The sequence below is a fragment of the Mustela lutreola genome, chromosome 15 (genome assembly GCF_030435805.1).
Source record: "Mustela lutreola isolate mMusLut2 chromosome 15, mMusLut2.pri, whole genome shotgun sequence".
NCBI lineage: Eukaryota > Metazoa > Chordata > Mammalia > Carnivora > Mustelidae > Mustela > Mustela lutreola.
Genome location: NC_081304.1, coordinates 11,626,745 through 11,770,095, shown reverse-complemented (window position 1 = coordinate 11,770,095; position 143,351 = coordinate 11,626,745). Strand labels below are relative to the sequence as shown.

Genomic DNA, 143,351 nt, shown 5'->3' with positions numbered 1-143,351 from the left:
CCGTGTGGTCCCCCAGATGGTCGGTGACTTGTTCTAGTACCTTCCCAGGAAAGGTTCGGCTGCTGGCCATGGGCTAACAGTTCATTTACTCCCTTTTCCTTCCCCAAAGGTGAGCAGTCATTTGCCACATAATATCCACAGGGCTCTCCTGGTCCCCTGATGCTACAATGATAATAGTTCTACCCTGACATGCACCAGCCCTCCAGGACCCTTCAGGGGCCTCTCTGCAGGTCCTGCAACTTAGAATTGACCCAACTTCCAGCGGCTTCTCTCCTCCTCCAGGGCTTGCCCTCAGCTCAGAGATTCCACCCAGTCACCTGGTGGCATCTGATCTCTGCACAGTGGAAAGGAAGGGGGCATTCCTGTCCACCGCCCTTTTCCATTGGCTTCCTCTTCCTATCTTTAACGGGAGGGTGGGCAGGTAAGTAGGTCCCCGCCTCTCCCACCTGCCTGGTCTGCTTACTAAGAAATCGTGGAGATGTACTGAGTGCTCACCATGTAGCAGGCACTCTTCACGGGGGCTCTCATCTCAACAACCCTAGGGGGTATTCTGTCTTCAGTTTACAGGCAAATCCACAAAACGGAGAGGTTGAGTCATTTACCTAAAGCCACAGAGCTCGCAGAGTTAGAGCCGTGATGCAGACACAGCCCTTCCTCCGGGGCTTCTCTGTGACCCTGTCCCCCACTTCCCAGGGGCCCCTCCCCCTCTCACCCCCATCCTACCTACCTGTACCAAGGGACAAGGTGCCCCCCACCACCCCGCTCTGCGGGACCCCTTCCACACTGCACAAACCTGCACTGCCTCCTGTTCCTCCTGGTCAGACGTGGAGTGTATTCCTCAGGAAGGACCACCCTCCTGGGCAGGCTGTCTCTGAATCAGAGTTTACAGCCTCCTCCCGACCTCTACAATGTTCCCTCCTTCTTCTTTCCAAGAAGCCAGGGCCTGAGGAAGCCCCAGAGCATCCCTGGGCAAGGTGGGCCGTGCCGCTTGGCAGAGAGGGAGGGAGGCCTGTCTGCATCTGGTTTGTGGCGCCATTCCTGCAAGAACCCAGGGGACAGAAACGGCGTGTAACAGAGACACCTGCTGGCTGCTCCCTGCACAGGGCCCGCAAACCCCGGATCCCAGCGCATCCCTTGGAGGGCCTGGAGGACAGAGCCATTCAGCAGGGTTTCCTGTCTGGCCTGGCAGGACTGGTCCCCGAGAAGGCCTTCGAGGACCCTGGTCTCTTCCTCTTGCTCTGCTCTGAGGGCAAAGCCAAAGGAAAGGGGACAACTTCTACTGCAACGCGTCATCTCCTTCATGAAGCTGCTCACAGCTTGGCCGGGTCACCAGGAAGGAGGGGACAGAGCCATTTATCACCAAAGAAACAAAGGGTGGCCTTTCTGTAATACAAATGGAGGGAGGAGGTTGGTCAGACGTGGAGTGTATTCCTCAGGAAGGACCACCCTCCTGGGCAGGCTGTCTCTGAATCAGAGTTTACAGCCCCATATCCAGGGCCCGGCACCTTCTCATGCAGGGAAATGAAGCCTGCCAGTCTGGGGAATTGCTGTAATTTGCCAGTTCAAATATTGAGCTATAAGGTGGCTAGAGGAGGGACTTCCCAGGAAATCACCGAGCCAGAAGATAGCCAGAGTTTGTTACTCAGATGTTCTGCCAAGGAGTGGGGTGGGCTGGGGCACCACTGCCAGCAGCACCCCCCCACACACACACACATTTCCCCCATCACAGAGGGACGTCAGAGCTGGGGCAGATCGCACAGAGGAATGGGGGACAGTTGTCTCCAAGATGTCCCCCAAGTCCTGCCCAGGTTCTAACCCGCCCAAACCTCCCCCCATTCCATTTGTTCTTCTGTATGGGGACCTCATTCTCCGTGAACTCTATCCATAAACATTGACGAATATGATATGTGTCGCGCAATACCGTGGTTTTAGGAAACAGCCAGCTGCTTAACTATGATCACCATGCATCTCCAAGGCGACAGGGAGATGCAGGGTTTAAAACACCTTCTTTGGTTATCCTAGTGAGTATAGTCCTGGGAGACAAGTCCAAGGAAATACAAACTCTGTGAGATAAAGATCGAAACCCACAAAAAGCTAAGGAGCCATACGTTCTGTTAAGAACAGTTGCACACACACACACACACACACACACACACACAAATAAAAATAAATTAAACAACAACAACAAAAGAACAGTTGCAGGCCAGAGCTTCCCCAAGACCATCCAGTCATTGTTTCCAAGTCCTTAGTGAAGACATGCTCAGACGATTCGAATGGTGACCGTGCACGGTGTCCACTCTGAAGGCTTCTCGGAAGAGGAGGGATTTCGAAGGGTCTTAAAGGATGAATAGATTTCCACAGGCAGACAGAAGGAGGGGATGGAGCCAAGTGAAGAGAACATGCGGGGAAATATACCCATGTGTTCGGAAAGGGAAGAAAATCCCTTCTGACAACAAGGCTCCAGAAGTGGACTGTGGCCAGTTTGCAGTAGGCTTTGAAACCCCGGCCAAGGAACCCGGGCTTCCTCTCAGTGTCAAGAGGCTGCCACTGAAGCTTCTTCGATGGGGATGGATATGTTCAGAGCAAGGCACCTGGAAACGCGCAGAAGGGATGAGAGTTAGCAGCAAGTGGTAGGAAACCAACCAGATGGTTCTAGAAGAGCAAAACCAAGATGGCCATGTGACTGGTGGATGCAAAAATGCAGTTGCTTTGTGGGGCAGTGGGGGGAGAGCATAGCTGGTGGGGAGGAGCAGGGTTACCGAGTCTTTCCCCCAATGATGCAGGTTCAAATCTGGGGCATTTATTAGAGGCCCTGAGCATGGTCTTCAGGGGCTCAGATGTAGCCGTGGTTTCTCCAGGAGTGGAGCAGGGCTAGGGCCGGGGTTAGACGGGGGCAGGACTAGCGCACTAGCATCAGCATGTCACAGAAAGGACTGAATGCAAGGAGGGACAAGCTAAGCCAGCTTAGCTAAGAGAGACACAATTCTAGACTCATATGTAATTTGAATCTAGAGGTCAAATTTTCTAGGGGTCACATTTCTTTTTTTTTTTTAAAGATTTTATTTATTTATTTGACAGAGAGAGATTACAAGTAGGCAGAGAGAGAGAGGAGGAAGCAGGCTCCCTGCTGAGCAGAGAGCCTGATGTGGGACTCGATCCCAGGACCCTGAGATCATGACCTGAGCCAAAGGCAGTGGCTTAACCCACTGAGCCACCCAGGCGCCCTAGGGGTCACATTTCTTAAAAGAAAAAGAAAAACAGGTGAAATGAATGCTAGATTTTTTTTTTAAGATTTTATTTATTTATTTGACAGACAGAGAGAGATCACAAGTAGGCAGAGAGGCAGGCAGAGAGAGAGGAGGAAACAGGCTCCCTGCTGAGCAGAGAGCCCGATGCGGGACTCGATCCCAGGACCCTGAGATCATGACCTGAGCCGAAGGCAGCGGCTTAACCCACTGAGCCACCCAGGCGCCCTGAATAATAGATTTTTAATGAGTCCCAAAGAGCCAGAATATTCCCTTTTTAAAAAGATTTTATTTATTTCTTTATTTGAGAGAGAGAGAAAGAGCATGAGTAGGAGAGGGGGGCAGAGAGAGAGAGGGACAAGCAGGCTCCCAGCTGAGCACTGAGCCCAATGTGAGGCTCGAACCCAGGACCCCGAGATCATGACCTGAGCCAAAGTCAGACACTTAACTGACTGAGCCACCCAAGGCGCCCCCAGAATATTCTCATTCTAACATGTGATGAATGCTTTAAAATGATCACTGATGTATTTTCCTCTCTGTTTGTTTGTCTTGCACTCTTTGAAGTCTGGTGTGTACTTTATACTCTGAGCCCATCTCAATTCAGCCCCATTACATTACAAGGGCTGGAGAGCCACATGTGGCCAGCAGCCACCAGACTAGACCTTTAGAGTACTGTTTCTCAGCTCTGGCAATTCTATTCCCCAGGGGAGATTTGACAACGTCTGGGGACAGTTTGGGTTCTTACAATAGGGTATATAGGCCAGAGATGCTGCTAACCATCCTACCCAGCATAAGGTAACCCCCCACTTCAACAGAGAACTATCTTGCCCCAAATGCTGACAGAGGCAAGTCAGAGCTCTAAGGAACCCTGGGAGGAAGTGGGTACTCCGTGCCAGGTTGTCAGGGTGATGCCACTGCACACTCCCGCTAGGACTCAGGCCTCGCCTCAGACAGGGCAGGCTTCCAGGCGCCAGTGTCAGAACTTCCTGGTGCTTTGTGATATGGCATGGACTACACCCTGAGCCACTCAGATAAACCAGATTGTGTTTGTAATGATTATACTCCTGCAATTACCCTCACTCCACCCCACCCAAACCTCAGCATTGTGGTTGTTGTATAGTGTGGTTCCCGCTCAGGGCAACTGTGCAATGAACAGTCATGTGAACAGCAACCCCTACAGTTGTGCAGTGCACAACCTATGCAACTGTATGTGGCAGCTCTCCTTCCAAAAAACCAGGATACCATGTCTTATCATCACAGCAGCCTCTTTTGGTTTTCTTCTTGGCCAGCCCTGTGTGTAGAAGCCCCAAAGAAGTAGAGAAGTTGATGATTATGCATGTAGTAGAAGACCCTTTCTTTCAAGGTGGGGGCCATAACCAAGAATCAAAAGTGCCACTGAATTCTTGTCCAGTATTTCTGTAAAACAGAGAACTCGGTCTTTTTATAAGGACAGCTGTTCTCGTTTCTTCCCTCCCATCCTACAAATATTTATTGTAGTGCAAAGTTGAGAGCTTATAAGGATGTTGGGCTAGGGCTCCAAGCAGATAAGCGCAGAAGGATCAGTGCTGGTTAGTCGGCATCTTTGCAGGAAATCAAGATAAACTTAGAGCAAACTGTTTCCAATAGAACCAGCTCAGTTGATGTTAACAGGTGATATGATTTAAAAAAAAAAAAATCATCATCAAAAAAATAAGGGCCATTCTGAGTTAAAGCAAGAGTATACACAGCGTTAGGATTACAAGCACTCTGGAGCCAGGCTTCCTGGATTAGAAACCAGGCTTCTCTATTTGCTAACTCTGCTGTTTCAGACAAGTTACTTAAATGCTGTGTCTCACTTTCCCTGTTTGTAAAGCAGAATAATACCTACCTTGGAAGTTGGCGATGGGACTTTTAACATGCTAATATAGGTAAAATGCTGAGAATCATGTTCACCATAGGGTAAGTGTAAGAGATGTTAGTTTGTAAGGTAAACCATTTTGTTTTCTTTACTGCAGAATTGCCCAGAATCTTTGAGATGCTTAAACAAACCCTGACTCTCCAAGTGGGGAACAGGATAAAGTAGGCAATATTACCTACTTTTATTTGACCACTGTTTTTGACATCGAAGTAAAGATGAAAGTGCCAGTGCTTTCTTTGTAGGGTACAAGCCTTGGGGGACAGTGAGGGTGAAGAAAGAAGGCAATGGGAGAAGCAGCAAGGCTCAGCCATGCCTCATCACATTGACTCCTACATTTCCATGAGGTTACCCAGCAGGTGGGTTTGCTGGGTACACGGCATTTCTCCAGAAGGGCTACAAGGAGGAAAGTAGGAGCCAGAGGAGTCCCCCAAAGAGAGAAAGAAGGAGGATTTATCTGCCCAGCTTCCTTCCATGTCCTCTTGGTCAAATTTCCCTTCCTGAGGAGCTGAATCCACTGGCTATGCCATCTGGCCCCTTGGCAGCTACTCCAGATTCTACACCTAGAGGTGTGAGTTTCCATCTAAGTCTGGAAGAGTGTTCTAGTGAGGGTGGGAACCAATCCACCGACTGGGAAGACGGACACAGTCAAGGGCATCTGAGAAAGCACGTGGGTTCACAGCAAGCAGAACCAGAGAACCCACTGAAAGGAGCTGTCTCTGTAGATGCTCTGAAAAACCAGCTTCCATGTGCCTGGAAGGGCTCCGAGAGCCACACTCCCAATCCTTGCCCTCAAGGAACCAAAAGGAAAGTGCTACAGTGTGAAAAAATATATATCATGTTTTGGGAGGACCCTGCCGGGTTTGGAGAGGTGAGAAAATGAGGTCTGATGTAGTGAGGCTAAAGGATCAGTAGGAGGGGGTGGAGGGAACATGGTCAGTGTCCATGACAGGGGATGTTAATTTTCTAGGTCGACCATAATAAAGTACCATAAACCAGCGGCTTGAAACAAGAGAAATTTTTGTCTCTCAGGGTTTTAGAGTCCAGAAGTCTAAAATCAAGAAGTCTACAATCAAGAAGACTTCCTTGCCTTGGAAGGAAGGCAATTTTTCATGGTTGCAGGCAATCCTTGGCCTTCCTTGACTTCTGTCGGCATCCGTTCAGGTTCTGCCTCACATGGCCTTCCCCCTGCATGTTTCTAGGTCTCTTCTTATAAGGACAACAGCCATATTGGATGGAGAGCCCACCGACGCCATTATGACCTCATCTTAAATTACATCTGCAACAATCTTATTTCCAGATAAGGTCACATTCCAAGGATCTGGGGGAGCATAAGTTTTGGGGGCAATGCTATCTAGCCCCATATGGCGGGGGAGGGGGGAGCATGGCCAAAGAAAGAGGAAGCCAGGCCAAAGAAGATGGCCAGAGGGGCCCTTGAAGCTGGAGGAAAAGTATGGTGGACCCCAATGGCTCTGAAAGCCCAGGGGTTTACCCTAAGCAGGGGAGTGAGGGCTGTCATCACATGTGTGGTCTAGACCCATGGCCTCTGCATGGAATACAGTTTGGAGAGATCTGAGTTGGGCCATGTGAGGTCGTGATTTTTAATAAGAAATATGCACATGGTCTTGGTCCTGTTTCTGGCACAGAGCATCCCAAACCTTTGAAATTTCCTGAGTGATGAGAGCAAGAAAGGTGAGGTTTGTTATGTTAATGAGATGACTTTGGACCTAATGCCAGAGTGGGGGCTGGTTGCCAGGAGACCCAAGCAAGGATTAGAGGGTTGGAACTTTCAGTCTCACCCCCCACCTCTTGACCTCTCCCACCCCTGGGAAGGGGAGAGGGGCTGGAGGTTGAATCAGTGGCCAATGGCTCATGATTTAATCAATCATGCCTAAGTAAGGAAGCCTCCATAAAAACCGAAAAAAGCCCGAGTTCGAAGAGTTTCCAGGTTGGGGAACACTTGGAGATTTGGGGGAGAGTGTCACACCTGGAGAAGGCACAGAAGTTCACGCTTTTTCCCTATCCCCATGCCCCACATCCCTCTTCCTTCTGGCTGCTCCTGAGTTCTATCCTTTACAGTAAACCAGTGATCTAGGGAGTAAAATGTTATTCTCTGAGTTCTGCAAGTGGCTCTAGGCAAGGCAATTAATCAAACCTAGGGAGGGGGTCTTTGGAACTTCCAGTCTGAACTTGCAACTGGCATCTGAAGGAAAGTGGGGGCAGTCTTGTAGGACTGTGGGCTCTAATGCTTTCTCCAGGTAAATAGTGTCAGAATCGAGTTAACTTGAAGGATGCCCCGCTGGTGTCACAGGGAGTTACTCAGTGGTGGGAGAACTGCCACCACCACCCCCCACCACCTCCACCACTGGAACTGGTGTCAGAATCTGACGCAAATTAACCTGGGATGGCTTCAGGATGAATTTGAGACTTGAGTTAGGTCATGTCCAGATTGGCAGGGAGGGTGGGAACAGACTAAGAGCCTCCCTAGAGCCAGGAACAAGCTGTGTGTTGGTTCCACAAGTGCTTTTCACTTGGTTCTAATGGAGACACCATGCTGGAACAGGGAGCAATGCTGGGTGGACTGGGAAGTCCAAGGTGCAGGGGTCTTATTGTCTGAGCACAGACCCACCCACAGAAGGAAGATGACTTTGCTGGCCTCTGTGGTGGGCAGTTCCTCTGAGGTTGGACAAGCATGAGCTGAGCCACAGTTCTGTGGCTCCTGACTCCACCCCAGACATCCTTTGAAGGACCTCAACCTCTCCTCACAGCTTCTAGAGGCTTTCCTAGAGATGGGTTTTCTGAGACAAAGCTACAGAGGAAGCAGTGCTCCCTGTCCCCCGGGGAGGGGGGCGTGGCTGAAGTCCTCTGGTGCCTCCCTCCCTGCTCTCCTCCTTCCCCAGTGCACCACAAAGCGCAGAGGTGGGAATGTGCAAGAGAGCTGTGCAGGGAATGCCGGGGTCAGGAACTTCGGGAAAGAATGTCAACTATGAGAGGGGTCTGCTGACTTAAGATGTGGGTGGCTGGGAGCTGCAGGGGATTTCAGATGAAAAGAGTTTCTGAAGACACTTCTTCAAGGTCACTGACAGAAGGATCCAGGCCCATCTCGTGCCTCCTGCCAAGAATTCCAGAGGCCAGGACCCCCTTCTGGGAGCCGAGGTTGGAGAGTTTCCCATGGAGCCCCTTCATGGAGGCAAATTCCACCTTTGCCATATTTTCTTCCTCTGGAAGCCAAAGCTGAAGGAGATGTCAGCTTAGGGTAGCGGAAAGTGGGAAGGCGCTGGGACAGAAAGACATGGATTTGAATTCCATCTCTGCCCTTACGAACTATGTGATCTCAGACAACGGGCTTAACCTCTCTGAACCTGTGTCTTTGCCATAACAGTAGGTATAAAATGCTTCAAGGCACTGACATGTACGGTAGACGCTCGCTCGTATTTTCCTCTTAGAAAGATGACTAACGGGGCGGGATCGTACACAGGCACCACGCTACCGACCAGAGCTAACCAGTCAGCTTTCATTCATTCATTCCGGAACACATGTAACAAATAATTCTTGAGAACGCTCGCTACCCACCAGTCACTCTCATAGGCACTAGGGATTCGGCAATGGAGCAAAACAGTCCTGAGAAGCTTGCACTCTGGTGGAGGGAGACAGAAATAAATAATCAGTCGGTTGAGTGTCTGCCTTTGGCGCAAGTCATGATCCCAGAGTCTTGGGATCAAGCCCCACATTGGGCTCCCTGCTCTGCAGGGAGCCTGCTTCTCCCTCTCCCTCTGCCCCTTCCCGTGCTTGTTCTCTCTCTGTGTGTCAAATAAATAAATAAAATCTGGAAGGGAGGAAGGGAGAAATAAATATAGAATATATCAATTCATGATAAGTGCTAAGAAAAAATAAAGCAGCCCACAAAGCCATAAGTGTTAGGAAGGGAGATACCTGAGAAGATCAGATCAGAACTATTTTTTTTAATGTATTTTTAGGGGGAAGCATTTTAAACAGGGACTCATGGGAAGATCTGAAAGTAAATGGCCTTTAAAGAAAGTCCAGAATCAAGCCAGGCAGAACCGTAAGTGAAAGGGCCCTGGGCAAACACACAAGGAACAACCACAAGGTCAGGACAGTAGAAATGCAGAGAACAGAGGAGCCAGGGGTCAGAGGTGAGATCAGAAGGAACTGGGCCTGTATCATGGAAGGTCTTGTCGACCACCGCAAGGACTTTGGCTTTTATTGACAATGAGATGGGGGCCATGTTATCAATTGCAATTGAAATTACTTTTATTTATTATTTTATTTTATTTATTTACTTGTCAGAGAGAAAGAGCACAAACAGGGGGAGCAGCAGAGGGAGACAGAGAAGCAGACTCCCCTACTGACTAGGGGGCCTGATGCAGGACTCCATCCCGGGACCTTGGGATCATGACCTGAGCCAAAGGAAGACACTTAACGACTGAGCCAGCCAGGAGTTCCTTCATTGTATTTTTTTCCTAAGAAATGCTAATTAGGCTCCTACTTGGTCCCTGGCATGGGGCTAAGCGCTTGACATATACTTCCCTTTTGTAAGAACCCCATGAAGTGTGTTCCATTACTTACGGATGAGGAAACGTGCGTGTCGAAATCCTTGAACACAACCCCACCTAGAAGTCCCTGACTCGAAACACTCCTTAGGTTATTTGAGGTTATGCTTCCTGCAGTGCCTCCAACTCTCCAACGTACTTCCTTGTTATCAGAAGAAGAAAGCCATGTGAAGACAAGCACAGACTGAAACGAGACACCTACAAGCCAGCCAACACCCAGAGTTGCCAGCAGCCGCCAGAAGCTTGGAGACAAGCATGGAACGAATTCTCCTTCAGAGCCTCCAGAAAGAACCCATGCTGCCGACACCTCCGTTGTGGACTTCTGTGTTTCAGAACTGTAGAAAAGATAAATTCCTATTGTTTTCAGACACCTAGTTTGTGGTAACTTATTATGGTGGCCCTAGGAAACGAAAAGACAGATTTGTGTGGCATGATGGAACACTGTGTTTAGAATCACACCTCCTAGCTTTAGCTCTACACCTCCTAGCCTCGTGTCCTCACACAACTCCATGACTTTGACCCAGGCCTCAGTGTCTTTCTGTGTCGAATGGGTCCACTTCAAAGCCAAAGACCCAGCTTCTGGAGGCTGTACTGGGAATGAAATGAGATCAAAGACAGCATAGCTAAAGCATCTGGAAGAGTCAGCAGAGCTCCTACACTGCTGAGGGGTGGCTGTCGGCAGACGAGATGATGAGCTGGAATCCCTAGTACTCAGGATAGGACTCAGGACAGGGCTTGGAAGCAGCAACTCCTGGGCATTTGTTTCCAAATGCTCTGCCGTGTTGCTGGCAAAGTGGTTTCTTCCTGACATCACCTCCTGAAGAGGGAGAGTCCAGCTCCTGGGCCAGGCAGAAGTAACCATTTGGAGAATGAGTCAAGGACCCCTGGCACTTGGATATTCAATCATGACCTCCTGCCAGGATTCTGGGTGTGTGTGTGTGTACAAGAGAGCCCTGTGCCAACAAGAGTCTTAAGGCTTCAAAGCCAAAGACAAGGCAATTAAGTTTATGGTGGAATTAGTCTGGAAATTATAAACCTAGGACATTACCCCTATACAGTAGATCCTTTTAGCACCATCTGAGAACACACTGAATAGTCCAAGCCTTGGTTCCAACAAAACTGTCTCTTAGAAGTAAATTTAGAATCTAGACAAGATTACCACAACCTCCTTGCCACCCCCTGGGTCTTCATATGTTACCACGTTGCGGAGTGATAAGCCAAGATATTCCAAGTTCTGGGCCCCCAGCCCTAACTCTACCCCTCCTTGAATCTGGGAGGGGCCAGTGGAGAAACATGGGAAAGAAACTGGAGATGGGGCATCGCACAGCCCATCAGAGCAGGCTAGGCTTGAGTGTGACTTGGCCTCCCACACTGGACTCACCCCAGTCCCCACAGTCTTAGTTGGTGAAATCAGGTTTTAAGTAACCAAATGATGACTTGTAGGCTACAGCCAAGCATAAACGAGCTCATTTCATAATGATAAAAGGATCAGTGAACACGAGGACATAACAATCATGAACATTTATGTTGCTAACAACAGAGTTGCAAAATCCATAAGGCAAAACTGAATAAAAATGTAAAGAGAAAATTACAAATTGACAAATAGACAAATTTCATTTGTAATTTGAAATTCAAACACTCCTCTCTCAATTATTGATAAATCATGTAGACAGAAGATCAGCAAAGATATAGTAGACTTGGGTGACATTATCATCCAACTTGACCTAATTTACTGGAAATAACCCAAGTTCCCATCAACTGGGAATGAATAAGAAACCTTGGTTTGTGCGTTCAGCAGAACACTGTCTGCAATAAAAAAGAATGAACCATTAATCACTCAATGACAAGGACAGATCTTTAAATAATTACATTTAGTAGAAGAAGTGAACCAATGAAAGAGTACATACCCTATAAATCCATTTATATCAAACTCTAGAAAATGCCAACTTATCTAGGATAGAAAGCAGATCCGTGGTTCCTAGGGAGAAAGACGAGGGCAGGAGGGGTAGGGAGTGACTAACAAGGGACATGAGAAAACTCTACGGGGAGAGAAATATGTTCACTCTCTTGGTCATGGTGATGGGTTCATGGCCATATACATTTGTCACAATTTACCAAATTGTACATTTCAGGTGCAGCTTATTATATGTCAGATATGCCTTAATAAAGCTATTTTTTAAAATGTCTTCAGGCTCTATAGAAGGCAGAAAGGAAAGTCTCCACTTGGAAATCTTGTTTTCAAGGTTGTACAGTTTGCTTGGTGCCCGGGCTCATATGTTCCTCTCCTGAGACATTGCTGGAAGACATCAGAACACCTCGGCATTCTCGGTTCAGAAACAGGATCTCTCAGATCCCAGGGAAAGTGACGAGTAGCCCAGGTGAAATCCTTTCCAAGAAGGGAAAATGAACACAGATCCTTTGTAAGTGACTACAAAGATTTTACTGGGCCAGAGAGACATAGAGCTCTTGTTTGTGTCGGGGCTGGACTTCTGGTACTCCTGGCACCTGGAATTGCAACACTCAATCCCCTGGTGTCTATCTCCCATCAGTGTCTGCACAGGGACAAGGGGCATGCTGGGAAATAACCTTCTCATCCACAAATGTCATTCAGTCATTCACAAACATACTTGGCAAACTTTGGGTGGCATTACTGGGAGGGACCCAAGTCATCTGAGAGAGTCATCTGGGGAGAAGGGGTTTGGCCAGAGGGTGCCGACTCAGCCACAGGAAGCAAAGAACAGTGTTGAGGGGAGCTCTGGGCAGAGCACACCAGTTGGGTCTTGGCCCAGCTGAACATGTGAGCCCTGGGAAGGAAAGTGGTTTCTTGTGTGAACTAAATCATCCCACTGACACCAAAGTCCCTGCTCTTAATTTATGTACCATATTGACCCCCAGACCAGGGGTCTGCAAACAACTAGCCTCAGGCTAATGCAGCCCACTGCCCACTTGTGTAAATAAAGTTTTATTGGAACACAGACACCGCTATTCCTTCATATCGGGCTATCCCACCACCACACAGCTCCTGTAACTTCATGATTACAACAGAGACTCTGTGGCCCATAAAGTCTAAAACATTTACTCTCTGGCCCCCCACAATGTGAAGAACTTGTTTCTTATATTTTAGATGTATGTATACGTAAATACACATATATGTTTTATTCATATATTTATATTTATCAAGTGGAATCTTATTCAGCCCTTAAAAAGAGGGACATTTTGACACAGGCTACAACATAGGTAAACCTCAATGACCCAATGCTACGTGAAGGGCCCAGAAGCAAAGATACAAACGTATACTCTGATCCCACTTCCGTGTGCCCCTTAGAGCAGCCAAAATCATGAAGACAGAACCTAAAATGTTGCTTGTCAGGGGCCGGGGCCGGGAGGGTGGGGACTTACTGTTCACTGGGGACAGAGATTCGGTTTGGAAAGATGAAGAAGTTCTAGAACTTGCACAACAATGCGAATGCATCTGCCATCACTGAACTGTACACTTAAAAATGGTGAAAACAATAAAGTTTGTGTTCTAGGCATCATATTACAGTTTTTTAAAAGAAAGATAAGTAGAATGTGATGAAGTGGAATGCAACTCTCCATGAACTTTCTTTCTCTTCTTTTTTTTAGTTCAAATCTTACACGTCTAAGAATTTCCAGGCATCTTCAGTCACCCCTACCCTGGGGGACATGTCGGCAGGGGGGGGGGAATTCTCCAGAAGCTCTACATACCCTCCAGGTTTTCCAGGAGCTCTGAGGGACTCCTTTGATTAAATTCCTTTTGGGTCCAGGGAGCCCCACACATTCAGGGTGCAAATGAAGGACTTTCTAAGCCCAGGGGCATCTCAGGAGAGGGGGGCTGCCCATAGGCTTGCAGGAGCAGGATGCACCCCAGCTGGTGGGGACCTTGGGGCTAAGAAACCCCAATGCCAGGCCTGGCATCTTCCCCCGACCACACAGTCTGAGATCTCCAAGGGAGAAGCAAAAGAGATCACGGAAGGAAACGTGCAAAGACTTTTGCATGAGCTGAGAGCATGTGCTGACGGCCGGACGTCTCCTGGGCCTCCAAGGGGTCACGTCTGTTGTTACAGGTGGTGCAGTGGTTACATATGTGGGCCCAGAAACCCAAGGGCCTCCGGACAGGCCATGGCTCTATGACCTCCCAGTTTTGGGACCATCAAGGCAAGCCTCTTTCCTAGGGCGTGAAAGGGAATGTTGACAGGTGGCCACGTGAGTCAGTGAGGTCTTGCACAAAGCCCCTCCGGGCGTGCTCTTGGTGTGGGCTCAGGTCCTCATGCCCCAGCCAGCCTTCGGGGGAGGGAGCCCCGGGAAGCCAGCTTGTCCCCAAGTGTCTACAAAGACTGACCTCTCACCCCCAAATCCAAGGGGGGTCTTCATGGTGAGGGTGGTCTGAGAGAGGTTATCGGATCCCTGCTTGGGCCCCACGGAGGCCAACATCTGTGCGTGCCCGCCCCATCCCGCGCCCACAGGCCTGTCGGAGTGTTGAATGAAGCTGTCACAAGAACCCCCGCTGTTCAGCTGACTTCTAAGCAAAACAGGGCAAGGTGGCGTGGCCTTGGAGCAGCTCTGATTATTGGGACAAACTGATCTACGGGCGGAGTCATGGAGTGGCCACCAAATATTTGTCAGCATGGGGGCCTTCCGTGCTTGGAGGGGAGAAGGAATAACAGAACTAAAGAACCAGGAGACCAGGACCCATCAGCAGGATTTCTGAAGCATGAGACACCGTCTTCCTGGGCTCCGGAGGGACTGCCCCTGTCACGGAAGCACAGAGCTCGCTGTCTGCAGGCTGGCCCAGAGCCCCCCACTCAGAGCTGGCTTTTGGGGCAACAGGCTTTTGGGGAGAACCCTGGAAGAGCCCAGCATGCGGGGTTCCTGCAGGACTTGGGGGACGCTGCCCACCGACACCGTCTACACCCAGAGGATTTGGCTGTGATCAGGTTCCCACTGTTGGCACTGGGGAGAGGCTTCTTGGGGTGCTGGGTTGAATGGGAGAGATGAAGAGAGGGACAAACCCCGCCTGGCTGGATGCTTTTGTGTTCAGAAACACACACACCCCACAGACCTCTTAAGAAAGCTTGCATTGACCTTCCTCACCAAAACAGAAGCTGTAATTGGAAAAGGAAAACAGCGATGTTGCTGTGGAGATTTTTAAAATTAAATAAAAGGGGAAAGCAAACGATAAAATGAAGTCGATGGCTCTGGGCTAAGGCTTCCCGTCTGCCTCTCTATCCAGCCGGCAGGTGTATGAAGGAACGTTGACTCTCCTCTTTCTGAACGCCGCTGGATTGTCAAATGACACTTTGTTGAAAATATTAAAACCTAGAGGTCACGCCAAACCCAGCTTGAAAGCCAGGAGACGGTCTTTCGTCTTAGCACAGGTGCATATTTGGAATTGTAAATGCAAATTCTTTAGAGACAAACTTGCCTTCCTGGCCGGCAAGTACAGACAGAATGTTTGAAAGCAGGTCTCGCTTTAATTTTTGACAAGCGTTAGAAAGAGATACTCTTCACAGCTTGAGAGAGAAGGAGAATGAAAACCAGCTTGCAGGTCAGAGTGGCTTCTGGAAGGGACCGTCGGACTCAGTTTCCACCTCTGCTGATGACTCTCTGGGATTGTAAACGAGGAGCGACAGGGATGTCCCGGCAGCCAGCGCAGAGGGGCAGGGACCTGGGAACCTGGCAAGCAATCTGAATTTTTCCAGGGGAGGGGAGAGGAAGCAGCGACAGAGGCTCAGGTTCCCAGAAACTCATCAGAGTTCCCCTGGTTTAGGGTGGTTTGCTGGTTTGGGAATTTTACCCAGCCCTGAGCCTTTCCGTCCAGCTGAGTTCTTGACGAGCTCAGGGGAAGTAGCCCTCATAGGAAATCTCGATCTGATGGGTTTGTTTGTGAACAGATTTCTCTCCCTGTTAGAGGCTGGGTGAGGGTTCATGAGGATGCAATTTTCCTGTTCACCCAAACTTCCCCTGCACCCGTCCTCTCTTGTATAAACACCGAGCTCTCACTACCCTGGAGGAGAAGGGGAAGCAAGGCATGAACATTAACATTGACTAGATACAGACCAGGTGCCTGGAACTTGACAGTGAGTCTTCCCACCAAACCACGTTGTAGAGAGAAAAATTCAGGTTGATGGGGCCAAACACCAGCCCGAGATCCTCCAGTGAGCAAAGGGCAGAGCCAAGGTTCTGGCTGTGAGGCTCATGTTCTTTCTTCTGTGCCAAACCACCCACATGCATAAGAGAAAATCAGGATGTGTCCAAGGGCCAGATAAAAATGGCGAAGCAATGCAAGAAACAAGACTAAAATATGCATGTCCCAGTCACCTAGTTCGGGCCGCTGTCGCTATGAACACGTGACCTCTTGCATGTCCCACTCACATTTGGTGAGTATGAAAAATGCTAGCGTGGACAAGAGAAGTGAGTCTTAATGCTGCCAAACTCTTGCTGGCCTCCTTCGCTCTCCTAATCCATTCCCCTAATTCATTCCCATGACCTTTTTAAAAATTTTTAAATATAATTCACATACCATAAAACTCACCCATTAAAAATATACAGTTCTGTGGGGTTTGGTGTCTTCCCAACGTTCTCCAACCTTCACCACTAGATAATTCCAGAATGTTTTCATCACCTCTAGAAGAAATCTTGTACCCAGTAGCCGTCACTCCCTCCTCATCCCTAACTCTCAGCCTTTGAAAACCACTGATCTATTTTCTGTCTCTATGGATTTGCCTATTTTGGACATTCACATAAATGGAATCTTCTAATATGCGGCCTCTGTGTCTGGCTTGTTTCACTCAGCGTTATGTTTTCAAAATTCCTCCATGCATAGCATATATCAGTACTTTGTTTCATTTCATTCCCTACAAGGGAATATTTTTCATCAGTTGATGGGCATGTGGGATGTTTGCACCTTTTGGCCATTATGACTAATGTTGCGGTGAACATTCATGTACCAAGTTTTTGTGTAGACATTTTTTTCCCCAGTTCCCTTAGGTGTTTACCCAAGAGTGAGTTGCTGAGTCTTATGGTAATTCCATATTGGATTTTTTGAGGAAACTACTGAACTGTTTTCCAAAGTGGCTATACCGCTTTACATGCCCACCAGCAATGTTTCTCCACATCTTGACGAACATTCGCTATCGCCTTTCTTTTTGATGATAGCCGTCCCAGTGGGTGCAAAGTCATATCTCATTGTGGCTTTTACTTGTATTTCTCTGATGATTAATGATGTTGAGCATTATGTGCTTATCGGCCATTCATCTGTCTTCTTTGGTGAAATGCTTATTCAAATCTTTTGTCCATTTTTGTATTGAGTTATTTGCCTTTCTATTTTGGAGTTGCAAGAGCTCTGAACACTAGACCTTATCACATACATGATTTGTAAATATTTTCTCCCATTCTGTGGGTTGTCTTTTCACTTTTTTGATAGCATACTTTGAAGCACTTAATCTTTTTTGTTTATTTAAGAATTATTTATTCATTTGAAAGAGAGAAAGAGAACATGAGGGGGAGGGACAGAGAGAGAGGGATAGAGAATCTCAAGCAGATTCCACACAGAACATGGAGCCCAGTGTGGGGTTCCATCCCAGGACCCTGAGCTCATGACCTGAGCTAAAACCAAGAGTCAGATGCTTAACTGAATGAGCCACCCAGTCACCCCTGAAGCATTGAAACTTGATAAAAGTTCAATTTGTCTTTTTTTTTCCTTAGTTGCTTGTGCCTGTGGTGTCATATCTAAGAGACTATTGCCTAATCCAAGGTCATGAAGATTTTCACTAATGCTTTCTTCTAAAAGTTTTAGCTCTTATATTTAGGTCTTTGGCTGTTTTCGGGTAATTTGTCTATATGGTGTGAGGTAGGGGTCCAACTTCATTCTTTTGCATGTGGATTCACAGTTGTCCCAGAACCATTGTTGACAAGACTGTTCTTTCCTGCATTGACTTGTCTCAGCACATTTGTTCAAAAGCAATAGGTCATAAATATATGGGTTTATTTATGGATTTTTAATCCTATTCCATAGATCCATAGTCTATCCTTATACCAAGATTGATAACTGTTGTTTCATAGTATGTTTTGAAAGCAAGAGTGAGTCCCCCAATTTTGTTCTTTTTCAAGATTGTTTTGGCTGTTCTGGGTCTCGCATTTCTTTTCTTTCTCTTTTTAAAGATTTATTTATTTTATTTTGTTTGTTTGAGAGAGAACATGAACATGAGTTGGGGAAGGCAGAGGGAGAGGGAGAGAGAGAATCCTCAAGCAGACTTCTTGCTGAGCATGGAGCCCAACATGGGGCTCGATCCCAGGACCCTGAGGTCATGACCTGAGCCAAAATCAAGAGCTGGATGCTCAACTGACTGAGCCACCTGGGGCACCCTTGGGTCCCATGCATTTATATATGAATTTTAGGATTGGCTTACCAAGTCCTCCAAAAAGGCCAGCTGGGATTTTGATCCCATCACCTTTACTACCTGAAAGGGGAGGGAAAGAAAAGGTAGAGAGATAAGGGAATTTTCTTAGCACATGGATAATAGGAACAGAACGATATCTGTCCTACAGACTAATTGTCTTACATAGGCTAATGAAAACTGATATGGCCATGACTCTGTGATAGCAGCTGAATAACACAGGGTTTTTGTCCAAGCCACCCCAATGCAGGAGCATTTTACATTGGCCTATCCATTATTTCATGGTCCCTTCAAAGGAATGAACTAATTTCCATCAAGTCTAATCTATCACCAAGACTGTCAAGACACACAATGAATTTGATTTGGGTTTTTGGGTTTGGCATACCATCTTGAAATTAAATGGTGTATCTTTTGTGATTTTTAACCAAAGTCGCTGAAATTTAACCAAAGTTACAGAAGTCTCATTGTGCCAAATTAGATTATTATTAATCAATTAATGCCACAATTAATTATATGTGGACACTCAGTGTGGGCATCATTTTTCTCATCTGTAAAGAGATCAGTCTTTGGTCTCTTTCGGCTCTGAAGTTCTGTGGTTTCTGTGCTTGGCTGAGTTACAGTGAGCAGCTCCTTCATACCTCAGGTCCTTTCCCAGTGCAGGAACCACCATCTCCACTGGTGATCCTCACTGAAAGGGACTCCTCAGAGCTACTTCTTGGCTGAACACAATGATGAAAGGAAATGTATCCTTTTGAGTACATCCTGCTGCTTTAAGAGGTTCTCTAAGATAAGAGAACAAAGGTCTGTAAAACCGGGGGAGCTCACTTTAGTGACTCTTAGAGTGCTCTTCTCGTACAACTTTGGGTTAATAATTCTGACTCAGAGGAGGCTCCTCTTATAGGACCACCAATACTGTACTTTCTCAGCATCTTCTAAATCCTTCCGCATAAGGCACTGACCAGCCTGATTAAACCAGGCCCACGTGAATGCGTTCCAAGTTCTAGAAGTCTTTCATGATTGTCTTTAAGCCCAGAACAATGGCGGGCAAGCATCCTCTGACCCCTTACCCTCTAAAAACTTGTAATCTATCTCGGAGGAAGGAAACGAGTGTTTGTGTGATCTCATGCACCAGCTCCCATGGATGGGTAGTGATTTCTTAGAGTACTCTGTTGAGAAGGATTCTGAGGCTGAATTTCAGATTCAGCAGGAAAAGAAACAGAATGATGGAGTGAGTATGCACAGGATAGGAGCCTGGAGACATAGACTCTATATAGTTGCCATGCCTCATCTATATACAACAGCATGTTTCTATGTATGTGTGTTTACCAGTCTTTGAACACTAATGTAACTGAAGATTCTCAAATCATCTTGATACGTTATACCTAGAATGAATAAATAATGTCTACCACAGACATGTGCAATGATTTTTCAAACATAAGTAGATGAAGTAATAAAATAAAAACTTATTTCGAGGAATTATTTAAAAATATTAAATTTAGGGTCACCTGGGTGGCTCAGTCGGTTAAGCCTCTGCCTTTGGCTTAGGTCATGATCCTAGGGTCCTGGGACGATGCCCCATGTCAGGTTCTCTGCTCAACGAGGAGAATGCTTCTCCCTCTCTCTCTGCTTGCCTCTCTGCCTACTTGTGCTCTCCATCTCTCTCTCTCTCTCTGTGTGTCAAATAAATCAATAAAATATTTTTTAAAAAGAATTTTTAAATTTAGAGTGGATTTCTTTCATTATATATTTTCTGTCTACACATAAGGAAAATCCAACCACTACTAGGTGGGGATCTGCAACAACTTTTTTATATTTAAAGGGGTCCTCATCCTGAGAAATGTGGAAAACACTCTTTAAAAGCCATTCCGTGAGCAAAGGCTGAAGGACAAACAAAGACATCAGACATAATCATATCGTAATGGTTTGACATGAGTCACACATGCTCAATGAGTTCCTTATATAACCTGGTATCAACGTGGTATCTTCCCAAAAGCCAGGTGAGCCTACTGTCTTGGGAAGGAAGGTCCTGATGAGTAAATGAATTTCTTCTCATGCTAATGGGTCCCCAGGAATGAAGGAATGACCCCACTCTCACCTTTTCCTAATTTTGATCTTATAGAAGATGAGAACCAGGGACCCTTCTAAATGTCTGCTTCTATGGTTCTCAAACAGTGCTCTGAGTAGCAGATTTCTTCTGCCACAAGATCTTACCCAGATCTAGAAAATACAAAACATTAAAAGGTAGCCATTTGAGTTTAGAGGAGAAAAAGATACCCAGACTCCTTCCTGTTGGTCATCATCAGGGTCCACTGTGCCTCTATCTGCAGACTCCCAGGGTTGGCCACCAACTACATTAAACCCCTGACCTCACTGGCTGCTTTTACCACACTGGGTAAGGAAACTCAAGACCCCGCCCCCACAAAATCAGGTCCTATCCAATTGACATAACAAAACCCAGGCAAGCCAGAGGGGTTAGCCTCTTTCCAAAGTGGCAAGCTAAAAACAGCCACTGCATGGTGCGTGGACATTAAGATCATCCTGACACTAAAGGGATGACCAGCCAAACCTTGAAGGTCCCCCATTCTCTTCATGACGAATCCTTCCGGGCCTTGGCTTTGTCTACATCTTTCAAAAATAAACAAATAAAAAGGAAAAAGATGCCCAAATGCAGGCATACGGTGTCTCATTCATGCCGTGTACCTGTACAGTAAAAGCCGCCCAGAAAGCCCAACTTCCCTCCAACCTCTTTCCTCCTTTCCTCTCCCCCAGCGCCCCCCCCACCCCGCCCCCATCTCTCTTCCCACTGCTTCCCTCACCCCACTGTGAGCAGGGCTGAGTCAGCCTCGCCTGGGTCCCGCCCCCGTGGTCTCCGGGCCCAGCAGCCCGCAGAGCAGTGAGGGCCCGACTCGGTTCCACGCCACCCCCTGGGCGGTTCCTTGGCAGAGATTTGAAACGTTTCTATTTAAATGACATTTGAACAAACGCGGAGGGGTTCCGTTGTACTTCAATCAAATTCCGTGGGATCCAGTTGGGAGCCGGGTCCCCGTGGACAGTGCGCATGGAGTTCCCTCTGTTTTCTGATTTGAATTGCTTTGTTCTCTTTCCAGGAAGGGGGAAAGAGGGGGGATGCATTTGGCCTAAAATGAAACATTTCCCTTTTAAGTCAAAAACTTGAACATGGCTTGAAGGAGCGAGTTTAAGCTCCATAATCCCTGGTCCGGAGCAAAGCAGCAACAAGCCCGCAATTTCCGTTTTGGAGGAGAAAAGTCAGGGCCGAGCAGCCTGGCGCCCTCGGTGAGCCCGCCCTGAGCAGCATTTCCCATGCTCCTGGGGCCACGGCTCAGACAGGCTCTGTGCTTCAATCAGTCTGGGGGAACCCCCAGGGGCAGCTTCTCTGTGGCTCCCAGTTCTTTTCCCACTTTCCGAGCCTGGGCAGGGCACACCCACTGTGCCCCTCACCACACCAGCAGCTTGTGGTTCTCTGCTGGCCCTGCTGCCCCAGAATCTGCCTGTTCAGTCCCCTCCTGGCGCACCAGCCACCATGGAGTGATGGTGTCCCAGGTTTGGGCACAAATCCCTCAAGCTCCCCAAGTTTGGGTTTGCCCATCCCAGGCATGAGAAAAGTGGACCAGATCACGTTCTGAGTTACCATCCATTTGAAAGTGGGTCAAATCATTAAGTAATAGCACCGAAAGGGATATGAGCAAGTATCCAACTTAGATTTTCTTGCTTTTATCTGATGAAAAAGAGCACATCTGGCTGAGCCCCAGCCACCAGACATAGAAATGTCTTGTTAATTTGACCTTGACCTCATGCTTCCAGCCTGCCCTCTCAGAAAGCCTTGTTCTTCCAACTCTATCAATATGTGTTTAATTAAAGGGTAAATGTAGAGAGGGATGGAGAAACAGATGAATGGATGGATGGCAACTCTATTAGATTAATGAATATTTACTATCCTGCCCAGGGTTGATACATAATAAAATAATATGTATAGTAAAATAGTAAAATAATATGTAATAAAAAGGACCAGAAGCAGGTGTCAGACACAGAGAAGAACTAACCCAATGTGTCCCATCTTTTCTTTGCCATGCAAGACTTCCTTGGCCAAAGGTTCATTTCTTTGAGGCCAGCCTTGCCTCTGATTTGTCCATTCTGGAGGAGGACATATTTCACATGGTGATTTTACGTCCTTGGAACTCTGAGTTCTTTTTCCAAGGAGAATATTGCACACTTCTAATTCAATTTCTCCATGTTAATATTTATGTAGGACGCTAACAACATTAATTAGAACACTGTTGGCTGCACATGCCAGAAACTTGACTCAGCCTGGCTTATTCCCCAAAGATAATTTATTGGTGTACACAGTTGGTCCTTGAGCAAGGTGGGGGTTAGGGGCTCCCAATCCCTTGCACAGTTGAAAATCTGAGTATGAACATCGACTCTCCAAAAACTTAACTAACGATAACCCATTATTGACCAGATGCCTTACAGACCATGTAAACAATTAGTGTATATTTCATCTATTGTAAGTATTACATACTATATTCTTACAATATATTAAGCTAGAAGAAGAAAATGTTAAGAAAATCATAAGGAAAAGAAAATACATTTACTGTGAAAAAAAAAAACATCCATGTACAAGTGGACGTACACAATTCAGATATGTGTTGTTCAAGGGCCAGTTGTATAAACAAAGACTCCAGGGGCACCTGGGTGGCTCAGTGAGTTAAGCATCTGCCTTGGTCTCAGGTCATGATCCCAGGGTCCTGGGATCTGAGCGGGGTATCTGCTTCTCCCTCTCCCTCTGCCCCTCCCCCAACTCCTGTGCATGCTCACTCACTATCTCAAATAAACAAAATCTTTAAAAGAAAAAACTCCAAAGGTAGATATGCCATTGTGCACTGTCAACACCAGGTCCATAAACAACATGATCAGAAATCTTTCTTGTTCTTCACCTCTCAGCTTTGCATTGTGGTAAGACAGGCTCTTGCACACGGAACCTTAGGAAAGCTGCTACACAGGAAGTAGCTCTAAGCTTACCTGGTCCTTAGAGCCAATGACTCTCCAGGAGCTCTGGCTGAGGCTCCAGGGCTGATTCCCATAGGCCTGGCTCAGGCCAGGTGACTATTCCTGACCCAATCACTGTGACCAGAAAAAAAAAAAAAAAAAAAGGGCTAAATATTCTGATTGGTCAGGACAGGATTACGGGGCTGGCTGACTGAGAAGGGGCAAAATGGACAAGGAGGGCTCTGTGTCCCGCGGAGAGAAAGGGATGTGAAGAGCACAAAATAGCACCTGGCCACTACGCTGACTTAGCTTTCGTGTACCAGGCTACAGTATATTTTTCTCCACCTTTCCCTAGGACACATTTATCCTCATAAAAGATAAAGTTTATGGTCTTGTGAAGCAATTCTGGAGCCCATGGTAAGGGATCCTGGCAGATGGCACTTTCTAACAATGGCGGCAATAATGTCTTCTTTCCCATATGCTCTTTTGGAACCTTGATACTCCTCCTCCCCCTTGGGCCTGGGTGGCCTGATGGCTGCCTGTCCAATAGATTATGTCAGAAGAGACTCTACGTAACCTCCAAGGCTAAGTCCAAAAATGTCCTGCGCTTCTGCCTTTTTTTTTGGAATGCTCACGCTTAGAACGTTACTGCCATACTATGAGGAAGCGCAAGCAGCCCACGGAGAGGCCCATATGGACAGGCACTGAGGCCCACGGATCTGGCTGAGGCTGAGTATCTGAACAACAACCAGCACCACTTTACCAGCCCTTTGGGGGAGCCATCTCTAAAGAGCATCCTTCAGCCGCAACCCCCCCCCCCCAGTTGAGTTACTCCAGCTGAGGCCACATAGAGGAGGAGTGGGCTATTCCTTCCAAGTGCTGTCCAAACTTCAGGTTCAGGAGCAAAATAGATGATTCTGTTGTTTTAGGACACTGAGTTGTGGCATAGTTTATTGCACAGAAATACATAATGGATAGACCAACCTAACAGGGATGGAGGCTGGAAGCCTTGAGTTAATAATGTACCTTCTACTAGTGGTGCCTCTTCCACGTGCTTGGGATTTTGATAAATGAGATGTCACTCTGTGCAGAGAAACCAGAAGATGTACAAGTCATCCAGTCTATACTTCTAATTAGCTATGCGACTCCACAAAAGGTATTTCACATTGCAAATATGCAAATATGTGTCCCATCATGCCATATTGCAAATGTAAATCACACAAGGCACATAGAGCTTTATGTCGAGAAGATTCTCTAGAAGCAGGTCATGGTTTCTGACTCAGGGGCTACCCACATAGTTAAACTGTTTGGGTACCTATAACCTGCCTTTCTGGAAGTATGTTAACTCGGGACACAAACTTGCCATTTATAACAAACGTCCCGCTTGAAGGTTCTTAATTAATCTTAAACTTGGTCAATATTAAAATCAGAGCTTAAAGAAACCCAGAGGCTCTGCCAAAATGAAAGTAGGCTTGGGCAATGAGTTCCCCTCAAGATAAAATTTCACATAAGGCCCTGACCCAACCTCACCCCAGTCTGAATTTCTAGGTTCTGATCTCTCTCCAATGCCTCCTGGGCTCGGGTTTTACTAGATCTCTAAGCTGTCACTCCAAGGCTCTCATGGTCCTACTTAGACCCTTTCCTCTGAGTGGGATTACTTCTCTCCTGTCCCCTCTCCTTCTCCAACACACTTATTTATGCTCCATAACACACCTCAGAAATTTGTTTCCCCCAAGCCTTCCATGGTACATTCCACAGTCAATTCCCTCCTCTCTCCCTCCTGCTCAGGCAGCCGTCCACACACACACGGATCGCCTGGGATGAGCTCAGCTCCCAGCTACAGAGTCCTGACAGGGGCTGAAGGGCTCTGATTATCTCCCTCACAGGAAGTCCGGGGCGGTGGCTGTTCTGGGCTTGGCACAGCAGTTCAACAAGGCTCTCCGGGAATCTGGCTCTTTTAGCATTTGGCTTTTCATCCTTTGTCTTGTCCCGGTATAGCTGCCTCCTCTCCACCTGCCGGGTCTGTACACAACCATTCTCGAGTCAGGAAGGTAGGAGGCGAGATCTCATTGGCCAGATCTAGTCCCTTGCTCACTCCTACACAGCCCCCTCCACCGCCAGATGTGGGAATTACACTTGTCTTGGTCCAGTCCTGGTTTATCCCTTGGCCCTGGGAGGGACCCACCTGTCCCAAGAACGTGGTCACGTGGAAAAAACCTCAGGGCTCTATAAACAAAGGCGTAACAGAAAATAGTTGTTGCGGGGCCCCTGGGTGGCTCAGTCGGTGAAAGCCTCTGCCTTCAGATGAGGACATGATCCCAGGGTCCCGGGATTGAGCCCCACATCGGGCTCTCGCTCGGCGGGGAGCCTGCTCCCTCCTCTGTCTCTGCCTACCTCTTTGCCTACTTGTGGTCTCTGTCTGTCAAATAAATAAATAAATAAAAATTTTTTAGAAAAAGAAAATATTTGTTGCATAGGTGAACAGCAGGGATGGTTTCTTTGTCTGTTATCGCATACTGTAACTGCTAGTTATATACACAACTGTCTTCCAGCAGGACTGAGTTTTCCAAAGAAAAGAATGATATTTATTTCTCCCCGTGTTCACAGCCCCACACCTGGAGCCAGAGACTTTGAAGGAACTCAGTAAATATTGCCCAAATGAAGATCAAATTCCCTTTGGCGTCCCCATATGGTCCTCTTTCCCTACAAAGCCTTTCTACCTCCCTTATGAATAACTTCTTAGCCACCCCTGGCTACTCAGGATGGCTCCTTGAAAAGACAAATGGGTGAATTCTACTGTTTCTATTCACATACATTCAGTATAGTCCCTCAAAATTAATATGGACTGTGGAAAACTGTATGTCAATAAGCATGAATAAACTTTACATAGACTCCAGAGATAAATCTTGTAAATATATTGTATGACCCATTTATATGACGTTCAGAAAATTAAAGCTACGGGCAAAACTATAATCTCGGGTGTTAGATATCAGGGTAGTTGTTTATGGAGGGGAGAAGTAGCTGGCAGAGGGCACAAGGGGGGAACTTCTGGGGTTCTCGAAATGCTTGTTTCTTGATCTGGTTGCTGGCCACATGGGCAGGCTTGCTTTGAGAAAATTCATCAAGCTGTATACCGACCGGGTCTCTGTGTGAGCTTCTCTATTTATGTCAAACTTCAATGAGAATGTACCTTAAAAAAATACTGCCTAGTTCAGAAATTACACTGAGCAGATCAATGTTGATGCGATTCATGTGCCTTTGTGTTTTAATAACAGTTCAATTCTTTCAAAAACGATTCTTTCATTGTTACATCAATATAATTCATCATGGCAAGTTTTCCTTTCACACTGTACGGACAGCTGTGTCCTCGGGCCCCATGCTGGCCAGCCCTTTGTATGGACTCTTCTGTTTATTGGCAAGGCCGGCTCTGCTCAGCACCTGTGCTCCCTTGGAATCCCTAAACCCATCCCAGATGCTTTGGCTAATTTTGCGTTTAGCAGAAAAAGTTCCCCTGATAGACAACGGAGCATGGTGGAAACAGCACAAGACTCGGAGCCAGAAAGACCCGCACTGTTAGCACTTTTCTGCCATGTGAGGTCAGTTGCTTAACTTCTTAGAGCCTCAAACTTCTCATCTGTGAAATGTGCTCACCACGGTACCTACCCTGGAGGGCAGGGGTGGGGAATGAACAGGATAATGTAGGTGGCCAGCCCACTTGTCGCGGTGACCATTTCTCTCTCTGTACAGATGTCGAATCGTTGTGTTGTATACCTGAAACTCATGGAAGGTTGTATGTGAGTCTGACCTCAATAAAGAATAAAACAAAATACTAAAGGCTTCCTTAAAAAGGGAAAATATGCTGAAAGCCCAGCATGTTAAGCTTCCGTCCTTAGTAAATGTGAGCTATTGTTGTCATGGAAGGATCTGCAATCTCTTCTCCACCCCCTCCAATTTCAAAACGAACGAATGTTGTGTTGGGAAACACACACACACACACACACCCCACAGGAAAGCACCAAGATAAAGCAGAAATCACTCCGCAATAACCACCAAAACATAATTTTGAGGTATGCTCCTCGAATCCTTTCCTGTGCCTTCGTGAGCTTCAGGTGGGCAAGAAATAAATCTTTATTTCCTCTAGCTCGACTTGATTTCTGTTATGAGCCCACACTGCTGTGCAGGCGGGAACACAATCTCGCTAGTTCAGCCCCTCTCCTTTCCCTGGGGTTTTCTCTAAATTGCCATGGCGGGTGGAGGGGGTGAGAAGGACACTGAGCCGAAGGAGGCAGGGGCAGCGGGGTCTGGTCCATGGATCTGGGCATCCGTCTAGATGGTTTGCTGCCCGGAGCCCCTCACTTCCTTCTGCAGGCCCCACAGGTCCAGGGCCTCTGCCTCTGGGTCCCCTGGAGCACGGGGACAAGCCAGAGTGTATCGCAGAAGGTGAACTGAGGTCTCATCACCGGACCCTCTACCCACAGTGTTCCCTCTTAGGGGGCCAAAATCCTTTCAGGATTGGGCGTCAGGTCCCCTTGGTTCTTGGAGCCTTTGACCTCTGGGCAGCTTCCAGCATCCCGGCCAAGTGATAGACAAGGCTCTGGACTGTTTTCTCAGGGACTCCCTAGCGTCGAAGCTCTCAGCAGTTCTCCTCCGGCCCCAACATAGACCCTCCCTTTTCCCCCTTATGCCCCAGCCCTACTCCCCACCCCTGTCCACCCCAGAGGATCTTTCCTGGGGTGGAACAGGACCCAGGGAGGGGGGGATGGCGGGGGGGGGGGAGTTAATCCGCCCTGACTTCTGTGGCTGAAACCCCTGTTGACTTTCCTTTTCTGCTGATTTCTATTCACATCCCTTCCCCGAGGCAGCAAGCACCCAAGGGCTGAACTTCAAGACCAAGGAGAGTGGGTCGGGAGGAGGTTCAGCAAAGGGTAAAAGGAAATTCGGATACAAAAGTATCCCTTAATGTTTCAAAAGTACTGTACACACACACACACATGCACACACACACACACACACACACACAGGCACATGCCAGTATGATGCTGCTTTATGACCTAGCTCTTCCGCTTAACAACGCATTAGGGACCCGTCCCTGCATCCCTATGGCATTTTGATTGGCTGCATACTATGCCACAGTATGGGGGTGTAATGATTCACCTTCCCGCTCCCAGGGTTGGAGAAATACGTTATTTCCAAATCCTTAGTACTCTAAGTAATATTACAGTGAACATCCCAGGGGCACGCCCCTCTGAGCAGGCAAGGGTAAAAACCTCTCCCAGCCCCGGCATCCTGATGTGAAATCACGGGCAATACCTCACGGAATCATTGAAAGACTTGAAGGAGATAGTATACATAGGGCGCTCAGTGAGCTCATGTTGAAGGATGGTGAAGACGATGGTGTAAGTAGCACCGGTTCTTAGAAATCTGTATTTTCCTCGGGAGTCAAACCAAAACACTAAACTGCTGGGTTAAATGATATGTACATCTTCTAAAGCCTTCTGACCGTGAACGTGACTTACCCTCCGTATACACTGCCCAGGGCCTCTTTGCCGGGCTGCTGCACCTGCCTCCCAGCTGTGGTCCACCTTGACAGCAAAGGACTCACTGCTGCACTGTTACCTGAAGGATTGCCCTTCGCCAACGGGAGCCACATTCCCGGGAAGAACCTAGAATGTTGGGCTGCCCCCATCAGCCAATGGCTGATGGATACAGGGTACAAAGGCCAGCCCCTCGCCTCAAGGTGGGACAACCTGTGGAGTCATTCAAGCCCCTTAGTGCCCCAAGGGACGAGCTAAGACCTGAGTTCAGCTGAGCTACGTCTTTGTTGGGCTTCTTCCTCTATCCTGTCTCTTTATTCTTCAAAGGTCCTTCTCCAAGAACCTCCTTCCACAAATACATCACCTACAAAAGTAGCCCTTATGTCGAATCTGTCTTAAGAGACTCTTTCAATAGTGCATATGGAGGTGTTCGGGGGGAGGTCTTAGGTTCTACATGGAATGTCGCTCTTTAAAACTACCTCCAAGGGCACCTGGTTGGCTCAGTAGTTTAAGCCTCTGCCTTCAGATCAGGTCATGATCTCAGGGTCCTGGGATCGAGCCCCATATCGGGCTCCCTGCCCAGCGGGGAGCCTGCTTTCCCCCCTCTCTCTGTCTGCCTCTCTGCCTAATTGTAATCCCTCCCTCTGTCAAATAAATAAATATATTTAAAAAAAAAAAAAAAAAAACTAGCTCCAACAGAGCCAGGTAGGATGTGGATGTGGGCTGGTGGGATGGGATTCTCAGTCCCAGAAAGCCTCTATTCCAAATGGCTGCATCTCCCCAAATACATGTGCACAGGATGTCTGCCACCCCCGCCCTCAGCCAGCCTGTGGGGTCCTGGAGGCAGAGTGGGGGCCAGCAAGCCATTCGAGGACCTACAAGCCAGCAAGAGAGGGAAACGGGGCTTCTCCGCCCGTCACAAAGATGGACCACAGAAGCCAGCACTGGAGGTACCAGAAAGTGACGAGAAGGATATTAGGGAGGCTGACGGTGAACACGAAGGTAACCGAGACAAAGTTCAGAGCAGGGCCAAGGTGAAACAGGAAAAGAGTCTGCCCCAGGTCATGTACATCCATTTAACAAGGACACTTATTGATAAGCAAACCACCTGATGCTCGCATACTAGAAAAAATAATAATAAAACACCTGGTACTGCCTTTGGGTTGATAAAGCCAATATCTTTCATCTTTCTCTTTCTTTCTCTCTCTCTCTCTCTTTTTTTCTTGATGACTGAAGTACCCACTCTGTGCGGCCTTCTGCTCAATCCACACTGGTAATAGTGACAAGACTTTGATGTCCTCCTCATTCAACAGAATGTTGTTTAGTTCAAAGTGAAGAACAGAGGCAATTCTTTGCTTTTAAATTATTAGCTCCCTAAGTCTTCTGTAATGATATAGTTTGACTGAAGTGTGCAGTTTATTAACTACATAAAGACGACATTATCAGAGCGGAGAAAGGCCGCTGTGAGTTTTGCCTTTCAGCCTAGCAGCGGGGGTTCTAGGTACTTTGATCTCAATCAATGCTAAATGTCTTTGTGAGATAGAGAGAGGGCTGAGATTATCTTTGGCATGGCGGCTGCATCAATTATTCAAGCCCTTTTCCTTATGAATTAAAGTGTTCTTCAACTTCCACCCCACTTGTGGGCTTGGGTTTTTTTTTTTTCTTTTTTTCCTTTATTGTTGTTTTTCCAGTCAGGAAAGGGCCTTGGAATAAATCTCCAAGTGTTCACGAACCATACTCAAGCTGACCTTTGAAAATCCACATCCAACCCCTCTTCCTCCTCCTTCCTCATTGCTCTCCCCACCCTCACTCCCAGCTCTGGTCTTCCCTGAGGTGACCCAAAGGACAATTTAGAGAAAAGGGGGACATTGTTTCTGTTTGGATATGTGCCAGGATGGTCAGCAGAGGCCAGTGATGTAACCCTTAACAGAAGCATTGGTTTGAAATCTGATGAAAAGGAGACATCCCCGGGCTGTAAGAAGTCCCCCCAAGCTGACGTCAGCTGCTCACTGTGCCCCCAAGGAAGAGACTGACTATCAAATTGCCCTTATGACCAAGACCTAGGTGTTCACATGCCCACCATCTGGGATGGTGGTTTTCAGACTGCAGGCCGAGACCCATGAGTGGGTCATCAAGTCACTTCAATGGATCATGTCCAGCAGAAGAGAAAGGAAAAGAAAATATCAGAGTCGTTCGATGGATTGGACTAAGTATTGTTTCTTGAAACTTCTGTTTCAGAGATGAGCATACCAGATCACAATGTATCATCACCACCTCGTTGCGTCCAAAGAGAGCTTAAGACAAGGCTTTGAGATAAGTAGTTTATTTGGGGGTGGGGAGAATGATTCCAGAAAATACCGTGAGATAGTGAAGTAAATGAGACAGGAAAGGAGGAAAGCCAGTGAAACATGCATTAATGACTGAGCTACCACTACAAGCCACTGCAGCTCAACCCTCTGGGGACCCTTTAAGGGACCCTGTGGAAATGCCTCAGAGCTGTCCTCCTGGAGGTATGGAAGCTGGAGCATTTGTCCACAAACATCTATATTCCATCGGTTAGGGTCTCACCTGGGCATTATCTCCCTAGCACTTCTAGGATGCCCCACACATAGACTAAGTATGTCCTCTTGGCCAGAGGACACCTTCTGGCTGAGAGACAGAGCAGCTGTCAGAATGCAGAGGAACTGTCTGTGATGACCTTGGAATAGACCAAGGGAATCTAGATAGAGCATCAACAGTGTCTGCTCTGTCATGGAAAATGTATTTCTTATCACGAATGGCAGTCACCATGCTTGGTGCTTTCGGGAATAGGGCCCTTACAGTGCTAATGATCTGACTGGAAGATAAATACAAGCAAAAAGTGCTGGCTAGAAAACAGCATGCAACCAGTCAACCACCAAGTCAGAAACGAGAACTTGTCCTAGTGTGATGGTTAGTTTAATCTGTCAACTCACCTGGGCCATGATGCCTAGATATTTGGTAAGTTAATCTCCATGTTTCTGTGAAGATTTTTTTTGGATGAAATTAACATTTAAATTGGTGGACTTTGACCAAACGTACAGAAAGGTGGAAGTGCCTGGAAGATTATACAGAAAGAAACATGAAATCCTGTGATGCGTGGCTTACATTTCAGAATTCCCCTGGGAAAGATACTGAAGTTACTCTCCATTCTTCTGAAATCCATCCTTACTTGGCTTCTGCCCCTTCCCTGTCTGCTTTCCCCACTGCTTGACTAGTTTTACTAGAAGCCCTTCCATAATAAATCACTTGCATGTGGGTCCTCATCTCAGGGTCTGCTTTTAGGAAACCCACCTACAACATTGCTGTTGATGCTTTACTGCATCTTCTTCCATTCTTTTTCAATACATACAATGTATATCATATAATTTGGACACGTTGTGCTTTATGAAAGATTTGGCTCTGATCTTCCCAGAAACCAGCACTCTCAGAGCCATGACTGGTCTTATGACTCATGGCATCTATGAGCTTTAAAAACAAAATCATGACCAGGGAGAAAAAGAAGTATTTTCTGGCATTAAGTGCAGAGAACATTTTTTTCCTGTGGATTGTAGAGAACCACATCCTCAATGGCTTCTTGCAAAGATGATAGTAACGAATTCCATAAGTTGATGGCAAGGAGCCCAAGTGGTGTGGTTGAGGGAAATAGCTTTTGATGCTCTGACAAAATCTAAGGATTAAATTCAGTGTGTAATGAGAGATTGCACAAGCAAACGCCTACAGGGGCAAAGTGGGTAATGTAAATGAGGTACACCGTAAGAAAAAAATCATGGGAAGACACACTTCCTAGCTGAGAGAGCCGCTACTCTGCTCTCATTGGGAGTGACCATGGGAGAACATTGATTCCAGATCTTCAAGAGGAACTGGCATTTTCAAGAAAGACATGGAAACCAGAATTTACATGTTAAAATAGCTCAATTTTAAAATATTGAAGATGAATATTGTTTTTAAAACACTGTGCCAGATATGATTGTAGACCAAATTCAACCCATGACTGACAATTTGCAACCACTGTTCTAAAGGGGAAAATATGCCTGTTTTTCAGATAAGCCATCAAAACAACTACCTCACACACAATTTAGCTTTTAATTGTATTTTTCTATTGCTAAAAGCATATTGTATAGCCAGTTTTATATTCTGCTATTTTCTTTATCATAGTATAAGCATTTCCATACATCATTAAATGCCATCCATAACAGTAATTTTAACGGCTGCAACATTGAAGTACCATGATTCACTTAACCATTCTCTGTGTTTGATAACTTAGAGGGCTTGGGGTGCTGTAGTGCATATTGTGTTTCAGATACTTGCCCTGCAAACATGTATTTCACACCTTATGGCTGCAGTTTGTCTGATCTTGTCTAGAATTAGTGGACATGACTGGGCTCCAGGTTTTTCTTGGGTTCTGGTCCTTATTCCTGGACACTCTCCGAAAGAGCTGGGTTCATCTGGGATATGCTCTTCTCAGACTAGAGGGCAGAAGGTCCAAGAGATCTTGTTGGAAACTTGTTGTGCTTCTTAGGACCTCAGCCAGTAGTTGGCACATGGTTCACAGGGAGGGAAGTCATTGCAAGAATGGGGAAGGAAAGAAAATTTTTATACAAATAGTAAATCTACCACACTAGTAAATCAGATAATCACTGAATTTTGAATTATTGTCTTAAATCCTCTTACTAAATTCTTAATTGATTTAAGTAATTTTAGGTGATTCTTTTGAGTTTTCTGTAGTTACAATTGTATTATTTACAAAAATAATAATAATAATAATTTTCTTCTCCTTTTCCAACTCCAGTCTCAACTCTTATTGCATTATTAGCAAAAATATTAGAGATACCTGGGTGGCTCAGTGAGTTAAGTGGTTGACTCTTGATTTCAGCTCAGGTAATGATCTCAGGGTCCTGAGATTGAGCCCCGCATTGGGCTCGGCACTCAGCAGGGAGTCTGCTTGAGATTCTCTCTCTCCCTCTGCCCCTCCCTCAGCTTGTGCTCTCTCTCGCTCTCTATCTCTCTCTTTCTAAAATAAATAAATAAATCTTTTTTTAATTAAAAGGATAGAATGGTTAAGATGGTATAAAACTATTATAATGAGTAAAATATCATGGTGTGAGTGTAGGGACAGCAGAAATACTTAGCAAAATTTATGAGAAAGTGTTATATGTGCAACAAATTGAACTTGAGGAAAGTATACAAAAATGAACTTTATATATCTTGGTACTAGGATAGATTATAATGACATTTATTTATACGTCTGTCTTCCTAAGGAGACATTCAGTTTCTCAAGGGAAGGGACAGTTTCCTATATATCTAATGTCTGATCAATGTTTATGGCATTGACATTTGAATGAATGAATTTATACACTGGCTAATAAATGTCCCTGAACACATATATTCCTTCTAGAATAGATGTTGTGCCTCTGTGTAGACTGCTTCTTTTGAAATCCATGTGACCTTACTTTGCCACATTCCCAACCTGAATTCAATTCCACTAAACACTGCCTTCTTATCCTTGACCCTCACTTTCCTGTATCCCAATGGTCCCCCAAGTTCTGTTGATTCTACTACCTACATATCTCTCACCTCTTTGTTTTTCTCCAACCTCATTGCCACTTCCTTGGTTCAGTTCATCCATTTTCCCCCCACATCACTGTTAGAGAGAAATTTCGAACATGCAAATTGTACCCTATCCTTCCTGATTTGAAATCTTTTGATGCCTTTCCACTGTATTCATAGAAAGCTCTCATAATTAGAATGCATTCATGATCTGGCTTACCCCTCTAGCTTTATCCCTGGTCCTTCCACCTCTCACACCAATTTCCAGCAGTGCAAGAATCCTTGCAGCAACCTGAAAATATCAGAAGAGCTAAGGATCAGAAGGGCTCATTGGGAGCTACATAATTTTTAATTAAAAATTAATTTTAATTAATAAAATGGGAAAATGCTAAAGAAATGCTCTGTCCAAACTCCTTCTAAATCTGGTAAATGTGGGTGGAATGGGGTATAAAAGAAGTCTTTAGTGGTGTGGTTAAGGAACCACTGAGATACAGATGGAACATAAATGATCATAAATATGTACGAGGGAAGGAAAAAAATATTATCACTTGTATGTCCGTCATCACATGTGAAGGGTGGAGGAAGTGGGGAGAAATGCACAAGAAAAAGTTTTTCAAGGATAAAGCATGTTTTCCTACATATTATATAGGAGTGATGTCACCAGAAAGTTATAACTGTGTCTTGGAAAAAAGGAGAAGGGGTTGAAAGTCACCAAAAATGTGACTTTGTGAGGTCAAATATGTAGAGTTGGCCTACAGGGAGAACGGACTGAAGGACATGTTTGAACATGTAAGTTAGTAGCGGGGCTGAGGCATCTGCCTGCCTATGGAACTCTGACATGGAGCAGCCACACCACTCCCAACTGTCCTGGGCACCCTTGGTGGACAGTGAGGTTCTCCAGCTACCAGTGGGTTCTCAGTGCCGCCAGGAAACCCTGCCTCTTGCCATCCTCACCCCCACTCCTCCAGGTTCTGCTTTTATATCTTTTGTCTTCTCTCCCTCTACTCTGTCCCTCAACACCCCCATCTATGCCCAGGCCTTCTGTATTTTTCATTATGCCCATAAGGGAGTCCACAAAATTGACCTCTCCCTCCCTGTGTCCTATCCCGGGAACACATTCGACATTTTCAAATGTCATGAGTTTATCTTCCTGCCTGATTTCCTCGTCCCTTCCCATGGCCACTCCACTCTCTAGTGCCCTGGGTTCCATATGTCAGCCCGACTTCACTCTGTTCTTTCCACAAAGTCACACTCCAGGTCTGTTCAACTCCTTGGACTGTTCTCTCCAGCCTCATTGCTGTCACTAGAGTGCTGTCCCCTTCCTGCCACAGGCCTGGGGAAGATCTGAAACATTTACTTGTCAGCCCATTTGATCCCTGCCCCCAGACTGATTGTTGAAAAACGCAGCTCTAGTCAGCCATCTGCAGGCTCAAAAGCTCCTCATGGCTCCCCATTGCCTATCAACTGAAGTGTCTCCTGAACTCAGCCCTGGGACCAACCTAAGTTTAAAACATTCTTTCCCATGTCCCTTTAATAAAATGGAATCCTCACTGTTCTCAAGCACATCCTCCCTCCCTCCCCTTGCCACACCATTGTCCTCATGGTCCCCTCCAACAGGAGTGCTTTCCTTTTCCTCTCCTTGTCATGTAAGGTTCAACCTAAACTCACCTATGAAAACCCCGATGGCGCCAGTGGCATGATTCTCCCCACTTTGAATCTCTGTATTCTCTAAGCCATTGACCACATCCTGCTTTGTACTCTTTGAATGCATGTCTTAGTGCCCTCATAGCTTGAAAAGTTCTTGAGCGCGGAAGCCATGTGACCATCCTTGTATCCCCCAGTGACAACCACACAGTAAGTCCTCCTAACGGGTGTTGAATGAATCCTTAAAATGTCGATGTTGCTGAGACTCCCTGAGCCAGGCCACATCTACCTCTTCCTCCGCTCTGCTATGAAAAACACACGCACATCATCATGTTTGTGCTTTCCTCTCAAGTCAAGGAGGGCATGGGCATCCTTTCAGTACAGACCCATCCAACTGCTCTCTCTTCAGACCAGAGATCTCTTGCCCTGAGGGTTTCGAGCCAACTCCCCCAGACCAGAATCTCAGTCTCAAAGCTTAGCCGACTTCTGAGAGCCTTGTTCTCGGTCTTCCTGTCCCCAGCTTTCTGCTTCTGGGACAATCCCCAGGCCCAGGAGCAAAGCCAAAGTTTGACCCCAAGGCAGTGTCCCCTCAGAACAGCTTAAGAGCAAAAAAGAAACTCTGCCTTCCCTGAGATCAAAGCTCTGTGCAGCCGGATCACCCGTGGCCTAACGCCATGCTGCTATGGCAACGTGAATTTTAAGCAGTCATCTGCAGAACCTGCTCTTCTAGTTCCCCAAGCCTGGAGCCAGCCTCTCCAGGACCAGACTCCCCACAATGAGGGTCCAGAATGCACCTGAGGGACCTGAGTCATTGGGGTGGGGGGTAGCGTCAGGACAGTCTCAGCCAGTAGCAGACATCCTGACACATGATATGGGGAGAGAAGGGGGTGGTCACATTTATGTCTCCAGAAATAGAGTACATTGCTGGGGAAGCCATGGGGGGGCACCAGCAGCCTCAAGGACTCAAGCCTAACACGGAAGCTCTATATAGACAGCTCCTTGCTTCTCTCCCTTCCAAGAACCCATGCTCCTCTCTGCCTTTTGCATCCACACAAAGATGACTGAAGTGCTACCCAATCCTGAAGACGTCACCGTCTCTCAGGAAGATAATCACATACTGAAACAACACAAAATATATTGCAACTGAGGTCATCACAAAGATTCCCTCACTTCCCATAAAACTGCATACCAGACACGAACCCATAACGGGGGCACCAAACAGACAGCCAAAGCCCTGGCAAGGCTGGGATGTCCCAGAGGACAGGCAGGGAGGCTGTGGTTGTCCCCACTGTCCCGTCTTCCCAGGGAGACAGCAGCCCCTGACATTCTCAGCTTCGAGCACTGGGCTCTAGAAGAATGTGTTTGACTCCCTGTGGCCTCACGGCCGACCGAGTAAACACCAGCACAGACAGGATCACAGTGCCAATATCAGCTCTCTCAGGAAACGATTGCCCTCGTACATTCATGTTGGTAGAAATCTAAATGCATATAGACTTCTAAAACAGCAATCTGGCATGGTGGATTGGTCTGTGACATAAGCACGCATTTTAACCCAGCGATTGCCTCTTGTTCACTTTTGTCCCAGGAATACACATGGTGTTCATGACAACACTGTTGTCATGAAAAATTGGAAACAACTTAATACTCACTTATAGAATAATCAAGGCATGTTGTAAGCATAATGTATTAGCTTCCCAGAGCTCCTATAACAAAGGACCCCAAACTGGGTGGCTTAAAAGAACAGGAAAGTATTCTCTCCCACTTCAGGGAGCCAGAAGTCCAAGGTGTTGGCAGGGTCGAGCCCCCTCTGAAGGATCTAGGGGTGGCTCCTTCTGTGCCCCTTCCAGCTTCTGGTGGCCCCAGCAACTCTCAGCAATCCCCAGCTTAAGCCACACCGGTCCCATCTGTGCCTGTCTTCACACAGCAGCATGTGTCCCCATGTGTCATCTCCTCTTATTAGAAGGATTCCGGTCATTGGATTCAGGGCTCACCCTAATCCAGTATGACTAATATTTCAGTAAAGTTACCAGTAGGGATATTTTTTGGGGGGGAAAAAAAAGACACTAAAAATCTCAGACCAGTAACTCCCATGAAGTCATTGACTTTTCATCCTATTTCAACAAAAATACTAGAGATGTAAAAAAAAAAAAAAAGTAGTAAAAAGGTCACTGATTCACAATATTAGCCTTAATTTACAAATTGAGATATACGTGAGCATTTGTTGAATAATCAGGAGATGTTTATCTTAATAGATGATCCAATATCTTCAACACCCCGCTCCCCAAACTGAGTTAGACACTGCCTTGGGCTCTGGACAAAGATCAGGCTGTGGCTATGACTCCTGCCTTTTAGAGTTCCTATTGTTGACATTTATTAGGATGAGAGAAATGAGCCATATAAATAAAATTCAATGACAACCGTGACATAGTGACAGAGGCATGCCCTCCAGTAATCTAGAGGCTTGGCCAAAAATCCCATGAGTGCCACGTTACTACAATGTTTCAAAATCTCCTTGCCTTGAAGCCAAAGGAGAATGAGATAGCATTGAGGACTGGGAAGGACCAGAGCTGGGGGTCTATAGGAAAGCAGAGAACTCAGCAATCTAGGTTGTTCTGATGTCTAAGTAACACACACAATGGAAGTTACTCATGTGGGTCAGGTTCTTGGACCCAACTAGGGTCAAAGCTCATTGTCCTCTTGGGGTGCATAGCCATGTTTCTCTGCTGGCTGAAATACATTCTGCTCCTTCCTTGCTCCTTGGGTCTCCAGGAGCTGGATCCCAGAAGATATTTTATCTCGGCTTCTTACTGAGATGGATGTCTCCTTCATTCTGCACCCTCTTGTTTCAAATGGGTAATACCTCACCATGTTCTGTTGCATTTAATTGAAGGTGAGTGTTCTGAGATTATTTTTGTATATTCCTGGCCTTTCCTACTACATGTTCCTCACGGGAACTAAAACTTTCCACACACTAGCCCAACATATACACAGAGCCACATTCTGGAGCCAACAAGACTTTCTAGAGGTTCTTTTTTGCTTCAGTACCACCTCGTATATAAAAATAGCAAATATTCATCAAGCACTGATCTGAGCTTTTTACACAAATTAGCTCATAATCTTCACGTCCTTGTACAAGGCAGGTATTACCCTGATTTAAATTTTATGTGAGAGAACTGAGGTTTGGAGGGCTTTAATAAAATGCTTAGGTCACTCGGCTAGGAGAGAGTGGGACCTGGATCTTTCCTGCAGCAGACGAGAGCAGTACACACCAGGCAGTGTGCTGCTAGCTGTCATGCTCTTATACCCCTGCCAATGCAGTGTACTCTAACTCTTAACTTAAAAGGATGCTTTCCAACTCAACTATGAATCCTTGAGAACAAGACTTAACTTCAGTCATGAGAGCATATAAAGTATCTAGTAGGCACTTGGTGAAACTTGGATGGATAGTTGGATGGATGGATGGATAGATGGATGGAAGGATGGATGGATAGAAATGTTAGAAGAAAAAGTTTTTCCCTCTACCAACTTCTGTTCAGGGATTGAGGGGGTCCTGAAAATTAACTGACAAAAGAAAGACTAAAAGATTAACAGAGATTAAGCCTCAGATTAACAGAGAAAAAACAAAGTTTATTAATATGCATGAGAGCACACAAAGAAATGGCTCCTGGGGCACCTGGGTGGCTCAGTTGGTTAAGTGGCCAACTCTTGACTTCTGCTCAGGTCATGATCTCAGGATGATGGTGAGGTCGAGCCCTGCGTTGGGCTCTGCACTCAGTGGGGAGTCTGCTTCTCTCCTTCTCTCTCACTCTCTGCCCCTCCCCTCAACACATGGCTCATGTGTTCTCTCTCTCTGTCTCTTAAAATAAATAAATAAATCTTTAAAAAAAGAAAAAAGGAAATGTCTCCTCGAAGAGCTAAAAGTTAAGGGTTTATATATCATCCTAATAGGAAGAGAGGCTAGCATTTCAAGGAAAAGCAAATGGTGGGAAATGAGAAACAAGCAGGGAAAAACCAGCAAAAAGAATGAAAGGCATAGAAAATTTTTATGAGGTTTTGTTATGTAATTTCTCATTCAGGTACAAGAGGTCCATCTCTTCTCTAACTGTAAACCTCCTGGAGAGGGGATTTATGGAGAGCATATTTTTGAGAAGCATTGTTTAAGTCAGGAAGAAAGAGGTTTAGATATTTTTTTATCTGCGTTTGCTGTTTGTTTAGATGTTTTCTAAGTTGAGCTTCGTACCACATCAGCTGTCTTAATGGATCCCATCAGTTGGATGGATGGATTGATGGATGGATGGATGGATGGATGGATGGAATGTTGAAGGCAGATAGTATAGACTCATTTGTGTGTTTATGATGGAAAGTGAAGAAGCATCTCATGGCAGAGTCACAACCAGAGTCAACCTCATAAGACATTCACTGACTGTAAATCTCTATGCCCCTAAATTATTTCCACAGCATGTTTGGGGCCTACCATCCTAAGTTTGGAGATGCATTTCCTTGAACCAGAGGTCCCTGTTAAAATGGTGCTACAAGGAAGAGGGAAATATACACACACATATATGGAATATATGTATATAATAATAGGAGAGAGAGAGAGAGAGAGAGAGATGGCTGTACGGCTGTGTTGTGGTAAAAAGAAAGGCCCTGGGTGGGCTTCTAGTCCCAGCAAGAGGAAAGCTGAGCTAATGTGGACTCCCCTCTGTTATAAAATGTGGTAAACATATTGAATGAAGATAGAAATGACAAAGGCCCTGAAGGAGAGCACTAGGGGCTGCTGGGGACCCAAAGACTTAGATGACTTGACCTAAGGCTGCTTCTTCAAGCCGGGATATCAGAAGGGCTGCTCAGGCCAGGAAAAGGGACTCAGAAAAAAGGAGGGACTTCTGTCCCAGGTATAACAAACATATAATAGGAGCTGCCAAAAGAGAAACAGAGAGAATGGGGAGGAAGGAGAAACATTCGAACAGACAATGGGTGAGAATTTTGATATTGAAAACCAGACCTGAGTCCTCAGACCAAGGAATAACCACCAGAGCGGGATACCCACAAGCACAGCCATTCCTAGATGTGCTACAGGAGAACTACAAACACTCAAGACAAAGACCAATGCTCAGAAACAAAGTGGAAAAGAAAATCTATAAAATGACAGCGATTGGATGTCTCATCAGCAGCAAGACCAGGCAACAGATGATGACATAATTTCTGAAGGGCAGAGGGGATATATTACTCTTAACCACTCATTCTTTTTTTTTTTTTTTTAAATAAGTTCTATGCCCAGTGTGGGGCTTGAACTCACAACCCGGAGACCAAGAATCACGTGATCCACTGACTGAGCGAGCCATGTACCCCTCAACCTATCCTTCTTTATTCAGGCAACCCACCCTTTAATGGTAATGAGAAAGAGAAGAATAGGGCACATTTCCAAGCAGAAAACTTAGTTTGCTTCTCCAAGCCATCAATGAAAGAATCACTCAAGATGCACCTCAGTACAAAGAAAACAGGACTTGAAAGGAAAAAGTAGGGTACTAGGGGCAGAGGTGAGCGAAGAGCTCGGTACACGTAGAGCTGAAGCTAAGTAAGCACTGACTGCAAAACACAATGGTAACAATCACAATGACTCATTTTTCAAAAAACCATAATGAAACTCACAACATAGAACAAAGGTTGGCAAGCTTTGACCCTTGAGCTAAATCTCCTCAGCAGCCCGTTTTCCTATGGCCCTCATGGTAGGAACACTGTTTATATTTTTTTTATTGTGGTAAAATACACACGACATAAACATTACCACTTTAACCATTCGTAAGTGTACCGTTCGGAGGCGGGAAGTACATCCACATTGTTAGGCACCTGTTACCACCGCCCGTCTCCATGGCTTTCTCAGCTTCCCAAACTGAAGCTCTGTTAAACAATGATTGTTTAATAATGGGAGGTGAGGAAGCAATAACTTCCCATTCCCTCCTCCCCCAGCCGCTGGCAAACCTCTGTTCTACTTTCCGTTTTTGTGACTCTGACTCCTCTGGGGACCTCATGTAAGTGGAATCATATGGTCTTTTTTTTCTTGCTGGATCATAGGGTGATTCTGGTTTTAACTTTTTGTGGAACCACCATACTGTTTTCCACGATGGTTGTACCATTTTTTAAAAAAGATTTAAAAAATTTATTTGGCACAGAGAGCAAGCAAAAGCATGTGCACAAGCAAGGGAGAGGGAGAAGCAGACTCCTCGCTCAGCAGGGAGCCTGATGTGGGGCTCGATCCCATGACCTTGAGATCATGACCTGAGCTGAAGGTAGATGCTTAACCCACTGAGCCACCCAGGCGCCCAGTGGCTGTGCTATCTTATGCTCCCCAGCAGCACACAAAGGCTCCAGCTTCTCCATGCCTTGCCAGCACTTGTGGTTTGGGGATTATCTGATAGTAGCTACCCTAACTGATACGAAGTAGTAAATCACTGTGGTCTTAATTTGCATTCACATACAGAATTGTGATATTAAAACATCTTTTCATATCTTCAGTGTATATTTGCATATCTTCTTTGGAGAAATACTTATGCAAATACTTCACTCATTTTTTCATTGGGTTGTAGGCATTTCTGTGGTTGAGCTGTAGGAGTTCTTCATATATTCTGGATATTAAGCCCTTGTCAGGTATAGGAAGGTTTTACTTTTTTTTTTTCTTTTTTAAGTAGGATCCATGCCCAGTATGGAGCCCAATACAGGGCCTGAACTCAAGACACTGAAATCGAGACCTGAGTTGAGATCAAAAGTCAGACACTCGACCAACTGAGCCATCCAGGTGTTCCAATATTTTATTTTATTTTATTTTATTTTATTTTTCTAAAAGAAGAATATGTGACAGAAATCAACTATAACTTGCAAGGTCTAAAATATTTGATGACTGAGATATTTACTGAAAAAAAGTGCTGACAGATGCCGTGATTTTTTAAAAACATCACAAGTAATTAGGGCAAAATGTAGACATGAGTTAATTCTAGGCATATTTTTAATTCCAAAATTTAAATAAAATGCACACACGCAGAAAATCCAGTGCACTAGGCATCCATGGTAGTGATCCTACCAGCTGTAAGTGGGAAATCTCATCTTCAAATGAGGGCAGTGGTACTGTCCCCCCGTGGTGCTGTAGTGAGGATTGAATTCAAGCAGGAACTCACGGGACGAGTCTTTAAATGTCACCTTGAGCCGGGGCCATCCAGATCCCGAACTCCCTTAGAGAGCTTCGGGACAGGAGAGCTTGGTGGCTTCCTCTGGGCGGAGAAGGAGGAACAGGGGTTACCAAAGCTGACTGGCAGATGGACAAAGAAGAGGGATTTCTTTCTGAAGGCTCCAAGAAGAGATCCACTGTACATGTGCTGGGACCAGTCTGGAGCTTGGCCTTGACCCTGTCCATTGAACCTCACTGCACCCCAGCCGTCTCGTCTAACACTGTGTCCACCTCTCCCTGAATGTTTGGGTCAAAGAGACAGAGGCGTTCTCCATAAACATCCAGCTTCTCAAGAACATTCCTAGGTGCTCTCCATGTGTGCCTTGGTCTCCAAGTTCACTGCCAAGTGACTGTGGTGCTGGGTGTGCGCAGTGTGGTGTCTGCAGCCGGCACCAGCCCCCAACCCACGGCATGCCCTGTGTGCCCCACACAGATCGTCCACACACCACGGCCCACGGTATACACACGTGATCCCACCCGTGTGAACACACACACCTCTGTGCACGTGCTAGGACTCCACCCCTCCTTGGACATGAATGGATGCTGATACCCCAACGGCTAATCCCTACTACACCCCTCCTACTCACAGGGACCTTAGACTACCCTTGTTAGACTGGGTGAGAAGCAAATGAACCTGTTCCTCCCTCGGTCCCCTGTCATATGGCCACACATAGTTCACTCCCATCAGCAGAGAGGTTGAAAAGCTTGTTTTCGGATACCATGTATTTGCCCTAAATACCGCCATGCTCCAGCCCCTCTGGCTGTCCCAGGCCTCCAGCCTCCCCTGCTTAACAGAGGGCCTGACAGATCACTGGGGCCGGGAAGTGGACCCTGAATGAGGCCCTGTCAGCTCCCAGTCCTAGGGGACAGAGATTTGCACAGAGGAAGCCCTCAAAAAGTAGAATTCTATCACCGATCTGTGCGCGGACGAGAGAGGCTCTTTCTGTGGGACTTTTCTGCAGAATCACAACCCTCACCCAAGTCCAGTAGGAAGAGAGCAACAGCCCCTTGTCCCCACCAGAGCACAGCAGCCAGGAGAACCTTGTCTGGTATGGGATAGAGGTGGGGGCACAGCCAAGAGCAGTGAGCAAGAAGCTTCTCTGGCAAAGTCCCCGCCTCCACCAGTTCCAGGGGCTCTGGCGTGGGGACAGGAAAACAGAACTCAGAGGGGAGGCCCGGCCCCTCTCGCTGCGCCCCAGCACCCCCTACCAATCTGCACCTTTCTCTAAGTCCCCTCCAAGCCTCCGGAGCTGGGCTCTGAATTCCTATGGAGAAATCCTAGCCTCCTCTCTTTGGGGATCTGTGAGCTGCGGACTCCCTCTTCTGGTGAAGCGTGAGGAGCAGCGGGGCTGGGCCTCTGAGGCTGACAGGAGTGGAGACCCTGTGTCCCCTCCACCTCCCCTGCTCACCTTCTCCACACCCAGGGACCCTGCAGTATTTGGCTGGCACAGTCTCCTTAAATATTTCTTCTTTTCTTTCCTGGAAAAAAACAAGGGGCAGCACTGTCTCCTCTCAGTTTCAATGAATTCACAGCTTCAAATAAGCCATCAAGAGTCCCCTCCCCAGAAGGCAAAGGCACAACCACCTTAGCACTTAGCAAAGACATTGCTCTGCTCATAGCTTTTCAAGAGAAAGAAAATGAGTGCCCTCGTGACACTGGGACAAACATACCAGAATGTTAAAATAGGAGTTATTCTGTCTCCATTTCTGCTGTGGCCAGAGAGGCCAAGAAGAAAACAGTAGGTGCCAAGCACTGGCCAACCAGATCCAAACACGTGGACATGACTAGCACAGGGGGTGGTCCAAAGTCATTCTCGCAAACCCTTCCGCTGGGATGAGGGTGCTTGCCTCTCTATTAAGCTAAGAAAGGAGTTTTACGAGTCACTCAGAGGACTTACTTGTGCAGAGTGAGAGGGAGGGAACCAGAAAAAAGCTGAGCTCAGGTAGAGCCGTGCAGCAGAAAGGGGAGAAATGGGGCAGGGCTGCCGGGCAGAGGCAAGGATGCTAGAGTCTGAAGGATCTGGACAGCAGGAAGCTGGTGCGTAGACATTTGACTCTTGCCCCAGCATCCAGGGGTGTGATCACAGCTGAGATGTGGACTGTGGGATGAATTTCTCACGCAGCCAGCTGGAGGAGACTCGTGGTCCCTTCTGACCAAGGAGGCTGAGACCAGAAGATCCCAAGAATCCAGGAAAACCCCAGCTACGGAAGACCCCGCAGGGGGATCCCAGCAACGGTCATGAACGATGATGCTTTTGTGACCGCCAGCTAAGAACTTTCTGGCTCACCAGCCCACCCCTCCAGGAGCCACAGGCTACATGGTGAGTGAGTGGGGAAGAAGGAAAGCGGAGGAGCGACACAGGAAAGAGAGAAGAAGCACACTCCCTTCCTCAGTCTGGCTCCGTTCAAGCTGGAGGAGGGAAGGAGCTTTACCTTTGGATGAAGTTCTGAGTTTCGCTCATGACGCTGACGTCTGAATGGCACACGGACAGAGCTACATTGTCACTGACGGTGCTTGGAGGATTTATTAACCAAAAGCGACCAGGAAAGTTATGGGACGTGCCAGAGCTTTCATCCAGGGCTGGAAAACCAAACTCACTCAACAGCGTAGGTCTACAGGGAGAGGAGGGTGGGGAGAGCTGGTGGATAAAGTTGTTCCTTCTTGCACCCTATAAAGTTCTGAACAGGCAAAAAGTTTCATAGGTATCATTGCATTTTGTGTGACTTCAAATAACCCTATGGAGGTGGTCCAGTGAGCAGCCCCCAGCTCGCAGGTCAAGGAATCAAGGAGCTGTCCCACGCTGGGAAGGGGCCGGGCAGGACTCGAGTATCCTGTAGTCCTGCCTCTGCCGGTGACCCGTGGATCTGACTTCCCCGGCTTGCCTCTGAGCAATAAGGGAACCCCAGGAGAGAATCGGCTGCACTTCTGGCCCCTCCCCTGGTGTTTGGTTTTCATCTGGATGAAGGCAGAGCCGCCCAGCCATGAAGAGAGCGGGGCTGCATTTTGTAGATATTGAACAAAGATTTGGCCTAACCTAACTGTAGGCTACATTTCCCAGCATCCTTTTGGCTAGGTGTGGCCATGTGAACAAGCACAGACCAACGGATGGCCAGTGGAAATGGCAGCTGCTACTTCTAGGTCGTGAACTCAAGGCCCCTCTACGTTCTCCTTTCCTGCTGTCTCTCTGAGCGTGAACATGGACGTGGGGGTGGGGAACCAGCTTCAATCACTACCCCAGGCTGGTGGTTCTCGAGCTTGTCTGGACATGGGAATCATCTGGGTAAGTGTCTTCAAAAATCCCCATGCCAGGGCTCCACCTCCAGAGACCCTGACTTGATTGGACTGGGCGTGGCCTAAGCATCGAGATCTTTCAAGGTTCCAGCAGATTCTAACATCCAGACAAGGTGGAGAATGATCGTGCCAGTGACTAGGGGATGGATGGAGCCCTTACATCTCTTCTCTTCCCTGGAATCCACTTACCATTGTCTGCCTCCCCGCTTTGGGCAATGATGTCACAGAGTCAAAAACTCCTTCATGTTCGAATCTCTTCCTTCCTTCCTTCTGGGTCTCTCGGTTACTGCCCTTGAGTCTGGACCTCACCTAATCCAACCAGCAAATGCTGTAGCCTTCAGTATTTGATGCTGAAGATTCGGGTGGGCTTGGTTTCTCTTTAGGTCCCTGGGGGCTTAGGAGCGGAGCCCCATAGCTGTAGGGTACGAGTCTGGGCATGCCGGCCGCTGGTAGATGAAAGATCTGGATTGCTTTGCCTGTGATCTCGTGTTGGACCAGCTTTGCAAATAAAGACACCAAATGATCAACCTACTCGCCTTCCAAGAAAGATCCAGCCCAGTCTCTGTATTCTCTGGAAGAAGTTTCCTGACCCCTGAATGAGTGACTCTTGAGCCTCCAAGAGTGGATTCCATAGAATGTAAAACGAGATGCTCCCTCCGTACGAAATCATCTGTGTTTCCCGGCATGGTCGGCAAGCCCAGGTGTGAGCCGTGCACCTCGTCACCATTCAGGCTCCGTATCAGGACGGGTGACTCAGTAGCCCCAGGGCGCATGGGCTCAATAAGGTAAGTGTCCAACATTCAAAGTAAGTGAGGAGCTCTCGTCTACTGATCGAAATCTGATGAAGCCAAGGACTAAGGGGAGGGGCACAACCAGCTGTTTGGCAATACACTTGAATTTTTTTTCCTGTGACAACTTTCCGTGCAACTTTTAAGAAAGGTTTTCTGGTTTTGATTTTGTTTTGTTTTGTTTTGTTTTGTTTTATCGTGTAGCCCTTAACCTCAACCCACTGTTTAATCCACTCAGAATCCAGCAGGACCCCTTCAGGTAACATATCAGGGCTTTGAGCAGAAACCAGAGACAAGAAGCACGGGGCCAGCAGCACCGGACGTAACCTGTAACCTCTGTTCTAGGAGCTCTCAGCAAGGCCACTTCATGTGCTGGGCAAGATCACCTTCTCTGGTGACGGGATAGGACACTCACCGGTGCTCTGTGAAATCTCAGCTGCATTCCTGCCCTCTACCCCTGGATGCCAGTAGCATTCCTTGCACCCCAAAACGTCTCGAGACCCTCCTCAGTGTCCGCTAGAGGCAACGCTGTCCCTGGTTGGGAACCACCGCTCTAGACGAATTCCAGGAGGCAAGGAGTCTTACCCACAGCTGCATGCCCAGGACCTAGCATGGTGCCTGGCACCGTGGAGGGACTCAATTAATACTTGTTGAGTAAACAACCGGGAGAAAAGGGTGGGGCACCACCTCCAGGGTGCCTACCAGATTGCATGCATCGGATAGGAACATGCGTGCTCAGATCTCCTGCTGCAGGGAGCATATGGACAGACGGCCACCCGTGTGTCCTTGCCAGGGCCAGGCTTCCCCCAGGGTGTCACCAGCCAGCGACCTTGCATGTGGAAGTCTTAAGGCAGAACCATTCCTGCCAGACAGAGGACACCTCCCATGGTGACTTTGCCTCAGGGACACCCCAACAGCGTGGCTAAGACTTTCTGGGAGCTGCATTGCCCTGCCTGCTCCCCCAGAGGCCAGCCCCGCACATGCTCTGAAGGTCCTCACCCCCTTCTGCGGCTTCCGTTCCTCATGCGTCACAGGTGTTTCCCCTAGTCCATCCCCATCTCATCCCATCTCGTCTCTACTTCTTGGTGGATCTGAAACAACACATCAGGCATTCTAGAAAGATGCCTTTCCCCAGCACCCCCTTTCCTGAATGGTGTCCCACTCTAGGGAACTCTGCTGATATAAGAGTGTCAAGCGCAAACCCATGCAGACAGGGAAGGAGTTCTTGACAGTGAATGTCCCTTTGTCCCTAAAACCAAAGCAGAAATGAGTTTAACACATTAACTCATAAGTAGTAGCTCCTAACCAACTAATAAAACCAGACACACACTAACACTCCCATCCAAGAGACCCTTACAAGTTAACCTTTTATCGGTTTTAAGGCAGCAAGTAAAGTCCTTTCTTCTGCCCAAGGGAGGGAAGGTCAGGAAGAAGGGTAGGAATTGGCCATCGGGACCCCAGCCAGTGCACACGTCCCCGTAACCCCACCCATCTTGTCTCTCCGGCCCCCAAATGTGATCGCAATGCACTTCGGTTCGAGGGCAAGCGTGCCCATGGTCCCATCTGGCGGGGTCTGCCGGGAGCGTCTTCTTGGTCCGGGACCCCTGGCTCAGCTGGCTTTCCCCTGGGCCAGGCTCTCCCAGGGGCAGATGACCTCCTTCTCTATGGCCTGGTCACCCGAGTCTCCTGTCCCGCCGTCCTCCGGGTCCATCAGGCAGGCTCCGCTCCGCGCAGGCACGTCCACTTTGATCTGGAAAAAGCTTCAGGCACAAAAAGAAAGCAAGTGCATAGGGACAGGAAGGACACCAAGTCCTCGCTTCGCTCACATCCCCGGAGAAGGGTGACATGCAGGTGTATTTGCCAAAAGCTTGGGGTGCAGCAAATGGCTCAAGGGATCTCCTTTACTGGCGGAGGCAAGGGACTCCTATTTTCCTGCTGAATTAAGGCTGAGTCAAAAGATGCTTTAGCTTCTTTTTTGAGGGCCTTGAATTCTTGTGGTTTGGGGGAGTTCAGGAGGTCCCAGGAGGGCATTCCTGCACAGACTCCTCAGTCTAGCTAGACTGGTGGTGACACCTGAGCAAAGAGCCTCTTAAAAGCCCCAAGTCTGTGTGTGTGGCGTGGCAGTGGCCACAAAGCTAGAACATTCCCCAAGCAGGGTTAGTTGGGAAGAATCGATAGACGGGCTCACCCTCGATCCTCACCCCCCTCCCACCTGCCCGGACTGACAGAGGCAGCAGAGAGGCAACCACCTCTGCCCCCTGCGATCCCCCAAGTACACTTGGAGGCAGAGGTCGGCGACACAACCGAGACCTCTGCGGGGAGCTTTCCTTTCCCACGCCAGGCGAGGCCAAACACAGGCGCAGGTTTCTTGATGCAGGGATACCCCTGACCGTCTCCCCAAAACCAAATAAAGGTGGGGGCTGATTCTCAGTTTTGCTTGGTCTGTAACTTTCCTTTCTGCCACTGGTCCTGGAGCAATCGGGCACCCCCTCAGAGAGTTCTGCACCCCAAAAGGTGCCTTAGCACACGTGGGGTTCACGGAGATCAGGAGATCTTGGAAATGGAGTCGAGAGGGGTCACCTCTCAGAAGAGACTGGGCACAGCGGTTTTCACAGAAACGACCGCGGAAGCAGGGATCCCTGCCTGCCCCTCTGGGAGCCTGCCGGGGGATGCAGGGGCGGGGGTGGCGAGGCGAGGGCACCTCAGACAAGGAGGGGACCCAAGTCCCCACCCCCTGTGGTTCCCACAGCCAACACTGACCCTTCCTGCCCTTTATTAAAGGTGCAATGGGTTCAATCAATTAACGTTCAGGTGGTGGGGCAGGGTGTGGGCGGCCCGGAAGGGGGAACAAGATGGAAAGGAAAGACACCTGTTCCTTTTCTTTCCCAGGAAGCAGGGAAGACAACGCTAAGTTTCTGGAAACTGTCCAGCGGGCAAACAGCCCGCTCTCACGTCTGCTAGCCTAGCAGCCTCGTTACTCAACCCACCAGCCCCCAGTTCCAGTTCAACCCCCAGCGCCCCAGCACCCGCCACAGACATACATGCACACTCACGTGCCCACCGACAGATGTGCACACACACACGTGCTCACATAGGCAACTGTGGAAACGTGCATGCATACACAAAGAGATCTATGGACGCTTACACACAGGCAAGTGTGCATGTAGACACGCAGGCATATGTGCACCCGTGCACGCTCACACAAATGTGCAAACGTGCACACATACAGATGTGTGCAAATGTGCATGCTCACACACAAATGTGCGTGCGTGCACCGTCACAGACGTGCACACATGCATGCATAGAGACATGTTTGCACACTCACACACGCACACACACGCAGCGTGATCCCTTCTGGTGCTTACTTTGCTACTCTCCTGGATTTCAGCCGTGGCAGCTGCTGGCCCACATCCCCCAGGGGCTGCACCTTCCCGTGGGACACAGGGGGGCACTTGGGAGAGAGCCTGGCAAAGACGGGGGAGGCTAGACAGCCCCGTCTCAGAAACCTGCTGAAGGACAGAGCCACGCGGGCCTTGGGCGGGGCCTTGGGCTGGGGCCGGGGCCAGGGGTTCTCGGCGGCGCAGGCCTCCCTCATGTCCGTGTCGGAGGGCCCCGGGCAGGCACTGGATCCGCTGGCCTCGCCCTTCTGCTCAGAGCTCTCCAAGGCCACCCTAATGGGTGAGGGGCAGATGGCGCTGCTGGGCCTCCTGATGAAGCGGCTGGGTGAGGGGAAGGGCCTCCTGGGGGAGCGGCAGCACGGGGAGAAGGGACTGGAAGGAGAGGGGGGCACGCAGGTCCCGGTGTACACGGCCAGGTGAGGGCTGGGAGCAGTGTGCGGGCCCGGCTGCAGGGAATGAGAGAGAGAGCTCAGAGTGAGTGGTGTTGGCTGATGGACGGGGCCCTCTGCTAACTTAGCCCCTGGGTGCCCTGAGCACAGCCTGCTGTGTCTGCTCACTGGGGAGCTGGGAAGGGCACCCAAAGTCACCTGGGACATTGGCACAGCCCCACACAGGGCTTCTGCCAAGGGTCCTGCCCTTCCCGAGCACCGGCCTAGAGCCGGGCAGTCACATCCCATGCTGGTCTTCCTCTGCACCTGGGGTGCTGGGGTCGGCCCAGGCTGGGATTTCCAATCGCCCCTCAACTCCCCGTCCCCCAGAGAATGATGTTTAGTACCCAGCACACGCCGGGCCATCCTGCCTCTATCCTGGTACCCAGCCTGAGGACTGGAGGCATCTAGACATGGGCAACAGAGCATGGCGGTGAGACCAGAAGGCCCCTGTGTGCCCTGCTGACTCTGCCAGGCCTGAGACCACCCTCCTGGTCCTGAGCCCCGGCCCATGTCCCACTGGCCGTCCTTTGGGGAGGGCCCAGCCCCGGCACAGCCCGTGCCTTCCGCAACACTGTAGGGCGGCCAGAAATAAAGGCCGAGGTGGAGCCTGGACATGTCAGAGGAGACGGGGAGACTCTCAACTTCCCTGGGCTCCCGCGGCCCTGGAGTCAAGGAGCAAGGGGACAGGAGGGCCAGACCAGGCAGTTTCTGGCAAAGACACCCAAGGGAGCTTTGAGCTGACAAAGTTAGAAATGGGATTTTCAGGGAGGCTGTCTGCTGTCCCCTTTCCTCCACAGATGGGCCTCCAAGGGCCCATCGGCCCAGTTGGCCAGGCCCCCTCCTGAAAGCCGGCTGTGGCCTTACACCACACTGAAGCCCAGCTAAAGGGTATGCGGTCCTGATGGGGAAGAGGGACCTTCTGGGACAGTTGGGCCGACACAGCCCCTGATTTCAGTGAACAGCGAACACTCTTGGAAACTGGCATGGTCACCCAGACGCCCAGTGTAGAGAAGCCCGTCTGCCCGAGGGGCCAGGGCACTGCCTTAGGGCCACAAGAGGGCAGCTCCGGGCGCTGAGCTGGAGGCTGCTGGCTTCCTTGGGATGTGGCCTGATTGCCAGGTCATCTGAGTGAGCAGATCCCAACCTGAAGAGGAAAGGGCAGGCACAGCCCAAGACAGCTTTTGGAGGAAAGGAAGGGCCAGGAAGCCACAGAAGGCTTTCCCACAGGGGCTCCGTTCTCCCCCACCAGCTCCCCGAAGCCCCAGCTCCATTCCATCCTGAAACAGCAGCTGGGGGTCGCTGATTCTGTTCCTATGCTCCAACACCCACAGGTAACAAACCAGAGCCAAGGTCCAGACCTGGGGTCCCTGGGCAGACAGAGTCATTGTAAACGGCATTGTTCATATGCAGTGAGAACTGGCAAATAGGAGGTTCTGGGCTGAGCCCTTTCCATGGTTCATTTGCACTTACTTCCGGGGACACTCGGTGAGATGCCCAACTCTCATTGCGCCCATTTTCCAGATAAGAAAACTAATGCTTCGAAAAGCAAGCCCCAAGGACAGGCCACTGGGGACAGTGGGGCGGGCTTGGAAACCAGGCTTGTGGGCTGTGGAGTTCACGGTGTAGTTCACATCGAGCTGCACCTCCCAAGGGGGGGGCTGCTTATCAGCCCACCTCAGGATCACCACGGGGGTCTGCTGCAAGCGCAGGTCCCAGCCCCAGCCAGATCCACCGAAGGAGACTCTCCGTGGGTGTCACTGAGGGAAAGCATCTACCAGACACCCGAGGTCACGCTTTTGTTATCATACCCAGTGGGTTTGAGGAGCCCTGCACTGTGCTTCCAACACTGTCCTTCTATGGGGATAAGGGTCTCCACTTGGGACACAGTCTGCAGACAAGAACATCCAACTCCTGGTTTCAGCTCAGGTCATGATCTCCGGGTCCTGGGATCGAGTCCCACACTGGGCTCTCTGCACTGCAGGAAGCCTGCTTCTCCCTCTCCCTCTGCCCCTCCCCCTACTCACATGCTCTCTCGCCTGCTCTCTCTCCAAAGTAAGTAAATAAGTAAAATATTTTGTGAAAAAAAGAATTAACAACAAAGGGGAAAGCCTGCTCTAATGAAGGGTTCAGGAGACTAGAGTTAAGGAAAAGGAGTATGACCCTATGACTTATCAAGCATCTACTATGTGCGAGTTTATCTACGTATCTGTCACTCCCCCATTTTAGAGAACAGATGTTTGAGGCCCAGAAGGGTTCATCGCCCTCCTGAGGCTCCCACCGCCCTCGGGGACGGTGGCAGGTGGACTGCTACATGGTCCCTACATTCTGGCCCTGTCTGCCAGGGTGGGTGTGAGCTGTAAACGTCACATGACAGCCCCACGCCCTGGCCAGGCCACATGCTGTGACAGGTGACGTCAACAAAGGATCATCTGAGTGAGGTTGACTTCATCACATGAACTTCAGATCTGAGTCTAGGGGCCAGAGACAGACGTCAGAGAGGTTGGAAGCACAGCAGGAATTCAATGAAGGAGAAGTTCTCTGTTATTGGCCTGGAAGATGGAAGGGGGAAACCCGGAGAGGGGTTGGGGCAGCTTCTAGGAGCTGAGTAGAGCCGTCAGCTAACAGCAAAAACAAAAACAAAAACAAAAACAAAAACAAAAAACCCACCCCCAAACTGGGTCCTTCAATCCTATAATGAGACACTGAAATCTCACCAACCATCTTAATGAACTTGGAACAGGCTCTATCCAAGAGGCCCCCGACAGGAACACAGGAGCCTGGTGTGATGGTGGGTGTGAGACCATGAGCAGAGGACCCAGCCCACCTCACTTGGCCAACCGTGAGCCTATAAACGGCGGTGCTCATGTGACTTTGTTACACAGCAATGGACAATTAACAGGGCAACTAAAGAAAATTCGCCCCCAGGAGTGTGTAACCCCAGAGCCCTTGCTCTGTCTACCGATCCACATGCCCTCCCCTTGCGTGTGGGGCTCAGATAGGACCTGGGGTCCTGCAGAGTGGGCTGCAACACCAAAGTGGGGGAAACGGGCTTTGGCAAGAGAGACAGAGTGGCACCCAACTCTCCTCCTTCAATAACCTGAGGACATCCCGCCTCCCGTACATTACCTGGATTCCCACTTGCTCAGAATTTGTGATGAACTCACTATCAGCCCCACTTGACAGATGAGAAAACTGAGGCTTGTGGAGATGACAGCTGGACCAAGATCGTACAGCTTATGACAGGATGCGCCATTCCATTTGCCTCCTTCCACCCCAACTCTGTGCCCTCCTCCTCCTCAGCACTTTCTTTTCCAGGATGAATGACAGGACAGGTGAGGATGTAGCCACGTCCTGCTTGACTTACCTGGCCCAAGAAGGTCCTTTCTTCTGGGCAGAGGGCCATAGCCCCGTTGATCCTGGACCCCTTTTTTAGCCCATCGCCCCCCAGGACTCTGGCCCCTCCCACAGAGACCTAGCCCCGCCCCTCCAGCCCATGCCACACCCACTGCGGGTGCGAGGTAGCAAAGCAGCGGCATGCAAGGCACGTAGCAAAGAAATGTGACACGCAGAGACACAGTGAAGCTCTGAGAGCTCGCTTTGTTTCATCTTGTGCTGCTGTTTTATTATGCAGGGAGCCAACAGAAGGGGGAGAGGAGCATGAAATGGAGTGGGTACGTTGACACGAGAACACAATCACAGGCTTTTCAATGGAAGGCAAAGCAGGCGGTGCAAATAGATGAGATTCGTTTTCTGCCTAGAAACTAGCTGAGAATTTGCAGGAGACCTCAGAGCCACCTGGAGGCCCACGTCCCGTGAGCCACATTCGGGTTCAACACGCAGTGTACATGGCGCCCCCTCCAGTCCCTCCTTGCTCTCTCTTCCCCCACTGCCTCCAAAAGCCAATAAGCAAAGTGGGTTCCATGGAGAAAAATCCACAAGGGTGAACACATTATACCTCCTACCTACCACTTCATCTGGCACAGTCCAGCCCAAGACTGTCCCCTTACCATAGTGGTGAAGATTGGGACCAAAAGATGGACAAGTCACTGCACTGTTGCTAGTCAGCCCTTCATAGACAGAGGACATGACATCAGTGCCCACTCTTCTCCCTTCAAATATATCCTAATGGCCGCTGGAGAGCAGGGAGGGCCACACTGCAAGACTCTGAGAGAGTAGAGAAGCATGAAGGTTTGGGGAAACAAAGCTGTAAACACACCTCAGGAAATGCCCTAAATAATAAAGAATAATGAATCACTGTATGGTAGTGCACTGACAGATGCGAGAAAGCCCAAGCTTACCCTGAGACCAGATGCTACTAGATGGTGGTGATGGTGATAGTGGTGATAGTGATGGTGGTGATGACTGTGGTGACGGTAATGGTGATGGTGGTGATGGTGGCCGAGATGATGATGATGGTTATGGTGGTGGTGATTGTGGTAGTGATGATGGTGATGGTGACAGTGGTGACGGTGATGGTGATGATGATGGTGGTGATGGTAGTATTGGCGGTGATGATGATGGTGATGGTGATGGTGGTGATGATGGTGGTGATGATGATGGTGGTGATGGTGGCAGTGATGATGGTGATAGTGGTGATGGTGGTGATGATGATGGTGGTGATGGTAGTGTTGGTGGTGATGATGATGGTGATGGTGGTGACGGTGGTGGTGATGGTGATGGTGACAATGGTGGTGATGATCCGGGTAGAGGGGTGGTGATGATGCTTATGGTGGTGATAACAGTGGTGGTGATGATAGTGATGATGATGACAGTGTTGTGAAGAGGAGGACAGTGAGGATGAGGATGACAGTGACAGTGATAACTGTGACACTGGTAACAGCAGCCAGCATTTATTGAGCACTTACTATATGCCAGCCATTATCTGATATATCTACCTATTGTCCCTAGCCCTTATATTACCCCAACCCTCACAAGAACAGTCCTTGCTCTAAAAAGTAAGCTTGAGCATGAAATTCTACAAAGGAAATCCTGGTACTTTACCCCATAGTTTATAGTCTAGCGTAAGATATACACCACCATGGGTAGAGAAACTCAAGCTATTTAAAATACACCATGAAGGAATTAAGATGACACCTGAGTACACAGATAACAGAGACCATCATAGTCACTTAAATACATCAGTAATAGTGTCCAAACAAGTCCTACTTTCAAAGCTATCTAGATTCAAACAGACTTCATGGGGCTATGTTACATCTGTCTCACAGAAACAATGTCAGCAGGGACAGCTGCCACCTGCTGGGACCCAACAGCAGACACTCTTAGGAAGCCCTAAAACTGGGTCAGAACCTGGGGCTCCTTGACTAGCAAACGTGAGAACTTCCCGGTGGGGCCCTTTTCAGTCCTCTAGGCCAGATGACGCTCTCCTACCTCTGCATGCCCCTGGGGTCTTGTATGCCACCCCAGCCTCAGTCCCCCTTCTATTTCACATGGCAGCCATTTGCATCCACACACTCTTGTCAGCCCCTCAAGGGCGGAGAACCTCGCCGACATTTTTGTATTTGCCGTAACACCCTTTACTGGTCCTTACCTACAGCGGGTGTTTAAGAAACCCTCGTGGGATGGAGCAGTTGCTCTCTAGGAGCGAAGCCCTTTATCTCCTGCCTTCCTTCAGATGGGGAGTGTCGCAGTGCTTATTCATGCATTTATCCCATAAGCATGATAACCAACTTTAGCTACATGCCTGTCTGTGCCTCTCATCAGATGGTGGGATCCTTGGGTGACAGACATTGAGAAAGTTTCCACTGATATGTGTGGTATCCCTCCCAGGTGCCTGATACAGAGCCCCTGGTGGTCGGCTGTCAGGCAGACGTGTTCTGTGCAGGGAGTGGGCAGGCGGATGGTTGAGTCAAAGATGAACACAACCCAGTTGGTAACGGGAAGAATTCACAATGCACTTGACACCCCGCCATCCTCATCACCGTTGTGTCAGGCATGTGATCTTGGCTCATGGGGGGGTAACCGGAAGGGGTAGCGAGTACATATTCATTGTTTCATGCTTCTCAAGCTTCCCTGGGAAAGCAGGACAAACAGAAGGAGAGCCAGATAAACGTCCTCTCCCAAGAGTCTGAGGGCAAAGCCTGAACCTGCCACAGCCAAGCATGAAATGTCTTTGATGCCTTAATTTTTATCTTAAAAAATTCATGTCCAGGGGCACCTGGGTGGCTCAGTGGGTTAAGCCACTGCCTTCAGCTCAGGTCATGATCTCAGGGTCCTGGAATCAAGCCCCGCATCAGGCTCTCTGCTCAGCAGGGAGCCTGCTTCCCTCTCTCTCTCTCTGCCTGCCTCTCCGTCTACTTGTGATCTCTCTCTGTCAAATAAATAAATAAAATCTTTAAAAAAAAAATTCATGTCCATGTTGCATTCTAGTTCATAATCTATTCATGATTATTTTAATGCAAAAAAATGGAAAATTACTTGTTTCATCCCATTCCAAATCTTCATGTAAAATGGAGGCCCCAGGCTGGGTATGTTCCCGGAATTCACAAAGTCTGTTTCAAGAAACAAGCATCTGGTCCCAAGCCCTCCCTTCATGAATCAAGAAGCAGAGACAGTAAGCGACTTGTTCAAGGCCACACGGCTAGTGCTAGAACCAGAGACCGGGCTGTCTCCAAGTCCAAGGCCCTTTTCCTTCCTTCCTACCAACCTCCCTCCATTCTTTACTTACTTACTTACTTACTTACTTACTCTCTCCCTCCCTCCTCTCATTCATGGGAGACATGCTTCTGCAGACCCCGCCAGGTCTCAGGCATGAGGCTCCAAGAGATAAGACATGGCCCCACCTCATGTCAGTCAATATACAATGGCCATTACCAGAAATTTCTGCTTGGGGTACTCTCCCTGAGTTGGAGGACTCTGACATTTTTCAAAAGAGAGATGCCCAACACATACCTCTGGTGGCCCTTCCAGAGTATAAGCTAGACTACAACTACGGAAAACGGAGTGAGTCATGGGATCCTTTTGCCAACACAAAACCAAGAGCCACAAACTCCTTACAAGGACCTAAAAAGTCCCTGGTGACCTGGCCTTGCCCACCTCTCCAAGCTCAAGCTGAACCACTTCTCCCACGCCCATGAGGCTCCATTCGCCTGGCGCTGCCGTCATTCAAAGCTGCTTTCCCTCAACGGGCCCTTCCTACGGCTGTGGTCCCCTCTGTCTGGAAAGCTCTCCCTGCCTCCCCACATGCTTTGTACGGCCCACCTTTCCCCATCCTCTTTTCTGTCACTCAGAGAAGCCTCCAGTAGACGCAACTCCTTCCTGTTCTCTGTCATGGCGCCGTTTCCACTTCCTTTCTAACACCTGGTACAGATCTCACCGCATCTTGGGGCTGTCGACGGCAACGATGGCTCCGGTTGCTCATCCCTTCCTCTCTCCCCGTCTTTTGCAACAAGACTTTAAAATTTCTCTCACCAAAGAGATAGAGTCTTTTTCCTCAGCCCTTGATTCTAGCCTGGCTTTGTAACTGGATCTGGCCAAGAACATGAGGTAGAAGACCACACACTGGTTCCAAGTCTACACCTCAAGACTCTGGAGTTTCCGGGGCGCCTGGGTGGCTCAGTGGGTTAAAGCCTCTTCCTTCAGCTCAGGTCATGATCTCAGGGTCCTGGGATTGAGCCCCACATTGGGCTCTCTGCTCAGCGGGGAGCCTGCTTCCTCCTCTCTCTCTGCCTGCCTCTCTGCCTACTTGTGATCTGTCTGTCAAATAAATAAATAAAATCTTAAAAAAAAAAAAAAAAAAGACTCTGGCATTGCCACTGACTCCCTTACAATTCCGTCATCGCCACAGACTGTGCGAGGCCAGGCTGCTGGAGGACAGGAGACATGAGAAGCAGAGAAGAATCATTCCACTCATCCCAGCTTAGGCTCCCACAGACCAAGCCGCCAGGCGGGGGAGTGAGCTCCAAGATCAGCAGAGCCACACAGATGACCCTAAACCCATGAGCAGTGAACACTGATTATCACACGGCGCCCCAGCTCTGCAGCTGTCAGCAAAGGTACTGATAACAGTCGGCGTCACTGTGGTTCGTCGGTCCTAGTCTGTGAGCTCCGGGAGTCGGAGACCATGTCCATTGTCCTCACCAGTCCCTGGTACATAGTGGCTAATCAGAAAAAGTGTCAAATGGGCGAGTCTTGTGGCTGGGCAGTGTTTGTGCCTTTCTGGCTGACTTGTTCTAACCCCTTCGAGTTCCTACACAGGTGTATGAGGTAAGGCTGGCTCCAAGGATTACCTTGTAGTCCTCCCAAGGTCGGAGCTAGAACTGCCCGCCCCCACCACCCCGACCACAGGGCTGACCCAGGCTACAGCTACACAGGAGGAAAGCACCAACATCTAGAAAAAGATCCGGGGGAATATCCTCTTTGACCCTAACTTGTCTTGAAAATATCCATATATCCAGCTACCCTCTCTCTCTTCCCACGAAGAAGACACCAGCGCCCTTCCTTTACCCAAAGGATGCTCAGCAGAAGGCCATTTTCCCTTGACTGCTCTGGAGGCTTCTGGCTCCAGTCCTTCATCCCTACAGCTACGGATTCCCCTAGCAGGTCTCGGGGTGTGGGGAGACAAAAGGGAAGGACCCTCCGTAACTGTTTCCGAGCGCAAGCTCGCCAGCCCTGTCTCAGCAGAGCCTCTCTGCGAAGATGCAACATGTCCAGGGGACGTGCCTCTCTAGGGGACCCTGCAGCAAGCGCCTTGGAGGGATCTCAGCCTGCTTCGACGGGGGAAGTGGGGTAAGGAGCTTCATGAAGCTGTTTGAAACGGATGTACCTGACAGAAAGATGCCTGGAGGGAGGAGGGGGGCCTTCTGGTTCATTCTCCAAAGCAAATGTGGGACACAGAGCAGCCTGTTTTCTCTATGCTCCTGCTACAGGAAGCCTCCCCAGGGAGACAGGCAGTCACACAGCAACTGAGTCAGGCGACCTCCCCGCACCCCTGCCGACCCTGTCCCTTGGTGAGCTGGAGCGGAAGGATGAGCTCTAGTCGCCGCGGTGCAGGGAAGGCCTCCCCGGGAAGGAGTTCAGGGGACTCTGGGGTGACCCTGGCCATCCCGGTGCCCCACTAGCGCGGAATGGCATCCTCTAGACTGCGGCCGACCCCGGCCCTCTTTGCTTGCCTCCCACCCCCGCCCCCAGCAGCCGCGGGTTTATTTCGGAGGCGGCTCTTTTTTGAGTTGGCTCCTGCGGTCCAGTTTGCTCATGACCTGGGTGATGTCCACCGTGTTGGCCGCTTCTCGAGCCTTGGCTTCTTCTTCCAGCTGCCTCAGGATCACGGGGCTCGGGCTGGAGCGCAGGTGGCGCCGCATGAAAGGGAGGCCGGAGCTGGAAGGCAGGACGGGGCTGCGGTTGGGGAAAAGCCACCCAGCTGGCCCAGCAGGGACACGGCCGCCCCTAGTGGGAGACGGAGCCGCAGGACCAGAATCTGGGCTTGTTCCCCCATGTCCCCAGTGAGCCCCAAGGTGGGGGGGACCTCAGGGGCGTATTCAACCTTAGCTCTTTCTCCCCCTTGGGAGGAGGAGCCGGTGAGTACCAGCTGCCATTGGGTTTCTGGCTGGGCCCAAGGAGGACTGCCTACGGTGGCGATCACATACCTTCTAGAATGTTTGGAAATCAATGCGCCAGCTTAACCTCCTGTGGGCTCTTCCTAAACGAAGGGGGCAAGGGGAGTTTGACGTTGGAAGCCCGAGGGTTCTGGCCTCAGGGGGGAGCTGGAGCATTTGTTTTCAAAAGCCGAAGAGTGCTGGACTGTCCTAGAGGACGAGGCGGGACCCGCAGAGAAAGGGGAGAGGCTGGGGGGGGGGGGGGGGCTGGTGGTGCTGGGTGCAAACATGGGGTGAGTCAGTCAGAACCTTGACCGAAGTCACCCATGGGTTCTTGGGACCCAACCCTGTCCACCACGGCCTTGGGCACAGGACAAAGCTCGAGGTATCTGAGTGAGGCAGGAAACGGGGAGCAGCTGAGCCACCCACATGCCCCCAAAGCAGGCCTTTCAGCAGCAACGGTGGATTTAAAACCTAGGACGTCCCCAAAGCTCCAGATCACAAAAGCCCAGAGAATTCTTGGATCTACCCTAGGGAAGAACGCAAGGACTCCCCTACTAGTAAATCAGGACGGAACCTGGGTCTCCTACCAGCCCTGCCAAGGGAGAGCCTAGAGCTCAATTTAACTTCTTCTAGAGAAATTAAGGCTCATATATTGCTTGACACCCTCGAGCCTTGAGACAAAGGCACCGACCACAATCCCCACATTTACGGGCTGAGCTCCCCTTGGTACGAGAACATCCGCCCGTGTCTTCTCACTCACAGGGACATCCTCAGACCACAGTTCCCCACCCCCAAGCCACGAGGTGCGGCTGGGGCCTCCCGCCATCCCTAGCACCCCAGGCACCCGGGGCGCTCCAGAAAAGAGCCAGCTGATTCCTCGGGTCTGCCCCAACTGGTAAAATATCTGGAGAGAGGAAAAGGAGCCCCTCCTTCTTTTCCCTCTACTCTCTGGCAGAACTTCTAGAGCGATTACCTCCCCCCGCTTCTTGTGGCTTAAAGGAAACCTTTTCAAGCCCCCAGGGATGCTAAACGCCCCCCTCTTCCCTGGTAAAACTAGAAGAATGGCACCACAGAGACCTCCTTTCTCTCCTTTTTATAACAGGGCCATTATCCTCAAGAATGAAACCAAGTTGGGTTTTTTTGGTTGTTTTTTTTTTTTTTAAAGCTCCTTTAATAAAGGCTCCGGTCCAACCATCCCTCTTTTGAATTGACCGGCGACACTGGAAAAGAGCCCAGCGTGGGCTGAGCCGGCAAACAGGGGAACGTTTACTAACCAAGGGGGGGGGGGGGACAGGCCACGCGCTGGCGCCGGGAAAACCTCCCCCAAAGTCCCATGTCTTTGTTCAAGCTGTCATCTGGTTCCTCTTTGGAATCCTCAGTCCCCACAGAGTTTTCTTTTTCCCCCCAGAAAAGAGTTCCATCTGGCCCTCAGAACATTTCTCCTTTGCCCACAGGTTCGGTCTGATGAGATGATCCACATCTCCAATGAGGAAGGTGAGCACGAACCAGTTGGGGGTGGGGGTGGGGCTTGCCAAAAGGCGGTCACCGGGGTCAACACGGATGCTTGCAATGTCAGTGCTCATCTCCCGCAGGAGCCTAGCCATTTTTTCCTGGCAGGTGGAGTCTGCTATGCTGAGGTCTTAGGACTTCCCAAGAACACAAGGATGTGGCTAAGCTACTTCCCACAAATCAGTTCCAAGGTGGAGAACTGTAGCAATCAACAAACCAACGAGATGCTTCCCTTTGCGGTAGGGTAATGATCAGTGCAATAATCTTCACTTTTTCCAACCCACGTCAGGGACACACAACTTTACTGGCGGGAATTACTATGGAAATCTTGCAAGGCTACCTTGAAGCCAACAAGGCCATCCTACCCCTAAGAAATCCTTCCCGGTCCCTCAAATTATTTCCATCATGGCCATTTGGCTGAAAAGAAGACCCTCCCTTCCCTGTCAACAAAACAGCAGGCAACCGGCAAATTGCTGCTGTCTCCACTTGCCTTCTCTTGGTGGTTCCCTGTGGTTCAATAGCTTTGGCCAGCATTTCCTTATAGATTGGAGATTTTAAATAGCGGGCGTAAGAATCCTAGGGGGGAAAAGAGAGAAACGGTGATTAAGAGAGGAGACATGTCAAATCAACAGACCAAGTTTGCTGTTTTCAAGTTCTCCCTGGGCACCAAGATGGCAAAGTTCAGGGAATCTGCGTCTTTGTGTGAAAGGCATTCGGAGGTGGGTCTAAATCAGTGGTTCTCCAGTGCGGTCCCCAGACCGGCAGCGTCAGGTTCACTGGCAAATTGCCAGAAGCACACGTCTTCAGGCCCACCCAGTCCTCCGAAATCAGGAATTCCTGGGATGGAACCATCGGAGTCTTCACAAGCCTTCTGTGGATGCTTTTGTACTTCGGCTGCTCTGTGGTCTCTAATCCCTCACATGAAAATCAGCCTTGGTGGGGAAGGGTCTTCCATGAGGCCAACATGAGATGACAGGACATCTGTACCCCACCACTCCCCTCCAGTACCTCCCCCCCCAAAAAAAAAATGAGCTTCCATGAGCTTGGAACCCACCTCAAAGCTGACAAACATCCTTTTCTGCCCTGAATTGGGGTATGAAAGCAAGAGAATTTAAAAAAAAAAAAACAAAAAAAACACCAAGAGTCAGGTTTCTCTTGTGTGGCTCTTTCCTTGGACACTGGGCAGGCTCTAAGAAGTGGCTTCATGAATGCTTGTCACCTCCAAGTCAACTCAAAACTCTCATTCTAACCAATAGGGAGCAACATCCGCAGCACTGAGAGTTTTTTAAGTTTATCAAAAGGGTCCCATTCTAAAGACTGAGTGGTGGCTAAACATTACAAGAACCACGACAGTCTGGGAGTGGGCATTATGGATCATTGGGTCACACTGAGTTTATTGGCATAAGACACAACCTCTAACGACACACTGTCCGCGAAGCATATACACCGATCTCGAGTCACCCACGACTCCCATTTCGTTCTGCTCAGTTTCCGGCTTCCCTGCGTGTCTCTGTGAGAGGCTGTATAAAACCACATCTTTAAGAATCAAAATGTATGTGAAAATAACCCAAAGGAAGACCATTAGTAAGGGTACCTTCTTGTGAATCTCCTCACAAGGCAAACGGAGAAACCCCACTGATGGAAATCAAGTGGAGAAGGCGATGTGGCTTGGTGAAAATTCTAAACTATTACGTATCTTAGAAGCAAAGTAAAAGTGTTTCTTTATAACAAAATATACATCAAAGACTAAATAAAATATAATTAAGGGATGCTAATAAAAAATTTGCCATTCAACAGTCATCACATAATGAAAATTTCTAGAGATCCTCTATTATACGAGGAATAACTATAGTACTGTGAAGTTAAAGCAACTGTAGAAAGTCTTCATTGTTTTAAGATGTATTTATTTATTTGACAGGGAGTTAGAGAGAGAGAGAAGGAAATCGGCGGGGAGAGCCAGAAGGAGAAGGAGAGAGAGAATCTCAAACAGACTCCCCCTGAGCACAGAGCGGGGCTCGATCCCACAACCCTGAGGTCATGACCTGAGCCAAAATCAAGAGTTGGCTGCCCAACCTACTGAGCCACCCAGGGGCCCCTGAACAAAGTCTTATTATGACACCAATTAATAACCCAGCTGGAGGGGCACCTGGATGGCTCAGTGGGTTAAAGCCTCTGTTTTTGGCTCAGGTCATGATCCCAGGGTTCTGGGATTGAGCCCCACATCGGACTCTCTGCTCAGCAGGGAGCCTGCTTCCCCTCCTCTCTCTGCCTGACTCTCTGCCTACTTGTGATCTCTGTCTGTCAAATAAATAAAAATATTTTTAAAAATAAAATTAAAAAAAAAAAAGAACCCAACTGAACAACCTCTCTTAGGCCAATGCTGAACCCCAAATTCTAATTCTAATTCTAGTTTGTCTCAAACTTCCCCCCGCCTTTTTTTTAACAGTTTCCTAAAACTTCCCACCATGTTGACTTTTATTAATAACTCAGAAAGGCTACCTGAATTCCCACTGGGTTTTATCATCCTCACAGTGAATTTATCTCTTTCCCATACTAAACGGTCCCCCAACCCCAACCCATGATACGTGCTTCGGGCCGGAGCCGCCAGAACGGCCACCATCCCCTGGTAGAGACTAAGGTCAGCCTTGGGAGGCAGGCGGACACAGTTTGACTCCCGACTGCACCTCCAAGGAGACCCTGGACAAACTAGACTCTGGAGAAGCAAGTCCTGCCTCGTGGGTGGTCCCCGATACAAAGCCCCATGCTTTGCCCCGTGACTGCTGCTCCCAAGTCCTCGGTAAATAAGACCTATTCCAGCAACGTCCTCACCACCCATGCATGGGTGCCCAGACCACTGTCGCAGAGTGACAGCCCATAAGGACACACACAGCATCTGCCTGTGGTACCCCGCCATCCCCCAGATGCCAAGACTGGAAGCCCAGTGAGGTTCCGGACCAATGAACGGGGGGAACGAGGCTATTGACCATCCTGCACCCCAACACCAGCCAAGCAGAAGCCACACGGTATCTCCCCCTGTTCCCGTCTCCAAAGACTCTCCCAGGTGCCCGAGAAGGAAGGGGCCGCGTGGCCCCCCATGACCGTCCGCGCAGAGCCCACCTACCTTCTTCATGAGCATGTAGATGTGAGTCTGCGCCGCATCTAACACATAGCGGTGAGGATGTCTCAGCCCCTTGACGGTGATGTCCATGGTTTTGCCATCTATGTTTATCCACCGTCTCGCCCCTGGGGCCAAGAAGAGCCTGGAGCAGGGAGGAAGATGTGAATTGGAAGCTCGACCAAGTTGGCGAATGAAAAGTTCACGGCTGCCTGGGCGGGAGGGAGGGCCGTGACTCAGGTCCCCTGAAGGAAGCGGGTCACCGGCAATGAAAGCAGCCCAACGCCGGCCATTAGAATAAAGAACCCAGTTTCCAACCTAACACCTTTTGCCTTATTGACGAGGATTTGGGGCCCACGGGGAACCAGGCCGTTCCAAGCAGGTGTTCCAGGCCCTCTGCTCTCCCTTGGTTCAACCTAAATGTATTCAGAATTTTTTTTTTTAAGTAATCTCTGCGCCCAACATGGGGCTGGAACTTGTTGACCCCAGACCAAGAGTGGTGTGCTCCGCTGAGCCAGCCAGGCGCTCCAGAGGTCTTTAGAGCTGAACCTCACAGGCTAAGTTAGGAGGCAGCGCACAGTCCCAGCACCCAGAGGCTGGGTGGCCAAGGTGCCCTTGCCGATGGCCCCAATGAGAACCCAAACTCAGCTGCACGGCTCTCCAACGTTTCCCATTCTGACTTGTTCAGGGTTAGAAATCCGGGAGTGCTTTCCCCATCCTCCGAAGCTGCACATTAAAATTTTAGAATTCAGATGACGGTGACGTCATGGGCAAGCCTGGGGAGAAGCTGACAGAAAGGAGGAGACCGCAAGGGTTTTTCTAGCAGAATTCTAGAGTTAGGAGCCGTGAGTGTGTGTGTGTGTGTGTGTGTGTGTGTCGTGGTGGGCGAGGCCGTCAGGAACCGCTGTAGTGAGCGTGGCTGTCACAGGACCTTCCTGGAAGGCCAGTCCCACCGGCACCCCCACTTCTCCCTGGGGGCGGAGGTGGGGACATTTCTAAGAAAGGCCAAGAGCCTCCAAGCATGAGATGCAAAACCTCAGCTCCTCCCTTCGGTGTTATCGGCGTCTTCCCGGAAGGGACAGTGGTCCCTTCTGAGTCGGTTGGAAGGACAGACAGACACCAGAGGTCCAAAGGGGCAAGTGCTCGGAGGCGAAGGGCCCTCTGGCCTGCTGCCCGGAGCTCAATGTCACGGTCTGGGGGCTGCCAAGGGCCCCTGCCTGACCCAGCTCAGCGCTCGGGCTTTGAGAACCACGGTTACGGGTGTGGGTGTGAACCGAAGGTGCTGGGCCCTCGGGGCCTCAGGCTGGTGTCCACTCAGATGGGTGCAGAGTGAAGGGCTGGCAGGGAGGCCCCCACAGCAAGATAAGGCCCACCCGGCTCAGCTCGGGAGGAGGGAGGGCACAGGGCACGCATCTCAACAGCTGGGCACCCGGCAGTGTGGGGGTCTCCCCCCGACTTCATCCTCCCCACCGGGGCCATAAGCAGCAGGCGGGGCCTTCTGAACTGAAGCCTCAGGTTCCTGGGTAACATGGAGGGCAATTCTGGGGAGAAGCAGGCCTGGAGCAGAACAGACTCACCGCTACACGGAGCTGTGGGGTCTACAGCCATTCCACGCAACATAAGAGAGGACCCCACATTTGTAGCCCAAGCCGGTGCACTGGGCGCAGAGACGGGGAGGCTCCCTCCCGCTATGGTCTTTACTTCCCTAGATGGCTGGGGACGGGGGTGGGGGGTGTCCTACGCCACCTGTTGTCCCTCTCCTCGCTCTCAAACATGCACGCATGCGCACCCCTCTCGGGACATGGAAGGGGGGTGAATCAAAAACAAAGCATCACACGGTAACTCGGGGCAGCTGCCTTGAACTCCCGAGCACAGCCCCCTTGGAGAGGGCAGTGACCTCACGCGCCTCCCAGACTTTCTTCCGAGGAGCCCCAAGCCTTAGTGGGGAGGTTCTACGGACAGCATGGCAGGTGGATTGGTCCCCCCCACTCCCTCTCAACCTCCAGCACAGCAGGGGTGGCCCACGGGAGGCTCTCCCAACCGTCCGATGGGTCCTCACTTGTAAATCTCCTCTGCTTTCTCCTTGACCTTGGACTGATCTCCGTACTTCAGATCTTCACAGGCTTCCCAGAATCCCAGATTCTCCCCTACGTGGGGAGGAGGGGTCACGCAGACGAAAGGCAGGCGGGAAACACGGCGGGAGAGGAGAGAGGGAAGAAGAGAGCTGGGTCAGCGGAGGCCAAGTCAGTCCCCGCGGCCCAGGGAGCCTCTCCCGTCTGCAAAACAGGCCAGAGCAGGCTGTGAGGCTGGACAGGACAGCGTCCAAGAGAAGGAGCCAGGTCTTGCTTCCAGGGCCCATGAGAACATTGTTAACCTGCAACCGCCCCACGTGTGGTCTCTGCAGTGAACCAGACTGCAGTGCACCATGTGCGCAGCCGTACGCGGCGACCGTGCCCACTGGCCTTTCCCGGGCGACGCATGGGTCGGAGCTCACAGCAGCCCCCTTGGACCGCCCCAGCCTTCCCTGCCCTGGAGTTTGGCTGGAGCAAAGCCTGCTTGGACAAGTAAGCCTGGGACCGGCTCGTGAACAAGTCCCGAGAGGCTTTCTTCATAAAGGGCACTATTCACTGTGCCCACGTTCAGCGACTGCATGGGACGGCTGCCCACTTTGTGGGCGCAGACCACCCCACCTGGCAGCCCCCTGCAGGGCAGAGACCAGCCAGAGGTCCTCAGAGAGAGGACCTCAGGGAAGGACTTCCCAGAGGGTCACCTGAGCCACAGAGACTCAGCTCCTCAGGGCCCAGGAGGCAAGCCAGTCTCCTCCTGAGCCCTCCCTTCCTTTCAACATAAAGCTCTCCAGGCACCCACAGCAGGTGTGAGGTGTGAGCACTGGGGTACGATCGTTCCAGGAGATTGGGGTACATCTCACTGCGTGTGAGCGTGTGTGTGTATGTGTGTGTGTGTGTACAATTATGTACTGTGTGCGTGTGTGTGTTGCACGTGCACATGCATGTGTCTGCATGTAAATCGTGCCATGCTGTGGGGCTCCCCCCCCCAACACTTTTCACAGCATTTGCCAGAAAGCTCCCAGGTGTGTCGAAATGGAAAAAGCAGCACAATTCTCAACTAGTGGATGTCTGTCCCACAACTGTACAGAGGTCCTTCCTCTTCAACATGAGCTTCAGGGTGTTCTTAGGACTTTGGTCAAGGGCATGAGGAGACAAGGCAGCGATGCTTTTAAATGACACCCAATCAGTCTCTTATCCAGGCAAAAGACAAACCGTTGCTTAAGGTTAAAATGAAATGAGCAGCTATTCACATCAGCCAAGGGTGGAAGCAAAAATGTCCATCAGCCGATGAATGGATGAACGCAGCATAGACATACAGGGCCATACGACTTAGCCTTAAACAGGAATAAAATTCCAAAGCAGGCTACAATATAGATGAACCTTGAAGGCATTACGCTAAGTGAAATAAGCCGATCCAAAAGGACAAAAAGATAGGTGATATATGATATGATCGCCCTTCTATAAGGTATCAAATATAGAGAAATTCATGGAGACAGAAAGGAGATTGGAGGTCGCTGGGAGCTGGTGGGGGAGGGAGGAGAGGGAATGGGGGAGTTAGTGCTTCACGGGGACAGAGTTTCCTTCAGCGAAGAGAAAACGTTCTGGAGATGGACAGCAGTGATCGGAACACAACAACGTCAGTGCACCGACCGCGACCGAACCACGCGTTTGAAAACGGTTAAAATGATACATTTTATGTGATGAATTATTATTGCCATAAAAAAGTAAACAAGCACCCGAAAAGGTGTGCGTGAATGTGCAAAGCAGCGTTAGTCACGATAGCCAAAACGTCTAAACCTAGAGGGCCACCGAAGGATGAATGGATCAACGAAACGTCGTCTACCCGTACCTCGGGATATTATTTGGTCATAAAAAGGAAGGAAATATTCTTAAGAGGGATGAACCCTGGAAACACTATGTTGTGTGAAAGAAGGCAAAAAGCCACACAACGCATGATTCCATGTATACGAAATGTCCAGAACGGGCATATCCATGAAGACAGACAATACATTATTAATGGTCACCCAGGTGGGGGAGGGGGAAGCAGGGGGAGGGGCAGGCAGAGGAAGAGTGTGGAAGAGGGAATGACTTTGAATGGGTAAGGGGTTTCTTTGTGAGGCGGTAAAAATGTTCTGCAATTATATAGTGAGGACGGTTGTGCAGCTTTGTGAACATACGAAAAACCCCAGAACCGTAACCTTTGAAAGGATTACGGCATATGAATTACATGGTACATGTGTTTATGGTATGAGAAGTCGATCTCGGTTTTTTTTTAATGTCATTTAAATGAGAAAACTCATGATTCATCCTCCCTGCTTACCCCTGAGGCCTCGGGAATCTCTCGCAGAGATCGCCAGAAATAGTATTTTAATAACACAGGGATTTCTTTTCAAAGGATTCTCACTGTTAACCAAGTACGGGGTTGATCGTGGGGGGGCGGGAACAAGCCCAGGTGCACTTTGTCGTTTTGCCGCTAGATGGCACCCTATCGCCTTCCTCTGGAGTTGCTTTGGGCGGGGGGGGGGGGGGGGGGGCGGGGCCCCAACTAAAAGCGCTTGCTTTCCCATCATCTATTCTGGGTTTTATCCTATCGTGGCAATTAGGCTCGATTAGAGAGAAGGATTGTCAGGAATCCGTATTATGATGTAATGCACTGCATCAGGCAGTCAAACGGGCTAATGGCACGTCTCCTGGGATTAGTTCCAGGCACAGCCCCTACAGACAAATGGGTCTTGGGAGCAAGCAGCTGAGAATGGAGGTTAAATAGGAAGATACCCAGCAGGCTGGGGAGTCAGTAAGCAAGTGAACGAACCCCATAAAAACACACCTTCCAGCAAAGGGTCCTGACGTTCCCAGGTGGTTCTCAGGTAGTGTATTTAAAAGGCTACGGGTGCCTCCTTACCATGCTGAGACACCCCGAGACGGAGTATAAAACGGGGCCCCGCCCGTCCCCTCACCCCCGAGACCGGCCCCTGTGCATGGGCAGCAGAGCGGGGGCTGAGACCGCGGTTCTCAATCACAGCCACGTGCGAGAATCACCTAGGGACTTCTCACACCTGCGGGCATCCCAGCCCAAACCAATGTAAAAGGAGCATCTGGAGAAGGGATCGGGCAGGTGTGTTTTTAAGATTCCCCCAGGTGAATGGAACGCACAGCCTGGGCAGAGAAGCAGGGGGCTGAAGGAAACCAGGCCGCCAGACAAAAAGGGAAAGCTCGCTTTTCTGCTTCCCTTCGGGCCAGGGTCCCCCCCACGAGCCGCACTTAGCGGTAGGGGACGCGGGGACTCTTGGACCGGTGACCCCAGAATCAGCGTAAGGAGGTGGGAACAGCAAGAGGGGACGGAGCCCTTGCATTTGGGAGGTGCGCTGCGTGGATTTCGTCAGCAGAGTCCATCCCCTGCCCCTCGGCTAGGGGGGCCCCTTGGACCGGATGGAAAGGACACGTCCAAGAAGGGCGCACAGCAGCAGAGCTGGGAAGACAACGACTGAGAAATCCTCAAAACCCTACGCCAGGCGTGACAGGCGTGTTCCTAAAAGTAAAAAAAAACGGTATTAAAAAATCAAAAGACCCACCACTGAATTCTTTCTTGAGAAAGTACTGGAAGCTCTGCCGGCCCTTGGGGTCTCGGATCAGCTCACTGAAGTTGAAAGCCCATCTTTCCACTCGCATCTTGGTTGGGATTTCCACCCTGCAAAGATGATGGTTTGTAAGTGCACCAGGCGCTCGGAGTGAGGCAGGGCCCCCACCAAGCTCACGAGTCCCACGGCCCAGGGCTCAGCCCGACCCTCCCCCCTCAGCCCCCACACAAACCACAATCCAAGTAACCAGACGCTAGGAACACGCAGCCTCACAGGAGCCCCTTGGGGCTCATGGGGGAAGCTGGTACCCAGAGGGAAGAAGGATGCCCACAGCGACAGCCTCACATTCAGGAAGGCTCCCTTCTTCAGGAAAAAGGAACACAGGTGTCCCCTCTGAGGCCCATGGAGACTGGCCAGCAGTAGGTCAATCAGGCTGCCACACCAGACCAGAAGATTCCAGAATGGCCCCAGTGATGGGTGTTGTGGCTACTGCCTCCCCACCCCACGCCCCTTCACACAAAGCACAGGGGCATCTGGAAGGAGTCGATGATTCTTCCCATACCCTCCTGCAGGCTCCAAGGCCCAGGCAGACCCTTCTGTCACCAGTGCACCCTCCCCCAGAGCCCCCGCCTAGATGCAAGTCCCATAGCACTTCCATGTTTGGGAAGGTCTCGCTGCTCCCAGTGAGGACACTGGAGCACAGCTGGCTGAGGTCTAACATTCCAGAAAATGAGGAAGCCTTGGCTTTTCTCCTATTCCTTAGGAAACCCTCCAGAGCCTAACACAGCGCCTTGGAAACAAAGGTTTCCAAGTCTTCGACACCACCCGTCCCACCGAGGTAGCCGCTAGAACCGTGACCGGCTGCCATTCACGACCTCCAAATCAGCCAAGCAGGCTCGTGCTTTCTCCGACGGCAGCGTGAAAACAGTAACAACGCTGTCCTAACGTTAAGAGCCACCATTCACAGAGGGCTGCCTCCTGGAAGGCCCCGCGCTCTACACGCACATCCCCAGGTGAGAACATTGTGAGCTGCCCGCTGTCCTCCCCCTGTTCCCACTGAGAAGACCAAGGTCCACCCGAGAAGCAGACCCAACAACCAAACAAAGACAAACCGTGGTGTGCAAGCTTCAGCACGAGTCAGAATCGCCTGGGAGATTTATCATAAAAGCACAGACTGCCGGGCGCTATCCCTGGAGTTTCAGGTTCACCAGGGTCAGTGGGGCCCAGGGATTTGCATTTCTAGCAAGCTCCCCGCCATGCTGCCGCTACTGGTCCAGGGACCACCCCGGGCACCGCTGTGGCCAGCCGGTGTTAGGGATCCCAGCTGTTCATTGAGGTCAATGGGAACTTTGGAAAACCACTGCTGTGGACCAGAAGGCAGCCCGGGGCCAGTTAAGAGGCTCTGGGGGTGAGGGCTGGACATTGATATTTGTTTGGTTTTTGCTTTTAAGGCTCCCAGGTGGTTTTAACACAGCTTTAAGGTCTCAGGCATCCAGAACAAGGCTTCCTGTTTTCAGGGGGGCACTTGGCTTCAGCCCATAGCACCCCTGACAGATGGCTCCTACACAGAACATCACCCCCATTCTTCTCCCCAGCAAATCTCTGCCTCACCCTTCAATACCATATTCTCCCTTTCATTTAAAACTGGGCAGCTCTCCACGTCTCCGTCCCAAGCCCTCCTGGGACAACACTTTTCCCAGCCAGGCGGCTCTGCCTTCTCCTCCACCGAGAGCTGAATTCTGCACAAGAAGATTTGGGTCACTCCTCTGCCCTGACACGCTGGGAGGCTGGCGTAGGCTCCAGAAAACCACCCTCAAAACTAGAGCCCCCCAGGGCGGGAGGGAAGCCTCTCTAGAAGGTGGTTCTCAAGTCTTTGGCTCCGTAGGGGACGCTAGTAGAGAGGTGACCCCAAACTCTAAATGAGAGCCCTCCTTAACCCACCGGCGGCCCAGAGCAAGCCAAGAGGTATGGGTGGAAGGGTTCCCCAAGCTATGGGGAACGTAGGCCTCTTGACTTGGCTGGATCTTCACGACCTGCATGTTCCTCATGCCTTCATGGCAATGACCTTAGTGGTGACCTGAACTGTGGTACGCACCTGATGCTCTCGATCTTTCCCATCACCCCACCTGCCTTCTCTGCTCCTACTGGCCCCTTCCTTCCTCCCCTGCTCCTCCATCTTTCCCTCAGATGTGAGTGTGCTTCTCTTCTTCCTTCACTGGCTTACGCTCTACCCTTCTGCATTTCTGCCTTTCTTGGGAGCCATAACGGTTTAGAATTCACAAACGGAGCAAAGGAGTGAGTGGTACAGTCAACAAGGCAGGCGTGGAGCCCTGCCCTCCAGGCACTTATTTTTTCTCTAGTTAGAGATAGAAAATGCAAAGCCAAAGGGGTGCCTGGGTGGGTCAGTTGGTGAAGCGTCTGCCTTCAGCTCAGGTCATGATCCCAGGGTCTTGGGATGGAGCCCCGCATCAGGCTCCCTGCTCATCGAGAAGCCTGCTTCTCCCTCTCCCACTCCCCCTGCTTGTGTTCCCTCTCTCGCTGTGTGTCTCTCTCTGTCAAATAAATAAATAAATAATCTAAAAAAAAAAAAAAAGAAAAGGAAAGCCATAAACATTTCTTTCTTCTTTTCAGAAGTAATATATTGTTATTATAAAGTTACCATCTAACCCAGAATTTCTACTATCAGGTACACACCCAAGAGAAATGGACACATATGTCCACATAGAAAGCTAGACACGAATGTTCACAGCAGCATTATTCATGACAGCTAAAAGACACAACCCGCATGTCCATCAACTGATGAATGGATTAAAAAAAAAAAGTCTATCTCCTTACAGTGACTATCACTCAGCCATAAATAAGGATGGAGTACTAAACCAGTGCCCCACACAGATGAGCCCTGAGAGCATTATGCTTGGTGGAAAAAAGCTAATTGCAAAGGCCACACAGTATATGAATCTATTTATACAAAATGTCCAAGGTCGGCAAAGGCACAGAGACAGGAAGTAGTTTTGGGTTTGCCTAGGACTGGAGGGGTTTGGGGTGGGGGAGGGGTTCTTATTTAGGTGAAACGTTTTTAAAATTAACTGTGGTAATGGTTGCACAACCCCAGGAATATAGTAGAAACCACGGAATTGCACACTTGAACTGGGTGAGTTGAACGACATGTGAATTATAACTCAAAAAGCCATTTTTTTAAAAAACACCAATATATCCGATACATACAATTTGGCATTTAAGTCCCAGAACTGGGTGTCATCTGTTATCCAAGGATTGCTGGGGAGGCAGCCTGACATGATGGCGTCATTGGACAGAAACTGCTCACTGTATTTGACGATCCTGAAAAGCAAATGGAAAATGATTTCCTAGAAGTTCAACACCCAAGAGACGAAATCAATACTCAGGTTGATTGACCAGCCTGTCTTCTTTTCTCCTGATCGATTTAGTTACATACTTATTACTGCCTTCTTAGAAAAAGGCTCGAATAGCCCTCAGGATTGGCAGGTGTTTGACAGGACCTGTCCCTCTTCTACTTGGGACATGTCTTCCCAAGCCAATCCCTTTGCAATTTCTCTACTATACCTATTCCATTAAAATAAGCCCTCCTTATATATTGGATCAGGGTCCATTAAAATAAGCCCTCTTTTTATATGGGATCAGGAGTCTTCCAAATTCAAAGCCAACTCCATTTGCATGGCGCCATCTTGGAAGCGCGAGGTCTTCTGAGATTCTGTTGTCACGTTCCACCCTTTGTCAGGAGATTGCCCAAATTTGGGAACTTAGATTCATCCTTCAGAGCCTGTGGTCTCACTGAGGTGTGTTCACACATTCACAAACATCAGCAAGAGCTAATGCCTTCTTCATGAGTTAGACCTTCCCAGGTAGCACATTTCCCAGTGTGCAGGCAGTCTGGAAAACCTGCTGTGCCTTAACCCCTTTGGTGGGCCCTGTATCCACTGTATACCTGTGAGACACCTGCTATGACATCTGCCCACAGCCAAGAGATTTTGTTAGAACAGAACCCATGCCCCAGAGATGTCCCAGAGCATTAGGTTTCTAGGTCTGTGCAAAACTCAAGCCCCTTGGCTTCATTTCGCCCAAGACCCTCTTCTTTCTCAGCAAGACCTTTACAGGGGAGCAACTGAAAGGAAGAGAAAAGAACACTGGTCCACGGGTCCAACCACAAATGATGTTGAATTCTGGTAATGAAGTACTAAAACAGATAAAAATTGGAAAGCGGGTGTAAGGAGTATCCGATAGCCTTTGAGTCTCCTTCAATGAGCTTTCTGGTTGGTTTCATTAAATTGGGTTTCTGGAACATCACGGTCGATGGTTTTTACTTTATCATACAGCAAAAATTATCATTATAACCTAAAGCTGAGTGTCCACTGAGTATACGGTCACACTCTCCTCTATGACCAACAGAGCTCAGCAGGTGCAGACAGAAGTGGTTGAAAAATATGGGGGAGGTCAGGACACATTTTCTCAGTTGGGTGGTATGTTTGCAAATGAGGGATTTGGAAAGATGTAAAAAAGGTATCTGAAGATTTTTATAGGAGCCTAACCCTTAGCCCTACTGGAAGAAAGGCACTGGGCAAAATACAACATCTTCCATCTTGATCGGCACCATGACTCAAGTCTCAGTCACAATAAATGATCAGTCAGGCTGTGACCCTCCAGAAACAAGCCAAGCTAATTTTCGTGTGTGCAGGAAAAGCTTAGAGCTAACAAGGTGGTCCTAAAATGAATTCCACATTTTTAAAAAATAACTGCTTACATTAGGGGAGGCACTAAATCCTTTTGTGTCTCCCCAGTAATGTCATTATGGGGGATTAGCTTGAGGTACCCTCAATGTTCAAGAAGTCAAATGTGAATTTCCAATTTATCGTAACAGGATTTTAAATCAAAGATTAACATTGGACATTCAATAGTACACTGAACCAGTAAACGTAGCCTACAGATCTCTAATAAATTTGAGTGGGTACTGATAGGAACACAGGCAGGTGTGGACCCCCCACAGGGCCTGGTCTATGAACTTCCAATTCTTCCCATCATCTCCATCCACACAGCAGTGGTTTCCAAGAGAAACGAGGCTTATATAAAACCTCACCCATCCCCGATTTTCCCAACCCAAGATGACACCTGGACACATGCCGACCGAGGAGCAAGGAATTGAACCCTTGTAAGACTGGTTTCGTCCCTCAGAGTTCCTGAGGAGCTTGTGCCAGCCCATGACTGCTCAAGTTTGCCTGAAAACAGAAAGTTCTTCTCTTGTCTACCTCTTGTTCCAACCTCAGCAAGACCAACAAATTAGGGACATACCCTCCAAGGGACACTGAAGACTTCACGGTGGACCTCATTAAGGCCTGTTGGTAATACATGATCTGGAAGAGATAGAGTGGTTAGAGGATGCCCAACTTCCCCACCCTCGAGTGTCGCCAACACTGGCCCTTGCACGTGGCCTCCAGAACCGGAAGTCACCTCCCTGCCACCCCATCCCCTCAAGCCACCCACCACGGTACAAACAGAGCATAGGTCCACAGTAGACAGGGGACCCCAAACTCCAAATGAGGGGCCTCCATAGCCCATCATGTGTCAGTCCAGGAAAAGGCACCAACCGGAAATACGAAAGGTCATAAGGAGCATTCCACCAAGACCGGGGGGCGGGGGGGGGGGGGCGGGCACGGATGCTTGGCTTTTCCCTCAGGGGCCTCTGGTTCACAAAGCAGAGCTAACCTCAAGAGCCAGTGCCTTCCGGGGCTCTGCCTGGGGCCCTGGACACGAGATCTGCCACAATAGGTAGTGTGCCTATTCAGAGAGATTCTGAACGGCCCTGTCATTGTAGGAGCCGGGGCCGAGGTGGGGACGCAGCCGCGGGGACAGCCAGCCCACGTCCCTCAGATCTGGGCCTTCTGATGGTGTTTCATATCCTGAGCCTCGGCACCGATCCATTTAGATCTTACAAAAGATGCTTTGTCATTCTGTGTGGTCCATTAATTTAGAAATAATTGAACATGACACATGGCTTTTCATTTCATTACTGAGGGCAGAGCGCAAAGCCAAAATACATGTAATTTGTTGGAGAACTGAAAAATCAAACTTCCCTGGGACCGAGAAACTAATTACCTCTTTCCTGACAGCAGTGATTGTTTGTTTCTGTAAAAACAAAGAAGCAAAAAACCATTAAACAGATGCCATTAAGTCATTGCAGTTCAAATACCCATTTGAGAAATGAAAAATCTTTGCCCATGAAAAAAAAAAAAAACAGTTTTTCACCTTTTCTTACTTAAAAGACAGGATTTCCCCATGACCCCCACCACTGGAGCATTAATTCACTAAGGCTCGGATGAGGGGAGGTGTGCGATTTACTACTATAACTGTACACTGTTCCCCCAAAAGCCAAGATGAATTCAAGACTGTGTCTTGGATTGGTCCCGATCTACAAGAGTGCCTACAGAGCCATCCTGAATGGAATGAGACACACAGATGGGGAGACAAGCAGGCAGCTAGATTGTTTGTTTCTTTCCTCCCAGGAGAGAGCTCTGAATGAGTGGTGAGATCCATTCCATGGGTATTCATAACAATTTGACCAAGGCAAATTGGGGTGGGGGTAGAAAAAGCCACATTGCCAAGCATAAAGCACGCTATTTAAAAAACTGAGACCAGCGTCCACCAGAAGCTAAGTCCCAGAGGAGAGCTGTATCCACGTAAATCCATGCGATATCCACATATCAGGTGGGTCCTATCCTCGTGCTGAAGCAGCCGAAGCAGGTTCACGCCTGGGGTGAGTGGCAGGGCACCTTCTCTCTGGACTTTCTGCAATATAGCAGAGAAAAGCTGGCTCTCAAAGGAGACTCCACGTATAGGTTCTTAGAAGCTCCTGGAAACCATTCATATCTGTCTCCTACTAAAATTCTCTATAACCTGACATGCTTCCTTAGCATCACTTTTCCGCTCCGTGTAGCTCCCAGAATTTGGGCACAGTTGGTGATTCCAGTCTCGGTTTTTCTAGGTTTGGCTGCTTGGTGCTGACTCTCATACTTTAAATCGATCATCTTCGTTCCTGGCCATCAGTCTCCAAGCAGCTTAATAATACAACCAGATCTCCACTGGGAAGGGAATTAGGAGCTCAAGGAAGACACTATTTCCCTTAGCCTGTTCGCAAGATAAGTACTGGCCCATCAGCCCATTGACAGGGAGTGGAGGAGAGTTTGAGCTCTCCTTTCCATACATGTCTCTCTTTTCTAACTCAGGTGGGGGTTCACTTTGCTTCACTGGATTGCTTTTATGTAATTGTTTTTCATAGGAAATCCTTTTTCCTGGGTGGGGGGAGTAGGGAGAATTATCTCAGAAAATTAATGGTAGGGCTCACACACACCCTGACTTCTTCCTTCATAACACTTACCCACAACTGTAATTAAATATTTGTCTGTGCCATTCTATTTCATACATGTATCACCCACCGGGCTCCATTAAGAGCAGGGTGACCACGCCTGCCCCTAGCATAATTTCGGATGCACAGCAGACGCTCAAAAAACCCCAGATAAATGATGATTGCCATGTGCTTGGAAGCCTAGAAAAATGGAGAGGTAGTCTAATAACAGAATACTTTTCGATCTCAACAGTTGAAGACATTCCCCGGATGATCCGTATTTTGGCAATGACACTGATTTTCTGTCTCTATTGTCTCTTAACATAAGGCACTATTTGAGAAGACTCACATTTCAGGAAGAAAAGGACCCTGGGACCAGGGTAACTTTGCATTCAAATCTAAAGCAATCAGGCTCTCTTGTTAGAGTGTGCTTGAGTGGATTAAGAAACCTACCTACTGGTCTACACCTTCTGTTCAAAGGGGATGCTGGACCTGTGCCTAAAATAGTAACCCCTTAGCAATGAGTGCAAAGCAATGGCCATCTCTCTGACCCTTTACAAAGTTGAGGGGAGGGCCGTTTTCTTATTCTGATTTCCAGCTGGGGATACCGAGCCCCTGAAATGTTACAGGCAACTTTCTCCCTACCTCCTTGTCAGTAATGGGTTGAGCCAGGATTCAAACCTAGATTTTCTGTTTGCAAAGCTGAGGAGTGACCCACAAGCCTCAGAACAGAGCCTACTCTCTTCCCCAGTTCCCTCTTTGACTTAAAGCCACAGGTGCTGCACCGAGGACTGACTCAGTCCAGCCATGCCGTTTAAAATTAAAGCAAAAAGATGGGGCGCCTGGGTGGCTCAGTGGGTTAGAGCCTCTGCCTTCGGCTCAGGTCATGATCCCAGGGAGCCTGCTTCCTCCTCTCTCTCTGCCTGTCTCTCTGCCTCCTTGTGATCTCTGTCTGTCAAATAAATAAATAAAATCTTAAAAAAAAAAATTAAAGCAAAAAGAGAGCCAAAGCCCGAATCACAGAATGTGGCAGAAAGACAGGAAACACTCCTTAGTCAACACTAATGACAGAAAAACAAACTCCCAGCTATAAGAGAAATGAGATCTGGGGATCAGACACACAGCACGGTGACTTTAATGAACAACACTGTTGAGGTACTTGGAAGTTGTTAAAGAGAGTAGATCTTAAATGTCATCAGCACACACACACAAATCTTATTTCTGCAAAGGCGTGGAGGCGTGGGCTAACCTTATTGTGGTAATCATTTTACAATATACACACAGCTCTCATGATCCTGTGCACCTTAAATTTATACACATTATATGTTGACCTCTCAATAAGGCTAGGGAAGAGAAAACACTAACAATGGTGATGATCACAATCATACTAGACCTGGGTTCAGCAGCCAGAGGGCACGAACACCCTCCTGCCAAGTGCCCAGGAGCCCAGATCAAACCTCCTACAGGCTCGGGGCTCCTGAGTGGACCAACAGAGACAAAATGAGCCAGATTCTCAGTCCGCCTGACCTTCTCTGGGCCCCGAGGCAAGCTGTCCCTGCAAGTCAATCACAATCACGTGCACTTTGTCATCTCCCCTTTACCTGGCCTGGCCTGGCTTTCAGCCTAATATGTGTCTGGGACCATGATCTCAGTCTTCAGTGTGTTAAAATGTTGAATATTTTCATTCACTTTATTTGATTGTATTACCCCACAAGGGCTTCTGCTTTGGTGGTGCGGTTTGCTGACTGTTTTGGGGTTCCTAAGATTACCAGCCACCCTCTAGGAGCCGGACGGCAGTGGCTTCCGTGGAACCCAAGTCTTCCCTACCTCTACCTTGGATTTCCCATATGGATTTTACTGCTTTCTAGCTGTAAAAATAGCTTTCCTTGGGATCAGCTTTCTCTAGACGGACATACAGGGCATCTCTGTCCTGTTAAGGGGTATGTGGACATAGGGATGGTGCAGGAGAGGGTCCCGGACTTTTCTAAAAGACAGAGAACGAATGGGATTGGGGAGGGGAGGAAAGAGCTTAGGAAAGAGCTTAGGAAAGAGAACAGACTCCCAGATGGGGCCCAGGTCAAATTCCTGGTTCTGTTACTTATTGGCTCCACAACTTTGGATGAGTTATTTAGCTGTCAAAGCCTCTTCCCTCATTTATAAAGGGGAATCAGAAAAGGGGGGGAGGGCGTTAAATGAGATAATACGCAGAGGGGACGGGCACAGAGCAGAGGCTCAACAGACAGCAGCCGTGGCGTAAGGTTCATGCACTGCTGCCAAGAGTAGCCACAGTGCAGTGTGGACCCCCAACTCCAAGACAAAACCCAGGACGCCCCTGCAATTTTGGGGACATATGTACACTAGAGAAGTTATTCGTCATTTATCTGATAATCAAATTCAACTGAGAATCCAGTATTTTTATTTGTTAAATCTCGTAAACCTGCCCACGTTATTATTACTTAACCAAAGGCCATAAAAAAGACATAAAGTAGAGTTATTTAAAAATGCACACACACGTACATGTGCGCCAATTTCTAAGCAACTCAAAGACAACCGCTTCGTGACAATGTAAGAAATGAACATCTTTTTCCTCCCTGTAATTCATGCACAGGCTCCCTGCCTTCTTGACAGGTGGCCCTCCTGGAGGGAAGTCACGGCTTTATTCCTCATCCAAGGGACACCCTTTGCTACGGTAAGATACTCTGCCTAAGGAATCGTCAAATTCTACGCATTCCTGGAATTCTAACTTATTCTTTTCCCCTTGTGGAGTTACCCAAATAGGGACACCTCTAGAGCCTGTTTACACAGCTGTGTGGGGGGCTTGCTGGCCTCCCAACCCCCGGGGGGGCGGGCTGCAGACAACCATGACACGTGGGAGGGGTCCGTGGGGCCATGCCCTGGGAGACCCTGGGGTCACCGCAGACAGGGATGTGGAAGCGAGGAGGAGGGACAAGCAAGGACCCTGAGACCTGGCAGCCAGGCAGGAATATACGGGCAAACAGAGGCAAGGGGTTGGGTTAGTCACAGAGTGAGACGCAAGATAGAAACGACCATGAGGAATGGGGGGATGTAGGCATTGAGAGCAGAGAGGGGGTCAAAAGTCAGAAACCAGGAGGTTCCGGGACTGATGGGGTTAATGCAAAGCAGACAAGAGATGGGACGCATCTCCCTGCCCAAAGACTCAAGAATTTGAGGTTGTGATCACTTGAGGTTGTCTGTCCTGCCATGAGCTTCCTGATCCGGGTGGAGGCAGGACAGACTGTAATTTGTAGGGCCTGGTGCAAAACGCACCTGCAGGACCCCCTCGTCCAAAGAAAGCAGTAAGAATGTTAAGGTGGTGCCAGGCGAAATGAACCCAAGCGCAGAGCCCTACTGAGTGTGGAACTGTGGCCCAGTGCCCAGGTCTTCCCCCCATGATAGTGACCCTGGGGGCACACTGGAAAGGTGTGGTTGGGGTGGGGTGGGGTGGATCGTGGGATCAGAAAAGAGCAAAAGCCACAGGCCTGGGAAGTCATGGAGCCAATAAGTGACAGAACCAGGAATTTGAACTGGACCCAATATGGAAGTCTGTTCTCTTTCCTAAGCCAGCCCTCCCCTCCCCAACCCCATTCCCTCTCTGTCCTTTAGAAAAGTCCAGGACCCTCTCCTGCACCATCTCAGAAATGACCTCACAACATGGCGACTGTTGGGATAATGACAGCTACTGTCCATGGAGTACCTCCACATGTTGGACACCATTACAGACTTTGCATAAATGATCTCATGTAATCCTCTGAGGAAGGAGCTACTGTTATTCCCATTTTGTGGATAAGGAAACTTAAGGCTTTGAATAACTCAAGAGCTTGTCCAAGATCACATGTCCAGGGAGTGGCTGAGCTGGGACTCACGGTGAGGTCAAAGCTTTCTTCAGCACACCACAGTGGGCCTCATCAGAAAATGACTATGGTCACCCTATCTGGGTCAAGAGAGGAAGGGCCAGCCCCGGGCATACCACCACCCATGGCCAGGCTAGTGCCCGGCCGCCATTTTGTCTCCTCAGTGAAGTAAAAGGAAGATGGAAGATGGGGCTGTGTGTGCCCCAAGTCATGGGAACTGAGAGAGGACACACTCTCTGGGTGTGGCCCTGGGACCACAGGCAGCTCCTCCCAGGGCTCAGTGGCCACACCAAACCAGGAGCCACCAGCCTGCAGAGATGGGTCACCGGGAACCCCAGACACCAACAACCGAACAGCCTCATTCTTACCCTTGCTGGTGTTCACTTCTTTTGGGTTATTTGCCTCCATTTAAGGAAAACAGGCAGCTTTTCAAGAATTTACTAATTCTCAGAAATGGCCTCTCTTCCAACCAGGAATGAGAGCCCTTCTCTGGAATGAGACAAAAATCCGGAACCTCTGCATGCCCAAGGCCTCACGGAGACACCTCACGTTCTCTCGACCCTCTCCCCCTCAGAGCAGACAAACCGGGGAGAACGGAGGACACTTAATCAGTCGGTGGGGACGCTTCCAACACATCAAACATGGCACCAGCCTCCGTCCCCCCCAGTGGCTGGGCCTGACACACACTGGGGTTGGTGGGGCAGCACAGGCCCCGCTCGCATGAGAATTACGGTGCTTTATTCTTCGGAATATTCCAGAGCAGCCCGAGTGCAGACAGGAGAAAGAGAGCTGGTGAGAGAGAGATAGAGAAAGGAAGGATAAATAAAGGGTACGCTCCCCCCGGGCCAAACATGGCTACGGGAGGGACAGCCCCCAGCCTCACACACTGTCTGGTGCTCTGACTCGGGGTGACAGTATCGCCGGCATCTGGCAAGGAGTGGGTAGAAAGTGCCAGAAGGTAAGCTCTTCTCCCAGCCTGACTGCCCATGAGCCTAAAGATGCTGCCAGTGAGAAGGGGTCTGGCCAGGCTTCTTGGGAGCTACTGCCCAAATAGCATGGAGGAGAGAGCACCTCAGCTCCTTGGCTGTCCTGCCAGAGCTGGAGGGTAAGGCCCCCTGCACCACAGACACACGTGTACACACACACACACACACGGTAAGCCAAATCCCGGCGGGCTGGGGTCAGAGTAGAGTGATGTGATTTCTACCTGTACCCTCCCCTCCTCCACACCACAGAGGTTTCCAGAACTGCCAGTTATCCACTTAAAAAAAAAAAAAAAAAAAAGCGCAGATCTTCGTCCCCGGTTCAGTATTTTCCTTGATGCTTTTGTTTCCATAGCAACCAAGCCTACAAGCCTCAGCAATTATCCTGCATCTGATGAGGTAAATGTGGAAAAGGCAATGAAGGCTGACAGCCCCATACATGTATTAAAGGCAGGGTCACTTTGAGTTGTGAGCAAGGGACATTCTCCGGGGACTCGATGTCCCCTCGCCACATGAACTCCATCCCTAAACCCACGCCTCTGTCTCATGCACTGGACCCTTGAGTTCCAGGTCCCAGCAGACTGCCTTCTTCCTCCTTTCTGGCATATTCCTCCCATCTTCCACTCAAGCTGTTAGACACTGCCAAGGCTTAGAGGTGACACACGAGGCTGAAATGTCCCTGACCCCTTGCTGCCCATGGACAACATTAGACAGAAAGCCATAGAACCATGTAAGACTAGTTCAAGTGGGTTTTAGGCTCCACGGTTCTCATTCGGGGCCCTCATATTCCCCAGGCACACTGGACAACGTCTGGGACATCTGTGATTGTCAGGACTGGGAGGCTGGCGGGGAAAGGCATGGAGTTACTGGTGCCCAGTGGGCAGAGTCCAGAGGTGCTGCCAAACATCCTGTAGGACATGCAGGAAATCCCCCAGCAAGGAATTATCTGGCCCCAAATAACAGTGCCATGGTTGAGAAGCTTTACCCTCAATGCCCCCCGTCTCCATAGCTCATGCCCTGCATTTCTTTAAATAAAACACTGTCTTGGGGAATATGGCCACCCATCATAAGTGGTGGCCCATTTGGGAAAAGGGTCCCTCTAAAACTAAAAGCATAAGAGAATCTTTGCAAAGGTCTTGCCCTACTGAGATTCAAAAGAAAAGTGTGACATTCTGGGTCATGTGGATTAAAGTTTAAACCCAAAGTTGATTCAAGGGTTTTGAGCCTGGGACCTACAGTCTCTAGGAGATCAGAGAACTGGCTGGAATTGCGGGCAAAACATCTGTCTGGGCATCTTTGGAGGAAATGGGAACATAATTTTCATCAAGTTTTCTAAGGGAGATCTGCCTCAGAAGAAATCTGAAACCCAACCACCTACATCCCATTTGCTCTGACCTGTACTCCACATTCTCTCGTCTCTCATCACGCAAGACCCTGGTCACAGCCTGCCCCCTCCCTGGCACGGGCACCACAAGATATCTTTTTGGCTGTTCCCAAAAGGGCTACATCATTGTCCCAACAGAGACAAATAGACAATAGTCGTGTGGACACCTTCCCAGCCTAAGAACTCAACCCAGGCCCTACCCAAAGTATGCAGCCGAGACCTACCTGGTTTACCTGAACCTCATTCGGATTGGTCACTCGGTCCAGGCCATAGTCCAGCACGTTGTTCATTCCCGGCTGAATGGAATAAAAAGAGTGTAAGAACCAAGCCCTGGAAGAATCTCCAGTTTTTGATTAACTTTGGGTCTTGGTCAAACTGCCAATAATGAGACTGAGATGAGAAGGGCTTGTGGCTTAGCCCATGGGGAACCACAGCTGTTGTAAGACCCTCTGGGTGAGCTGGGAAGCTTCATGGAGCTGTTCCACCCCCACGGCATCCCCAGAACCCAACACAGTAGGATGAATGTGTGGGTGGGTAAGTGTGTAGGGTGCTGGGAGAATGGATGGATAGACGGACGGATAGATGGATGGATGGGTGGACGGATGGCTGAATGGAAGGAAAGGATGGACAGGTTGGTGGTTAGAAGGAAGGATAGAAGGACGGATGAATGAAATGGATGGGTGGGTGGATGGGTAGATGGATAGATGAACAGAAGGAAGGAAAAGAAAGAAGAATGCATAAATCTTAAACTCAAGAGTTCACTGAAATTAGTACATGGGGCTGTGACTCCTCTAGCAGTGCTCCTTCCCCACCCCCCAACTTAGAAGGCAGTGCTTTGGAGAATCTGGGCTTCAGTCAGCACCTTTGGGTTTCAGCCCTCAATCTACCACTTCTTAGCGGTGAGGAAGACTTTGGAAACTACTTCTCTCTACACTTGCTACCTCTCCTGAGAAATGGAGATGTTCCTTCCTACCCGTCAAGTTCTTGCCAAGGATTTAACAAGATGATGTGCAAAGCTCCCACCAGAGGGTAGCAATTACTGAGCAAGGGCTTGTATTCATTTTAAGATAGTCTTTGTAAAGGCCTGGCCCAAAGAGGGGGGGCCCTCAGTCATTACCAGTCCCCTCCTCGATCAGGAAACCAAATCTGCAGCCAGTCTTGCTTGGCTTCTCCCAATTCCTTGGCCAGAAAGTTGGGTCTTCTATGTTCTTTTCTGTTAGTTTTTTTGCAGGCCACCATCAAGTTCCCAGCACATGGGACCAACCAGGCCCACTATACTGAGGCAGAAGGCCGCTGAGCTTTCCCCCCATCAGATTCAAGCTCACCCACATGTTCGGTCCAGAGGGATGACTGCCGAGGGAAATACAGGATGCCCAGTTAGGCTGGATGTTCAGACAAATGACAGATAATTTTGATACATGATTTATGTAAAAATATATTCCATATGCTTTGGATATAAACATACCATAACCATCAAAATAACGTGACATGAATCATTTGCCGTTTATCTGAAATTCAAACTTAGCTGGGCATCCTGTCTTTTACTTGCTAAATTGGCCAACTCAGCTCAGCAGGCTACCATGGGGGACACATATTGGGCACAGAGCAGAGGCAAGAAAGAGAAGAAAGAACAGAGTGGAAAATCAGTGGGGAGAAAGACAGGGTTAAGGGCGTGGCTGTCCTCACCCACCCCCCCCCACCTCCCCCCCACCCCCGCTGTCACAGATGTGGACCTCCATCAACAAATGGTTATCAGGCACTTCCCGTAGCTGACATCGTGCTCAGCCTGGGAGCCTGTGGGGAATGTGACACTTCCAGACATTTCCAGCTGGCATCTCAAGGCACTTCCGGTCTCGTGGGCAAGGCACTTGGCAATTTATCACACAAATGATAAATCACAGTTGTGACAAGTGCTACAAGGGACAACACAGAAGTCCGAGCCAGTCTTCCACGGATGGAACCGAGCAAAGGGGGCGGGGGTTGGGGGTCAGGACGGGAGGACGGTCATCAGAATCTGTGCCTTTCCCTAAAGTGAGTTCTAGGAACTGTCCTTTCCATCTGGTACAAAGAAATCCCCCTGGGATAACTGAAGACACACACACACACACACACACACACACACACACACACAGCCTGCGCTCCTGGCCCTCACAACCTCAGCAGCTTCGGAGCAGTTGTCTGCCCATGTCTTGAGTTAGTTCTCCAGATCTTTCCTTTGAACTTGACCCATGTTCCGCTATCACTCTGGCTGCCCCGGCACTCACAGGTGCACCCACTGCCCTGTCTCCTGCATCCGTCCCCCCCTGCCCTTGTGCATCTCGGAGGTGTCAGTCGCTCCCCAGAGCTATGGTCCCCTCCCAGTGCCCTGACTCAGAACTGCCCAGGCAGCTGCCTTTGTACCTCCCACTGGTTTGGAAGACTCCTAGGCTGGCTGGCTCCCTCCCTGCCCCCCTCCATCCATCCATCCATCTATCCATTCATCAGGTAGCATCAAGTCTTTGCTCCCCACGACCACTGCTGATGTAGTTTCTGCCTGGTGAGGGTGATTGACACTCAAGTGACCCAGAGCTGCCTGCCAGTGCACAGGAAACCAGGCCAATCCCTGCGGTGGGCTGCTAGCAGATAAGGAGACAGGAAGACCTACCCAGCCCCAGTGCCACACGCAGACAGCCCACAGACGGCCAACCCTCCCTCGGTGAGCGCCAAGGTGTGACACCCCGGGAACACCCCCGAGCATAAGCCGAAGAGATAATTTGCTAAATGCACCATCATTTAGGTTAGGAAAGAAGCTCTGTACCGCCCCCACGACTGCTCCATGAGGAGGCGACATCCTCAGAATAAGCATTCCAGAGCAGCACCCGCGGGGAGCTGAAGGACACTGTTGGTGGCACTCCTCCCAAACCCTCCTGCCCCTTCTCCTGCTCTGTTCTCCTTCATCATCACTCTTTTCCCTAACGTATCAGCTCGGCCGATTCTGGTGCGTGGGACAGAACACAAATATAAAAGACCAAATAGCTGTATCAACAAAACAAAGCAGGGGAGAGAGGCAGAGCTGGGGCAGCGGTGGGGAGATGGGTTTTGGCTGGAACAGCACTTCCCTGGGGAGCTGCGCCCAGACCCTGAGCTGACGCAGGACCCCTGCCTCTTTCCAGCTGTCCTGTCTTTCCATACACCATTTCCCCGCGCACTCGCGTCTGTCTCTGTCTCTCCACCAGACTGTCAGCTCCTCGAGAGCGCAGGCCGCCGTCTGTCCTGGCTCATCCTTCAAATACCCCCACCTGGTACAGGGTGGACACCCACAAACTAGATGTCGACTTCTTTCTTCCTTTGAATCAGACAAAATATGTGGGTTTTCCACCTGTTCTTATGACATCACGTTAGAGGTCGGACCATTTTTCTAGGTCAATGAATGGCCTTGGAAAATACAAATTTTTAATAGCTTCCTAATGCTCCCCCATGTGGATATCGTCTCATGTTTAAAGATTTAAATGTATCTATTTATTTATTTAAATCTATTCTGCTGTTTCTCTGTTGTGGGACATTTAGCTCGACCTCAACCGGAAACGGAAGGCAGAACCTTCTTCTCTGGTGAGTGTCGGTGTTGGTGGTGGACAGGAAGGCCACTTAGATGATATTCAGACAAGAGACCCTGGGGTTTAGAGCACACAGCGCCACTGTCCCTGGACCATGGTCTTCACATATCCACAGTCCCTATGTGAGTGGACCATATCCTCGGGTCCACTGTGACTTCTGTGACTTCGGGTCCACTTCACTTCTGAGACTCAGAAGTCACCGACAGTGCCGCAAAGATGCACCAAAGGCCCCCAGATGACTTCTCTAAGGGAACCCTTCTCTCTCTGTTGATTTACACAATTAACTGTCTGCCTCCCGTCCAGATCTACACTCTCTTTCACTTGGGTAAAAAACAAGAGAGGAACATCGCTTTCCTTCGCTATTCTCCCCTTCTAGACCCTGTCCCCCCCCCCCCCCCCAGGACCTGGATGCGGAGTCCCAGGCAGCATCTTGGCTCAGGATGGGGGTTGGGTCACATCCCTCAGCCACCACCACCCACATCTGGGCCTGGCCTCTGCCCGTGATCGTGTCCTGATACAGCATCTGACACCACACTCACGTGGGCGTCCCCTTCTAGAGCAGCAGCCCATCAGACAGAAGTAGATTCACACCCCAGGGCTGTGCAACCTCCTGGCCTTCTCTGAGCCTTGGTCGCCCCATCTGAATGCTGGGGGTGGCGAGACTCCCGACTCACCAGCATCACCATCAGGTGAACAGGATCGTCCACAACGAGAGCTTACCACGGGCACACAGCCAGTGCACGATGATTTTTATTTTATGCTCAGCACCAAACTTGGCCGGCACAGAGTCAGAGCCCGTGAAGGTTTCACAGATCAAGGAACAGACAAGGGAACGGGGGAACCACTGCGGGACGGCAAGCCACGTCCTGTGCTACGACAGTCAGTTACAGACGGTCCACAGACCAGCTGCTGCATGCTTCATGGAGCCAAAAGTTAGTCTGCCTGGCTGGCTCTCTTCCCACCAAACTGACAGTCTGTTTGGGTCTCCTGGAGATGGTCTGACAGCCCCCAAGCTCCCGGGCTTCGCGGGTTTGTCAGGGAGACTGCTCAGTTTCTAGGCTGAGACAGACTTCCAGCAGGATGCCCTTCAAACAGAGCACCCGGCCCAGAGGCTGCCGGTGATTAAGGGAAGTCAGGGAGAGCAGAACCCACAGGCAGCCCAGCCCCATCTTGGACCATCCATGCAGTCTGGACCCAGGAAACAGCACTTCCAGAGACTGGATGTGAAAAAACAGTTTTGTGTCCGTGGGGTTTTACGACGGTTCCAGGGACATCAGAACCTCATTGAGAACTCAGCTCCCTGGCGCTCTCAAAGAGGGACTGGCTACCTTTGAACCCCGGTGTCTTGTTAAGGCAGCAGGGACTCATGCGATGGTCTAATGACCAAGGAGGTGACAGAAAAGGACTTCGATGCCCTAAGACATCCCATGTCATTGTGGGGGGAGGCAGAAGAGCATAGGGGCCAGGAGAGAGTGCTCTGCAGTCTGGCCCTTGCTAGCTGTGCAACTCTAGCAACATCCCTGAGCCTCAGCTTTCCCATCTGCAGAATGGGACAAATAGAAGCACCTTCTACCCGGGGCTGTGAAGATGAAATGAGAGAACAGACGCGGAGTGAAGCCCAGCACGGTGCCCAGCACACAGTGATGTGTGCAGTTCAGATCTGCTGTGATGGTGGTGATGATGATGATGGAGGCAGAGGAAGTGGCAGCAGTGGGGGAGAGGGGGGAGTGGAGGCGGGGCAGGTGATGGCGGAAGCAGTAATCAGAGAGTCACATGGTCAAATTTCAGGGAGTTCAGCATCATACTGTGAAGAACCTCAGCCATCTGCCTGGTACAGGGACCAAGAGCTTGTCCCAGGAGAAGTGGGGGAAACTCAGATCATCTGTTTTGCACTTCGTCCCCTATGGGTCTCCTGGTTTCAGGGACAGAGGGGAGGAGAGAGACTCAGGGCAGGTTCTGGGTACCACCAGTCTATGCCACTTTGCCAGGGACGCAGTCACATCGACATTTCCCCACCATGGGGTCTCTGCAAGTAACGTGAAGCCAGTCTCCACCCTGCAAGGAGCAGGGTCCCCTCCCCATCATGAGTGCCACGGGCACCAGGGTGTCTTGCCCAATGAGTGGCTTTCCCACTCATTGTGCCCTTATCCCCGCCCAGGCTTCAGGAACAGATGACAGAAGGCAGGCTGAACAATGCCAGTGTCCTTGTCCTACAAAGATCTCACTCCTGAGCTACAATGAGGCGGTGGGGAGAGCAGGGGAACGTGTGCTTGGCTGTTTCTCTAGAAACCTCTCATCCCAGCCGTGGACTCCTTCACCCAGCTCCAGGGACCCATGTCAGGCCTCAGCTAACCGATTTGTCTAGAGGAGGAATCCTGGAACAAAGCAAAACCAAACGAGCTTCTTGGGGATCAACCCCAGGACCTTAATCTCAGCAGTGAGGCATGGAAACCAACACCCCCACAGATGGAACACCGTACATGTTATCTGCTTTAAGTTTAGAAAGAAAACAAGCAAAATGGCCAAAATCTGATGAGTTCTAAGGTCCAAGATCCAAAAGCTTTGGCACAGTGACCAGCCCAGGTCACTTTCTGGTCCTGAGAATGTGGTCAGCTGAGAAGCAGGGAAACTAAAGGACGAAGAGGAAGAACATTCGCTTTGACCTCTTCATGTTCCAGAATCCCTCTAACATCTCCCACCTCCAGTGACCCGTCGGCAGTACCCACGTCTGCCCCAAGTGGAAACTGAGGCAGCAGGGTTAGTGGGTGACCATTCCCGGTAACGAGGCATAACAAGCTACATTACTTATGCCCAGCCTGTGTCTCTGGGCCCCTAAAGTCCCTGAGCCAGACACGCAATGTGCTCTAAGGCATGAGGCTCTGCACACACTTGCTCCTCCTCACCTCCCCCCATCGCAGCTGCTGGGGACAAGAGACACAGTGCCTGGCTTGGGCTGTGCAGACTTCCAGTTCTCTACCGCATTTTATGGGGAGCCTGGGTTCTAGTTTTTTCTTCTTGTATTCTTTTTCCAAGGTGTCACGGCCAAAAAAAAAAATAAAATGAAATAAATCCAGCCCTCCTAAAGGACAAGCTCATCTGGCTTCCTCCCAGAGGTCACTTTGCTTAGACCCAACACCACCCGAGGAGCCATGCGCTCTCTCCGCGCAGGCGGTCTCTGTCTTCTTCCACCAAGAGGTGCTCAGACGCTGACCCAACACCAAGAGACGCACTCGTGCTGATTCCGTTGCAGCCCCAGCGGGAAATGGACCGGCCAAAGGGGTGATGAGTACAGGGTGGGGGTGGGGGAGGCGTGAGCTGGGGGAGGCCGCTGAGCCAGGAAGGCCGATACTCACAGGGCATCGGTGGACCAGCCAATACGCCTTCTCCTGGCAATCCAACGCATACCTGTCTGCCTTAGTCCTTTCCTTTCCGGTCCTGAAAAGCCAAAAAGCCACGTAAAGGCCAGTCAGACTTCATGTTTTTGCTCAGTGATGTACCCCATTCCGGATGCCCCAGACCATTCTTCCCGCCTGTCCAAGTAATCTGTGTTTGCCAGAATCATAATCACGGCAAATGCAAGTATCACACGAGCACTAATTCACTTAATCCCCCCAGGGACCTCGTCCCCCAGACTTAGAGGCTCCAGGGCCGGAAGCAGAGACGGCCTGAATGTGCCCCGCGGAGGGTGACGCTGTCAGCAAGGAGCAGAGTGGGACTCGAACCCGCCTGCAGCCTCCGCCGTGTGGCCATCCCAGCGTGACTGGCCCCAGCATCGGACCCCCACCACCTGCACCCCTGCAGCGGGTGTGGGTGACATTCTGGGCTGACATCTGACGCCCCTGGCTTCACGTTTCCCTGCGGTGATAAACAGCATCGTCAACGTCTGGCCATGCCTGCGCTCCGTGCCAGGGAAAATTCTGGGCCTGGGGGAGGAGGGCGGAGGGGTCTATGTGCCTCCCTGCCTGTCCCTTCCGCTCCGTCTCAGGGTTTTTCCAGACCTCACTGATCATAAAAGGCTATTTATTTTTCCGCTTATCTCTGTCTCCCCCTTTGCCCACGACGGAGAGGAAACAATGCCGCGCCTCCCTCCCACGGAAGCCCAGGCCACATGAACAATCGCGCCGTGGGTCTCATTCAGCACCATTTCCACGGCGACCTGCACTCACACGCGGATGCTTGTTTGCCCGGGCAACGTGGGATGATGCATGTGCCCTCCCCGAGACAGGGACAGCAGATTTATGTGCCCGCTCACAGACGGTGAATACCATCATCGCATCTAGAGAGCCAGACGGAAGGAGAGTGCCATTCGGGCGGGCTGTTGTGCTAACCTCCTCTGGAAATTAAATATGAACACTGTCATTTCCACTTCCCTTTGCCAGCCTAACTGCATTTTCCACCAGGTTAATGACCCTGCAGCCTCAGGAGGGTAGGACACAGATGGCCTGAGGCACCGTGCCGTCTCTACCACGGCAGAGGGACTTGGACATAGAGCGAGTGGCTAACTGACAACAATGGTCCCTCCTGGCATTGCTTCTGTGATGGGTATAACAGGAGACACTCCCTCTCTCTCCCTCTCCTGCTGTGAGGACACAAGAAGGCGGCCATCTGAAAGCCAGAAAGAGTCCTCGCCGGAAACTAAGCCCTGCCATAACCTTGAGCTGGGACTTCGCAACCTCCCAAACCATGAGAAAAGAAATGTCTGTTGTTTACGGCACTCGGTGTGTGGTGTCCCGGGGCAGGGAGGTGCGGGCTGATGGAAGAGGGCAGGTAGGGTGGAAAGAGTTTTGCCAGAGGTGGCCCACAGGACTGGATGACTAGATACTGGGCATGGGGGTTTGGGGGTGGGAAGAAAATGGGGTCCCTTGCACGGGTGTGGGTAACACTAGAGGTAGAGGTTTGGGGTAGGGGGGAGAGAAACATTCAAATACAAACAAGTGAGTTAGAGATGTGACATCAACATGCAATGTTAAGTAGCTAGATAGGGAGTCTGGGGTTCAGAAAAGAGGTGTGTGTGGAGAGGATTAGGATGACAAAACGGCTGCCTCGTGAGCCAACCCAGTTTTGTGCTAAGACCCTCTGTTTGTATTAATCAGGGCTCTGCAGAGAAACAGAAACAGTAGGAGATTAGATAGATAGATAGATAGACAGAGGCACAATTTATTTATTTTAAGGAATAACACACAATTGAGGTGGCTGGCAAGTCCAAATTCTGCAGGACATGCCAGGGAGACCCAGGGAAAGGTTGATGTTGCAATCTGAGTCCAAAGGCAACCTAGAAGCAGAACTCCTGCCTCAGAAAACCTGTCTTTATTCTTAAGGCCTTCAACTGATTATACAAGGCCCACCCACACAATGGAAGTAATCTATTTTACTCAAAGACTACTGACTTAAATGTTAATCTCATCTAAAAAATACCTTTACAGGGCACCTGGCTAGATCAGTCTGTGGGGCATGAGATTTGATCTCGGGGTTGTGAGTTTGAGCCCCACACTGGGCATAGAGATTCCTTAAATATCAAAAATTTTTTAAAAATAACTTTACAATGTCATCTTGGACTGGTAGTGAGCCACTTATCTAGGCACTGTGGCCTAGACAAGTTGACACACAAAATTAGCCACTGCAGACACAAAATCTGAAATCGGAGGCAGCCTTTGAGTCAAGCAATAGAATCAGTGGGGAAAAGCCAGTATCTCAGAAGGTGAGAACCTTTTATAAATTTCTCATCCCAAGGTATCTGGAAGGGATGGAGGGGAGGATGTCCTATGACATGTGCAGCGTGGAGCTTTATCTAGGCTGAGGCCAAAGCCCAAGTAGTGGGGCATGTGAAAGCCACTGAAAATAGCCCTGAACTGCACAGGCAGCTAGCGTGTCCTGAAAAGTCTATGTCAGAATCTGCGGTCCTGGGGATCACTGGGCTATCCTTCCTGCTAAGAGCAGAGAGCCGGAGGAGGAGGAGGAGGTTCCATTTCAGTGTGGAACACAGTAGAAACTCCAAACTGGAGACCATAAGCAGAGCTCGCCAAATGAAGCCTTATGAACAAATACATGTGATGGGAAGTTAGAGCATTCCCCGCAGCTGCTCTGTCTCTGACATAGCCGGGCAGAAACATGTCAATGGTGAAAGGCCCAAGCCAGATCTCTGAGTAATGCTCCTCTACCTGAATCTCAAGGCTCAGAGCAGATATTTCCCCTTGGAGGCAATAAAACCATCTGCAATTAGAAATTTTGTGTTTCCCAAACTGGCTCTCCTGCATAACAGTGCTCACTTCTTGTGATGGCTAATTTTATTGGTCAACTTGACTGCGTCATGGGGCGCCTAGATATTTGGCCAAATATTATTCTGGGTGTATCCCGGAGGGTGTTTTCAGACAAAAGTATTTTAAGTTGAAGACCTGAGTGGAACAAAGGGGATGTTGCTTCCCTAAATGACAAGGAACTCCTCCTGCCCGATGGCCTTGAGCTGGGACATCAGTCTTCCTGCCTTCGGACTCAACTAAAACATTGACTCCTGGGTCCCCAGCCTGCCAAATGCAGGTCTTGTGACTTCTCAGCCTGTGAAATTGTGTGAGCCAATGCCTTATCATAAATCTCTCAATATACATATATACATATATATCTTATTCTCTAGAGAGCCCTCACAATCCCTAATACTCTGATCCTAAGGCCACTTGATGATAGCCTGCTGTCCAGCCTAACTATGCACCAGCAAAGGCAGACCCTTCAGAAACTGGACCTGCCAGAGTGAGTGGCTGGGCCCTCCAGACTTACCCTTTTTGGTACTATCTGGTATCGGTCTCCTGGTATTCTGACTCCCCTATGTCACAGGCACACAGTAGGATCATACATCCCTACCCAAATACCTTTGAAGTTGGTCACAATCATATGAGGAGCTGCTCTGGCTAATGCATTGTGAACAGAAGTGACATGCATCACTTGTGACCGGCACAGGCTTTGTTTCCCTCTGTTCCAACAAAAGGCAAAGCCTGGATGGTGCTGTTCCTTCAGCATGGCTTCTGGAGTGGGCACAAGGCACGTCGGGGCCCCCGCTAACCCAACTGGACATGTAACGCAAGCAAGAAATGAACCTGTGGTTTTGTGCTCCCAGGACCTCGGGGCTGTTTGTTACAACAGTCTGACCTCATTCTGACTGATTCATTCTCTCCAACATGTACACATGGCTCTCCGAGACAAGGCAGAGCCTTCCAGGGACTTCCGGCTCTAGTTCTGAAGTGGACAGCAGGCAAATGAGAGCAGCAGTGGGTGGTTCTACCACACGAACCCACTTAAGCTTTTTATGGCTCCTCAGGGCCCTTAGCACAAAACCCACTAACGACCTGCTCCGGTTGACATCTCGGGTCTCACCCCTTCAGTCCCAGGCTCCCTGCTCCCTGCTCTAGCTACACTATTCAACTGCATCAAGCAGGTGATCTTCTGACTCCAGACTCTGGTTCTGTCTGCTTAGAAGATCCTCCTCACACCTCACCTTCCTCTCCCTCCACCACCACCATTCTTGGAAAACATCTATACAGCTTCCAGGTTCAATATCCTTCCTGAAGCTCCTTTTGGAAACTCCTGTGCGAGGCCCTCACCTCTGTGTAGTGCCACAGCCTATTTGCCCATCCACCTGACCCCAGACTGTGCCTTTATATTCCCCAGGCCCAGCCCACTGCCGGACACATAAGTGCCCAAGAAAGGTTTAATAAAAAGAAACAAAGAAAGAAGGGAAGAAGGAAAGACAGCCAGTAGACAAACGTTTTCTTCCACTTACCTGTACTGCTCTTTGGCCTGCATAATGACAAAGTCCCATTTGTAGTTAATTTTTTTGTTCAAGAAATTGTAATTTTCCTAGAAATGGAAAACAAAAAGAACACTAAGCCCCGTGACATACCGGTGTGCAGAAGGCAGAAAGCTCTAAGTCAATGAGGGCATGCCTCTGGCCCTGCAGCTACCTAGCCTCAACCAAATGATCTCCCATCCCAGCTTTGCAAAGACATTCATTCAAAGGGTAGCACCAAATTCTCAAAAAACCTTTACAACAAAAGCCACAACCTGGCTTTGATTTTTTTTTTAAATAACTATATCCCAAATATGATTAGGAAGAAGAGGAGAAAGTGGGAGAAAATGCAGAAACTCAATATTCAATGACAGAGCATCACAAAGATGCACAAAGACAAGTCCTAACATTGGCTTGATGCTGGCTTTTCCAAAAATATGTTTGTAAAGAATAAAAACACAGCAAGATTGTTGCTGTCTGCCTGGAAGTCTAGCCTTTTGAGGGTGAGGGTATGTTCTTTGAGAAATCTGACTCATCTGGCCTAAAACAAAATTACACTATTGTTTTCCCATCACAAACTCTAGTTCAAATCTGTTCATCACATAATATCCATTATCAAGCATATTAATTGTCTCATTGTTGTAGAACAGCAAAAGGAAGATAATAGCTATTGTGTGTCCAGTAGCCACTGAGGCAAGAGCTTAAATCACAGCAGGAGAAACTGAAGTTTGACCGGAGGAATTTACTTCTAAACAGATGGATGGATGAATGGTGGATGGATGATGGATGGATGGATGGATGGATGATGGATAAAGGGTGGATGGATGGATGGGTGGATGGTGGATGATGGTTGGGTTAAAAAGTGGATGGATGGATGGTGGATAGATAGATAGTGGATGGATGGACAGATGATGGATGAAGGGTAGATGGATGGTGGATGGATGGTTGGGTAGATCGTGGATGGATGGATGGATGCACAGATGGGTGGATGGATGGATAGATGGATGGATGGATGGATGGATGGTTGGATGGATGGATGGTTGGATGGATGGATGCACGGATGGATGGATGGATGGATGGATGGATGGATGCACGGATGGATGGATGGATGGATGGATGGATGGATGGATGGATGGATGGTTGGATGGTTGGATGGATGGATGGATGGATGCACGGATGGATGGATGGATGGATGCATGCATGCATGGATGGATGGATGGATGGATGGATGGATGGTTGGATGGTTGGATGGATGGATGGATGGATGGATTCACGGATGGATGCACGGATGGATGGATGGATGGATGATGGATAAAGGATGGATGGTGGATGCATGGACAGATGGCTAGATAATGGATGGAGGGATGGATGATGAGGTACATATGATGTAGCAAAGGGAGAAGCAGAAATAAAACAGCTCAAGACTTTATTCCAATTATAATAACTTGTACTTGAAAGCATCTCTGTACCTTTTCATATTCTTCTAAAATCCCTTTCTTCTTTATATTTCGCTTGGCCAGATAGATGGCTGGGGAAAAAAGCAAAGATATTTTCCATCATCATCATGTTTTATTTATTTTTTTTTAAAGATTTTATTTATTTATTTGACAGACAGAGATCACAAGTAGGCAGAGAAGCAGGCAGAGAGAGATGAGGAAGCAGGCTACCCGCTGAGCAGAGAGCCCGATGCGGGGCTCGATCCCATGACCCTGGGATCATGACCTGAGCCGAAGGCAGAGGCCACTGAGCCACCCAGGCGCCCCCATCATCATGTTTTAAAACTGCCTCTGCAGCCTTTCCATGCATGAGCCTGCTGTGCTTGGCTTGGTGGGAGAAGGTCTCAGCAGACCCCGGCTCCCTTCTCTGGGAACACTCCCAAAGCAGATGTGAACTGACATAAAGTTTGTGACGACAGCAAGACAAATGTCACCAAAATGTGGCAAGTAAATAAGCAATGTGTTAAGCACTACCAAAAGCAAGGTGGGGGGAGTTACCATAGTCTGTATCTTCAGCCGGCCACTGCTGGGTGGGCCAGAAATACGGCGTCTACAAAAGAAACCAGGAAATCATGCTTAAACACTGGGCTGTGACTGTCTTCCTGGGCCCCCAGACCTGTGGCTCAAGAGGTAACTACCTTAGACCACCCCCCCACCATTTCTAAAGTACTGAAAGTTCTGATCTGGGGAGGATATGAAGCCACATAATTACCTTCTCAGATAAGATTAATCCCATATGAACACCAAGGTCAAGGCCAAGACCTACCTGAAATCGGTAGAGGCTGTTGTCAGGCTTGAGAACGAGATTCCTGGGATCTTGCAGGGGGTAAATGTAGCCATACTTGACAATAAAGTTGCCCAAGTTCTGTGCCTCTGAGAAGAAACAGTAAGACATGGAAGTCAAGAGCGGACACCGAAGGCAGAAGCAGCTCATTTCCCGACTCCCACAAAGCACCGCACACTCCAGAAGAGGTGCCCCCGTGCTAATAGCACTTCATCCAAGAAGTGAGGGCAGCAGTTCCTGAACTTGGCTATGGCCAAGCTGGGGAGCGTGGTAATAGTAAGATTCCCCAACCCGATGCCTGAGAATGACAACTCCCAGGTCCAGGGAGAGCCAATGAACCCAAATGTTAATGGGTACCACAGGTGGTTCCCTGCAGATGTTAGAGAAGCTTGCTTGGGCCTCTGGGTCTGGAGAAGTCCCCAGCAGCAGGGAGAGAATGTCTCTGACCGACCAAAAGTTCCTCACTCAAAGAGAAAAGGAAAGAGAAGGCCATGTTTATTGTCAACTTCTACCCCAAGCTCAATCCTGCTTGCATCCCGGGTCCAGATCCCACTCTTCCACATCTTACTTTAATTCCCAACAACCTCCACTATGTTTGGAAAAGTTTTGCTTCTGGATTTGCATCAGGGTTATAATGCATACTGCTATGCTCAAAAATCCCCCATGGCTTCCTATTACTTGTCTCCCAGATAAAACTTGGAATTTTCAGGGGTGCCTGGATGGCTCCATTGGCTAAGCATCCGAATCTTTTGGCTCAGGTTGTGATCTTGGGGTCCTGGGATCGAGCTTGAGTCAGGCTCAGCACTGAAACTGCTTGGGATTCTCCCTCTCCATCTGGCCTCTCCCTGCACAAGCTCTTTCTTTCTCTCTCTCTCTTTCCCTCAAATAAATAAATCTTTTTTTTAAAAGCCTGGAATCTGTAGACATGCCTACTAGATCCCTATCTCTCCATGGCTCTCCACACCTAGCTGAAGCCATTTCTCCCAAGTTCTCCTCATTCCCACTCCCTGTCTCATTTATTCCATTTCTACACCACTGCTCGGGGCTCCCCTCCACAATTCACAAGCACCCCTTCTTTCAAAACCAGCTGTCTGTGGGCATCACTCCCTCCAAGAATTCTGTCTTGGCTGATGCTTCCCCAATTATCCATTATTCATGTGCGCTCAATATTTTGTACGAAACAATTATTTTCCCCCTATTAATCACGCCTTCACTTTTGATTTGGGCTGTTTTGCATGTAAATTCCTTGTCTTCTGATGTCAACTCCTCAGAGACAAAGGTTAAGCCTCCCTGTAGTCTCCACCCTCCAGGGATTCTTTGAGCACACATAGCCGTCCTTGTTGCCGGGGTGCTGGACAATCACTCACCCAGATTGGAGATCCAAAGCCGCTGGGCTATCCATTGGAGAACGTCACTTCCTGCAAGCCAGAAGTATTTGGCCACTGTCAGAGCTTCCAAGCAAATCATCGACCTCCACTCCCTCCTCCATGCTGTTGCCTGACTGGTCTCCACTGGGCTCAGCTGGGATCTCGTCCCTCTTCTGCTCCAAACTTTCAGGGGCTCCCCTCCCCCACCCCTCCCACGATGTTGACTCCAAATCCCGCAGCCCATGATTCAGGGTCATTCAGGATCTGACTCCAGCCAGATTTCCAGTTGAACGTCTCCCATACACCTGAGACATTTACCTCTCGGTAGTACTTATTTTCTTACTTTACAGCAATTTGTGCATGGACTAACAGTCATCAGATAGGAAGCAAACAGCCCACGTCTTAACACTGGGAAAAAACCGGACCCAGGGCATGCTGTCTGTGGGGACCCCCAGGTGGAGCCTGGCCACGTGAAGGTAAATCAGAGCAAGAGATGGGAGGGAAAGTGGGAACGAGCTAAGAGTGAGGGGATGGTTTGCCCAGGCTCCCAAATTCCAAAGGCAGACTCCCAAAGAGTCCAAAAATACTAAATTTAGACCTGGTCTCTCAGATCATTGTAAAGGTACTCTGATCAAAGCAGGAGAATGGGACGTATTTGGTAACACTCTGTGGGCTGATTTATAACTTCAGACAAGGGGGTGTGGACTCCACTTGTAGTCTTGGGTTCTACAAGTCTTACGGGCTGGCCTGGGGACAATGCAGAGTGAAGACTGGTGTGGGAGAAAAAGGAGAAGGGACAGACAGGGATAAGACCAGGAGAGGTCAGGAGAGAACGAGCACCCCCCACCCCGTCCCCCACGGATTCAGATTTTTTTGTTTTTAATTTTTTATTTTTTTATTAACATATAATGTATTATTAGCCCCAGGGGTACAGGTCTGTGAATCACCAGGTGTACACACTTCACAGCACTCAGCACAGCACATACCTTTCCCAATGTCCATCAAGGATTCAGATTTATCTAAGGACCCAAGCAAGCCAAGCTCCACCAACAATCCAGAACTGTCGCTGGACCCCAAGGAAACTGTATGCTTCTGTCTCACCCTGGGCCCTGCAGCCCCGTAAGCAGAACAGGCTCCTTGGAGGAGGAGTACAACAGCAGCTCCAAGGAAAGACAAGATGCCCTCGGAACAATGCACCCCAATTCAGACGCCATCTTGCAGACACCAATGACCACATTTTCCAGAAATTTCAGCCTGCTTTACAAAAGCCAAGCTTGGCCCTGATTGCATGGGAAGTGGCCCACTGAACATACAGAGAAGAAGGATCTGGGTCTGACATGCTACTGCCTGTGTCCTTGTGGCTCGACTGTTTCAAATACTTCCTTCCTCAGCGGTAGTAAAGAGGCATTTCTTCCAGGCCCCTCCGGGGAAAGCCCTTACAACCCACTCATACACCCTCTGGGCTTAATTACCTGCCCAGGGCATGGCTAAAGATGGACAACCCACAATTCTTACCTTCCCCCGCCATGTGCTGGGGCACAAGTGTCCAAACATGACCTCTGTCTATGCCCACATGCCCACCGTTACTGCTTCCAGTGGGTTCTCATCTGTCGCTCTTAGTTTTATTTAACCCTGGTTGGCTGTTCTAAAGCAAAATTCTTCATCTAAAATCCTACATCAACTCCTAGCTAGGACTGGGGGTCTTAGACTTTCTCCCCGGGGTCTTTTTGAACGCTGCTCAGAGGTACGCAGACCGAGAGACAGAGAGACCCAGGCAGGCAGCAGATGGATCTGTGCTCTCCACCAAGGAGCTGAGGGTTTTCTCATCCACTTGACTGCTTCCTAAAATAGACCAAATAAGATTACAGGGCCACCAGCTTCTCATCACGTGGTCTTCTGTGTAACAGTGCGGCAGGCTCCCACGTCAGCTACCTTCCTCCCCAGAAGTCCTGGGTCACCTGCCATCCGAGGAGCTGGGAGCTGATTACCCAATTTGCTTGTACCAGTGCTGACGCAGGACCCAAGCCTTCAACCTGAGCCCTGTTGCGAAGGCACCTGAAATTCACCCACAGGAGAAACAAGAGAAAACATGGTGGGTGGGCAGCCTCGTCCGAACCCAGGAGCCAAACGCGCCCTATGTGCAAGGAGAAAAAGTAGCTTATGCACACAGACAGTGCGTCAGGGATGGACACTGGGGTCACATTGTTGGGGTCACATCCAAGCTCAGCCATGTGCTAGTTTAGTGAGAGGGATACCAGTGGCTGAAACTCTGTCTGCAAAAAAGCAGATGGTCCCATCAACCCTGAACTTGATTATGAGCATTCAGTGACACAGTGTAGGAAGTCACCAGCTCTCGCCACAGGTCAAGCTTCCATGCCTGCTGACCACGTGCTCATCAGCAGAATGACCATGTACCATCCCACAGAATTTCCACAATTATTCTCTTCCCCAGGGATTGCTATTCCTGCTTTTAAAATGAGATGATTAAGACAAGGGCTACACAGCTTGAAAGAGGCGCCCGAAGAAGTCAACCCCAGGGTAACTGACTCCGAGGCCAGTACTCCTCGCGTGGTGCTAGACCAGCACACACTCACGCATTCAAGAACCTTCTATTAAACCGCCACCCTAACAGCTAGGCTGAGCAAGGGAGTCACCCAGGTGAGCAGGACAACAGATCTCCCCTTGAGGGCTTTCCAATCCCATGGAGAATTCAGGCTGGAAGTAATGACAACCAGAAGTGGAGAGGCGTGGGGACAGGGGCGCCTCAGGTACATCTTAAATGCCGGGGGAACGCAGAGCCACCCTGAGAAGTCTGCCCGTCAATCCCCACTCTTTGGGCACCTGTGCGACTCAGGTTCCTAGCCTTTCCCCAGGGCAGCTGGTCAGAGTTTCCTTTCCTTCTCTGAGCTATTCTGTCCCGTTCCGATCAACCGCTGTTTTGCTCCCAACAGCCAGGCTGGTTTTCTGTTGCTCACACCCGAGGGAAAAAAGGTGGAGACACGCCTTCTTCCAAACAGACAGAAAGGGAAACAGGGGAATACAGTTAGCCAGCTTGCCTCTGCCAAGACCAGAGCACCTTGAGTGAAAGGCAGTCAGGCTGTGGTGAGGGGGAGAGAGAGGGTTCACCAAGAGTGGGGCAGGGTGGCGAGTCCCCAGCTCGTGCTTTGAGAAGCTGTTTCTGCAGACAATAGGTCTCAGTAGGAAACATAGTCTCTACTGAAAAACCAAAGTCATCAAACACATGCAACACATTTATCCAAAGTCATTCTTATTCTGCGGTCAGTCCCTTCTGCCGATAGCCTCACATGACGCTCCTTTATCCCACATCCAGAGGAAAGAGACACTGGCGCTGTCCCCGTGGCGTGGTTAAGAAGGGTGTCAAAAAGAATCAGGAAAGGGTAGAGCAAAGACCACATTTTTTTCTGCCAAAGAGTGTGTGTGTGTTTTTTTTTTTAAATACTACCTGATTTCATGAAAACAGGGCAAACAGCAAGTGACAGCAAAAGCTTCTTAAATGACCTCCTGGGAGGGATGACGTCACAAAGTGACCTATGGATTCCTTTTCTCCTTCCCTTTCTGAACCCTTCCTCAGAAGGAGCCTGTGGTCCAAGAATCAGCAAATTTCCTCTGTAAAAGGCTGTAAATATTCTCAGTTTTGTGGGCCACAATTCAGTCTCCGTACAAGTACTTAACTCTGTCACTGTAGCATAAAAACAGCCAAAGACAATATGTAAAGAAGGACATGGGGCACCTCGGTCACTCAGTCAGTTAAGCATCTGTCTTCAGCTCAGGTCATGACCCCCAGGGTCCTGGGCTCGAGCCCGCATTGGGCTCCCTGCTCAACAGGGAGCCTGCTTGTCCCTCCGCTCTGCCCCTCTCCCCTGCTTATGCTCACTTTCATGCTCTCTCTCAAAAATAAATAAATGAAATATTTTTTAGAAAATTTAGGGATGTGAATGTGCTCCAATAAAGCTTTCTGCGCAAGCACTGGCCGTGGGCCGCACTTGGACCTTGGGCTATATAGATCGTCAGCTCCTGCGTGTGGACAGATACATTACCTGTCATGGCGTGAGGGACACTGGTGACCAGAACCTTCTGGTTCTGCATCCTGACCCCCGTCTCCGGGTTCTGCATGTCCTTCACCAGGGCTTCGATCTGCAAAACGGAACCGAAAACTTTAGCTCATCCGAGCTGCTCCAAAAGCCAGGCAAGGCCCCTCTCTGCACTGCGGAGGGAGCAAGAGATGCTGAGAGGAATGCAGGGAGCTTACCATCAGGAGCTTGTGACCCGGGTGGACCCTGAGAGATCGCAACACAACCAGGTTCGGCGTAGGGCTCACAGACACAAACCTCCCAACCGGGAGCAGGAGCTTGGAGAAGTGTGCTCCAACTTGGAGATTCTGCACAAGCTCAGAGGAAAAGGGGAGACACGGGAAACGAGGATTTTGCTGGACAGAAAGTGAGAAGACACGGGAGCAAGTGCCCAGGGCGAGAGAGGGACGGACGAGGAAGCAAGAAAAGCAGCTGGGGGCCAGATCACAACGGGCCTCGGATGCCATTCCCGGAGCAGGCATCTGGCTCCCGCAGCGACCGTTGGGCAGTGGCGTGATTCAGCCCAGGCTTGGGAAAAGTGGCCCATGACAGAAGAGACGCTGAGGTATGAGGAAGTTTGCCAAGAAGAATAAAAGAGGGGAGGTCCATTTGAAGATACTGCAACGGTCCCAGCAAGCAATGGTGGGTCTGTCTCCCCCCTTGCCACTTCTCTCCCTTCTCAGGAGAGCAGCCAGAAAGACTCTTTCAATTATTTTAGAAGATGTCATTCCTCTGTTCAAAACCCTGAAGCAGCCATTCCACTCAGAAGCAATGGCCAAGTTCCCCAACTGGTCCACATGGTTGGGACCCCTTCCTCCCTGACTCTCTTCCTACCACCACCCACCTGGCTCCCTCCGATCCGGCCACCCTGGCCATCTTGCTGCTCCCTGACCATGCCCAGTCTCCTGCTCCAGGGCCTGTACTCTGCCAATTCCCTGGGCCTGGACTGCCCTTCCCTATGTAACTAACTCGCTCACCACCTTCTTCTGCTAACATGCGCAGGAGGCCAGCCCTGACCATCTACTTAACAACCTTGAACTCCACTCTTGGCATTCCTGATTCCCGATCTGCTTTTTCAAGAGTACTCCCCCTCTAACATAGGAAATTATCTGCCTCTGCATTACATTGCTTGATGGGTCTTATGTGTCTTTGTATGTAGTGTTTACATTACATTATGTGTCTCCTTTTTCCTAGACAGTAAGCTCTTCAAGGGCAGGTCGTCTGTCTATCACGGTCCGATGCCATTATCCCAGGCACGGGCACGGTGCTGGACACTGCCAGGGCCACAGAGCTGGTACTTCATTAGCAGCTGGCGCGTGAGTTAATATGCAAATGAAGGCAAAGGCAGGGGCGAGAGGAAGGCGCGGCTTCAGAGCCCTAGTTAACTCGAGTGAACTGTACTTATAAATGATTGACTTGTTCAGTGAGGGTGGCAAAGTTTCTCACTCCCATGATCAGAGCTGCCGGTTCCCAGAATAGAAAAGGCAGATGTGCCAAAGAAGGAGCACCTTCTGAAAGCAAAGGATTCTGCTTTGGAATGCTGGCCGAGCTCGCCACGGCGTCTGGCAGGCGATGGGAAATGAACATCCCAAGTGTGAAAGAGATAAGGGTCAGAGATAGGACTTAGTCATGAGCCTCGGAGAGAGAGGAGAAGCCAAGAGAGCCAGAAGTCTCTCTCTCAAGGGAGAGAGACTGCGGGATGACAGCCACAAGGATGGCCCTCATGCTCTTTATTTTTTTGAATTTTATTAATAAAAAATAGTTTTCCGCTTGAAAAAAAAATCAAAGGGAAGTAAAATCAACTGAAGGGTATTTTCAAACAAGCTGGATGGGTGGGCACAGTTGAAAAAAAAAAAAAAAAGACAACCCAGGTGAGTCTCTTGTCAACGTTTATCACGGGCACTGACAAAGCCTCACATATCCGAGGTTTCCAGCTTCCGGTTCCCCCAGGGGACCCCTCACTCCTGAAGAAACCACGCATCTCCCTGCCTGCTGTGCGCTTGCCGTGGTTAGTCAGTCATTCAACAACCAGGCAGTTACTCTGGGAAACCAAAGATAAGGTGATGTGGTCCCCAAGCCCAAGGAGCTCACTGGTGCCAGGATATTATGGGACAACATGGGAGGTCCAGTGACGAAGGTGAGTTCAGGGTATCATGAGAACACAACAGCGCCAGGAGAGGGTCAGGAGTGGTGACTCCTGGAATGAATCTTAAAAAAATGAATTGGGGGGGGCACCTGGGTGCTTCAGTGGGTGAAAGCCTCTGCCTTTGGCTCAAGTCATGATCCCAGGGTCCTGGGATGGAGCCCCGCATTGGGCTCTGCTCAGCAGGGAGCCTGCTTCCCTCTCTCTGCCTACTGCTCTGTCTACTTGTGGTCTCTGTCTGTCAAATAAATAAATGTAAAAATCTTAAAAAAAGAATAGGAATCGGGCACCAGAAAGTGGGGGAAATGGTGGGCCAGAGCATTCCAGGCTCCGGGGACAGCAGGAGCAGAAACAGAACACGAATGGCCAAATAGGAGGGAAACCTTTTTCGTCCTTCTCTGTCCGGAAACCCTCTCCTGCCTACAGCTGGCCAAATCCAGTGGAGGGCTGCACCTACAACCCAACCCGTCCACGTTCCAGCTGCTACCCGAACTGAAACAGGTCAGTGATTCACCCACTTCCCCTCAATTTACTAACTTGGTTATCTCACCATTATTCTACGGCTTTTAAATAAAATAACACCCTCTTGCTCTATGCAACACTTTACAATTACCAGTCCTTTTGGACGTTGCTTCGTGGCTGCGGTACAAAGAAAAGAAACGCACAGAGAAAAGAAATCTCACAGCTCCATGGGGCTTCTTTTCTCTGCCCACGGTGGGATTTCACTGAACCTCTCCGAACGCCCTTTCTCTACTGCAAAATGGGGACATGATAGTCTGTGCCCAGGTAATTTACATACTTTGGTAATTTCTTAGAATCTCATTAAGCATTTGTGTAAAAATGCTTTACAGGGACAGATATGTTATAGACTCATAAAGATACAGAGCACCTGGGTAGCTCAGTCGGTTAAGCATCTGCCTTCAGCTCGGGTCATGCTCCTGGGGTCCAGGAATCGAGCCCAGTTATTGGGTTCCCCGCTCCGCAGGGAGTCTGCTTCTCCCTCTCCATCGGCCTTTCTCCCCACACCCTACTCTCTCTCTCTCCAGTAAAATCTTTTATAATAAAAAAAGATACATACTTTATCAGGAGAGATTCGTGTTAGTGGTTATGGTTAGAATCATTCATATTAGTAGCTTTTGTATAATTAATGCATCTTTGGAACTTTGCATGCGGGGCTGTGTTTAGAGGCCTGTGTGAATAAAAATCTGCTCTCCTCACTGTTCAAATATTAAACACGTACTTACTGAGCATCCTTAAGTACACTGCATTTTGTAGAGGGAGGGTGTAGTACAACAAGGCAGAAGACATACTCCAAGTCCACAGAGGACTGGGAAGATGTTTGTATGAAAATAAAAAGTTAACTAAGATAAATGCTAGAGATCTGGGTGCAGAAAAAGCCCAGTTCAAATCCCTGCTCAATGTAGAAGTTAGGTAAATTCCTAAATGTCACTAAGACTCATTTCTCTGTAAAACAGAGATCACAATAGTACCTCTATCATCAGAGGGATGTCGCGGAGATTATCCGAGATTAAGCGTGTAGAGCACTTAGTACAGTGCTACGCACAGACAACTCAGTAGACCGCGAGGGCGGGCTGAATTAGGCACCAAATAAAGGGGAAAGTGCTAACCCCAAATGACTCAAGAGATGACAAGGATGGCTGAGAAGATCTCCAAAAACTGTGTCTAGAGGGTGGATGGGATCTTCCCACAGGGTGAGGATGGAGCTGTACTCCAAGGGAGCGATGGTCTGAGACGGCCCGGGCTTCTCTATGCAGAAAAGTGAAGAGCTTGAACTTGGAACCCTTGTGCATTGTTGGTGGGAAAGCCAGACGGTGCAGCTGCTATGGAAAATGGTACGAAGGTTCCTCCAAAAATTAAAAACAGAATGACCGGCAATCCCACTCCTGGGTGTGTATTGAAAAGACTTGAAATCGGGATCTCGAAGAGATATTAGCTTGCCAAGTGTGACAAGCCAGTCACAGACAGACTGCAGGATCCCACTTATGTGGGGTCTCTAAATTCACAGAATCCAAGAGTGGGAAGGTGGTGCCAGGGGTTGGGGGAAGGGAAATGGGGCGTGGCCAACCAACAAGCATCAGGTTTCAGCTAAGGGAGGTAAAGCCGCTGGAGAGACCAGCTCTGCCGAATGGTTTGTGCACTCCAAAATTTAAGAGGGTAGATACTCACAGTAAGTGTTCTTAACTCAATAAAATACAATTTTAAAAAGAATGATAGACAAAGACTGATCCAGCTGCACTGGAGGAAAGGGATCACGCAGGGGAGCAAGGCTGAGGGCCTGTTGCACCTGCCCAGACGCATTCTTGGCTCACAGATTGTTCCGGAACAGAAACTATCCCTTTCGGCTCCATTCAGAGCTGCCCTTCTTGGCCTTCTGCAAGGTCAGGGCCTGGCAGCATCTTGGCCACTGCGTCAGCCTAGAGCCTGCAGCAGTGAGTGGGGGAGCAAAGGGGCAAGCCCAGCTCTTCTCCTGGACACGGAGGACCGAGGGGCCACAGGTGGTGAGAGTCACTCCTTCTGCAGATGTACAGGCTACTCCAAGAAATGCCTGATTTTCGAAGGTGCAGGCTTAGGTCTCTCCTTCCTCCTCCCCCTTTGCTGCTAGATGAAATTCCCTATTTGTTCAAGAAATTTTTGGATGAAACAGCCATGTTTCCTAGAAACAGGGGGCCCCGATATTGGAGAAGAAAAAGAAATTGCCTTAAGAGTGAGAAATCGGAGTTCCTTCAAGAGAAAGTCAGCGGATTGGATCCCTTCTCTTCATGTTAAGGGGGGGGAAAAAATCTAGTTATAAAGAGTTTGAAAATCATCTTCAGGGGAGGAATAATGAGAGTTATTTTAAAAACACAATGAGGGGAGTCACATTTCTCTCCAGCAGGTGTGTCACTGTTCACAGAAAAGAAGGGCCGGTGGGAGGAGAGAGCATCACATGACCCTCGGGAACATTTCGAGGGCGTTCAGCCTGGTGCGGTTCCGATCAATTTTCCTTAGAACTTTCCTCACATAAATTCCTCTGAGGGGCCTCCCCGGTCACACCAGGAGATACTGAGAGACTCTGTTATGGGCTGAACTGTGTTCCCCACCCCCAAATGTGTATGCTGAAGACTTAACCCCCAGTACCTCAGAGTGTGAGTGTATTTGGGGAGAGGGTCTCAAAGTGGCCATTTAAGTAAAATGAGGTCATGAGGTGGGCCCCGATCCAATATGACTGTGTCCTCCTGAGAAGAGCAGAGTAGGACACCGGCAAGGCCATGTGAGGACACAAGGAGAAGGCAGCCGTCGGGAGCCAAGGAGAGAGGCCTCTGAGGAAACCAGCCCTACCGACCCCTGGTCTCGGATTTCTAGGCTCCAGAGCTGTGAGGAAATCACTTTCTGTTGTTTAAGCCACAGAGCCCATGGTACTTTGTCATGGCGGCGCCCATCAAAAAAAGAGTAGACCGTGTCCTGTCATCCACCCCAAGAGAAAAACCCGTCACCCATCGCAGAGAGGAGAGAATCCCAACCATTTCCAAGTTCTCCAGAGAGCCAGCGAGAAGCCCTGGCCTTTCCACTCCAAAAGGCTGCCAACTCTCACACCTCCCCCTGGTGTCCCGTGGGCGTCCCCGGGAGCTGAGGCCGAGGCCGGCCTTCCCCACCATCAAATGTCAAGGCCCACTCCCGACCAGATTCAGCCAAACCTTGTTCCAGGCACAGACACACGCCGCACAGCCAGGCCGCGCCGGGCCGCCTGGGACCCCGTGTTGGGGGACAGCGGCGAGGATGGGGGGTGCGGGCCCCACATTTCTGCTCTCAGAAGCCAACGTGCTGCGGTGTGACTGCGGGGCATGCCAGGGAACCCCGGCATCCCAGAGGAGCAGACACGGTGGCTTTGACGCCCCAACATCCCACCGTCCACGCCCACGCCGCTGCTCACATTAAGGAGCTGTCAGTCACCGTGCAAGATCTCTGGGGCTGGAATTTTCCTTCAAGCCGGAGAAGGTTCCCAGGGGGATGAAACTAATCAGGCCTTCTCTGTACAAAGAGGGGCAGAGTGGCCCAGAACCACCAGGCTGTTTTGCTAACAGACAGGAAGGTGTCCCCGTTAACCTACCCGGCCACACAGAGGCCAGGTGACGCCCCCGCCCACCTCACGCCGCCATCTCACACACCCTGGTGAGCTGCATACCCTCACTGGTACTCAGGGGTCTTTCCCCAAGGCCTGCCCTTCCCACTTGGTCAGAGGCCCAGGAAGCATTCTAGATGGCCCCCGACGACAGCAGCCAACGTCCGCTGGCTCTGCTTTTGCTTCTGAGGTGTGTCTTACCTGCCCACTAAATCCTGCCTCATGGGACCTTCCTCCCTCCCCTCTGGGCCATCAGGCTCTGCCTTCCTGCCACATGCCTTTCTACTGGCACGACGCCAGCCCCGTGTACCCAGGGTCCCCCACGGCAGCACTACTGACATCTGGGTCCAGACCATTCTTCATTGGGGGACCAGCTGCCCTGTGCATTGAGGGACAGCTAGCAGGACCCCTGCCTTTCCCCACTGGATACCAGCTGCACCCTCATCTCCAGGTATGACAACCCGAAATGTCTCCAGGTGTTGGCAAACGTCCCCAGGATCCTTCAGCTCGGCTGTTCAGTCAAATCCCCTGGAAGCTTTTTTTTTTTTTTTTTTTTAATCACCAATACTTGGACTCTACGGCACTTAATAAGTTAAATACCTCGTAAGTAAATCAGAAACTCAAAGGATGGGGACTCGGTGTCAATCTGTTGTAAGTGCAGAGAAGCACTCGGACCCTCGAACCAGAATCATCCCTCTAGCACAGAAACCGACTCATTTTAAAATATCCAAAGGCTTCTCACTGAACACAGAAAGGCTCCAACTCCTCAGCACGACATCCAAAGCCCCCAGGTCTGGGCCCTTCTGAACTAGCAGCCTTAGCACCCAACAATCACCCACTCTACTCTCCCAGCCCTGGATAGCTCTCCCACACCAGCGTGGGGTTCGACATGTCTGTTGTGTATCTGCCCCAACAGCCGCTCACCTTCCCATCCTCCTGGCAAAGAAAACGAATTTCTTGTACCTCAACTCAGTTGCAAGCCCCCTTGTGACACCCGTCCTGATTCCCTCACCCCAGGCAGATAAGGGCACAGTTATGTATCATAGTGAATGAAGGAGGGACACAAGCAAAAGATACCCTGCTCGGCCCACACCTCCTAATAGTTCTGTTTCTGCACTCCCTTCCCAAGCCAAAGCAGACGCCAGAAGCCACACCAGAAAGCACAGCATCCAACAGAAGGCTTCTCCATGCGGCACCATGGGAGTCAATGCCACGGTGCTTCTCAAGGACAGCAGTGACTGGTACTGGCAGGGATGGTGATCTGGTCATCACAGAGGGGACAGGCCAGCCCTGGAACAGGAGGCCACACATACAGCAGCCACAGGGAGCGGCCCACCGCGTGTCCCACACACACGGAGCACATGCCATTCCCTCTGCCTGGAACATCCTTCTTTCTCTCTGCCGATAACACCCACTTATTCTTCGCTCTCAGCTGCACGGCCCCCAAGCATCCAAGTCAGGCCTTCCCACAGCCACCCAAGCTCATAGCATAGCATTGCCTTTGGCGACAGATGACGGTCAGTCCTGTTTTTCCCGGTTCCACCTCTTAGTGGCTACGTGATTGGGGCAAGTCCTCTTTCGGACCTTCAGTTTCCTTCTCTGTCAATGGTGATGATCATGTCCGTCTTTGTGGACCGACTGGGATAGTCACGCGTGCCCGCCCCCACTTTATAAACATTCACTGAATATTTCGTCAAATATTCCTTGAATGAGTGGCCAATGACACTGCAACCATGTTCACGTTCCTTTGGTCTGGATCCTTCTCCAGAAGCCCAGGCATCTAGGTCAGCGGGCTCTGCGTGCAGGACCCCCTCCCCCCCCCCCCCCCGGCAGGGCTCTTAAGACTGGCTCTGGGGAGCTCTGGGACCTGACTGGGGACCTGAGAGTGCACAGACAGGCAGGTCCCTCCCCACAAGGCAAAGGGAAAGAGCAGTCCTGGGGGTGTGGGCAGAGTCTGTGGGCAGAGTCTGTGGGCAGCGAAGGAAGCGGCTCGGCTCGGCTCCAGGGGTGGGGGAGAACCAGCCTTCACAGCGGAGGAGGGGGAAGTTGGCAGGTGAGAAGGAGAGGAGCCTGAGGTATGAAAGGGCGCAGAGTTCCTAGAAAGGTAGGGAGGACCTTGACACTGTGGCTGCTTGATTTTGTTTCCCTGGAGGGCAGGGCAGGTCGGTGGGAGGGAAAGAGAGACAGGTCAAAGCAGGATCCCGAATGCCTGGGCTGAGCGGGTTGTACTTGATCCTGGGACCATGGGAAGCCAGCGGAGGGTTTTAGGCTGAGGAGATCACCGTTAGCTTAAGAAAGAAAAACCAATGTGTTTATGAGGCATACTGTGGAGATGGACAGGCTGGAGGCTGCGGAGGGAGGCTGGAAACCAAGACACCAGCCAGAAAACCCAGCAAAGAGAGGAAAATCTACCAGATAACAGTCATGATGGAAAAGAGTGTCAAGGTTCAGAAAACAGAATGTCTCCAGACCGTTGCTCTCTGAGCCTCCAAGCCAGAGCTGCCCTGTCTGGGAGACAAAGGCAGTCCCGGGGGATCCTAGAAGATGATTTATGGCTTTCGGATATCAGCCTTAAGGGGTTTCTTCTGCTTTTAGGAAGAAGTTTGCAATACAGGCTCTAAGGATTCTTTTCCTGAATGACCCTCACACCTCAGCCACCTGGAATGTTCACGAGCTTCTAGAAGTAGGTGGTCCACGTGAAACCAACTATCTCCATCGTGCCTGGGGCTGTCCAGGTGTTAGCACTGAAAGTCCTGGTCAAATCAGGACACTTGGTCCCCAACTACACCAGTCTGCTGAGCTTCAAGGGCTCAAGACAGGGCTCTTAATTGTCACAAAGCATTCAGCTAATTCTACTCAACAAGATAAGCCGGAAAAGGGGGACACCGCACTGTAAGAAATGGCTGCAGATGGGGTGAAGGCTGGGCAAGTGACCTGGGGCCTAATCCTTTGTCCATCTCCTCTGACGCTGGTTACCTCAAAAGCCCAGAACAAAAAAAAGAGCCAGTCGGAACCCAACACATCACCCCACAAGGTACATGCCACATCCCAAGTGTCCACGGGCTAGATACCCTGTGCCTGGCCACTTGGTCTGAGAAAACCTTTGCAATGGAAGGGAAAGGCTCTGACTTCTGCTGCCAACACAGACAGACCCGAGATACACAAATACACACACTTGAATGAGGGCTCTAGGGGCTCTGGGAGCGGGGTGTCCCTTTATCCTACAAATCGCACCATTTTTGTGGTACGTGTGTACACACCACACACACTCCGACTTAAAAATACTGCAACTGGGGATAAGAAAAATAGCAAAAATGTCAATGCAACATCTGGGAACCTTATGATAATATCAGGATTCTGTCTGTAATCTGACACAGCCTTGGCTGAACTGCCTTGTGGCACCTTCCTCTCTAGAGTAACAGGTTGTTTTCCAGCTTCCAGTGGACCATCGCCCCTGGCTTCAGATTCTCCGCTACAAACAGGTTACGTGGAAACCTAATCATTGTAGTCTTTAACACACACACACACACACACACACACACACGGCAACTAAGTCATTTAATAACACCAAGCAGCACCGACGGACCACAGGGATGCCCTCCACTCCGGCCACAAGCCCCGCGCCTCGCCAGCATCTCTGCGGACAGTTCCCAGAGTTGGGACCCCGCGCACCTCCCAGGGCCCAGGGCACCGGACCGCGCTCACCTTCTGCAGAAATGCCATCCTCGGCCTGTACTGTTGGCCTTGGTGTCGGATCGTCATCCTGGACCCTGGATGAAGGCACCACCAGAAGCCGAGCGGAGCGCAGGAGAGGAAGCCCCCGGCCAAGGCGCCCGCGTGCCCCGCACACGCCCTGGCGTCCGGGGGGAGGAGGGCGGCCGGGAGCGCGGGGCGGGGGCGGCTGCTGCCGGCGGCGCCCCTTTACTCTGCCTTGGCCCCCGCCCCGGGAAAGCCGCTGGAATCCGCGCCAGCCAATCAGCGTGCCGCGCCGCGGGCTCATTAGCATGACCTGCGCTGGCGCCCACCTGCCGCCAGAGGGCGGTGTCTGGTCCCAGCGGGACCCCGCGGAGCCTCAGGTGAGATCCGCGTGGGTCTGGCCCGGGAGAGTGGGAGGATCTGTCGCAAAGAGCAGCCTTTTCACCTGGGCCAGAAGTGAGTTATATGCAGAAATGAGACAAAGAGGCCTTACTAATGAGCGTGGGGGGAAAAATGGCCTTTCCCATCCTAGCTCTGCCACTTGGGCAAGTTTCTTAAATTCTAAGCCTTGGTTTCCTTACCTGAAAGGTAAAAATGAAACGCGGGATGGTCCTATCCAACGGACGGGCTGCTATATCATGTAATGGGGGAAATGTGTAACACAGTGCTTGGTCCGCAACAAATGTTTAGCAGTGTTTACGGAAGCAAATTGTAAAAGTGGCTTGGTGAGGTGTTGGTTAAAGAAAGAGGGGAAGGGGAGAAGGAAAGGAAGGAACACAACACTGACTCAAGGTTGCAAACAATTTCAAGGGCTTCATGGCTGGTCCCCTCTGAGAGGGGTCCACAACTCCCTTTTGCTTTAGAAAATCCAGGACCCAACAGGTGTCCATTCATGCAGAAGACCAGCGATCTTACAAGGCAAACCAGGCCACTGGGAACTATGTTCCTAGTGTGAACTACAAACCAATATCCGTATCCAAATAGGACTTTTTTGTTTAATGGAGTGTCTTTGGGGCTTGGACTTACACAGAACACACACTGGGATATGCTGGAGCAGAGGAACTATGAGTTTCCTTCCACCTTCAACGTTCCTTGATTCTATAAACCCAAAACAGAAAGGAGAAAAGTGGCTTTCCCACAATCAAGGAGGAGAAAACTTAAATTTTTCAGGAATAAAAACAGGAAAAACACATGAGCTCTTGCTCAGTAATCCGATAGCCGAAACCCCGTAATGTGTGCCGGTGTCTCCTCCTTCACTTCTATCAGACCCTGCTCACCAAGCAACCTTACTTTGGTGGGACTCACCCTCCCGTAGCTCACTGGACCAGGGATGCTGAGGATGAGAACTGCCAGCCACTCCCTGTTCAGGCTGTGGCCATGCTATGGATCTGAAAAACTTAAAGGAGCTTGCTAGATTATTACCTTCAGAAATGTCAGCTTGAGCCAGACAGAGGTAAAGACACAACCAGAGGAAGTTGAGGCCAAGTGCAAGATGACGTTACAAGGAAAACAGAAATGAAAGTTGAGCCGAGGAAGCCCATTGGAAAAAGAAGCAAAGAAACTAAATAGGCTGAATGCAGAGAAGGGGCTGTGAGGCCAACCAAGAAGTCCCCAGAGCTCACCTGGCTCCCTGCCTTTCCAAGAGCATGTGCCATCTCCACAAATCCTCCCAAGGATCTTGAGTCTTTGTTTCTTGCGACCGAAGGGGCTTAACGCATAATGTAGTGTCAAGACTTTAGTGACAGCGTCCTGAAAAATAGAACTGATTTAATTCACCTACTCATTTAAACAACAGACTATTGCATGCCACGCATTGTGCTAGGGCAGAATATGACCTAGTCCCTGTCTTGAGGAGCTCACAGCTCCATGGGGGAGAAGAATACTTGAACAAAACTGTGTTATAAACTGAATGTATATATCATGGAGATCCCATCAATAGAACACAGAACTCTGTAGAAGAGTACCTTATCCATGAGTGGAAGAAAAAATCAGGGAGACGTCCTGGAAGAGGAGTCCTAAAGGAAAAAGGGATTGCCACAGGTCCATCAGACAACAGCAAAAGAAAGGCGCAGAGGCAAGGATTAGCATCGCTTGAGGGGGGTGGCAAGGAATGCTTTGGACACAATGTCTTGGGAGATTGATTAGAGGGACACGGGCAGGAACCAGACAACGGTTGACTTTGGGTCAAGGGTTAAATGGAGAGGGGTGTAAAGGAACTTTCTGAAATGACAGAAATGTTCTATATCTTAATAAGTATGGTGGTAACACAGTAAGGTTGTCGAAACTCATCCAACTGTACTCTTAGAATTGGAGCATGACAGTCTATAAACCATACCTCCAGAAAAAGATTGACTCCCCAAAGTAAGGATTATCTTCCAACACGGTAGAGGGACATGGTACAAAGCTGGGTGAGCAGGTGGGTGAGCATTCCATCATCATCGTCTCTATTGTCATCAAAGACTTCCTTCTTGGTGTCATTCAGACCCTAAATGGGTCATGTTGCCCTGGCTAGAATTCCATGTCATTGACATGGGCCTGAACCTTGTCCCCTGTAGGATAAACTTCATCCAGGCACAATGATGTGGTCAACCATATGGCAGTGTCCTTTAAAACCCAGGTCTAAGGTCACCTCCCAGTAAAATGTCCCTGACCAGCTCAACAGCTCAGTTCAGCTCACCTCGCTCAGTTCTGAGGAAGTCAGGCTTTAGAAAGCCACGCTCCTAGGTCCCAGACTGGGAAGAGAGACAGAATCTTCAACAGCTCATTCCTGCATGATGGATGTAGCAGACCACTTCCAGGCAGAGACTTCACGAAGGGTCTCCTTTGAGGGGACACAGGGTTAAGGGAAACCCTAAAAGAAGTCAAGGCACCCAGAGATCAACTAATAATGGAAGCCACTGCTATTATGCAGATATAAAGGGCTCTTGGGGGGGGGGGGGAGCCTGGGTGGAGGAGCTGCCTTACAGGGCTGTCATGTTGGAGGGACACAGCCATGGCTAGATAGGATGCCAGGGGAATAAACACGCTGACCTGCTCTCCTCCTGGGGCCTCCCATTGCTTAGTTGTGACCAGGAGCCAAGGGGGCACTGGAATCTGGGTGAGGCACCTGTTAGGGTCAGACACCTGTTAGGGTCAGGCTCCTGGAGCACACAGGGGTGGGCAAAGGGTTCAAGAGGTAGGAGGGACACAGGGTAGGTACACCATAAAGAAGCAACGTGACGTGTTAAATGTCTTTGATAACTCAGAAGCTCAGAGGATCGTTCTCCAAGTTTATCTTGTGTCCGAGTTTATCTTGTGTCCCCAAGCACTTTGAACAGTAACAGCACCTCCCCTACCTGCACAGATGTCTCCCTGACTCAGACAGAAATCACGTTGAACTCATTTGACTTCCCGGGCCACTGCTCTTTTCTGCCCCTTGTTTGCATTTCATATAATTTTGTCTTGTTTGAATTTGTTACAAGTGTATATTACATATGCAATCCTACCGAATCATTTAGAGGGAAAAAAACAAAACACACGCCTTCCATGCATGAATGTTTCTTCCTAGCAGCTGCTAGAGAGGCAATAGCTCATGAAAACGGATTTTGGAGGAAAACCAGAGGAGGGTCTCCTTCTCCCAATAGTGAGCATACCAGGCCACCGGACAGAATCTCTCTGTGCGCCCACGGGTCAGCTCTGGTTGAGTAATAAAGTGACATGTGGGTGAGACCCACACTCCCTTTTTCTCCGAATTTTTACCTTCTCTACGAAGAAGCTATTTTAGACCTCGGGAAGCTGGCCACACCTGGTGACCCTGGCAGTTCGATCTGGGGGTATGAAAGAAAAAGAAGACTTAGAACCTTTCTGGAAGGTTCCCTGCCTCCTCCTCATGCAAATATTGCTCAGAAATTATCTTGGCCCATTAGGGGGTCATCAAAAGTACAGTACATCACAAAGCACAGGGTTGGGGGGGGGGTTGTGTTTTTTTATTTTTTTGGTTTTTTGACAGAGATCACAAGTAGGCAGAGAGGCAAGCAGAGAGAAAGGAAGGGAAGCAGGCTCCCTGCCGAGCAAAGAGCCCGATTCAGGGCTCAATCCCAGGACCCTGGGATCATGACCTGAGCTGAAGGCAGAGGCTTTAACCCACTGAGCCACCCAGGCGCCCCACACAGCACCGTCTTATGAAAACTCCCTCCTCTATCTTTTTTTTTAAATCCTAAATTGCGTTGTCTGGCTGTATTCAGAGAGCATACCTTTCACAAGGAAGCACCAGACATGAACAGGTAAATGGAACAAAACCATGCCTTGCTGTGTCCCCACTGTCCCCCCCACTCTGTGGGGTACCCTGCTGTCTGTCTATGGACCTGCTGCTCCCACTGGAATTTTCTCTAATGAATGACGTCTGCTACCTTCTGGTGAAGGGTGTTATTATTTCATATTTATATCTATAGAAAATTTGGAACTGTGGGTTTTTTTTAAAATGACATTAAGAGAAAAGGCATTTTTCACAACTTGACGTGGGCTTTGGTTTTCAAGATAGCGTTGGGGCTGAGGGGAGGTATGAAGGCCTCAAGGCACAAGATGTGTGTTCTGGGCCCTGCTCTATTTCTCACAGGATGTGTGACTTTTTTTAGATTGCTTTATTGAAGTGTAATTGACATACACCAAAAAGCACCATATTTGAAGTGTACAATTTTATAAGTTTTGATACAACACATCCGTGATCAAGGGAAGGAACATGTTCATAACCCCCAGAAGTGTCCTTTGTGATGCCTCCTCCTCCTGTCCCTAAGCAACCACCCGTCCTTTTTCTGTCACTATGAATTAGTTGGATCAAGCTGCCTAATCTCTAATCAAGTCTCTAGTTCACTAATCTCTCCAATTCACTAGTTTCTTATTAGTAATAAGGAAATATCAAATTTGATGAATCTAGAAGTCCTCTCCTATTTTAAAATCATATGATTTTAATATTGAAAGTAGAATGAAAAACTCCATCGGCCCCAAGGCTGGCAGAATGGAAACTAGTGCTCCCTGCGACGCCCCCTCTGAACTTCAACCAGCCACCCCAAAAAATGGGATTCCGTGGAACAGACATTCCAAAGTGCTGAGTCCCCAAATGATTTCACTCATATGTGGAATTTAAGAAACAAAATAGATGACCTTAGGGGAAGGAAAGGAAAAATAAAATAAGGTAAAAACAGAGAGGGAGGTACACCATAAGAGACTTTTTTTTTTTTTTTTGTAAAGATTTTATTTATTTGACAGAGAAAGAGAGAGAGATCACAAGTAGGCAGAGAGGCAGGCGGGGGCAGAGGTGGGGAAGCAGGCTCCCTGCTGAGCAGAAAGTCCAAAAGATGTGGGGCTCGATCCCAGGACACTGAGATCATGACCTGAGCTGAAGGCAGAGGCTTAACCCACTGAGCTACCCAGGCGTCCCCCTAAGAGACTTTTAACTCTAGGAAATAAACTGAGGGTTGCTGGAGGGGAGGGGGAGGGAGGATGGGGTGACCGGGTGATGGACATTAAGGAGCGCGTGTGATGGAATGAGACGGAGTGTTCTATGCCACTGATGAATCACCAAATTCTCCCCCTGAAATGAATAATACACTAGATGTTCACAAAATTGAACTTAAATTAAAAAATAATAAATTTTTTAAAGGGCTAAGTGCTACCATCTACATATGCCAACCATTCCTGCCACACATGAGCAAGAGGAATGGGGGGTTGGGAGGTGAGAAAGACCCACTTTAGGAGAAGAGACCTCAGGAAAATGTATCACTCGGTTTACCCCCGGAGTCTGAGTCTCACTGAAGTCCCCTTCTGATGTCAGACCTGCCGTGCCCATCCTTCAAGGATGCTGAAACCAAGTGCACACAGCCTGGGGTCCTCTGCTGACCCTCGGACTCTCCCCCTGCCTGTGTGGGTGGCTCAGGCACCACTGCCCGAGTCCCCTGCCCCTCTCCCTGCTGCCAGCAGCCATCCCTGCCTTTTGTGAAGAGACCAGAGAGGGCAGCAGAGAGCAAATGTCTTTCTTAAGGCTTTCCAAAACAGGCGATTTTTCAAAATCTCAGCCCTTTCTGCTTTTCTCTTGGTTTCCCCAGGAAAGGCAATGTCTGAAGGGCTATCGCAAGACAGCCCATAAAGGAAATGCAAATAAAATAAAAACATTAGCCCCTGCTAGACTATCTTCTAACATCTATAAGTCCTTTTTATAAAAGATCTTATTTTATTTTATTTTGACAGACAGAGATCACAAGTAGGCAGAGAGGCAGGCAGAGAGAGGGAAGCAGGCTCCCCGCTGAGCAACGAGCCCAACGTGGGGTTCGATCCCAGGACCCAGAGAGCATGACCCAAGCTGAAGGCAGAGGTTTAACCCACTGACCCATGGAGTCTGTGCCTCGCGTTTTCCACTCATTTTCTTCAGAGGTTGCATTTGAAGACCTACTTCACCCCTGCTCCTTCCTCTTTGCTCCCATGTCCAGATCTAATAATGCTTTCTCTCGCTTCTTTCTTTTTTCTCCTTTTCGCTCGTTGGAGAAAGAGGGATGTTCAGATACATCACCTGAACCTTGGAAAAGCCAGTTCTGCTTTTCCTTTCTCTGTTTATCTTTGGTAGTCAGTCCCTCTGGGTTCAAACCTCAGGCCACCTTACAGACACCAGATTTGGTGTAAAAAGTGCAAACTATCCTGGAGCTCCTGGGTGACTCAGATGGTTAAGCATCTGCCTTCAGCTCAGGTCATGATCCCAGGGTCCTGGGATGGAATCCTGCATCAGCTCCTGGCTCAGTGGGGAGCCTGCTTCTCCTTCTCCCTCTGCTCATGTTCTCTCTCTCTCTCTGTCTCAAAGGAATAAATAAAATCTTTATAAAAAATTAAAGAGTACAAACCCTTAGGACAAGAAGGAATCCCAGAGACTGGCTTCTAGAGAGTATGGGGCTTCTTCTTGGGTGATGAAAATGATCTGAAATGAGACAGTGGGTAATGCTGGAATGACCTCGTGAATATACTAAACAGGTTGAACTATACACTCTAGAAGGGGCACACTTATGGTCTGTGAATTACACCTCAATTCTTAAAAGTGCAAACCCAGAGAATTAATTGTCCCCAGCTATTGCTATTATTACACTGTCCTTCCCTTTCCAAAAGAGGTAGTACCTCCCATTCTCCTCCCTAATAAAGTTCATTCGTTCATTCGTTCAAAAATCAGTGTGATTTTTCGGGCACGGTTTCCCTGCTCATCAACACAAGCGGCCTTTTCTAACCAGACCTGAAATGTTCTTTTTCTCCAGCCCGCAGAGGAATTTTTTTTTTCACCATTATGTGTTTTCACCATTGCTCCTTCCACATGGAGTCTGTGCCTCGCGTTTTCCACTCACAACTTTGGGTTTGCAGCTACTTGCTGCATATCTTACATCCCCTCTGCATCAGTGAGTTTCACCAGGGATAAGGGCAGCCGGTGGCTTGAAAGTAGCAGTTTCTGGGTTTGGGTTTGAGTTTGGTTTTTTTGGCAGGCCCATCTGATTTGCGGCATTGCCCATTGCTGTGGAATAAATACTCCTACTAATGTGACATTGGTGACCACAGACATACTGGATGGGACTTCTCTGTTAGTTCATGGTACAACACCAAAAGATTGCAAAGGATTAGCAAAACCTGAATTGGGACATGGTTACATGAAAAGCAATTAGTGCAGCCACTATAGGAACATAGAGATGGATGGAAGTTAAGATGGGCACAGTGGGGTGCCTGGGTGGCTCAGTGGGTTAAGCCGCTGCCTTCTGCTCAGGTCATGATCTCAGGGTCCTGGGATCGAGTCCCGCATTGGGCTCTCTGCGCGGCGGGGAGCCTGCTTCCTCCTCTCTCTCTCCCTCTGCCTGCCTCTCTGCCTACTTGTGATCTCTCTCTCTCTGTCAAATAAATAAATCTTAAAAAAAAAAAAAAAGAAAAGAAAAAGATGGGTACAGTGATGTTTCAGTAAGGCTTGACTTTAAACTGAACAATGTTTTCTCTTCCTCATTCTTTTTTTTTTTTTAAAGATTTTTTATTTATTTTATTTGACAGAGAGAGAGATCACAAGTAGGTAGAGAGGTAGGCAGAGACAGAGGGGGAAGCAGGCTCCCTGCTGAGCAGAGAGCCCGATGCGGGGCTCGATCCCAGGACCCTGAGATCATGGCCTGAGCCGAAGGCAGTGGCTTAATCCACTGAGCCACCCAGGCGCCCCTCTCTTCCTCATTCTTAAAGCCTCCTGCTCCCCTTCACTTGTTTTTTGGTAGAATCCTTTATTCCGAAATCAGTGTCAATACTGACATCCCACTGACCTCAACGTATACTTAGTAACGAGACTTCCATGACCAGTGCCCCTGCTGGTGATGAGACCACCTTGAAGATGTGACCAATCCGACTGGCAGCATGGACCAGATTCCAATCCAAACTGCCCAGATCCTGTATATTCCAATAATACCCTACTTGGTCTTTTAACCCTGCTGGGTCTGCAGTTTGGAAGGCATTAGCCTGCTACATTCTCTTTTGCCTGGCAAAGCAATAAAACTTTCGTTCCCTTTTACCCCAAAACTCTGTCTTCGTGTTATATTTCAGCTCCAGAATAGAGAGGTCAGTTTTCGACAACATTAGGACTCAGTGGGAAAAGTCCCTAGCAACTAGAACCATCCTATAAACTAAATAGGTTATCTCTTGGCCCAGGAAACTGGGTGTCATTGGAGTGCCGTGGTGAAGATGAGATCTACACCACACTCAGTGGTAAACTATATAACCCAGTCCATCTCTTCCAACTCTAAGAATTTTTGAGTCTCAGATGGGCATGACTCCAAGGCCATATGGCAGAGAAATGGATGTTGTTATGACTCACTCAGTGTCACAGTCAGAGATTTAGGGAATCACTTGTGAGAAAGGTTTCCTGGCTGGCCTGATTTACCCGCTCTGTCCCCCTAATGAAGCCTTCCTCCCTTAGGCTCCCTGTCCACTTTGCATTATCTGTGTGAATTTTGCAAATGAGCATTGGGTTTGCTGGGCGGTTTCTGATATCCTGAGGGCAGATTTGATCCCTCCAAAGGCAACAGCCATTTCTCCCAACAATCTCCAAGGCAAGAGACACGTTCTAAATTAGGGAAAGGAAGTAACAATTCACCAAGTCCGCCTTAGGTACCACTCTGTTGCTGAAACTCAACTGCCCATTCTATGAGAACAAGTCCATGACCAAGAGAAAATGGAATCTATAATCCCCAGGAATCAGACCATGTTTTGTAAGAAAATTTTTGTGACATCATGTGATTTTTCTCTACTTCCTTTTTATCATCTAGTATTTATTACATTTTCAGTAGCTGTTCCTCCTTTCTCTGCTCTGTGTTGGAGAATACTCAGTTTTGTCCAACTAAGCCTTTATTGAGCACTGTTTCTGGGGTGGGTACTCCTTAAGCACTGAGTAAGACACAGTCCTGCCTTCAGGAGATTTCCAGTGGGAAAGAAAGGTATAAAATATAATTCTGGCACCATGCAGTGGATGATATTGCACTCTACGGGAGGCAGAAGGAAAAGTGAAAAAAAGGAAGGGTGGTAAGAGCGTGCTTGAGGGTAGACAGTGGTAACAGCGGTACCTAACAAGCATCACTACACCACATCAGTCCCCACCACAACCCTATGAAGCAAACCTCTAGCCTTCATATCCCCATTCAACAGATGAGAAAATGAGACTCACAGAAGATAAATAACAAGCTGAAATCCGTGATCCTACTAAGCGGCAAAACCAGAGCTGGGAACCTGGCAGTCGGGTTTTCCGACTGCGCCTTATCATCTACCTGGCCATGCTAGGATATCCTGATTGGCCAAACCTGGGTCACGTGCCCACCCCGGAAGTAGATTGAGGTTCAGAAAAATCATGGTGTTAGAATCAGAAAACAACAACAACAATAACAAAAAAAAGCCTGATTCTTCGGCAACCAAAATCAACAGCTGTCCACTGCAGAATCACTTCAGGACAACTCCTCTTTCTCCTGGATGATCTGCTTGGGATGAATTTTCCACAGATGGGATCTCAATGATCAGAACCTAAAACACATTAAATGACTCTTGTTATAGAATGTTAAGTAGTTTTTCAACAGGATTGCCTCTTTTCATCCTGTTTGCCCAGAATGAACTTATTTTTACCACACCCTTATCTTTGTCAGATGCTATTGGGTTTAAACCTAGACAATGCTGGGGTACCTGGGTGGCTCAATCGGTTAGGCTTCTGCCTTCCCCGGGGTGTCCTGATCAGATGTCCTAGGATCAAGCCCTGCCTTGGGCTCCGGGCTCAGCGGGGAGTCTGCTTTCCTCCTGCTCCCATGCTCATGTGCTCACGCGCTCTCTCTCTCTCGTGCATTTCTCTCTCTCAGTTAAATAAATAAAACCATTGAAAAAATGAATAAACCCAGACAACTCTAATTTTACTAGATTCTGTATTTATATTTGCATTGTCTTCCCTTTCTCCTTTTAGGGCAGAAAATCCAAGTAAGAAGATTATATATAAGTTGGTTAACACAAAGCTTTTAACCAACAGAAGGGCCACTTGGGGCCCTGGAGACGAGGGGAAGGACAAGTGTGCCCACTTATCCCTGCAGTGTTAGTGGACAAAAGGACTGGGTCTTTGAAAAGAAAAGAGCAGCAGGTCCAGCCCCCACCTGGGGTTCAAGTTCAAAAGGTACTTATTCAGGGTCCCTTCACCCCTGTTACTGTTTTAAAGTTAGACCTCATGCCAGTAAAAAAGGTATGTGCACCTCTGCTAATAAAAATTAAAAAAAAAAAAAAAAAAAAAAGTTAGAGGGGCGCCTAGCTGGCTCAGTCAGTAGAACATGCCACTCTTGATCTCTGGGTTCTGAGTTCAAGCCACACCCTAGGCATGGAGCTTACCTTTAAAAATATTACTACCTAACTCAATAAATAAAACTAAAAATATAACTAAGATAGGGATAGATTAGATAGATAGATAGATGGTTAATAGGGAGATAGCAAGTACTGTTTAAAAAAAAAAAAAAAAAAAGCTAGAAAACTGTTCAGACATTCCAGGGTGCCCCATTGTGAAAAATCTCCACTTTTCTAAACCATGAAGATGGCAATTCCCATCTGTCTTCCAGTAATGCTGCCAGATGCACACGTGAAAAAGGCCAGTAGGGTGTCCCAAAGACACAGATCGCTGCTCTACCCGGCGGACCCGCGCCCCCTTTCTTTCCCGCCATACAGCCGCCGGCGTCCAGACCATAGAGGTCAGGAGCCCTCCAAAGTCCTAGAGAGGAAACGCGACGCTCGAAAGGCGGACTTCCGTCGAGGGCCTCTTCCGGCTCCGCCCCAGCCCTGCTGTGGGACGGGTTGGAGGCGGGGACGGGGGGTTTCGTCCTAAGTTCCTGCCTCAGGCTGGGGACTGTGGGAGGCGGTAGAACTGGGCGCGGGTCGCAGAAGGCGGGTCCGGGGTCCCCGCGGGCCGCCAGCTCTGAGGGACCAAGACACCGCAGGGCGGGGAGAAGGGCTTCCCGGAGGGGCCACCCCTGAAGCCGTGGGGTCGGCCCGTTTGTCCCCGAAGTGATGCCTCGCGTTCGGCCCCTCGGATACCCAGAACCGTGGACTTGTTTCCTTGCGATGACTTCTCGGGGCCGTCTGGCTTGTAGAAAGTGATGGCGACACCCCAGCTGAAAAAAAGAAAGCAACAACAACAACAACAACAAAAACCGCCATTTAGGGCGCGTTCCCGCGTACCAGAGAGAACGGCCTCCTCGTCCATTTAAAACAGTCCAATAACTAAAACTGAAATAAGGGCCTTAGTATTTCATTGTGGCCAGAAAAGGGAAACGGAGTCGGGTGGAATCATGATGAACTGTGGCCCAGGAAGAAGGGGGGGGCGGGGGCAGAGGAGCCCCCAGAGGGCAGTTTGGAAGGAGGTGGGGACACCCTCCCTGTGGGAGAGGAGGGTGCAGGTTTGAAATAAAAAAAGATCTGTTTACCGAGGAGAAATGGGACACTCTCCATTGCAGCTTGTTTGCGGGATGCAGGCCTGGTTCTTTCTCTTCTTCGGACAGGCCGACTGCCTGAATATTGGAACTCGATTGTCCTTGATTTTATTTATTTTTTATTTTTTTTTATTTTATTATTTTTTTAAGTGAAGTGTATTCTTTTTTTATTTTTAAAATTATTTATTTATTTGACAGAGATGACAAGTAGGCAGAGAAGCAAGCAGAAAGGAGGAAGCAGGCTCCCCGCTGAGCAGAGGGCCAGATGCAGGGCTCCATCCCAGGACCCTGGGATCATGACCTGAGCCAAGGCAGAGGCTTTTTTCTTTCTTTCTTTCTTTCTTTCTTTCTTTTTTTTTTTTTTTAATTTAACAGACAGAGATCACAAGTAGGCAGAGAGAGGGGGAAGCAGACTCCCTGCTGAGCAGAGAGCTTGATGTGGGATCTGATCCCGGGAACCCTGAGACCATGACCTGAGCCGAAGGCAGAGCCTTGAACCCGCTGAGCCACCCAGGCGCCCCTGTCCTCCATTTTAAAGTGAGGATAAAAAGTAATCATTATAAAAAACTCAGTGAAGATGATGTCTGCCATCTCTCCTGCTGTGGGTGATTGTACGGTGGCCTGGGTTCTTTGGTGAAACTTGTTTTACTAGATCGTGGAATACTTCACATCATGGGTTCGGCATAATGGATGAAGAAGCTTGGGATCTGAACTGTGCCCTCTTGGCACGGTTAATGAGAGACCACAGAATTGTTCTGAGAAGCCCTGTAGTAATGGAACTTGTCTAACTTTGTTTAGCGTGGTGTTTCTCAAGCATCTGACCACAGAAACTTTTGAGTAACACCCTATTAATATCTCTCCAGTGCGGTTTTTCCCAGAACAAATTTTGGGAAATACTGACAGAGAAACCATTCACCTGGGCACTGACCCGCTCAGAAGTCACTCTCACTTCTCAAAAGCCATTTCAGATGGACTTTTGTTGAAAATCATCTGGATTTCAGTAAAGACAGTTGCTTGAGAGAATGGTCCATAATTAACAAAGTACTACAACCCATGTAACCTTTGGAAAGGAAGGAAACCCTCCTTGCCTCTCCTGTCGTGGACAGTAGATAGTATCTCAATATTATTGAGCAAATACTATCAAAATATAATTTAAAACAATGGAAATAATAATCTGGGGAGAAAAAAACATGAATTGTTCCCAGCGAACATTCTACAGTTAAGCCTTCTTGATGACAAACCAAGGAAATCTATTCATGGACTCCTAGAAGGACCTACTTTAAATAGAATGTCCTAGAAGGACCTACTTTAAATAGAATGTAGCTAAAAAACCATGTAAGTGAGTTGTACCTATGACATTCAGTGACATTCACTGCAAACTTGCCCTCACATAGAATAAAATGCCATACAAGTATCATCTTGAACTTGGCTCAGGATTGCTTAGTTACTGAAGTAACAACAGAAGCTCTTAATGAGATAGTTTCACTTTTGGCACAAACCTCTGTCAGGGAGAGCTTTGAAGTAACTTCTTAGTATGTTACTAAATTTGCGGTTTGGAGCAAAACCCGCCTAAAGATGAGGGTGAGAATAGGTTGGACAGTCCTTGTTCCATTGTGTAGTGCCAGAAACCTAGTTTTATTACTTTGCACAGAGGTAAGAAGGCTCCAGAAGACACGCTAATACTAACCAAACTCAAAAGAGATTGATGTATAAACCTAGAGTGGGAGTTAATTCCTTTCTAGTGAAAAATACAATCTTCAGTCATCTGGATAATTTTATTTGCGAAGAGTGTGTTCCTTCTTGAAGGAAGGTCTACATGGGAGACCCGATTGTTACAGTACCGTATGTTGTATTGAAGACAAATCAACAAGGAGAATGATATCCAAATTTAATAGCATCTGGTGTCTTCACTCTACAGATACACCTGTCAGCTTGGCTGGATATTTATGTTCACGACTAAAAGGCACTCTCTCCTGTGGTGCTAGAGGCAAGATAAAAACTTGCTTTTTGAACATCCCTTTCAGAAATCATCTCCCCATATTCTTTCTCAAGCTAGAGTACAATGCATTTCACTTGGTTTAAGCTTTTCTGTTTACAGCCTCTATCCAGCTGTGCCTCCCTGAAGTTGCTCCCAGCTCACCAAGTTTGGATTTGGGGTCTGTGTAGATAGTCTCTCTGTCCTTTCCACTGATGATTGATTTCATTCTATATATTTGATCTCTTTCCGAAATTGAAGTACTTATTGGCCCTCTTGTTGGTTCAAAACCTTAGGAGCTTCCTGGGTGAAATCTGGAACTGTTCGCCATGCACAGAGCACAAGGAGAGACCAAAGAAAAAGGCCAACCCCAGATTAGTAGGTAGTGGGTCTAATATGCAAGGCTTGTCTTGGGTGGCTATAAGATGAGTAAATCTCATTCACCCACCAGAATGTTAAAAGTTTATTTAGAAGCCTTAATGGGGTTCAGTCCTGTGTACTGTCCACATGAACTCAACACAAATTGCTCTCTCAAAGCTATGTCCTTGAAAATGACTCTCACCATGGGAGCAGCAGACAGAATATAAACTTCAAGGATGGGAGGGGTGAGGAGCCTCCAGTTGCCCAGGTCCAGCCTAAGGGTCAACTGGTGACCGATGTCCACTTGATGACTTCCTCCAACACTCATTTAACCCATCCAAGAACCAAAACCTGTATTCGTGTATTTAATAATCTTCATTCCTCTATGAAACTGTACTTGATGTTAAGACTAACTGCAGAAAATTTTCTAATCAAATAGGACCCTTCAATTCCATTGGGTACATAGTCAAAATTTGTCCCTTATTGAGATATTAGAGCTATAATTATCTAGATAGCTCTTAGGTATTTTCTCCACTTCTAATTATAAATTCCAGTAGTGACCGACTTTGTGTATATTTTATATATGCTCCCAACAGCAGCTGTCATTTATCTACATTAGGTCTTAATTTAGTATACTTGAAGAGTGGCCTGGAAGAGGAATTTCCAGGAATTTGAAGAGCTAGCTCTTGGGGTTTGAGCTCAACAGCACCTATCTGCGACAAATTAGTAATTAAGGGGCTGAAGAACTTAAGGTCCCCATGCTCCACCTACAAAGAGGAGGGTAGAAAAAGAAGACTACTGGGGGCAGAAATGCAGCCAGGAAAATAGCACCAGGCCAGGCAAGAGATCTTACGTAAGTGCTTTAGGAAATTCTCATACAGGGGCACCTGGGTGGCTCAGTGGGTTAAAGCCTCTGCCTTCGGCTCAGGTCATGATCCCAGGGTCCTGGGATCGAGCCCTGCATCGGGTTCTCTGCTCCGCAGTGAACCTGCTTCCTCCTCTCTCTCTGCCTGCCTCTCTGCCTACTTGTGAGCTCTCTCTCTCTGTCAAATAAATAAAATCTTTTTTAAAAAAATAAAGAAAATTCTCATACCAAGTGATGTCAACAACCCATGAGATTTTGGTCTGCTCCAAGAGCTATGTCGTGAACTGAGTCCAGACATTCACACGGAAGAGCAGGTACCAGAGCTGCTCACACCACAGTAGTTCCTGTTATTCTGCAAGAGGATGCCAGACCCCAGTGGGAACAGCACCTACCAAGTGCAGAAGAAACTGCCATTGTTTTAGAAGCTCTTGGGGAGATTCAGGATAATGGGTAAAATGTAAGAGGTTTGAGCATGTGGAGAGTTGGAGAAGGCGGGCACAGAGGGCTGGGACCACCAAGCCAGCTGCGTAGTCCCAGCAGCGGTAGAGACGGGATCCTAAGATGGTCTCTACCAGGCTGGACTGAAAATCTTGGTCTCTTCAATCTGACTCCCTCAGAGCTTGCCCTACAGCTTACTGTCCTTGGAAATGAGTGAAGATTTGGTCTTGTTGCAAATGTGGCACACAGCTCCTAAACCCTTGGCATCTCAGCAGTGTTAAGAGTGTCTTTTGGATGCTGAAGAGATGGCTGGTGGCTGGAGGCCCTCAGGGCTGATCTCCAGAAAGACCAAGGCTTGACTAGAAGGTTGGATGTTTCAGCCCCATCCCCTGACTTCTAGAGGGAGGAGAGGGGCTAGAGTCCATCACTAATGTCTAGTGATGTAATCAATCATGCCTATATAATGAAACCTCCCTAAAAACCTCAAAATGATGGGCTCAGGGAGTTTCAGGGTTGGTGAACACATCTAGGTTCAGTGGCTCACCCTGAGAGAGCTTGGAAGTTCCAAACACCCCACCACCCTCCCGTGCATCTCTGCCGTTTGCTTGTTCCTAAATTGTATCCATTATAATCAACTGCTAATAGTAAGTAAAACGATTTGTGAGTTCTAGGAGTAGGTCTAGGGAGTTATCCAACCATGTGCTTGGGGATGCTGTGGATTGATAGCCAGTCATCAGAAGTACTGGTGACCTGGGACTTGGACAGGCATCTAACATGGGGACAGTCTTGTAGGACTGAGATCGTAAACCTGTGGAGTCTGATGCCAACCCCAGGTAGTGTCAGAACTGAACTGAACTGTGAGACACCCAGTCGGTGTTGAAAAACTGATTGGTGTCAGGAAAGAAAACAAAAAACAAAAGCCCCATTCTTGAATACAGATGCAAAACTTCAATAAAATATTAGTAAATAAAATCAAGCATCCAGGGGTGTCTGGGTGGCTCAGTCCATGGAGCGTCTGACTTCAACTCAGGTCGTGATCTCAGGGTCCTGGGATGGAGCCCCATGTCAGGTTCCCTGCTCAGTGGGGAGCCTGCTTCTCCCTCTGCCCCTCCCCCTACCTCGTGCATGCATGCAAGTGTGTGCTCGCTCTCTCTCTCTCTCTCTCAAATAAATTAAATCTTTAAAAGTAAATAAATAAAGTAGATAGAAAAAATCAAGCATCCAACTAAGGTTGCAAGGATGATTCAATATTCTAAAAATCATTCAAGGTAATCATCACAGTAGAAAAAAATTCATTAAACTTCAGAGATGCCTTGTTTTGTTGTGCTGCATTTTATTCACATCACAGATCCTGTGTTTTTCACAAATTGAAGGTTGGTGGCAACCCTGAGTCAAGCAAATCTTTTGGCTCTGTTTTCCCAGCAGCATTTGGTCACTTCATGTCTCTGGGTCACATTCTGTAATTCCCACAAAATTTCAGACTTTTTCTTTTTTTTTTTTTAAGATTTTATTTACTTATTTGAAAGAGAGAGCACAGAAGGAGAAAGAGAGAGAGAAGCAGACTCCCCCACTGAGCAAGGAGCCCGACATGGGGTTCGACCCCAGGACCCTGGGATCACGACCCAAGCTGAAGGCAACCACTTAATCAACAGCCAACCAGTCTCTCCTCAAACTTTTACATTATTATTATATTTGTTAGAGTGGATCTGTGATCAGTGATTACCACTCACTGGAAACTCAGATGAAGTTAGCATGTTTTAGCCATAAAGTCTTTTTTTTTTTTTAAGATTTTATTTATTTATTTGACAGAGAGAGATCACAAGTAGGCAGAGAGGCAGGCAGAGAGAGAGTGGAGGAAGCAGGCTCCCTGCTGAGCAGAGAGCCCGATGCGGGACTCGATCCCAGGACCCTGAGATCATGACCTGAGCCGTAGGCAGCGGCTTAACCTACTGAGCCACCCAGGCGCCCAGCCATAAAGTCTTTTTAAAATAAAGTATTTTTTTTTTAAAGATTTTATTTATTTATCCGACAGACAGAGATCACAAGCAGGCAGAGAGGCAGGCAGAGAGAGAGGAGGAAGCAGGCTCCCCGCTGAGCAGAGAGCCCGATGCGGGGCTCGATCCCAGAACCCTGGGACCTTGACCTGAGCCGAAGGCAGAGGCTTTAACCCACTGAGCCACCCAGGCTCCCCTAAAATAAAGTATTTTTAATTAAGATACATACATTGTATATGCAAGCATAACGCTCTTGCACATTTACTAGAACACAGTATAGGGCAAACATAACTTTTACAGACACCGGGAAACCAAAAAATTCACTTGACTCGCCTTATTGCCATGTTTGCCTTATTACAGTGGTCAGGAACCAACCTCAAAATATCTCCAAGGTAGGCACGTCTCTGGATGCACACATAAAAGGATGACTTTGGGGAAAGTGATTTCAAAAAAGTGATACTGAATTCATCTCGCCTTCCTCCCTCCCCCTGAGTTTTGTCCCTCCAGTTGGGATTAATTTGTAGGGAGCTGTAGTCTCTGCTGGCCCTTGCCTGTGCCATCAACTATACCACTTGTCATGTTACAAGGGCCCTTGATTCTGTAATCATGGCACCCCGTGGCTTTACACATTGCTCCCCATCTCTGGCTCTGCGTCTTTACTGATTCTTCAGTCTGCAAGACAAAAGAGATGGAGGCTGACAAGCAGGTACTACTGAGTGACTTATCACTGTAGTAAGTACTCTGGTGGGTACCAGACGGACAGAGAGGAACCGAGGTCCTCACCAAAGGTCCCAGTGCGGATAAACGGCAGGGCTGAAATGTGAGATGTGAACCCAATCAGTCTCGTTCCAATATTCATCCTCTTAATCATTCCCTGTCCCTAAATCTACAGGCACGTAAACCAGCCAGGATGCTAAGCGCTGTCAGACAGATATAAGGTACCCAATACCATCAAAGTACACAGGAAAGTGATTAGTTCTGAATGGGTGTCGGTTGATTCTGGAAAGTTTTTTTTTTTTTAAAGATTTTATCTATTTATTTGACAGAGATAGACATAGCGAGAAAGGAACACAAGCAGAGGGGAGTGGGAGAGGGAGAAGCAGGCTCCCCACCAAGCAGGGAGCCCGACGCGGGTCTCAATCCCAGGACCCTGGGACCATGACCCAAGCCTAAGGCAGACGCTCAACCGACTGAGCCACCCAGGTGCCCTGGAAAGATTTTAAAGAAAGAGGCAGCAGAACTCCCGGGGGGCTCAGCCGGTTAAGTGTCTGCCTTCGGCTCAGGTCATGATCTTGGGGTTTGGGGATCAAGTCTGAGGTCGGGCTCCCTGCTTAGCTCACCGTGGAGTCTGCGTCTCCCTCTGCCCCTCCTCCCACCTCTCCTGTCACTTGGGCTTGCTCTCTCTCAGATAATAAAATCTTTAAAAAAAAAAAAAAAGAGGTAGCATTTAAATGGAGACTTAGAAGGTGAAGATTTGGGCAGAAGATAAGGCTGTATTAGGACAGACTGGACCACACTGTGGAATCAAAAACTTCACACAACAAAAATCAATTTCTCTTACGCAAATGCAAAATCCAGTGGGCCATGGTCCGGGGCATTCTGTCAGGGTCCTGACTCTGAGATCCAGGCTGCTGCCACCGCTGGTCCTGCCTTCCAGCAGTTGCTTTCCTGATCCTGATGCAGGGACAGAGACAACACTGAGGGGTGTACACACCTACATTTCACTGCTTTCAGCCCGGGAGCCACACACATCCCGTCTGCTTGCGGCCCCCTGTTTCTAACGGGAGAGCACAGGGTGAGAACGCCTTGCCTCGCTCCAGGGAAGGGGGCATCCCAGACTGGGGGAGCAGATGTGTGCAAAGGCCTGAGAGCACTGAAAGGCATGGTGTGTGGGGGGGAGAAACAGAGGGATGCAGGACCCAGAAGACCGCGAATGTCATTTCATACGTGTATCGGTCCCTGCCCTAGAGCAAATTACCATCAACGGGCATGGGCTGAGTGGCTTAAACAACAGAAACTCTTTTTCTCCTGGGGGTCGAGGCTGGGAAGTCTGAGATCAGGGTGTCAGCAAAGTGGGTTTCTTCCAAGCCTCTCTCCTTGGCTGGCAGGTGGCCATCCCTCCGCCTAGTGTCCCGTGTGTCTCTCTGTGTGTCTTAATCTCTTCTTATAGGAACACCAGTCACACTGGATGAGACCCTCCCCTACTGGCCTCATTTGAACTTAAATCACCTCTTTGAAGGTTCTGTCTGCCAGGAACTCAATGTTTGTGACCCTCCCCCTCCCCTTTTGGACGGTGAAGCTCTCAACCACCAGGAAGACTGTATTTAGAGATGGGGCCTTTCCGGAAGTCATTAAGGTTAAATGAGGTCAGAAAGATGGGGCCACGCTCAGATAGGATTCGTGCTTGTAAGAAGAGACCCGAGGGCCCCCTCCCCCCGCCCCAACTCTCTCTGGGGTCTCCTGCGGACCCAGCCAGGGGGTCGCTGCCTACAAGCCAAGGACAGAGTTGTCAGAATAAAACCCACCTTGCCAGCACCTTGCTCTCTGGCCTCCAGGACAGGGAGACAGGACATTTCTGCTGTGGAAGCTCCCCCAGTCGGTGGGATTTTATTTTGGCTGCCAGAGTAGACTAAGATAACATCCGAATATAGTTACATTCTGAGGTCCTGGTGGTGAGAACTTGAACACGGGACTCTGGGGTTGTGGGGGCGGGGGTGGGACTCGATTCAGCCCGCAGCCCGGGGCCACTGGGGGCTCTCAGGAAGGAGCATCATCGTCTGCCTTGGTTTGTAGATGGTAATGAGAAAGGGGATGTGCAGCAGCGGGGGCCCCAAGAACTGGTGCAAGCCGCGGTCTGGGCTGTTGCAGCAGGGACAAGACCAGAAGCACCTGCATGTGTGATCCCTTGTCCTTGGACACCAGGAACAACTTGGTGAGGGAAAGAGAACAGGATCCGAGGCTTTCCAGCCTCCCTGCCAGGCAAATGGAGGTATCTGGGTCCAAGCTAGGAAACCCAAACACAGCAGCCTGTTTGGGAAAAGCAAGACTTTGGGTGGGTGCTGGTCTGCCGGCACAGACGCCCAGAAGCATCCAGGAGATGTCGGACCTCCAGCCTCGGTCTCCAGCTCCAGGGAGGGAGGGGAGAGGGCATCCCAGGGTGCAAGCACAGCCCAAGCAGAGGGAGGGACGCAGGAAGTATCCGGGTTGGTGCAGATAACCACAGTGAGACCGAAGGTCTTTCCTCACCATTCCCATAGCCGCCAGGTCTGGCCTGCCACATCTTCATCTGGAGGACCCCTGCCAACCATGGCTCCCTCTTGATTGAACTCTTTCAATCCTGCAGTAGCTTTTATATTTTTAACGTGTTTACTCATTTGAGAGAGCAAGAGAGCCTGAGCAACAGCAGAGAGAAGTAGACCCCCTCACCCCCGCCCCCAAGCAGGGAGCCCAACACGGGGCTCAATCCCAGGACCCCAGGATCATGACCTGAGCCAAAGGCACACGCTTCCCCAACTGAGCCACCCAGGTGCCCCTCTGCCACAGTGATTTTCCTGCTATTCATCCCAACTCTGTGCAACAAAGCCCTCTCAGTGCCTGAATGTACCTGAGGTTCCAGTGGGACCACTGGTCTTCCCTGTATCAGGGAAGCATTCAGGTTCAGCTGTGTGACTCTGCGCCCATCATTGAACCTCTCTGAATCTCTGCAATTTTATCCACTGAGGGGGAAAAATGTAATTCCTGTCCCGTCTATCTAAAAGGGTAGCTGTGAAGAGCAAATGAAAACATTGACTATGAAACAGATACTCTCTAAGGCAACACAGAAATAGTGACAGCTGGGGGTGGGGGGTGCCGGTGACAGAAGTTATTGTCACAATCTGCCCTTCAGAGACCAGTCAGTAAAGCTACAGAAGAAAAACAGAGCCGGACAACCTTATCCAGAGAGAGAAATGTAATTGAATTCTTCTTATGAATCCAATTCCATGATTGCTAAAAAGATACAACATAATCTTCGTCTTCCGGGAGCTGGGGTAGCAGGACAGCCAGAGGTCAACACCAAGCACGGAAGAAAGTGTGCCTCATGTGGACCTCAAAGGGGGCGAAGATGATCAGGATGGTCAGGGAATGCTTCCTGGAGGAAGTGGACTTGGAAGGAAGCCCGGGATGCGGCCAAGGTAGAGAGGAAGGAGGTATACACAGACCCGGCTACATTAGATAGAAGAGTTGAGCAGGAGAGCCTGAACTGGAGAAAGTCTACCTGCCACCCCTACTCAGAAGTCAACATGGGGAGCAGGGGCTGGGATTCCTCTTTCCTTCTACTGCTAAACCAGTATTTGCTGCTGAACCACCATCCTTAGAAAGGGGCTAGAATCAGGTGCATTGTCCACTGAAACCATTCCAGACGCAGTGCCCACCACGCTGCCAGCCCGTGGGGGCCCACATGGCACCCAGGGCTCCTCGTGCAAAGCTGACTGCACACTTCATCTGCAGGGACACTTTACAGGCTCGCAGATGGCTCCGGAACCGTGACAGCAACTTGGCCACTAGACCAGCCAGGGGCCCGCAGCAGCAAGGGAGCAGAGGGGCTGGGAGGAGGCTGCATCTCCTGGACATCGGGGGGCTGGGGGAGCCACCGGCTGTGGGGGTCCCCTCCTTGTGGCAGCAGCCAGAGGTGCCTTCTTCCCCAACACATACAGACACACACACACACACACACACACACACACACACACTCTGTCAAGCTAGAGTTAGTTTCTAATGACACGGCTGAATACTTCCTCCTTTACTCATAACTTCTCAGGTTATAAATAACTTTTACCAAAAATACTACATTTCACTGGATGAAATGGCCATCTTCTTGGTAGAGGGTCAGTGGGGAGGGTTGTGGTGGGGGGATCCTAGGCAGCAGACGGAGGAGCTTTTACAAATGGGGCCACTTAGAAATTGAAACTTCTCTGATAAAAATATCCAGCAGGTTCCTTTCTTTCCCTTTGTGTTTAAAAAAAAAAAAATCAGTCTATGAAAAATTTGAAACTAACCTCCAAAGATCAATAAGAACTATTTTAAAACACCCAGGAAAAAAAGAGGCAGATTTCTTGCCAGCAAGGAGGTCCCACTGTGTATGAAGGGAGGTTTCGCCGGGGAGAGGGGAGTGTGTGTGTCCCACGTATATCTTTCCGGAATTGCTATGGTCTGAATATTTGTGTGACCCTAATAGTCACAAGGGGAAACTTAAAATCCAAAACGAATGAAGAACAGCCTTGAAAATTCCCTAAGCAGGAAAGAAAAAAACAACAACCAAAAGCCAGTGTAGTTGTACAAAGATTGATTTAGCTTATTTTGCAAGGCTAACTTGACCTGGGTTGTTTCTTGCTTACACCTCTGGAATTATAAGCAAATGTGAACTGTTGCCCCTGGTTGATGTGAGGTAAGCACAGCCGACTTCCTTATCATTTAGGAAAATTCTAATATTAAAACCAATCCCTATAAAAAATTAACTCGCTGCCTTCACGCGTTCTAAGTTGTTTTTGGACAGTATGTCCCTGAGCCTCATTCCGTGCTTTGGTCTGAGTGCTCCTGTTTTGCAAACTGTCTTTTACCATCAGCTTTTACTAATTACTATCTCGGTGATTCATTAGTTTTATTTCTGTAAAGTCTTCGTCAATGAGATTAGCGCCCTGAGAATCGAAGAGACCCCAGCGAGCTTTCTGGCCCTTTCCACCATGTGAGGACACCGCACGCAGTATGGGACTGGGAAGAAGGTTCTCACCAGACCCGACCACGCTGGCGTCTCAGACTTCCAGCCTCCTGAACTGGGAGAAATAAATTTCTGTTGTTTATAAGCTAGCCAGGCTGTGGTATTTTGTTCGAGCACTGTCTAAGACAAGAATCTTTCCATTTGGGTCCAGAATAATTTTCCTCTGACCTTTTCCAATGTAAATTCACTTAAATGGTTCCTTAAAAAAGAGTCATCATAAATCTAACATGTACAGTGTGGGACCAACTCCCAAAGTCTCAGAGAGGTGATCTTGGCCATCTCCTTATCCACCAATAAAAGAAAGTGCACACGCACACACACACACACACACACACACACACACACTGCTGTCCAGACCACAGCCTCCTGGCTCCATAGAATCCTGACTTCTCCACGACTAACTCCTGAGGCCACAAATAAAAGCTGCAAGAAAGTAGTTGTCCTTGGCTTCTCTGACCCCACAACGAGCCTAGCGTTGCCCATCGCAGAGTCCCACTGGCTGAGGTAGGACATCAGGCACTGCTGAGAATCCAGACGGTCACTACAAGCCTGTCGGAAGCAAGAGTGTCTAGAGCCCATCCACCCACGGTCACGGTTTCCCCTCATGTGAAGTGGCGGTCACTCTCCATAAGGTGTCAGAGAGCAAAGTGTTCCTATAAATCAGAGAGGGCTTCCTGGTGACCAACCTAATCATATCCTTTGTTGTGCAAAGACGTAACAGGGTCCCAAGCACCCTACTCTCTTCTCCAGCAGGGCTCCTGTCCTGTCGCGTCCCGCCCTGTCCACTGCCACCAAGCACAGTCTGCAGGCTCGAGTCCCAGATGCCTTGCTAGCTGTGTCCAGCCCCCAAAAGTCCTCACTTCTGTTACATTCTCAACAACCACTGAGAACCTTTCCCAAGTATTGCAGAACCTCCCTCTGGAAAGAGAACTGCTGGATGGCCAACACCATCTGACTCCAGTCAACAACAGACACACAACAGATCCCCAGCTAAATGCGAGTCCTCCTGCTCCCGTGTCCCGCCCCTCTTCTGACACCCCGTCTGCCTCAAGAACACCCTTGCACCCTTCGAAAGCCAGCTAAACCACCACAGAACCTTCCAGAATCCTTTCACGATACTGCATCCAGGATACAGAATGTGCCCGCATAGGCACTTCCTCTACCTCCAAGTGTCTGTCGTGGCACCTGTGATGAGCCACGGGATTGGCATATGTGGCCGTCTCCCCCTACTAGACTAGAAGCCACTTGCAGGCAGGGATCAGGTCTCGAATGTCTCTGCCATCCCAGCATCTAACGATGTCTGAAGCACGGGAGATCCTCCGTGTACATGTGCTATGTGGAGACATATATATATTTTTGCTTTCCAAGCAATTCTAGATTTTTTTTAAATTCACTTATTTGACAGAGAGAGAGAGAGGAAGCACACAAACAAAGGAGAGAGGCTGGCAGATAAAAAGGGAGAAGCAGGCCCCCCCAGCTGAGCAGGGAGCCCAAAGCCGGGCTTGATCCCGGGACTCCCGGATCATGACTCAAGCCAAAAGCCCAACCAACTGAGCCACCCAGATGCCCCTCCCCAAGCATGTCTAAATCCATCCAAGCCTTCTTAAGATCCCTACTCCTTGTAGTCCTTGCCCAGGCCCAAAAGCCTCCCTAAATTGAACAGAAAAACACTTTAGAGGCCTGGAGGAACATTTTGTCCACCTCACCCCTAGCTGGCCAGAGCTGCCAGGACACAGGAGATAGGCTGGAATCAGAACAGAGCCCTGTGGGTGTCGGGGGCCACACCAGGCTGCCTAGCTACACTCTTCTGTCCACTGTGTGTCATTGGCTCACTGCCCCCAGGCAAAATTCCTGGACTGTAGAATTTCTTTTTTTTTTTTTTTTAAGATTTTATTTATTTATTTGAGAGAGAGACAGTGAGAGAGAGCATGAGCGAGGAGAAGGTCAGAGAGCGAAGCAGACTCCCCATGGAGCCGGGAGCCCGATGTGGGACTCGATCCCGGGACTCCGGGATCATGACCTGAGCTGAAGGCAGTCGTCCAACCAACTGAGCCACCCAGGCATCCCTGGACTGTAGAATTTCTACCTCTTTCTTTCTGCCACATCTTTCTTTTTCCTTTTTTTTTTTTTTTTTTTTTTTTTGAGAGAGACAGAGACAGAGACAGAGGTGGAGAGGGGCAGAGGGGCAGAGGGAGAGGGAGAATCTTCAGCAGGCTCCACACCCAGCACAGAGCCCAATGCAGAACTCGCTCTCACGACCCTGAGATCATGACCTGAGCTGAAACCAAGAGTCAGCAGCTTAACTAACTGAGCCACCCAGGCACCCCTCTTTCTGCCACATCTTAAGCAAGCCCATTAGCCCTCCCTGCTGGGGTGCCAGTCCCCACATCCTGCAACAGAAATCAGAAGTGGGCAGCAGCAGGGGCTGGTGGGCCTGTCTACCCGATAGGTGCACTGGGCCTGAGATGGGGACACGGCAGTCCGAGGAGAAAGAAACAACCTCTGACCAGTAACCTTTCTTCCGGTCCTGGATAAGCCTGGCACTTTCTAGGCAGCTAGAGTTGTAGTGAACACAGGAGGACTTGGGTGAACTCTAAGCTCCGGGAAAAGAAGACGTGCCATCTTTCCTCTCCTTCACATCAGGCTGGTCTTTTGACCTTGATTTTGAGCTTGAATCTGACCACATCCCTCACCTGCTCCAAATTCCTCCGTAGCTTCTTCTGGGGGAAATCAGGCCACCTCTGAAAGGCACAGGAGATGGGTATGATCCGTTGTGGCCTCCCTGTCCAGCCTCACACTCCCCTGGTATAATAAATTCAGCAATAGCAAGCAACCTGCCTCCAACACCAGACTCGCTCCTGCCTCTGCTCTGGGACATGCCACCCCCACCCCCTGCGGCTTCCCTTCTGCCCTTCTTGGGCAGAAAGTCCCTTCAGTCTCAGCCTCAAGGCTCTCTGGATTTGGGGTGCCTCACACAGGATTGGAAATTCCGACCCACTGCAGGCAGCACACTTCAAGTTTTTGCTGTCCTAGTGAGACCAGTTTGACCAAATTGCACCAGTTTTTCCAGTCCTGGTCCTCAACAACCTGTTCTCTTACCTGTAAAATTGGGGGAAATAATGGGATCTCATAGGGTTGGTGAGAGGGCTGATCTCGGGAAGCAGCGGTAGGTAGCTGGGGAAGGGGGGAGCTAGGGGAAGGAAGGCAACACAGCGGGCATTCACGTGCAGACCAGCCTGTGGATCACCGGAGTTGGTGGGAACCGCTGGGGGAAAGGGCGTAGAACACCCTCGGAACAGTCCGGCCTGGGCTCATAGGAAGCTCTTCACCCTCCGACTTTCTGCCCAAGCACGGCTGACTCTTCAAGACCAGCGGGCAGCTTGCAAACCTGAACAGATAATGTTATTACAACACACGCCAGTTTGAAGACCACAGGGATGCCCTCCACTCCGGCCACACGCCCCGCGCCTCGCCAGCATCTCCGCGGACACTTCCCAGAGTTGGGACCCCCGCGAACCTCCCCGAGGCCCAGGGCACCGGACCGCGCTCACCTTCTGCAGAAATACCATCCTCGGCCTGTACTGTTGGCCTTGGTGTCGGATCGTCATGCTGGACCCTGGACGAGGGCACCATCAGAAGCCGAGCCGAGCAGAGCGCAGGAGAAGAAGCCCCCGGCCAAGGCACCCGCGTGCCCGGCACTGGCACTAGCGTCCGGGTGGACGGGGGGCGGGGGCGGCTGCTGCCCGCGGCACCCCCTTACTCTGCCTTGGCCCCCGCCCCGGGAAAGCCGCTGGAATCTGCGCCAGCCAATCAGCGCGCCGCGCCGCGGGCTCATTAGCATACCCTGCGCTGTCGCCCACTGCCGCCAGGGGGCGGTGTCTGGTCCTGGAGGGACCCCGCGGAGCCTCGGGTGGTGACACCCGCGTGTTCGGGGCGCCGCGAGTGGGAGCCTCTGTCGCAGAAAGCGAGCCTTGGAACGCATCCCTGAAACCTGGGGAAGTGAAGACAGTATACCGTGGAGTCTGGATCCCTGGCTAGGCTGCCACCGAGTCACTGCGTGGCCCTTAGCAAGTTGCTTCATCTTTCTGAGCATCAGTTCTTTATCTAATCGGAGAAAAGCGACTGAGCGGTGAGAAGTGACACCTGTCTGTCAAGGGCTTTGAGGTCAGACGGAAGAGCCGAGTTAATTGGCAATGAAGTGTGATGTTCACCTGCCGGTCGGCTGGCCATGAACCCTGGATTTCCCCCAGCTGTAGCATCTCAAGCAAGTTATGGAAATTTGGGGGGGCTTCATTTTCTCCATCTGATCAGTGAGGCTAGGGCATCCTCCTCTTTGTGTTTCTTTTGTGGGGGAGGGGGCACGGGGTTTTAAGATTACTGAGCTGACGCATGTAAAAGCACTTAGAATAGTGACTGACAGGTGGTGAGTATCAGTTAAACCATAGTTTCTCTCCTGTCTCTTGGGACACTTTCTTAAAAATTACCATGCCTGGGCGCCTCGGTGGCTCAGTGGGTTGAGCTGCTGCCTTCGGCTCGGGTCATGATCTCGGGGTCCTGGGATCGAGTCCCGCATTGGGCTCTCTGCTCAGCGGGGAGCCTGCTTCTCTCTCTCTCTCTGCCTGCCTCTCCGACTACTTGTGATTTCTCTCTGTCAAATAAATAAATAAAATCTTTAAAAAAAAAAATTACCATGCCTGGGGCACCTGGGTGGCTCAGTTGGTTAAGTAACTGCCTTCAGCTCAGGTCATGATCCTGGAGTCCCAGGATTGAGTCTTGCCTCCGGGTCCCTGCTCGGCAGGGAGTCTGCTTCTCCCACTGACCTTTCTTCACTCATTCTCTCTATCTCCCTCTCAAATAAATAAATAAATATTTTTAAAAATTACCATGCCTAGTGGCTCCCTTGTATACATAGTCAGAGATATAGGTCGTCTCAGTATAGTGTGAGAACTCTGGTTGTAGAAAATGGAGGTAAGGGTATATACAGACTCTGGAATCCGATCACTTGGGCTCTAGTCTCTACTCTGGCTGTGTCTCTCTGGGTAAAACACTTAACCCCTCTGTGTTTCAGTTTCTGCAAAATGGGGATGGTGTAAGACTGGCTGCCTCATACAGCTATTAAAGGGAAATGAAGGAGTAAATGAGTAGACATCACTTGTTACTATTATTAATATTAATGATATTACAGAGAGTGTGATAGTAAACACAAAACTTGAAATTAGGCTCAACTTGGCAGTTACTTCCTTTCCCTTGTCACTTTCTTCATCTGTAAAGGGAGGGGCTAGAACTAACCAATTTCTGACGAAATGAGACCTCCCAGGTCCAAGACTCAGGATTCTCAGGGTCAAGGACAACATGTCTATGTTTCATTTCTAGAGCCCGGAAGCAGGAGAGTGGCCCATGAAGCTGCTGTCACAGAGGACAGGCAGGCATTTGCCATAAAAGCCACAATCAGAGACCATCTCTGCAGATAATCTCGTTCCCATCCTGGTGGAAGAACCAAGTTCCTCCACCGCTATCCAGATATCTTAGTTCTGACTTAAAGTGCTGGAAAACGGTTTCAGAAACCAAATTCTGAAGTCCGGTTGACTCACAGGGAAATGACTTAACAAAAAGCCATGAGCTATAGCTCTCAGCCCCAGCGAGGCCACTGCATGGGTGCACGACAAGACAGCCAGGAAAGCACTCATTTCATCCAGGTTTTCAAATTTATTGGAATGGGTTTTAGCGAAGTAATTACAGAATCCTTTTCAATGTTTCTCCACTCTATTTTGTTGATTTGGGCTCCCTTTTTTTTTCTTGATTAGGTTAGATCATGTTTTATCTATGATTTATCTATTATAGTGAGATTGTGTGTGTGTGTGTGTGTGTGTGTGTGTGTGTGTGTGTGTGTTTACTTGAGAACTGGGTTTTATTTAAAAGTTAGAACTTTAAGATCATCCAGTTTATGGATATTTATGATGTTTAGTTTAGTTAGCAGATCAGAACTGCAAACTAGAAGAATCTTTACATCTGTAGAATGACCACCTGTGTCACTTGGCATCTCTTCTCCTGAAATAGTTCCACTTGTGGTCTCAAAGTGATCATGTTTGGGTGATAAATTACATGATCACCCTAATGGTGTGTTAATTTACTACTCTAACACTAATCTAATCAAGCCCCCTCATTTCCTAGCTGTGGGAGATATTATGGGGCATCAGAGAGAGAGAATAGGACCAGGACCCAAGAACTGGATTCTCAGCACAAATCTATTCCTGACCCATCAGGCGACCGCAGGTAAGACATCACCTCTCAAAGCCTCAGTTCCTGGTCAAAGTCTTCATTGCTTCCCCAAGCTTGCTCTACAAAATGCTTCTCAGAGGGTAATGTCCCCTGGGTATCTTGTTGAAATACAGAATCTTTTTCAGCAAGTCAGTGTGAGGCTGAGACCCGGCATTTCTAATGGGTTTCCTTCCAGTTGATCCATCTGAGAAGCAAGAGTCCA

General features: G+C 49.3%; 1 protein-coding gene and 1 long non-coding RNA gene across 5 annotated transcripts; both read right to left on the bottom strand.

Moving 5' to 3' along the window:
• Positions 1-44,939: 44,939 nt before the first annotated feature.
• RGS9 (regulator of G protein signaling 9) lies at positions 44,940-113,744 on the bottom strand. 3 transcript variants are annotated; one of them, XM_059149183.1, is made up of 19 exons: positions 113,521-113,744; positions 103,520-103,616; positions 99,462-99,512; positions 98,077-98,183; positions 97,809-97,860; positions 97,284-97,342; positions 95,809-95,885; positions 91,394-91,475; positions 84,672-84,743; positions 76,963-76,992; positions 76,159-76,220; positions 74,062-74,175; positions 70,831-70,946; positions 67,249-67,336; positions 65,196-65,334; positions 62,565-62,650; positions 60,227-60,344; positions 50,548-51,026; positions 44,940-48,942 (listed from the first exon to the last, which is right to left on the bottom strand). In XM_059149183.1, exons 1-19 carry the CDS (start codon positions 113,575-113,577, stop codon positions 48,792-48,794), a joined length of 2,037 nt encoding a protein of 678 aa, XP_059005166.1. In that variant the 5' UTR covers positions 113,578-113,744; the 3' UTR covers positions 44,940-48,791. The 3 variants fall into 3 exon arrangements, with proteins under 3 accessions (XP_059005166.1, XP_059005168.1, XP_059005169.1); XM_059149185.1 differs by having other exon boundaries at positions 84,681-84,743; XM_059149186.1 differs by lacking the exons at positions 44,940-48,942; positions 50,548-51,026 and having other exon boundaries at positions 59,743-60,344; positions 84,681-84,743.
• Positions 113,745-123,943: 10,199 nt separating this feature from the next.
• LOC131816445 (uncharacterized) lies at positions 123,944-140,661 on the bottom strand. Of its 2 annotated transcripts, XR_009348067.1 has the most exons (6): positions 140,422-140,661; positions 139,564-140,258; positions 134,362-134,461; positions 133,641-133,744; positions 132,677-132,789; positions 123,944-125,165 (listed from the first exon to the last, which is right to left on the bottom strand). It is a non-coding gene; the product is annotated as an uncharacterized LOC131816445 (long non-coding RNA). The 2 variants fall into 2 exon arrangements; XR_009348066.1 differs by lacking the exons at positions 123,944-125,165; positions 132,677-132,789; positions 133,641-133,744; positions 134,362-134,461 and having other exon boundaries at positions 139,563-140,258.
• Between the last annotated feature and the right edge of the window lie 2,690 nt (positions 140,662-143,351).

What these genes read in the sequence shown, in the direction of transcription:
- RGS9 (XM_059149183.1), bottom strand. Translation starts at nt 113,577, where the DNA reads ATGACGATCCGACACCAAGGCCAACAGTACAGGCCGAGGATGGCATTT. An exon ending in TGTCCCTCACGCCATGACAG is followed by an intron (nt 99,513 to 103,519) that starts GTAATGTATCTG and finishes TCTGGCTTGCAG; the next exon opens with GAAGTGACGTTCTCCAATGG. An exon ending in TTTTAGAAGAATATGAAAAG is followed by an intron (nt 95,886 to 97,283) that starts GTACAGAGATGC and finishes TTCCATTTCTAG; the next exon opens with GAAAATTACAATTTCTTGAA.